The sequence below is a fragment of the Hyla sarda genome, chromosome 4, assembly GCF_029499605.1.
Source record: "Hyla sarda isolate aHylSar1 chromosome 4, aHylSar1.hap1, whole genome shotgun sequence".
Lineage (NCBI taxonomy): Eukaryota > Metazoa > Chordata > Amphibia > Anura > Hylidae > Hyla > Hyla sarda.
In genome coordinates, this window is record NC_079192.1 from 419,097,692 (window position 1) to 419,241,870 (window position 144,179).

The 144,179-nt window shown below is 45.5% G+C and overlaps 3 protein-coding genes across 8 annotated transcripts in view; all 3 read right to left on the minus strand.

The window, feature by feature from the left end:
- Positions 1-3,122: 3,122 nt before the first annotated feature.
- On the minus strand, positions 3,123-40,453 carry ETV6 (ETS variant transcription factor 6). 5 transcript variants are annotated; one of them, XM_056517960.1, is made up of 8 exons: positions 40,093-40,453; positions 24,283-24,418; positions 12,635-12,799; positions 12,304-12,438; positions 10,363-10,911; positions 7,051-7,193; positions 6,855-6,955; positions 3,123-3,819 (listed from the first exon to the last, which is right to left on the minus strand). In XM_056517960.1, the coding sequence occupies exons 1-8, from the start codon at positions 40,117-40,119 to the stop codon at positions 3,711-3,713; spliced, it is 1,365 nt and encodes a 454-aa protein (XP_056373935.1). In that variant the 5' UTR covers positions 40,120-40,453; the 3' UTR covers positions 3,123-3,710. The 5 variants fall into 5 exon arrangements, with proteins under 5 accessions (XP_056373935.1, XP_056373934.1, XP_056373933.1 ...); XM_056517959.1 differs by lacking the exon at positions 40,093-40,453 and adding an exon at positions 27,738-27,887; XM_056517958.1 differs by lacking the exon at positions 40,093-40,453 and adding an exon at positions 26,917-26,935.
- A 12,202-nt stretch (positions 40,454-52,655) lies between these two features.
- LOC130267769 (zinc finger CCCH-type antiviral protein 1-like) lies at positions 52,656-67,121 on the minus strand. The gene is made up of 14 exons (XM_056517946.1): positions 66,812-67,121; positions 63,505-63,640; positions 62,885-63,263; positions 62,517-62,783; positions 61,797-62,423; positions 61,473-61,535; positions 61,264-61,387; positions 60,995-61,157; positions 60,679-60,799; positions 60,320-60,416; positions 59,295-59,376; positions 59,082-59,212; positions 58,386-58,537; positions 52,656-54,915 (listed from the first exon to the last, which is right to left on the minus strand). Exons 1-14 carry the CDS (start codon positions 67,087-67,089, stop codon positions 54,629-54,631), a joined length of 2,907 nt encoding a protein of 968 aa, XP_056373921.1. The 5' UTR covers positions 67,090-67,121; the 3' UTR covers positions 52,656-54,628.
- An 18,283-nt stretch (positions 67,122-85,404) lies between these two features.
- The window catches only part of ZC3HAV1L (zinc finger CCCH-type containing, antiviral 1 like), a 61,528-nt gene continuing 2,753 nt past the window's right edge, over positions 85,405-144,179 (minus strand). Inside the window, exons 1-5 of one of the 2 annotated variants that reach the window (XM_056517964.1) lie at positions 108,878-108,976; positions 108,651-108,766; positions 108,105-108,561; positions 86,033-86,215; positions 85,405-85,925 (exon numbers count right to left, since the gene is read on the minus strand). In XM_056517964.1, the coding sequence (XP_056373939.1) occupies positions 85,603-85,925; positions 86,033-86,215; positions 108,105-108,561; positions 108,651-108,766; positions 108,878-108,902 (1,104 nt within the window). In that variant the 5' untranslated portion in view covers positions 108,903-108,976 and the 3' untranslated portion in view covers positions 85,405-85,602. Of the gene's footprint in view, positions 85,926-86,032; positions 86,216-108,104; positions 108,562-108,650; positions 108,767-108,877; positions 108,977-113,570; positions 113,707-144,179 lie in introns of those variants that run through there. The other variant, XM_056517963.1, reaches the window with a different exon arrangement.

Below are 144,179 nucleotides of genomic sequence, written 5' to 3' on the forward strand. Positions count from 1 at the left end.
GTGATGGATAGAATGTATTCTCAGTGATGTCACCGCTGATCTCTAGTGATATATAGGCTGTATTCTCAGTGATGTCACCGCTGATCTCTAGTGATGGATAGGCTGTATTCTCAGTGATGTCACCGCTGATCTCTAGTGATGGATAGACTGTATTCTCAGTGATGTCACCGCTGATCTCTAGTGATGGATAGACTGTATTCTCAGTGATGTCACCGCTGATCTCTAGTGATGGATAGGTTGTATTCTCAGTGATGTCACCGCTGATCTCTAGTGATGGATAGGCTGTATTATCAGTGATGTCACCGCTGATCTCTAGTGATGGATAGGCTGTATTCTCAGTGATGTCACCGCTGATCTCTAGTGATGGATAGGCTGTATTCTCAGTGATGTCACCGCTGATCTCTAGTGATGGATAGGCTGTATTCTCAGTGATGTCACCGCTGATCTCTAGTGATGGATAGGCTGTATTCTCAGTGATGTCACCGCTGATCTCTAGTGAATGGATAGGCTGTATTCTCAGTGATGTCACCGCTGATCTCTAGTGATGGATAGGCTGTATTCTCAGTGATGTCACCGCTGATCTCTAGTATTGGATAGGCTGTATTCTCAGTGGTGTCACCGCTGATCTCTAGTGATATATAGGCTGTATTCTCAGTGATGTCACTGCTGATCTCTAGTGATGGATAGGCTGTATTATCAGTGATGTCACCGCCGATCTCTAGTGATGGATAGGCTGTATTCTCAGTGATGTCACTGCTGATCTCTAGTGATGGATAGACTGTATTATCAGTGATGTCACCGCTGATCTCTAGTGAATGGATAGGCTGTATTCTCAGTGATGTCACCGCTGATCTCTAGTGATGGATAGACTGTATTCTCAGTGATGTCACCGCTGATCTCTAGTGATGGATAGGCTGTATTCTCAGTGATGTCACCGCTGATCTCTAGTGAATGGATAGGCTGTATTCTCAGTGATGTCACCGCTGATCTCTAGTGATGGATAGGCTGTATTCTCAGTGATGTCACCGCTGATCTCTAGTGATGGATAGGCTGTATTCTCAGTGATGTCACCGCTGATCTCTAGTGATGGATAGGCTGTATTCTCAGTGATGTCACTGCTGATCTCTAGTGATGGATAGACTGTATTATCAGTGATGTCACCGCTGATCTCTAGTGAATGGATAGGCTGTATTCTCAGTGATGTCACCGCTGATCTCTAGTGATGGATAGACTGTATTCTCAGTGATGTCACCGCTGATCTCTAGTGATGGATAGGCTGTATTCTCAGTGATGTCACCGCTGATCTCTAGTGAATGGATAGGCTGTATTCTCAGTGATGTCACCGCTGATCTCTAGTGATGGATAGGCTGTATTCTCAGTGATGTCACCGCTGATCTCTAGTGATGGATAGGCTGTATTCTCAGTGATGTCACCGCTGATCTCTAGTGATGGATAGGCTGTATTCTCAGTGATGTCACCGCTGATCTCTAGTGATGGATAGGCTGTATTCTCAGTGATGTCACCGCTGATCTCTAGTGATGGATAGACTGTATTCTCAGTGATGTCACCGCTGATCTCTAGTGATGGATAGGCTGTATTATCAGTGATGTCACCGCTGATCTCTAGTGATGGATAGGCTGTATTCTCAGTGATGTCACCGCTGATCTCTAGTGATGGATAGGCTGTATTCTCAGTGATGTCACCGCTGATCTCTAGTGATGGATAGGCTGTATTCTCAGTGATGTCACCGCTGATCTCTAGTGATGGATAGGCTGTATTCTCAGTGATGTCACCGCTGATCTCTAGTGATGGATAGACTGTATTCTCAGTGATGTCACCGCTGATCTCTAGTGATGGATAGACTGTATTCTCAGTGATGTCACCGCTGATCTCTAGTGATGGATAGGCTGTATTCTCAGTGATGTCACCGCTGATCTCTAGTGATGGATAGGCTGTATTATCAGTGATGTCACTGCTGATCTCTAGTGATGGATAGGCTGTATTCTCAGTGATGTCACCGCTGATCTCTAGTGATGGATAGACTGTATTCTCAGTGATGTCACCGCTGATCTCTAGTGATGGATAGGCTGTATTCTCAGTGATGTCACCGCTGATCTCTAGTCATGGATAGGTTGTATTCTCAGTGATGTCACCGCTGATCTCTAGTGAATGGATAGGCTGTATTCTCAGTGATGTCACCGCTGATCTCTAGTGATGGATAGGCTGTATTCTCAGTGATGTCACCGCTGATCTCTAGTGATGGATAGGCTGTATTCTCAGTGATGTCACCGCTGATCTCTAGTGAATGGATAGGCTGTATTCTCAGTGATGTCACCGCTGATCTCCAGTGATGGATAGGCTGTATTCTCAGTGATGTCACCGCTGATCTCTAGTGATGGATAGAATGTATTCTCAGTGATGTCACCGCTGATCTCTAGTGATGGATAGGCTGTATTCTCAGTGATGTCACTGCTGATCTCTAGTGATGGATAGGCTGTATTATCAGTGATGTCACCGCTGATCTCTAGTGATGGATAGGCTGTATTCTCAGTGATGTCACCGCTGATCTCTAGTGATGGGTAGGCTGTATTATCAGTGATGTCACCGCTGATCTCTAGTGATGGATAGGCTGTATTCTCAGTGATGTCACCGCTGATCTCTAGTGATGGATAGGCTGTATTCTCAGTGATGTCACCGCTGATCTCTAGTGATGGATAGGCTGTATTCTCAGTGATGTCACCGCTGATCTCTAGTGATGGATAGGCTGTATTCTTAGTGATGTCACCGCTGATCTCTAGTCATGGATAGGTTGTATATATTAACACACTCGCACAAGGAAACAATTCACACTGGATTTGGTGGCACCAAGAATCATGATTTTTTTTTTTTTTTTTTTTAAACCACAAATCAGCTGTTAAAAAAAACAAAAAATAATTAAAGAAAACAAAAAAAAAAAACAATGAGATCGTTTCACCTCATTCATCTGATGCTTTAGGGCAGGAATTTTCAAACCTGCGCACCTCCAGATGTTGCAGAACTACAACTCCCAGCATGCCCAGACAGCCGTTGGCTGTCTGGGCATGCTGGGAATTGTAGTTTTGCAACATCTGGAGGTCCGCAGGTTGAAGACCACTACTTTAGGTTTTTTTTTTTTTTACATACAAAAAAATAATAAACAGGCGCGATGATGGAGACAGGAAGTTGCAGAGTGTAAACAGGAAGTGATGCTGCACGTGCAGACGAGAGGCGGTGATGTCACCAGAGTGGTGCTGATGACATCATCCATGATGCTGAACGTGACATCACCTGTAGAGGGCGCAGTGTAGACCCGAGCGCAGTTAAAATGACACTAGTGCAATTTACAAATTTTACAGAAAAGATTGAAGAAAGTTCAGTCCGGCGATGGCGATGGCGGTCACAGTGCGTCGTCCGCGGAATCTTTCTCCAGTGCAAATACAAAAATCTCAGTCCTACCGCAATAAAACAAAACCTATTTACGCGTCTTGGCGTAGAGGGCGCCGTCACCGTACCAGTATGCGGACACTTACGCCAATTCTCTCCCATTGTTAGCTGATAAAAATCCATTCCGGGTGGGGGCGGGGCCCCGTATTATACCGGCGCGGCGGGAAGACAATACAACCAGTCCATGTCCTGCCTGCACCAGCGCCAAAAATGTCACACACTCAACCCGAAGGAGACAAGATGGCGGATCAGCAATCGTCCTCCTGATACATCTGCTCGTCCAGCAACTCCTGAGATTCCAAGTGTTCTAACCGATCCGTCCGCCCGCTCATAATCTCATCCGGAGTCTTCATAAACCTGAGAGACAGGGGGCGGTATTATAGTAGTTATATTCTTGTATATAGGAGCAGTATTATAGTAGTTATATTCTTGTATATAGGCGCAGTATTATAGTAGTTATATTCTTGTATATAGGAGCTGTATTATAGTAGTTATATTCTTGTATATAGGAGCAGTATTATAGTGGTTATATTCTTGTATATAGGAGCAGTATTATAGTAGTTATATTCTTGTATATAGGAGCAGTATTATAGTAGATATATTCTTGTATATAGGGGCAGTATTATAGTAGTTATATTCTTGTATATAGGGGCAGTATTATAGTAGTTATATTCTTGTATATAGGAGCAGTATTATAGTAGTTATATTCTTGTATATAGGAGCAGTATTATAGTAGTTATATTCTTGTATATAGGAGCAGTATTATAGTAGTTATATTCTTGTATATAGGAGCAGTATTATAGTAGTTATATTCTTGTATATAGGAGCAGTATTATAGTAGTTATATTCTTGTATATAGGAGCAGTATTATAGTAGATATATTCTTGTATATAGGAGCAGTATTATAGTAGTTATATTCTTGTATATAGGAGCAGTATTATAGTAGTTATATTCTTGTATATAGGGGGCGGTATTATAGTAGTTATATTCTTGTATATAGGGGCAGTATTATAGTAGATATATTCTTGTATATAGGAGCAGTATTATAGTAGTTATATTCTTGTATATAGGAGGCAGTATTATAGTAGTTATATTCTTGTATATAGGGGGCAGTATTATAGTAGTTATATTCTTGTATATAGGAGGCAGTATTATAGTAGTTATATTCTTGTATACAAGAGACAGTATTATAGTAGTTATATTCTTGTATATAGGAGGCAGTATTATAGTAGTTATATTCTTGTATATAGGAGCAGTATTATAGTAGTTATATTCTTGTATATAGGAGCAGTATTATAGTAGTTATATTCTTGTATATAGGAGCAGTATTATAGTAGATATATTCTTGTATATAGGAGCAGTATTATAGTAGTTATATTCTTGTATATAGGAGGCAGTATTATAGTAGATATATTCTTGTATATAGGAGCAGTATTATAGTAGTTATATTCTTGTATATAGGGGACAGTATTATAGTAGTTATATTCTTGTATATAGGAGCAGTATTATAGTAGTTATATTCTTGTATATAGGAGGCAGTATTATAGTAGATATATTCTTGTATATAGGAGCAGTATTATAGTAGTTATATTCTTGTATATAGGGGACAGTATTATAGTAGTTATATTCTTGTATATAGGAGCAGTATTATAGGAGTTATATTCTTGTATATAGGGGCAGTATTATAGTAGTTATATTCTTATATATAGGAGCAGTATTATAGTAGTTATATTCTTGTATATAGGAGCAGTATTATAGTAGTTATATTCTTGTATATAGGAGCAGTATTATAGTAGTTATATTCTTGTATATAGGAGGCAGTATTATAGTAGTTATATTCTTGTATATAGGAGGCAGTATTATAGTAGTTATATTCTTGTATATAGGAGCAGTATTATAGTAGTTATATTCTTGTATATAGGAGCAGTATTATAGTAGATATATTCTTGTATATAGGAGCAGTATTATAGTAGTTATATTCTTGTATATAGGAGCAGTATTATAGTAGATATATTCTTGTATATAGGAGCAGTATTATAGTAGTTATATTCTTGTATATAGGGGACAGTATTATAGTAGTTATATTCTTGTATATAGGAGCAGTATTATAGGAGTTATATTCTTGTATATAGGAGCAGTATTATAGGAGTTATATTCTTGTATATAGGAGGCAGTATTATAGTAGTTATATTCTTATATATAGGAGCAGTATTATAGTAGTTATATTCTTGTATATAGGAGCAGTATTATAGTAGTTATATTCTTGTATATAGGAGCAGTATTATAGTAGTTATATTCTTGTATATAGGAGCAGTATTATAGTAGATATATTCTTGTATATAGAAGCAGTATTATAGTAGATATATTCTTGTATATAGGAGCAGTATTATAGTAGTTATATTCTTGTATATAGGGGCAGTATTATAGTAGTTATATTCTTGTATATAGGGGCAGTATTATAGTAGTTATATTCTTGTATATAGGAGCAGTATTATAGTAGATATATTCTTGTATATAGGAGCAGTATTATAGTAGTTATATTCTTGTATATAGGAGCAGTATTATAGTAGTTATATTCTTATATATAGGGGGCAGTATTATAGTAGTTATATTCTTGTATATAGGAGCAGTATTATAGTAGTTATATTCTTGTATATAGGAGAAGTATTATAGTAGTTATATTCTTGTATATAGGAGAAGTATTATAGTAGATATATTCTTGTATATAGGAGCAGTATTATAGTAGTTATATTCTTGTATATAGGAGAAGTATTATAGTAGATATATTCTTGTATATAGGAGCAGTATTATAGTAGTTATATTCTTGTATATAGGAGCAGTATTATAGTAGTTATATTCTTGTATATAGGAGCAGTATTATAGTAGTTATATTCTTGTATATAGGAGCAGTATTATAGTAGTTATATTCTTGTATATAGGAGCAGTATTATAGTAGATATATTCTTGTATATAGAAGCAGTATTATAGTAGTTATATTCTTGTATATAGGAGCAGTATTATAGTAGTTATATTCTTGTATATAGGAGCAGTATTATAGTAGATATATTCTTGTATATAGGAGCAGTATTATAGTAGTTATATTCTTGTATATAGGGGCAGTATTATAGTAGTTATATTCTTGTATATAGGGGCAGTATTATAGCAGGAGACGACATTGAGCTTGTGACACTTTTTTTAGGATAAAGAGAATATAAAATCTGTGCTTGTTTCTGATTCATGATGGGAGAGACATTTCAGTAGAATATAAAAGGATTTAGTGGGTGGTTATAGAACTACAATATAGTGACTCAGGGGTGATTCCTGGTCATATGACGTGGCAGCCATATTTACTGCTCCCACCTTCACCTCTCTGCAGCGCCCACTATTATTACCTGAAGAGTAGTCTCTGTCCGGGCTCCTTGCGGATGATGTTCAGCTTGTAGTAATGGCGCAGCGCCCGCGACATCTTTTCGTAGGTCATGTTTGTTCTGTTCTGTTTGTTGAGGTGAGAGAGGAAATGGTGAGGGGACCGGTCATAAAACACAGACGTGACCTGGGGGAGGGACGGGAGGGCATTACGGGAATCACCTTGTGGTTGCCCCAGAGTCGCGCCAAACCATTGGGGTCCATGATACGGAAAACCATCGACTCCTTATCTTCCCAGCGGATGAAGTTCTCGTATCGCGTGTCAGACAGGAGCTGGTACACGTAATCCCAGAGCAGGCGGCAATCTGCGGGCGATACAAGATCAGGACCAGTGATCAGACGGGTCACCCCACTGTCCTACACCCCTTATAGACGGCGCTGCACCCCCCATTATCCCATCACTTTATAGACAGCGCTGCATCCATATTATCCCATCACCTTATAGACAGCGCTGCACCCATATTATCCCATCACCTTAGACAGCACTGCACCCATATAACCTTATAGACAGCGCTGCACCCACATTATCCCATCACCTTATAGACAGCGCTGCATCCACATTATCCCATCACCTTATAGACAGCACTGCACCCATATTACCTTATAGACAGCACTGCACCCATATTATCTTATAGACAGCGCTGCACCCACATTATCCCATCACCTTATAGACAGCGCTGCACCCACATTATCCTATCACCTTATAGACAGCGCTGCACCCACATTATCCCATCACCTTATAGACAGCGCTGCACCCCCCATTACCCCATCACCATATAAACAGCGCTGCACCCACATTATCCCATCACCTTATAGACAGCGCTGCACCCCACATTACCCCATCACCTTATACACAGCGCTGCACCCCACATTATCCCATCACCTTATAGACCACACTGCACCCCACATTATCCCATCACCCTACACTCTGCGCTGCACCCACATTACCCCATCACCATATAGACAGCGATGCACCCCCCATTATCCCATCACCTTATAGACAGCGCTGCACCCACATTACCCCATCACCTTATAGACAGCGCTGCACCCACATTATCCCATCACCTTATCGACAGCGCTGCACCCACATTATCCCATCACATTATAGACAGCGCTGCACCCCACATTATCCCATCACCTTATAGACAGCGCTGCACCCATCATTATCCCACCACCTTATAGACAGCACTGCACCCACATTATCCCATCACCTTATAGACAGTGCTGCACCCCACATTATCCCATCACCCAACACTCTGCGCTGCACCCCACATTATCCCATCACCTTAGACAGCACTGCACCCCACATTATTCCATCACCTTATCGACAGCGCTGCACCCACATTACGCCATCACCTTATAGACAGCGCTGCACCCCACATTATTCCATCACCCTACACTCTGCGCTGCACCCACATTATCCCATCACCTTATCGACAGCACTGCACCCACATTATCCCATCACCTTATAGACAGCGCTGCACCGACATTATCCCATCACCCTATAGATAGCGCTGCACCCCCATTATCCCATCACTTTATAGACAGCGCTGCACCCACATTATCCCATCACATTAGAGACAGCGCTGCACCCACATTATATCATCACCTTATAGATGGCGCTGCACCCCCCATTATCCCATCACTTTATAGACAGCGCTGCACCCACATTATCCCATCACCTTATAGATGGCGCTGCACCCCCCATTATCCCATCACTTTATAGACAGCGCTGCACCCACATTATCCCATCACCTTATAGATGGCGCTGCACCCCCCATTATCCCATCACTTTATAGACAGCGCTGCACCCACATTATCCCATCACATTAGAGACAGCGCTGCACCCACATTATATCATCACCTTATAGACAGCGCTGCACCCACATTATCCCATCACCTATAGACAGCGCTGCACCCACATTATATCATCACCTTATAGACAGCGCTGCACCCACATTATATCATCACCATATAAACAGAGCTGCACCCACATTATCCCATCACCTATAGACAGCGCTGCACCCACATTATCCCATCACCCTATAGACAGCGCTGCACCCACATTATCCCATCACCTATAGACAGCGCTGCACCTACATTATCCCATCACCTTATAGACAGCGCTGCACCCCAATTACCCCATCACCTTATAGACGGCGCTGCACCCCCCATTATCCCATCACCTTATAGACAGCGTTGCACACCCATTACCCCATCACCTTATAGACAGCGCTGCACCCCACATTATCCCATCACCTTATAGACAGCGCTGCACCCCCCATTATCCCATCACCTTATAGACGGCGCTGCACCTATATTATCCCATCACCCTACACTCTGCGCTGCACCTACATTACCCCATCACCTTATAGATGGCGCTGCACCCACATTACCCCATCACCTTATCGACGGCGCTGCACCTACATTATCCCATCACATTATAGACAGCGCTGCACCCCACATTATCCCATCACATTATAGACAGCGCTGCACCCACATTATCCCATCACATTATAGACAGCGCTGCACCTACATTATCCCATCACATTATAGACAGCGCTGCACCCCACATTATCCCATCACCTTATAGACAGCGCTGCACCCACATTATCCCATCACATTATAGACAGCGCTGCACCCCACATTATCCCATCACCTTATAGACAGCGCTGCACCTACATTATCCCATCACCTTATAGACAGCGCTGCACCTACATTATCCCATCACCTTATAGACAGCGCTGCACCTACATTATCCCATCACCTTATAGACAGCGCTGCACCCACATTATCCCATCACCTTATAGACAGCGCTGCACCCCCATTACCCCATCACCTTATAGACAGCGCTGCACCCACATTACCCCATCACCTTATAGACAGCGCTGCACCCACATTATCCCATCACCTTATAGACAGCGCTGCACCCACATTATCCCATCACCTTATAGACAGCGCTGCACCTACATTATCCCATCACCTTATAGACAGCGCTGCACCCACATTATCCCATCACCTTATAGACAGCGCTGCACCCCACATTATTCAATTACCCTACACTCTGCGCTGCACCCCACAATATCCCATCACCTTATAGACAGCGCTGCACCCCACATTATCCCATCACCTTATAGACAGCGCTGCACCCCACATTATCCCATCACCTTATAGACAACGCTGCACCCCACATTATTCCATTACCCTACACTCTGCGCTGCACCCCACATTATCCCATCACCTTAGACAGCGCTGCACCCACATTATTCCATTACCCTACACTCTGCGCTGCACCCCACATTATCCCATCACCTTATAGACAGCGCTGCACCCACATTACCCCATCACCTTATAGACAGCGCTGCACCCACATTACGCCATCACCCTACATTTTGCGCTGCACCCACATTCCCTCATTACACTTTAGGGACCATTGGTCACAGGCCATTATAATGAATCGTGCCGCCATCATACCTGCTATCCTCCCCATGGGGATGTTCTGCTCTTCGGGCGGAGAGATGGACACCATGACGTGGTTCATGTACGCCATCTCCTCTCGGTGAGATAAGTTCATGGGTTTGGTGTCGCGCTGCTGCCCCCCATCGTCCGTTCCCATCCTCGGCGTCTTGAACTCCACAGGGTGCCGGGGGTTGAGGAGCAGCGGGTGCATGATGGGGCTGGGCATGAGCTGGATGACGCGGGGGTTCTCCTGCCGGGGGCTGCCGGGTTTGGGGAGGGCGTCACCGGGACAGTGGTTGGCTTCAGCGGGGGACACAGAGAGGGGGTAGGCGTCCTGAGCGTGGTGGTTACTTTCACTCTGCAGTCGGTGGAGGCGGTCAGCGGGGGACGGGCGGCGGAGGGCGCTGTCCAGGGGGGAGCGCAGGGGGCGGGGTTCAGGATCCGGAGACGGGTGATGGTTGGAGGAGGAGATGGGCGAGTGGGAGCGATGGCGCAGCTCTATGGTGGGAGTATTCTGCGGATGAATGTCTGACGGCGTCCTGGGCGGTCTGTGGTGGATGTGATCTGGAGGAAGGAAAAAATAAAAAATAAATCAACCACTAGGTGGCGCTAAAGGAACAGTGATATAAACCAATAAAAATATCTGGTGTCACTAGAGGGCGCAAAAAAATATTACTGCCAAATAGTTTCAGCCCAAGATATTATTTTCATTATGTGACCACTAGATGGCGCTAAAGAGACATCACTACCAAACACACATTGTTTTTCCAACCAGGGTGCCTCCAGCTGTTTCAAAACTACAACTCCCAGCATGCCCTGGCATGCTGGGAGTTGTAGTTTTGCAACAGCTGGAGGTTGGAAAATACTGTAATAACATGACCACTAGATGGCGATAAAGTGACAGTACTATCAAATGCTTCCAGCTCAAGATCTCCTGGATTTCATTCGTAGTCACTTGACCACTAGATGGCAACCAAGAGACATTACTACCGAAAACTAAACTTATAACCCAAAATCTTATTGGAATTTTTTCTTTTTTTTGTGAAATAAACTTCTAGATGGCGCTAAAGAGACAGTAACTAATATCCTCCAGCTCAACATCTTGTTGGTAACATTTTGCAGTCACATGACAACTAAATAAAAGGCTAAAAAAAAAAAAAAAATTACTATTCATTATTTTGAGCCCAAATTCTAATTGGTCTATTTCATAATCACATGACCACTAGATGGCCCCAATGAGACATTACTGCCAAATCCTTCCAGCCATGAGATCTCATTGGTTTATTATAATCACATGATCACTAGATGTCCCTAATAACACATTACTACCAAGTGCTTCAGCCATTGGGTCTAATTGGATTATTATAGTCACGTGACCACTCGATGGCCCTGATTAGATAATGTTGCCAAATCATTTCAGTCGTAAGATCTCGTTGGATTATTTCATAGTCGCATGACCACTAGATGGTGCTAAAGAGACATTACTGCTAAATACATCCTGCCCTATGATCTTATTGGTTTATTTTATAGTCACATGATCACTAGATGTCCCTAATTACTGCCAAATTCCTTTAACCCTAAGAACTAATTGGTTTATTCCATAACCACATGACCACTAGATGGCCCCAGTAAGACATTACTGCCAAATACACCCCGCCCTACGAGCTCATTATTATTATTATTTTTTTATAGTCACATGACCACTAGATGGCACTAATGAGACATTACTGCCAAACCCTTCCAGCACTAAGAACTAGTTTGTTTATTTCATAATCGCCCGACCACTAGATGGCGCTAAAGAGACATTACTGCTAAATACTTTGGTCCCTAAGATTTTATTGGTTTATTTCATAATCACATGACCACTAGATGGCGCCAAAGAGACATTATAGGTCTAACACAACATGTCAGCGATTCATCCTGAGCCTCCTGGTTCATGAATAAAATGATCAGTACCGTCTTGGTGGTTGTGGGGGAGGATGATGTCGGGGTGACTGTGGATGGAGTTTCCAGTGTGGTACGCAGACGGGGGCAGCGGTCGGGGTTTCCTCTGTCGCAGGATGTGCTGCAGAACCTCGTACAGGACGTCACCTGTGCCACAAAAAAAGAGACAGAACACTTACACCCCCACATACAACCTCTAGGGGGCATTATTGTGTAACGGCCATTGCAGCTCCCAGGCTCCTCTACTGCAGCATAACTACACAGATGCCATTCAGGAGTCTGGGAAAGCTGAGTAACCATCCCTTTATGTGGGTAATTCCTCTACATTATAATGGACACTCACCTGAGTGCGGGCAGCGGTATCGGAAGTCCTCCTTGGTGAGGAGCAGCAGCGCCTTCCCGTTCATCTCGAATGAATTATTCTCTATAGGACGCAGTGAGAATTCGTTCTCTGCCCAGCGCAGCCACTGAGACACGTCCTCCCGCGACCAATGAGAGGGAGGGAGACCTGGAGAAGAGAGTGACATCATCAATTCATAGTCACGTGGCCACTAGATGGCGACATAGTCATCACTACTAATTACTTCTAGCCAGACATTTTATTGGTTCATTTCAGTCACATGACCACTAGATGGCGACAAAGACATTACTACTACTAACTTCTAACCCAGTGTTTCCCAACCAGGGTGCCTCCAGCTGTTGCAAAACTACAACTCCCAGCATGCCCGGAGAGCCAACGGCTGTCCGGGCATGCTGGGAGTTGTAGTTTTGCAACAGCTGGAGGCACCCTGGTTGGGAAACAATGTTCTAACCTGACCTCCTAATTGGTTAATTTCACAGTCACATGACCAGTAGAGGGCGACAAAGAGTCATCACTACTAATTACTTTTAGCTAGACATCTTATTGGTTCATTTCAAAGTCATGTGCCCACTAGATGGCGACAAAGACACCACAACTAATTACTTCTAACCTGACCTCTTATTGGTTCATTTCAGTCACATGACCACTAGATGGCGACAAAGAGACACTACAACTAATTACTTCTAACCTGACCTCTTATTGGTTTATTTCAGTCACATGGCCACTAGATGGCGACAAAGAGTCATCACTACTAATTACTTTTAACCTGACCTCTCATTGGTTCATTTCAGTCACATGACCACTAGATGGCGACAAAGACATTACTACTACTAACTTCTAACCCAGTGTTTCCCAACCAGGGTGCCTCCAGCTGTTGCCATTGGCTGTCCAGGCATACTGGGAGTTGTAGTTTTGCAACAGCTAGAGGCACCCTTGTTGGGAAACAGTGTTCTAACCAGACCTCTTATTGGTTTATTTCATAGTCACATGACCACTAGAGGGCAACAGAGTCACTACTAATTACTTTTAACTAGACATCTTATTGGTTAATTTCATAGTCACATGACCACTAGATGGTGACAAAGAGACATCACTTCTAACCAGACATCTAATTGGTTCATTTCAGTCACATGACCACTAGATGGTGCTAAAGAGACGCTACAGCAAAATGTTGTCAGTCCAAGAATTTATTTTTTTTGTTTTTTAAATACATAACCACAAGATGGTGCTAAAGAGACATCCACACTAATTAATTCTAACCCAAAATCTCATTGGCTCATGTTAGTCACATGACCACCATATGGCACTAAAGAGACGCTACAGCGAAAAGTTTAGTCCAAGAATAATTTTTTTTTTTTTTATTACGTGGCCACTAGATGGCAGTAAAGTGACATCACTACCAATTACATTAAACTCGACATCTTATTGGTTCCTTTCATAGTCACATGGCCAATTGATTGAGCTAAACCAATGGTAGTATTTGGCAGTAAAGTATTTCATAGTCACATGACCACTAAAAGGGACATTACTAACAAATCCTTCCAGCTTGAGAGCTCATTGGTTTATTTCATAGTCACATGACCACTAGATGGCACTAAAAAGAGACAATAGTCCAAGAATTTACTCTGTTTTTTAAATAGATGACCTCTAGATGGTGCTAAAGAGACATAACTACCAATCAGTTTCATACTAAGATCTCATTGGTAGATTTCACACTAACATGACCAGTAGATGGCGATAAAGAGACAATATGACCAAATATTTCTAATTGGTCCATACAACAATCACATGACCACTGGGTGGCACTAAAGTGTCCGTATTACCAATTACTTCCAGCTCAATGATTTATTTCATAGTCACGTGGCCACTAAGTGGCGCTAAAGACACTACAGAAAAATATTTTTAACCCAAGAATTGTGTTTTGTGTTTTTTTTTATATGACCACTAGATGGCGATAAAGAGACATCACAACCAAATCCTTCCAGCTCAAGATCTTATTGGTTTATTTCATAATAACATGACCACAAGATGGCGCTAAAGACACTACAGAAAACATTTTGTAACCCAAGATTTGTGTTTTTTTTTTTTTGTTTTGTTTGTTTTTTTAAATAACATGACCACTAGATGGCAATAAAGAGACATCACAACCAAATCCTTCCACCTCCAGATCTCATTGGTTCATTTCCCAGGTCACATGACCGCTAGATAACGGCTAAAAGAGACAGTGACATATTTTGAGCACAAAATCTCATCAGTTTATTTCATAATCACATGACCACTAGATGGCCCTAGAGAGACAATACCGCTAAATACTTCCATCCCTAAGATTTCATTGTTTAATTTATTGTCACATGACCACTAGATGGCCCTAGAGAGACAATACCACTAAATACTTCCATCCCTAAGATTTCTTTGTTTAATTTATTGTCACATGACCACTAGATGGCAGCATTACTAATAGAAAGTAAACAAGAAAAATAAGAAAAATTATTTACATTAAAAAAAAAATAATAAATGTTGGTGGGGGAAGAGGGTTTCGGATAATTTTTTAAATTTTTTTTTTTATAAAAATGTTGCAATCCATTAAGGAGTTAACCCCGTGTTCGCCCTCACATCTCTCCAGGAAGTTTTTCGCGAAGGAAATTTCCTGCGGTCAAACAGACGCGTCCAAGAAACGTTATCAGGCGCAACGCAGCCCCCGGGTCTCCATGGAAACCACAACAAACTCCGAACTGCTGTGGACAAGTGGTCCCGAATAAAAGGGACAATTACTATGCAAGACAGTGTTTTCCCAACCAGGGTGCCTCCAGCTGTTGAAAAACTACAACTCCCAGCATGCCCGGACAGCCTTCGGCTGTCCGGGCATGCTGGGAGTTGTAGTTTTGCAACAGCTGGAGGCACCCTGTTTGGGAAAACACTGACATAGGAAGAGTCCCACAATTTTTTGTCTTCAGAAGAAACCCTCCTATAGGTGGCACCAGATGGACGGGTTTTCTAACCTGCAGACGAGATAATTTGCATAAATAATTTCCCATGGAGCATTGCATGTAAGACTGGATCTCCTTAAAGGGGTACTCCGCTGGAAAACTTTTTTTTTATTTTTTTAAATCAACTGGTGCCAGAAAGTTAAACAGATTTGTAAATGACTTCTATTTAAAAAAAAAAATCTGAATCCTTCCAGTACTTATCAGCTGCTGTTATGATCCACAGGAAGTTCTTTTATTTTTGAATTTTATTTTTGAGTGCTCTCTGCTGACACCTCTGTCCATGTCAGGAACTGTCCAGAGTAGGAGAAAATCATCCCCATAGAAAACCTCTCCTGCTCTGGACAGTTCCTAAAACGAACAGAGGTGTCAGCAGAGAGCACTGTGGTCAGACAGAAAGGAAATTCAATAAGAAAAGAACTTCCTGTGGAGCATATAGCAGCTGATAAGTACTGGAAGGATTGACATTTTTTTTTTATAGAAGTCATTTACAAATCTGTTTAACCAGTTGATAAAAAAAAAATAATAATAATAATTTAAAAAAAGTTTTCCAGTGGAGTACCCCTTTAATGAGAAGATGAGTCATGTGATGGCGGGCAAGGGGGGGGGGGGCACTAATGCACGTGCGTTTAACCCCTGAATGACCATTCATACGTGTTTTCACGGCGATCACAGCAGAGAAACCTCCACTCCTGGCAGTTTAACCCCTTACATACCAGGGTCCAACCATGACCACAGCAGGTAAAAGTATAAAAAAAAAAAATTGGGGGGAAAGGGATATAAAAAAAAAAAAAATTGGTCCCTCAAAAAATATGGTAACGTTAACGAAAAAGAAAAAAAAAAATCTGTTTGGATATTAAGGGGTTAAGTTTCCCGACAGATACATCCTATTGGCTGGGCTGGGTGTCATGTGACCCACGCACTATCGGGATTGGCCAGTTTTATGCAAATAAATGTTAATAATAAATAATGGAAAAGTCTGGAAGTTTCCGCCGGTGGAGAAGATATTGCGCAGCTCGTAGAGGATTGTAAGGACTGGATACACTGTAACAAACCCTCAGCTGGGGGGGGGGGAGTTTTATACTGGGACTGAAGGGGTTAAGCGGCAGAGTTCATGGAGGGTCCCTGGAGGTGAAGTTCATTCGTCATCCCCATTAGGAAACCCGGGGCCCATCCAAGAGGTCGGAGGCCGGAAACCTCATCAGCCCCCGCAACGAATTCCTTCCACCTCACCGAAACGGAGAGGAAACTTCCCTCCTGGAGGAAGGAGGAGGAGGAAGAGCGGAGGAGGAGCGGGGTTAACTCTTCATTATCTGAGGAGGAGGAGGAAGAGCGGAGGAGGAGCGGGGTTAACTCTTCATTATCTGAGGAGGAGGAGGAAGAGCGGAGGAGGAGCGGGGTTAACTCTTCATTATCTGAGGAGGAGCGGGGTTAACTCTTCATTATCTGAGGAGGCGGAGGAGGAGCGGGGTTAACTCTTCATTATCTGAGGAGGAGGAGGAAGAGCGGAGGAGGAGCGGGGTTAACTCTTCATTATCTGAGTAGGAGGAGCGGGGTTAACTCTTCATTATCTGAGGAGGAGGAAGAGCGGAGGAGGAGCGGGGTTAACTCTTAATTATCTGAGGAGGAGGAGGAAGAGCGGAGGAGGAGCGGGGTTAACTCTTCATTATCTGAGGAGGAGGAGCGGGGTTAACTCTTCATTATCTGAGGAGGAGGAGGAAGAGCGGAGGAGGAGCGGGGTTAACTCTTCATTATCTGAGGAGGAGGAGCGGGGTTAACTCTTCATTATCTGAGGAGGAGGAGGAAGAGCGGAGGAGGAGCGGGGTTAACTCTTCATTATCTGAGGAGGAGGAGCGGGGTTAACTCTTCATTATCAGAGGAGGAGGAGCGGGGTTAACTCTTCATTATCTGAGGAGGAGGAAGAGCGGAGGAGGAGCGGGGTTAACTCTTCATTATCAGAGGAGGAGCAGGGTTAACTCTTCATTATCTGAGGAGGAGGAGGAGGAGCGGGGTTAACTCTTCATTATCTGAGGAGGAGGAGGAAGAGCGGGGTTAACTCTTCATTATCTGAGGAGGCGGAGGAGGAGCGGGGTTAACTCTTCATTATCTGAGGAGGAGCGGGGTTAACTCTTCATTATCTGAGGAGGAGCGGGGTTAACTCTTCATTATCTGAGGAGGCGGAGGAAGAGGAGCGGAGGAGGAGCAGGGTTAACTCTTCATTATCTGAGGAGGAAGAGCGGAGGAGGAGCAGGGTTAAATCTTCATTATCTGAGGAGGAGCGGGATTAACTCTTCATTATCTGAGGAGGAGGAGCGGGATTAACTCTTCATTATCTGAGGAGGAGCGGGGTTAACTTCATTATCTGAGGAGGAGCGGGGTTAACTCTTCATTATCTGAGGAGGAGCGAGATTAACTCTTCATTATCAGAGGAGGAGGAGCGGGATTAACTCTTCATTATCTGAGGAGGAGCGGAGGAGGAGCGGGGTTAACTTCATTATCTGAGGAAGAGGAGTGGGATTAACTCTTCATTATCTGAGGAGGAGGGGGAAGAGCGGAGGAGGAGCGGGGTTAACTTCATTATCAGAGGAAGAGGAGCGGAGGAGGAGCGGGGTTAACTCTTCATTATCAGAGGAGGAGGAGGAGCGGGATTAACTCTTCATTATCTGAGGAGGAGCGGGGTTAACTCTTAATTATCTGAGGAGGAGCGGAGGAGGAAGAGCAGGGTTAACTCTTCATTATCTGAGGAGGAGCGGAGGAGGAAGAGCAGGGTTAACTCTTCATTATCTGAGGAGGAGCGAGATTAACTCTTCATTATCAGAGGAGGAGCGTGATTAACTCTTCATTATCTGAGGAGGAGCGGGGTTAACTCTTCATTATCAGAGGAGGAGGATCGGGGTTAAATCTTCATTATCTGAGGAGGAGCGGGGTTAACTCTTCATTATCTGAGGAGGAGCGGGGTTAACTCTTCATTATCTGAGGAGGAGCGGGGTTAACTCTTCATTATAGGGGGAGGAGGAGCGGGATTAACTCTTCATTATCTGAGGAGGAGGAGCGGGGTTAACTCTTCATCTGAGGAGGAGGAGCGTGATTAACTCTTTCATTATCGGAGGAGGAGCGGAGGAGGAGCGGGGTTAACTCTTTCATTATCGGAGGAGGAGCGGGATTAAATCTTGATTATCGGAGGAGGAGCGGGACTAATTTATCTCGGGAGGAGCGGGAATAACTCTTCATTATCTAAGGAGGAGCGGGATTTACTTCATTATCGGAGGAGGAGGAGCGAGATTAACTCTACTATCTGAGGAGGAGGGGATAGTTAACCCTTTATTATCCGAGGAGAGGAAAAAGGGGAAGATTAATTCTTTAATATTCGAGTGGAGGTGGGGAGTATTAACCATTTTTAATCCAAGGAAAGCAGCGGAGGAGGGGAGGTTTAATCACTTATTCTCCGATGAGAGGACAAGAGCAGGGGGATGGGTGGTGGATTTGGGAGTAGGATTAACCATTTATCCTCCTGCAATGGTAATATGACGACATGTCATCACAGCCCGCCCCCTGTATGACATCACTGATATAATATAATAGTAATATAATGACATTTGATCACAGCCCCGCCCCATGGTATGACATCACTGATATAATATAATAGTAATATAATGACATGTGATCACAGCCCCGCCCCCTGTATGACATCACTGATATAATAGTAATATGATGACATGTGATCACAGCCCCGCCCCCTGTATGACATCACTGATATAATATAATAGTAATATAATGACATGTGATCACAGCCCCGCCCCCTGTATGACATCACTGATATAATGGTAATATAATGACATGTGATCACAGCCCCGCCCCGTATGACATCACTGATATAATGGTAATATAATGACATGTAATCACAGCCCCGCCCCTTGTATGACATCACTTATATAATATAATAGTGATATAATGACGTGATCACAGCCCCGCCCCCTGTATGACATCATTGATATAATATAATAGTAATATAATGACATGTGATCACAGCCCCGCCCCCTGTATGACATCACTGATATAATATAATAGTAATATAATGACATGTGATCAGCCCCGCCCCCTGTATGACATCACTGATATAATATAATAGTAATATAATGACATGTGATCACAGCCCCGCCCCCTGTATGACATCACTGATATAATATAATAGTAATATAATGACATGTGATCACAGCCCCGCCCCCTGTATGACATCACTGATATAATATAATAGTAATATAATGACATGTGATCACAGCCCCGCCCCCTGTATGACATCACTGATATAATATAATAGTAATATAATGACATGTGATCACAACCCCGCCCCCTGTATGACATCACTGATATAATATAATAGTCATATAATGACATGTGATCACAGCCCCGCCCCCTGTATGACATCACTGATATAATATAATAGTAATATAATGACATGTGATCACAGCCCCCCTGTGTGACATCACTGATATAATATAATGACATGTGATCACAGCCCCGCCCCCTGTATGATATCACTGATATAATAGTAATATAATGACATGTGATCACAGCCCCGCCCCCTGTATGACATCACTGATATAATAGTAATATAATGACATGTGATCACAGCCCCGCCCCCTGTATGACATCACTGATATATAATAGTAATATAATGACATGTGATCACAGCCCCGCCCCCTGTGTGACATCACTGATATAATATAATAGTAATATAATGACATGTGATCACAGCCCCGCCCCCTGTATGACATCACTGATATAATATAATAGTAATATAATGACGTGATCACAGCCCCGCCCCCTGTATGACATCACTGATATAATATAATAGTAATATAATGACATGTGATCACAGCCCCGCCCCCTGTATGACATATAATATGACATGTGATTACAGCCCCGCCCCCTGTATGACATCACTGATATATAATAGTAATATAATGACATGTGATTACAGCCCCGCCCCCTGTATGACATCACTGATATATAATAGTAATATAATGACATGTGATTACAGCCCCGCCCCCTGTATGACATCACTGATATATAATAGTAATATAATGACATGTGATCACAGCCCCGCCCCCTGTATGACATCACTGATATATAATAGTAATATAATGACATGTGATCTATGCACCTTATACTCTAGGATCATCTATTCCTCTATTACTGCGGCCTTTATATTGTGTAATATATATATATATATATATATATATATATATATATATATATAATGTTATATTCAGCAATTCTCAGCTGCACCATAAAGGGTTAAATAACATCAGGTCTTTTGTAGTAAAAATATTTCCCATGAAATTGTGCAATTCCTCTTACTGGAGAATTCCCCCGTATACTGCTCAGCTGTGAGACGTCCGGATACAACCGCTAGATATTTTCTGCATGACTGTACAGAGGGGGGGGGGGGGGGGGGGGAGACAAGGTCATGTCCAGACCTGAACCAACAGTGCCCGCTGCCAGCCACCCCCTGATAACAGGAGATGATGTAGGTGGGATATATAGGAGCAGTGTTATAGGAGTAATATTCTTGTATATAGGAGCAGTATTATAGCAGTTATATTCTTGTATATAGGAGGCAGTATTATAGTAGTTATATTCTTGTATATAGGAGCAGTATTATAGTAGTTATATTCTTGTATATAGGAGCAGTATTATAGTAGTTATATTCTTGTATATAGGAGGCAGTATTATATAGTAGTTATATTCCTGTATATAGGAGCAGTATTATAGTAGTTATATTCTTGTATATAGGAGCAGTATTATAGTAGTTATATTATTGTATATAGGGGCAGTATTATAGTAGATATATTCTTGTATATAGGAGGCAGTATTATAGGAGTTATATTCTTGTATATAGGAGCAGTATTATAGGAGTTATATTCTTGTATATAGGAGCAGTATTATAGCAGTTATATTCTTGTATATAGGAGCAGTATTATAGTAGTTATATTCTTGTATATAGGAGGCAGTATTATAGTAGTTATATTCTTGTATATAGGAGGCAGTATTATAGTAGTTATATTCTTGTATATAGGAGACAGTATTATAGTAGTTATATTCTTGTATATAGGAGCAGTATTATAGTAGTTATATTCATGTATATAGGAGCAGTATTATAGTAGTTATATTCTAGTATATAGGAGCAGTATTATAGTAGTTATATTCTTGTATATAGGAGCAGTATTATAGTAGTTATATTCTTGTATATAGGAGCAGTATTATAGCAGTTATATTCTTGTATATAGGAGCAGTATTATAGTAGTTATATTCTTGTATATAGGAGCAGTATTATAGTAGTTATATTCTTGTATATAGGAGCAGTATTATAGTAGTTATATTCTTGTATATAGGAGCAGTATTATAGTAGTTATATTCTAGTATATAGGAGCAGTATTATAGTAGTTATATTCTTGTATATAGGAGCAGTATTATAGTAGTTATATTCTTGTATATAGGAGCAGTATTATAGTAGTTATATTCTTGTATATAGGAGCAGTATTATAGCAGTTATATTCTTGTATATAGGAGCAGTATTATAGTAGTTATATTCTTGTATATAGGAGGCAGTATTATAGTAGTTATATTCTTGTATATAGGAGGCAGTATTATAGTAGTTATATTCTTGTATATAGGAGCAGTATTATAGTAGTTATATTCTTGTATATAGGAGCAGTATTATAGTAGTTATATTCTTGTATATAGGAGCAGTATTATAGTAGTTATATTCTTGTATATAGGAGCAGTATTATAGTAGTTATATTCTAGTATATAGGAGCAGTATTATAGTAGTTATATTCTTGTATATAGGAGCAGTATTATAGTAGTTATATTCTTGTATATAGGAGCAGTATTATAGTAGTTATATTCATGTATATAGGAGCAGTGTTATAGGAGTTATATTCTTGTATATAGGAGCAGTATTATAGTAGATATATTCTTGTATATAGGGGCAGTATTATAGTAGTTATATTCATGTATATAGGAGCAGTATTATAGTAGTTATATTCTAGTATATAGGAGCAGTATTATAGTAGTTATATTCTTGTATATAGGAGCAGTATTATAGTAGTTATATTCTTGTATATAGGAGCAGTATTATAGTAGTTATATTCTTGTATATAGGGGTAGTATTATAGTAGATATATTCTTGTATATAGGAGCAGTATTATAGTAGATATATTCTTGTATATAGGAGCAGTATTATAGTAGTTATATTCTTGTATATAGGAGCAGTATTATAGTAGTTATATTCTTGTATATAGGAGACAGTATTATAGTAGTTATATTCTTGTATATAGGGGCAGTATTATAGTAGTTATATTCTTGTATATAGGAGCAGTATTATAGTAGTTATATTCTTGTATATAGGAGCAGTATTATAGTAGTTATATTCTTGTATATAGGAGCGGTATTATAGTAGATATATTCTTGTATATAGGAGGCAGTATTATAGTAGTTATATTCTTGTATATAGGAGCAGTATTATAGTAGTTATATTCTTGTATATAGGAGCAGTATTATAGTAGTTATATTCTTGTATATAGGAGCGGTATTATAGTAGATATATTCTTGTATATAGGAGGCAGTATTATAGTAGATATATTCTTGTATATAGGAGCAGTATTATAGTAGTTATATTCTTGTATATAGGAGCAGTATTATAGTAGTTATATACTTGTATATAGGAGCAGTATTATAGTAGTTATATTCTTGTATATAGGAGCAGTATTATAGTAGATATATTCTTGTATATAGGAGCAGTATTATAGTAGTTATATTCTTGTATATAGGAGCAGTATTATAGTAGTTATATTCTTGTATATAGGGGCAGTATTATAGTAGTTATATTCTTGTATATAGGAGCAGTATTATAGTAGTTATATTCTTGTATATAGGAGCAGTATTATAGTAGTTATATTCTTGTATATAGGAGCAGTATTATAGTAGTCATATTCTTGTATATAGGGACAGTATTATAGTAGTTATATTCTTGTATATAGGAGTAGTATTATAGTAGTTATATTCTTATATATAGGGGGCAGTATTATAGTAGTTATATTATTGTATATAGGAGCAGTATTATAGTAGTTATATTCTTGTATATAGGAGCAGTATTATAGTAGATATATTCTTGTATATAGGAGCAGTATTATAGTAGTTATATTCTTGTATATAGGAGCAGTATTATAGTAGTTATATTATTGTATATAGGAGCAGTATTATAGTAGTTATATTCTTGTATATAGGGAGCAGTATTATAGTAGTTATATTCTTGTATATAGGAGCAGTATTATAGTAGTTATATTCTTGTATATAGGGGCAGTATTATAGTAGTTATATTCTTGTATATAGGAGCAGTATTATAGTAGATATATTCTTGTATATAGGAGCAGTATTATAGTAGATATATTCTTGTATATAGGAGGCAGTATTCAGTTTCAGAAGTGATCACTACTTGGATAAGTTGTCACAACCCTGGGTATCTCATACATGGTGCACCCCTCAGTAGGGGGCAGTACTGAGCAGTGGGTGAAGCAGCAGTGACGTATATATATATATATATATATATATATATATATATATATCGGTGTAGACACTTACGTAGGTGCCCTGGCAGCCTGACGGAATCCTCTTCCATCCTGTAGGTGCGCGGCCCGGAGACATGGAGAGAGGAGGGGGATGGGGTGGCGGAGTTTTGCCCGGGACTTTCGGGAGGAGAGTACGAGATCTGTTCTTGCTGTTGAAGAAAAGAGGAGACATGGACGTTAGGTGCAGTCTGGGGGGGTGAGGGGAGATGTAGGACGCCCCCTATATATGAGAAAACATTGGTGCAATCTACATTGAAATAATCAAGTGTTGTCCATAGCAACCAATCAGCTACCAGATTGTAAGTGAAAACAGAAAGTTAAAAGCTGCAATCTGATTGGCCCTCAATAGAGATAGGAGCCGACTACAACAACCAATCAGATGACATTATAAAAACTGAAGTGAAATAAAAGCCGCAATCTGATTGGCCCTCAATAGAGATAGGAGCAGCAACCAATCAGATGACAGATTATATAAACTGAAGTGAAATGAAAGCTGCAATCTGATTGGTTGCTATGGAGCCATGGCAACGAATCAGGTCATTGCTTACTTCTGGTCTCCTACACTGGAAAAATGAAAGCTCGATCCCGATTGGTGGCTGCGAATCCTCGAGTCAGACCGGTTGCTATGGGCAACGCCTCCATTTTCCCCCTGATCTTCAGTATTTATTGTCAGATACAGACCCCTCCCCCTCTTATCTCACACAGGAGGACATGTAAATCGGAAGGAAAAGCCGCCATCGCGAGGACGACGCTTTGAATATCATGGTGGCGACAAATCAGTATTCAAATCCTGGAACCCCGACATCAATCACTAGTGCAGTGTTTCCCAACCAGGGTGACTCCAGCTGTTGCAAAACTACAACTCCCAGCATGCCCGGACAGCCATTGGCTGTCCGGGCATGCTGGGAATTGTAGTTTTGCAACAGCTGGAGGAACCCTGGTTGGGAAACGCTGCACTACTGCCTATGAAGTGTGTATCCAATCCTATTCTGTATGATACCGTCTGCTAAGCTGTGTATCTAAGCCTATCCTGTGTGATACTGTCTGCTGAACTGTGTATCCAGTCCTATCAGGAATAATGTCCTGTAAGCCATGTATCTAAGCCTATCCTGTGTGATACTGTCTGCTGAACTGTGTATCCAGTCCTATCAGGGATACTGTCCTGTGAGCATGTATCTAAGCCTATCCTGTGTGATACTGTCTGCTGGTCCTCTGTATCCAAGGCTATCACATTTGATAGTGTCTGCTGAGCCATGTATCTAATCCTATCATGTGTGATACTATCTGCTAAACTGTTGCATCCACGTCTACCCTGTGTGATACTGTCTGCTGTATCCAAGTCTCTTTTCCCATTGTGCGTGATGCTGTATCTAATCCTATCATTTGGGATATTAATCTTCTGAGCCGTGTATCTAAGCCTACCCTGTGTGACACCACGGTATCCCTTCCTATTGTCTGTGATCCTGTTTGTTGTGCGGACGTACCGTATCTAATCCTATGATGTGTGATACAATTAGCTGAGCTGGTATACCTGATCTTATGTGTGATCCTGACTGCCGAGCTGCTGTATCTAATCCTGTCCTGTGTGATACTGTCTGCGGAGCTGAATCTAAACCCATCACGTGCGATACAGTATGTTCAGCCATGTATCTAATTCTGTGCTGTGTGATACAGTCTGCTAAGCCGCTGTATCTAATGCAATGGTATTTGATACTGTCTGACAAGCTGCTGTATCTAATCCTATTGCATATAAATACTGTCTGCTGAGCTTCTGTATCCAAACTCGTCCTGTATGATACGATCTGTTCAGCTGTTGTATCTAATCTTTACATATGTAAAACAGCAAGTCGGTGTGATCCTCTCTGCTGAGCAATGTATCTAATCCTATCCTGTGTGATACTCTCTGCTGAGCCTTATCTAAACCCACCCTATGTGATACTTTATGTTCAGCCATGTATCTAGTCAAATCATGTTAGATACAGTCTACTAAGCTGCTGTATCTCACCCTGTACAATACAACCTGCTGAGCAATGTATCTAATCCTATCCTGTGTGATACTCTGCTGAGCCTTATCTAAACCTATCACATGATTAGCTATGTATCTAGTCATATGATGTTAGATACAGTCTACTGTGATGCCTTGTCTCACTAAATTTTGTGCCCTACGGACTGCTGAGCAATGTATCTAATCCTATCCAGTGTGATACTCTCTGTTGAGCCTTATCTAAACCCACCCCATGTGATACTTTATGTTCAGCCATGTATCTAGTCATATCATGTTAGATACAGTCTACTAAGCTGCTGTATCTCACCCTGTGAAATGCAACCTGCTGAGCAATGTATCTAATCCTATCCTGTGTGATACTGTCTGCTGAGCCTTATCTAAACCTATTGTTAAGCCATGTATCTAGTCATATCATGTTAGATACAGTCTACTAGGCTGCCTTGTCTCACTAAATTCTGTGCCGTACTGTTTGCTGAGCAATGTATCTAATCCTAAGAACTGTGATACCGTCTACTGAGCCGGGTATCTAAGTACACAGACTTCAGATGGATGAGATTAGATACACATATCCACTCTGTCGTCTTGTTTATTAGGGAATGAACCGAATAAAACTTTAAAAAAAAAATAGGAAAAAACATAAACCCTCGGTGTGCGGCAGCAGTCGGGCACCACGCCCTGGCACCGGCGGCACCTGCTCTCACCCGTTCCGGTCCGTGCCGCCCCCCAGTGTTCTCTACCAGCTGGATATATCATAGAGCAACGGCTGTCCGGGCAGGCTTGGAGTTGTAGTTTTGCAACAGCTGGAGGCACCCTGGTTGGGAAACATTGTCATAGAGATTCTTTACATTCCAATAACCACGTTCCCCCGTTTCGCCCACTCCGTGCCCAGCCCGCCCGCTTGCTCCGTGCCCTGCCCGCCCGCTCCGTGCCCAGCTCGCCCGCTCCGTGCCCTGCTCGCCCGCTCCGTGCCCTGCTCGCCCGCTCCGTGCCCTGCCCGCCCGCTCCGTGTCCAGCTCGCCCGCTCAGTGCCCTGCTCGCCCGCCCCGTGCCCAGCTCGCCCGCTCCGTGCCCAGCTCGCCCGCTCAGTGCCCAGCTCGCCCGCTCCGTGCCCAGCTCGCCCGCTCCGTGCCCAGCTCGCCCGCTCAGTGCCCAGCTCGCCCGCTCAGTGCCCAGCTCGCCCGCTCCGTGCCCAGCTCGCCCGCTCAGTGCCCAGCTCGCCCGCTCCGTGCCCGTATTCTCCACCATCTCTGACACTTTTTGGGCAGATTCCTCCGATCCGCAACAATTTCTCGTACGTCCCCGATTCCGCTTCTTTCTATAGCCCGGGGTCCCCCCCCCCCCCCCTCCCTCCGTTCTCTTCCAAGTTTAACCCTTTCACAGTGGAAGTTGTACTGTGCTTTCGCTCACACTGATCTCCCTCAGAGTTAACCCCTCAGTCCCCGGCTGGAGTTACCTGTTCTTACCCATTTTCTGCACTCTCCTCGGAGTCTCCTCATGTCCCTTATTCTTTTTTCCTCCTGTGGTTCTTCCTGTCACCCGTCGCCTCTCTCCTCCTAGTGACCCTCCCACCTCGGTGTCACCCCGCCGCTCAGCTCGCCCCTGGACAGTTTCCCCTTCCTAGTTTCCCTTTCTGTCCTCTTCTTCCTCATGGCTCCGTCTTCCCCCCCCCCCCAGAGCTGCGCTCATTCTCCGCTTCCCTCTCTGCGCCGTGATTCGACCTCCGATGGTTTCAGCGCGGCTCCTCGTAAAGCGCGCGGGACGGTCTGTGAACATCTCCTGGCAGAGGAGGGGTTAATAGCTTTCCATACATTTGGGAGAGTCTGTGAATCTCTCCTTCAGCTTTTGGATCGAGGCCCAAAAGGAGAACGGAAGTCGACAAACCGACCGAACCGGTCCGACCATGAATCAACGAGGAAGAGAAGAGTAAGCGAGCGGGCGAACTCCTCCGTGCACACTCACCGCCGCGCACGCTCACCTGTCACTGAGGGTAAAGGAGGAAAACAACAACAATGGAGCCGGTCTGAACTGTGACCACTATATACAGAACCAGAACCACACCGGGCCTTAAAGGGACAGCAGGAAAAGCTTCCCAAGAACCAAGCGATATAGAGCTTTACTGACAAGGGGTCAAACATTTCCAGGCAGCACAGAGTGGGGGCATATATAGTAGTTATACACCTCCCCTCCAGCTCTATCTGTATACTGCTGCTATCTCTATGGGATCAGGATATATAGTAGTTATACACCTCCCCTCCAGCTCTATCTGTATACTGCTGCTATCTCTATGGGATCAGGATATATAGTAGTTATACACCTCCCCTCCAGCTCTATCTGTATACTGCTGCTATCTCTATGGGATCAGGATATATAGTAGTTATACACCTCCCCTCCAGCTCTATCTGTATACTGCTGCTATCTCTATGGGATCAGGATATATAGTAGTTATACACCTCCCCTCCAGCTCTCTCTGTATACTGCTGCTATCTCTATGGGATCAGTATATATAGTAGTTATACACCTCCCCTCCAGCTCTCTCTGTATACTGCTGCTATCTCTATGGGATCAGTATATATAGTAGTTATACACCTCCCCTCCAGCTCTCTCTGTATACTGCTGCTATCTCTATGGGATCAGGATATATAGTAGTTATACACCTCCCCTCCAGCTCTCTCTGTATACTGCTGCTATCTCTATGGGATCAGTATATATAGTAGTTCTACACCTCCCCTCCAGCTCTATCTGTATACTGCTGCTGCTATCTCTATGGGATCAGTATATATAGTAGTTCTACACCTCCCCTCCAGCTCTATCTGTATACTGCTGCTATCTCTATGGGATCAGTATATATTCTGAGGCCGTGTTCACTCATCGGGTTTCATGCTGCGTTTTTTTCTGTTTTTTTGCAGAGATTTTTCCAAGATTGCAAACAAGTTCTATTTTACTGCAAGTTTGGAAAATCACAGCAGGAACAGCCGAAACGCAGTAAAAATACTAAATGCCAAGACGACCTAAAGACTCCAAATCTTCACAAAACACCTCAGAGATTATTTTAGGCCAAATCACTTTCTCTTGGAAATATTTTTCTCAAAACTGCACAGTGTGACCTGACCCCAAACAACTCACGAGTCCAATCGGTTCAATTACTTGACCTCCAGCACCAGCAGCCTAACAAGATAACCAGGTGCAGTGATCAGAATCCACATCCTCTCTCTGCAAAACCAGAGGATTCATGGGAAGTGTAGGAAGAATTAGGAAATCATTTCAGTGATGGAATTGCAATCAGTATGGCTGAAAAGCCCCATGCCTGCCACATAAGCTAAAACAGGTAAGCACAAGAACCTTTACATTATTATGTTATGTAAGAACGTCAGCCATGACACCAACCTGGAATCCAGAGCGGGAGCCGCCGCAAGTTTTTTTTGCATCAAATAAATAATCATCAATAATAAAAATCATTACAAACGATCGATCCTGAAGAGAAATGTATTGACAGACCAGATCTGCAGAGCATCCCACCAACCTGTAGGTCACCTGACACAACGATCGCCCCTCCCACCAAACCGCGGCAACGTTGTTACCCTCCGCCTGACGTCACTTCACAAGAAGACATTTCTGGCACCAAACAGGTAAATCTGCTCAGGGCAATACTGGGAAATTCCCCAACAAAACAGGATTTTTTATTTTTTTTTTTAAATAGACCAATGGATACGACACCGGAGGATCCTCCCACGGAAAAAACACAAGGTTAACGAGGTTAAGAAAATCCCCAAAAACAAAACAGTAAAGAAATTGTATTAAGAGCGGTAAAAAAATTGAATATGGCTAATATATATGCCTTCTATATACACACACGAATATAACTCCTATAATACTGCTCATATATACAAGAATATAACTACTATAATACTGCCCCTATATACAAGAATATAACTACTATAATACTGCTTCAATATACAAGAATATAACTCCTATAATACTGCTCATATATACAAGAATATAACTACTATAATACTGCCCCTATATACAAGAATATATCTACTATAATACTGCTCCTATATACAAGAACAAAACTACTATAATACTGCTCCTATATACAAGAACAAAACTACTATAATACTGCCTCCTATATACAAGAATATAACTACTATAATACTGCTCATATATACAAGAATATAACTACTATAATACTGCCTTCTATATACACACGAATATAACTCCTATAATACTGCCTCCTATATACAAGAATATAATTACTATAATACTGCCTCCTATATACAAGAATATAACTCCTATAATACTGCTCCTGTATACAAGAATATAACTACTATAATACTGCTCCTATATACAAGAATATAACTACTATAATACTGCTCCTATATACAAGAATATAACTACTATAATACTGCTCCTATATACAAGAATATAATTACTTTAATACTGCCTCCTATATACAAGAATATAACTCCTATAATACTGCTCCCTATATACAAGAATATAACTACTATAATACTGCCTCCTATATACAAGAATATAGCTACTATAATACTGCCTCCTATATACAAGAATATAACTACTATAATACTGCTCCTATATACAAGAATATAACTACTATAATACTGCCTCCTATATACAAGAATATAACTACTATAATACTGCCCCTATATACAAGAATATAACTACTATAATACTGCTCCTATATACAAGAATATAACTACTATAATACTGCCCCTATATACAAGAATATAACTACTATAATACTGCTCCTATAAACAAGAATATAACTATAATACTGCCCCCTATATACAAGAATATAACTACTATAATACTGCTCCTATATACAAGAATATAATTACTATAATACTGCCCCCTATATACAAGAATATAACTACTATAATACTGCCCCCTATATATAAGAATATATCTACTATAATACTGCTCCTATATACAAGAATATAACTACTATAATACTACCTCCAATATACAAGAATATAACTACTATAATACTGCTCCTATATACAAGAATATAACTACTAGAATACTGCCCCTATATACAAGAATATAACTACTATAATACTGCTCCTATATACTAGAATAAAACTACTATAATACTGTCCCCTTTATACAAGAATATAACTACTATAATACTCCCTCCTATATACAAGAATATAACTACTATAATACTGCTCCTATATACAAGAATATAACTACTATAATACTGCTCCTATATATATATAAGAATATAACTGCTATAATACTGCTCCTATATACAAGAATATAACTACTATAATACTGCTCCTATATACAAGAATATACCTACTATAATACTGCCCCTATATACAAGAATATAACTACTATAATACTGCCTCCTACATACAAGAATATAACTCCTATAATACTGCCCCCTATATACAAGAATATAACTACTATAATACTGCTCCTATATACAAGAATATAACTACTATAATACTGCTCCTATATACAAGAATATAACTACTATAATACTGCTCCTATATACAAGAATATAACTACTATAATACTGCTCCTACATACAAGAATATAACTACTATAATACTGCTCCTATATACAAGAATATAACTACTATAATACTGCCCCTATATACAAGAATATAACTACCTATAATACTGCCCCCTATATACAAGAATATAACTACTATAATACTGCTCCTATATACAAGAATATATCTACTATAATACTGCCTCCTATATACAAGAATATAACTACTATAATACTGCTCCTATATACAAGAATATAACTACTATAATACTGCCTCCTATATACAAGAACATAACTACTATAATACTGCTCCTATATACAAGAATATAACTCCTATAATACTGCCCCCTATATACAAGAATATAACTACTATAATACTGCTCCTATATACAAGAATATAACTACTATAATACTGCTCCTATATACAAGAATATAACTACTATAATACTGCCCCCTATATACAAGAATATAACTACTATAATACTGCTCCTATATACAAGAATATATCTACTATAATACTGCCTCCTATATACAAGAATATAACTACTATAATACTGCTCCTATATACAAGAATATAACTACTATAATACTGCCTCCTATATACAAGAATATAACTACTATAATACTGCTCCTATATACAAGAATATAACTCCTATAATACTGCCCCCTATATACAAGAATATAACTACTATAATACTGCTCCTATATACAAGAATATAACTACTATAATACTGCTCCTATATACAAGAATATAACTACTATAATACTGCTCCTATATACAAGAATATAACTACTATAATACTGCTCCTATATATATAAGAATATAACTGCAATAATACTGCTCCTATATACAAGAATATAACTACTATAATACTGCTCCTATATACAAGAATATACCTACTATAATACTGCCCCCTATATACAAGAATATAACTCCTATAATACTGCCCCCTATATACAAGAATATAACTACTATAATACTGCTCCTACATACAAGAATATAACTACTATAATACTGCTCCTATATACAAGAATATAACTACTATAATACTGCCCCTATATACAAGAATATAACTACTATAATACTGCCCCCTATATACAAGAATATAACTACTATAATACTGCTCCTATATACAAGAATATAACTACTATAATACTGCTCCTATATACAAGAATATAACTACTATAATACTGCCTCCTATATACAAGAATATATCTACTATAATACTGCTCCTATATACAAGAATATATCTACTATAATACTGCTCCTATATACAAGAATATAACTACTATAATACTGCCTCCTATATACAAGAATATATCTACTATAATACTGCTCCTATATACAAGAATATATCTACTATAATACTGCTCCTATATACAAGAATATAACTACTATAATACTGCCTCCTATATACAAGAATATAACTACTATAATACTGCTCCTATATACAAGAATATAACTACTATAATACTGCCTCCTATATACAGTCATTGATGTAAATGTTGGCCAAAAAAGGAGGGAAAAAAGCTAATTTGACCTAATGTCACCAAACTCGAAAAATGGGCTGGACAAAATTATTGGCCCCGTAACTTAATATTTGGTTGCACACCCTTTGGAAAAAAATAAGTAAAATCAGTGTCTTCCTATAACCATCAATAAGCTTCTTACACCTCTCAGCCGGAATGTTGGATCACTCTTCCTATAACCATCAATAAGCTTCTTACACCTTTCAGCCGGAATGTTGGATCACTCTTCCTATAACCATCAATAAGCTTCTTACACCTCTCAGCCGGAATGTTGGATCACTCTTCCTATAACCATCAATAAGCTTCTTACACCTCTCAGCCGGAATGTTGGATCACTCTTCCTATAACCATCAATAAGCTTCTTACACCTCTCAGCCGGAATGTTGGATCACTCTTCCTATAACCATCAATAAGCTTCTTACACCTCTCAGCCAGAATGTTGGGCCACTCTTCCTATAAGCATCAATAAGCTTCTTACACCTCTCAGTCGGAATGTTGGACCACTCTTCCTTTACAAACTGCTCCCGGTCTCTTATTGGACGGCGCCTTTTCCCAACAGTAATTATAAGATCTCTCCACAGGTGATCAATGGGATTTAGATCTGGACTCATTGCTGACACTTCAGAACTCTCCAGCGCTTTGTTGTCATCCATTTCTGGGGTCTTTTTGACGTATGTTTGGGGTCATTGTCCTGCTGGAAGACCCAAGATCTCGGACACAAACCCAGCTTTCTGACACTGGGCTGTACAGTGCGACCCAAAATCCATTGGTAATCCTCAGATTTCATGATGTCTTGTACACATTCAAGACCCCCAGTGCCAGAGGCAGCAAAACAACCCAAAACATCACTGACCTCCCCCATATGTCACTGTAGGTTCTGTGCTCTTTTCTTTGTAGGCCTCATTACGTTTTCGGTAAACAGTAGAATGATTTGCTTTACCAAAAAGATCCATCTTGGTCTCATCTGTCCACAAGACGTTTTCCCAGAAGGATTTTGGTTACTCAAGTTGATTTTGGTAAAATGTAGTCTCTTTATTATGTCTGTCAGCAGTGGGGTCCTCCTGGGTCTCCTCCACAGTGGGGTCCTCCTGGGTCTCCTCCATAGTGGGGTCCTCCTGGGTCTCCTCCATAGTGGGGTCCTCCTGGGTCTCCTCCCATAGTGGGGTCCTCCTGGGTCTCCCTCCATAGTGGGGTCCCTCCTGGGTCTCCTCCATAGTGGGGTCCTCCTGGGTCTCCTCCATAGTGGGGTCCTCCTGGGTCTCCTCCATAGTGGGGTCCTCCTGGGTCTCCCTCCATAGTGGGGTCCCTCCTGGGTCTCCTCCATAGTGGGGTCCTCCTGGGTCTCCTCCATAGCGGGGTCCTCCTGGGTCTCCTCCATAGTGGCGTCCTCCTGGGTCTCCTCCATAGTGGGGTCCTCCTGGGTTACCTCCATAGTGGGGTCCTCCTGGGTCTCCTCCATAGCGTTTCATTTCATGTAAATGTGGACGAATAGTTTGCGCTGACACTGATGCTCCCCGAGCCTGCAGGACAGCTTGAATATCTTTGGAATTTGTTTGGGGCTGCTTATCCCCCATCCGGACTATCCTGCGTTGACACATGGCCCGGGGAGATTAGCTACAGTGCCATGGGTTGTAAACTTCTTGATAATATTACTACTATAATACTGCTCCTACATACAAAAATATCACTACTATAATACTGCTCCTATATACAAGAATATAACTACTATAATACTGCTCTTATATACAAGAATATAACTACTATAATACTGCTCCTATATACAAGAATATATCTACTATAATACTGCTCCTATATACAAGAATATAACTACTATAATACTGCCTCCTATATACAAGAATATAACTACTATAATACTGCCTCCTATATACAAGAATATAACTACTATAATACTGCCTCCTATATACAAGAATATAACTACTATAATACTGCCTCCTATATACAAGAATATAACTACTCTAATACTGCTCCTATATACAAGAATATAACTACTATAATACTGCTCCTATATACAAGAATATAACTACTATAATACTGCCCCCTATATACAAGAATATAACTACTCTAATACTGCTCCCTATATACAAGAATATAACTACTCTAATACTGCCTTCTATATACAAGAATATAACTACTCTAATACTGCCTCCTATATACAAGAATATAACTACTATAATACTGCTCCTATATACAAGAATATAACTACTATAATACTGCTCCTATATACAAGAATATAACTACTATAATACTGCTCCTATATACAAGAATATAACTACTATAATACTGCTCCTATATACAAGAATATAACTACTATAATACTGCTCCTATATACAAGAATATAACTACTATAATACTGCTCCTATATACAAGAATATAACTACTATAATACTGCCTCCTATATACAAGAATATAACTACTATAATACTGCTCTTATATACAAGAATATAACTACTATAATACTGCTCCTAAATACAAGAATATAACTACTATAATACTGCTCCTATATACAAGAATATATCTACTATAATACTGCTCCTATATACAAGAATATAACTACTATAATACTGCCTCCTATATACAAGAATATAACTACTATAATACTGCTCCTATATACAAGAATATATCTACTATAATACTGCTCCTATATACAAGAATATAACTACTATAATACTGCCCCTATATACAAGAATATAACTACTATAATACTGCCCCCTATGTACAAGAATATAACTACTATAATACTGCTCCTATATACAAGAATATAACTACTATAATACTGCCTCCTATATACAAGAATATAACTACTATAATACTGCCTCCTATATACAAGAATATAACTACTATAATACTGCTCCTATATACAAGAATATAACTACTATAATACTGCTCCTATATACACAAGAATATAACTACTATAATACTGCTCCTATATACAAGAATATAACTACTATAATACTGCCCCCTATATACAAGAATATAACTACTATAATACTGCTCCTATATACAAGAATATAACTACTATAATACTGCTCCTATATACAAGAATATAACTACTATAATACTGCTCCTATATACAAGAATATAACTACTATAATACTGCTCATATATACAAGAATATAACTACTATAATACAGCTCCTATATACAAGAATATAACTACTATAATACTGCCTCCTATATACAAGAATATAACTACTATAATACTGCTCCTATATACAAGAATATAACTACTATAATACTGCTCCTATATACAAGAATATAACTACTATAATACTGCTCATATATACAAGAATATAACTACTATAATACTCCTCCTATATACAAGAATATATCTACTATAATACTGCCCCTATATACAAGAATATAACTACTATAATACTGCTCCTATATACAAGAATATAACTACTATAATACTGCTCCCATATACAAGAATATAACTACTATAATACTGCCCCCTATGTACAAGAATATAACTACTATAATACTGCTCCTATATACAAGAATATAACTACTATAATACTGCTCCCATATACAAGAATATAACTACTATAATACTGTTCCTATATACAAGAATATAACTACTATAATACTGCCCCTATATACAAGAATATAACTACTATAATACTGCTCCTATATACAAGAATATAACTACTATAATACTGCCCCCTATATACAAGAATATAACTACTATAATACTGCTCCTATATACAAGAATATAACTACTATAATACTGCTCCTATATACAAGAATATAACTACTATTATACTGCCCCTATATACAAGAATATAACTACTATAATACTGCTCCTATATACAAGAATATAACTACTATAATACTGCCCCCTATATACAATAATATAACTACTATAATACTGTCCCCTATATACAAGAATATAACTACTATAATACTGCTCCTATATACAAGAATATAACTACTATAATACTGCCCCCTATATACAAGAATATAACTGCTATAATACAGGGTGACCTCTCTCTCAGGGGTAAAGGTCGGTATCTCAGTCAGTGACGTCATCCCATGCTGCTTTATGACACGTCCTGTGTAACTATTAACACGGTTGTGTCACGCAGGGGGGGGGGGGGGGGGGTTGTACTTAATCTGATCTACACATAGTCTGACCCCCTGTACGATGATCAGAGCCCGTAGGGTTGACGGAATAATGTACTATGGATGTGTGGCAAAACTACAACTCCCATCATGCCCTGGACCAATGACCTGAAGGACTAGGCCAATGTTCCGCAACCTGTCGCTTTATGGCTGTTGCAAAGCTACAACTCCCATCATGCCCTGATAGATGCAGACTAATGGTCTAGGCCAGTGTTTCCTAACCTGGGCGCCTCCAGCTGTTGCAAAACTACAACGTCCCAGTATGCCTGGACAACAATTACAAAGTTTCAACGCATTTCTCCCCCTACAATAGGGTTCATCAGGGGACACCGCACAGGATTAGAAAAAAAGATAAAGATAATCCCTCCAAAAAGATACAATAGTTCATTGATTTCAAACAGTGTGTCTCCAGCTGTTGCAAAACTACAACTCCCAGCATGCCCGGACAGCCTTTGGCTGTCCGGGCATGCTGGGAGTGGTAGTTTTGCAACAGCTGGAGACACACTGTTTGCAAAACACTGGACTTGTCCTTCAGCTCATTGGTCTCCAAATGGTGGCCCTCCAGATGTTGCAAAACTACAAGCTCCCAGCATGCTTGGGCAGTCTGAGCATACTGGGAGTTGTAGTTTTGCAACATCTGGAGGGCCACCATATAGAGACCACTGGTCTAGGCCAATGTATCCCAACCCGCGGCTTACTGTACTATAGTATAACCTGTCTGCTCCTCATGTGACTGGCGGCGCCGTTGCTCAATAATTGATTAAATAAATAAAAAAACAAGTAAACTCTAAATAAACAAAAAGTGAATAAATAAAACTTAAAAACAATTAAAAACCTCAAAATGCCATCAGTTCTTGAAAAAAAAAGTTATAACATAATAAATAATGATAAAATACATAAACAAATATAAGTATATATAAAAAAAAGGTTAAACCCCAACAATAATTAATAGAAAATAAAAAACATACGTTTATAAAAAGATTAACCCTAACAATGCCAACAGTTATTGAAAACAATAAAACAATATTAATAATGATAAAATTCATAACAAACAAATATTAGTATAAAAAAAAAAAGGTTAAACCCCAACAATAAATAATAATAGAAAATAAAAAAACATACATTTATAAAAAGATTAACCCTAACAATGCCAACAGTTATTGGAAACAATAAAACATAATAATAATAACAATAATAATGATAATAAAAATAATAAAATACATTAAAAAAACAAATATTAGTATATAAAAGAAAAGGTTAAACCCCAACAATAAATAATGATAGAAAAAAAAAAACATAAAACATACGTTTATAAAAAGATTAACCTTAACAATGCCAACAGTTATTGAAAAAAAATAAAACAATATTAATAATAATAAAATACATAAAAAACAAATATTAGTATATAAAAAAAAATGTTAAACCCCAACAATAAATAATGATAGAAAAAAAACCATAAACATACATTTATAAAAAGATTAACCCTAACAATGCCAACAGGTGTTCAAAAAAAAAAAAAAAAAAAAGTGATACAGTAAAAACAAACAAAACATAACCCTAACAATTCTTAACAAGTAAAATACAAAAATAAAAAACTAAATATACATGAAATATATATATATATATATATATATATATATATATAAAAGTTTAACCCCAAACAATGGCAACTGTTCATAAAAAAATAAAACAAACCATAAAGTATATAAGAAAGATTAACCCTAACAATGCCAACAGTTCTTAATAATAATTATAAAATACAAAAATGAAAGAAAAATTATATATATATATATATATATATATATATATATATATATATATATATATATATATATGGGGTTTTATTTTTATTTATTTATTTAAAGTAGAAAAAAAAACAAGTACATAAAAAGCATTAACCCTAACAATGCCAACAGTTTTTTTTAAATACTAAAGTAAAATAAAAATAAAATATATATATATATATAAAAATGTATATATGTGTAAAAGCTTATTCACTACAAAAAAACATAAAAATAAAATGATCAATGAAAATAAAAAAAAATCTATACATACTAAAAATAAATAATAATAATAATAACAAATCCCCCAACGTCGCCCACATTTACACCCTTCTTGTGCACCTGACCCCTCACATCAAATTGGCGCAAACCATTCGTCATAAACGTCCCCAATCTGTAACTGATTTAAATATATATATTTATTTATTTATTTTAAAAAACAATTTGCAACATTGTATATAAAACCGATACAATTATAACTGTAATTCTCCTTCTTTCCCCTTCTAACTAAACACTTTCTACCGCGCAATTTCTGATATCGGATTTATGGCTCCAGTTTTGCGTCACGGTGCAGACAGACCTGGTCCTTTTATTTATTTATTTTTTAACGTAGCGTAAACTTTTTTTTTTTTTCCCCCACTGACTAATTTGGCGCTCCCGGATATATCACCCTGGTAGAATTCTACTATTTATTTTCTTCCGGGTTTGTTGTTTTCGCAGAAGTTTCAGGCTGGAACGTCACGGGCGAGACGACGGTAATAATAGGGATCACCCCCCCCCCCCAGACCATGTGCTGCTATACAAGACCCCCCCCCCCAAAACCACCTGACCCTGGAGGAAGAGTCACTCACCTTAATACAGAACTGTGCAGAAGACATGGCCAGGAAGAAGCAAAGCGCCCAATGCCACGATCAGGGGGGGCACATCCCGGGTGCCATCGCCCCCCTGTGACTCCCACAAGTTAGCACATAGTGTCCCCCCCTTCTGACCCCAGGAGTTGGGGGGGGTACAGAATCCGGCTTGGGGGGGGTTCTTCTTCTGGTCTTTCGGATTTCGAGGGTCTCGTCTTCTGAGGGGGTTTTCTTTTCGGTTTTTCCTTCCTGGAAGAGAGAAGTGAAGGCAGAAGTGATGCCCCCTCCTTCCTCCCTCATTGATCTCAGAGTGCAAGTCCTGAAACTGACGTGTATTCCCAGCAAAAGGGCTCAGCCTCTTAAAGGGCCAGCGCCACCAGGAAACACAAGACAGGGAAGTGCCGGAGCCGGGAGGAGGAGTGATGGGGGGGGAGGGGGAAAACACAGAGGAAGTGGGAGAAAGAGGGCTTACCAACCAGGGCGCCTCCAGCTGTTGCAAAAACTACAACTCCCAGCATGCCCGGACAGCCTTCGGCTGTCCGGGCATGCTGGGAGTTGTAGTTTTGCAATCATTACAGCAGTGGTTTCCAAATTACAAACCTCCAGCCGTTACAAAACTACAACTCCCAGCATGCCTGGACAGTGGATTGAAAACAGTGAACCTCCAGCTGTTGCAAACAAAAACTCCCAGCATGCCTGGACAGTGGTTCCAAAACTGAGAACCTCCAGCTGTTGCAAAACTACAACTCCCAGCATGCCTGGACAGTGGATTCAAAACTGAGAACCTCCAGCTGTTGCAAAACTACAACTCCCAGCATGCCTGAGCAGTGGTTCCAAAACTGAGAACCTCCAGCTGTTGCAAAACTACAACTCCCAGCATGCCTGGACAGTGGATTCAAAACTGAGAACCTCCAGCTGTTGCAAAACTACAACTCCCAGCATGCCTGAGCAGTGGTTCCAAAACTGAGAACCTCCAGCTGTTGCAAAACTACAACTCCCAGCATGCCTGAGCAGTGGATCCAAAACTGAGAACCTCCAGCTGTTGCAAAACTACAACTCCCAGCATGCCTGAGCAGTGGATCCAAAACTGAGAACCTCCAGCTGTTGCACAACTACAACTCCCAGCATGCCTGGGCAGTGGATTCAAAACTGTGAACCTCCAGCTGTTGCAAAACCAAAACTCGCAGCATGGCTGGACAGTGGATTGAGAACTGTGCACCTCCAGCTGTTGCAAAACTACAACTCCCAGCATGCCCGGCCAGTTTTGCAACCATTACAACAGTATGAACCTGCATCCTGGGAGTTGTAGTTCTACAACAGCTGGAAGCCCCCTGGTTGGGGCCCACTGTTACAATGGATGGGGGAGGGGGCCATAGAGTGTAATAGGATATAATGTGTCACTCACGGGGGGGGGGGGAGGGGGGCGCCGCTTGTTACACAACGTCCTAAAGGAGGAAGACGATTAACCCCTCAGCTGCCGGGGGGATTCAGGGTCTCGCAGGAGGAATAATACACAGGGACAGGTGAAGGGTTAAATAGAGGCTGCACAGGAGGGGCCACCGCTGCCAGACACAAACAAGAGGGCGCGGCCCCTTTAAGAAGATCTACCCGGAAATGTCAGCGGAGGAGAGATATGGGAAATGGGGGAGGGGAGGGGAGTATGTAAATAACCATCACTGTGAGGGGGGGGGGACTTCCGGGAGGAAAGGAAGAGGGGGAGGGGAAGAGGATATAGGAGAATAGGAAGGAGACATCCTGGGGGGGATGGGAAGAGGATATAGGAGAATAGGAAGGAGACATCCTGGGGGGATGGGAAGAGGATATAGGACAATAGGAAGGAGACATCCTGGGGGGATGGGAAGAGGATATAGGAGAATAGGAAGGAGACATCCTGGGGGGATGGGAAGAGGATATAGGAGAATAGGAAGGAGACATCCTGGGGGGATGGGAAGAGGATATAGGACAATAGGAAGGAGACATCCTTCGGGGCGGGAGGGGAAGAGGATATAGGAGAATAGGAAGGAGACATCCTGGGGGGGATGGGAAGAGGATATAGGAGAATAGGAAGGAGACATCCTGGGGGGATGGGAAGAGGATATAGGACAATAGGAAGGAGACATCCTGGGGGGATGGGAAGAGGATATAGGAGAATAGGAAGGAGACATCCTGGGGGGATGGGAAGAGGATATAGGACAATAGGAAGGAGACATCCTGGGGGGGATGGGAAGAGGATATAGGAGAATAGGAAGGAGACATCCTGGGGGGATGGGAAGAGGATATAGGAGAATAGGAAGGAGACATCCTGGGGGGAGGGGAAGAGGATATAGGAGAATAGGAAGGAGACATCCTGGGGGAGGGGGGGAAGAGGATATAGGAGAATAGGAAGGAGACATCCTGGGGGGAGGGGAAGAGGATATAGGACAATAGGAAGGAGACATCCTGGGGGGATGGGAAGAGGATATAGGAGAATAGGAAGGAGACATCCTGGGGGGATGGGAAGAGGATATAGGAGAATAGGAAGGAGACATCCTGGGGGGATGGGAAGAGGATACAGGAGAATAGGAAGGAGACATCCTGGGGGGAGGGGAAGAGGATATAGGAGAATAGGAAGGAGACATCCTGGGGGGATGGGAAGAGGATATAGGAGAATAGGAAGGAGACATCCTGGGGGGATGGGAAGAGGATATAGGAGAATAGGAAGGAGACATCCTGGGGGGATGGGAAGAGGATATAGGAGAATAGGAAGGAGACATCCTGGGGGGATGGGAAGAGGATATAGGAGAATAGGAAGGAGACATCCTGGGGGGATGGGAAGAGGATATAGGAGAATAGGAAGGAGACATCCTGGGGGGATGGGAGAGGATATAGGAGAATAGGAAGGAGACATCCTGGGGGGATGGGAGAGGATATAGGAGAATAGGAAGGAGACATCCTGGGGGGATGGGAGAGGATATAGGAGAATAGGAAGGAGACATCCTGGGGGAGGGGAAGAGGATATAGGAGAATAGGAAGGAGACATCCTGGGGGGATGGGAAGAGGATATAGGACAATAGGAAGGAGACATCCTGGGGGGATGGGAAGAGGATATAGGAGAATAGGAAGGAGACATCCTGGGGGGATGGGAAGAGGATATAGGACAATAGGAAGGAGACATCCTGGGGGGATGGGAAGAGGATATAGGAGAATAGGAAGGAGACATCCTGGGGGGATGGGAAGAGGATATAGGACAATAGGAAGGAGACATCCTGGGGGAGGGGAAGAGGATATAGGACAATAGGAAGGAGACATCCTGGGGGGATGGGAAGAGGATATAGGAGAATAGGAAGGAGACATCCTGGGGGGATGGGAAGAGGATATAGGACAATAGGAAGGAGACATCCTGGGGGAGGGGAAGAGGATATAGGACAATAGGAAGGAGACATCCTGGGGGATGGGAAGAGGATATAGGAGAATAGGAAGGAGACATCCTGGGGGGATGGGAAGAGGATATAGGAGAATAGGAAGGAGACATCCTGGGGGGGATGGGAAGAGGATATAGGACAATAGGAAGGAGACATCCTGGGGGGATGGGAAGAGGATATAGGAGAATAGGAAGGAGACATCCTGGGGGATGGGAAGAGGATATAGGAGAATAGGAAGGAGACATCCTGGGGGATGGGAAGAGGATATAGGACAATAGGAAGGAGACATCCTGGGGGGAGGGGAAGAGGATATAGGACAATAGGAAGGAGACATCCTGGGGGGATGGGAAGAGGATATAGGAGAATAGGAAGGAGACATCCTGGGGGGATGGGAGAGGATATAGGAGAATAGGAAGGAGACATCCTGGGGGGATGGGAAGAGGATATAGGACAATAGGAAGGAGACATCCTGGGGGGGGGGAGGGGAAGAGGATATAGGAGAATAGGAAGGAGACATCCTGGGGGGGATGGGAAGAGGATATAGGAGAATAGGAAGGAGACATCCTGGGGGGATGGGAAGAGGATATAGGAGAATAGGAAGGAGACATCCTGGGGGGGATGGGAAGAGGATATAGGAGAATAGGAAGGAGACATCCTGGGGGGGATGGGAAGAGGATATAGGACAATAGGAAGGAGACATCCTGGGGGGATGGGAAGAGGATATAGGAGAATAGGAAGGAGACATCCTGGGGGAGGGGAAGAGGATATAGGAGAATAGGAAGGAGACATCCTGGGGGGATGGGAAGAGGATACAGGAGAATAGGAAGGAGACATCCTGGGGGGATGGGAGAGGATATAGGAGAATAGGAAGGAGACATCCTGGGGGGAGGGGAAGAGGATATAGGAGAATAGGAAGGAGACATCCTGGGGGGATGGGAGAGGATATAGGAGAATAGGAAGGAGACATCCTGGGGGGATGGGAAGAGGATATAGGAGAATAGGAAGGAGACATCCTGGGGGGATGGGAAGAGGATATAGGAGAATAGGAAGGAGACATCCTGGGGGAGGGGGGGAAGAGGATATAGGAGAATAGGAAGGAGACATCCTGGGGGGAGGGGAAGAGGATATAGGAGAATAGGAAGGAGACATCCTGGGGGGATGGGAAGAGGATATAGGAGAATAGGAAGGAGACATCCTGGGGGGATGGGAAGAGGATATAGGAGAATAGGAAGGAGACATCCTGGGGGGAGGGGAAGAGGATATAGGACAATAGGAAGGAGACATCCTGGGGGGGATGGGAAGAGGATATAGGAGAATAGGAAGGAGACATCCTGGGGGGGATGGGAAGAGGATATAGGAGAATAGGAAGGAGACATCCTGGGGGGGATGGGAAGAGGATATAGGACAATAGGAAGGAGACATCCTGGGGGGATGGGAAGAGGATATAGGAGAATAGGAAGGAGACATCCTGGGGGGGATGGGAAGAGGATATAGGAGAATAGGAAGGAGACATCCTGGGGGGAGGGGAAGAGGATATAGGACAATAGGAAGGAGACATCCTGGGGGGATGGGAGAGGATATAGGAGAATAGGAAGGAGACATCCTGGGGGGATGGGAAGAGGATATAGGAGAATAGGAAGGAGACATCCTGGGGGGGATGGGAAGAGGATATAGGACAATAGGAAGGAGACATCCTGGGGGGAGGGGAAGAGGATATAGGACAATAGGAAGGAGACATCCTGGGGGGATGGGAAGAGGATATAGGAGAATAGGAAGGAGACATCCTGGGGGGATGGGAAGAGGATATAGGAGAATAGGAAGGAGACATCCTGGGGGAGGGGAAGAGGATATAGGACAATAGGAAGGAGACATCCTGGGGGGAGGGGAAGAGGATATAGGAGAATAGGAAGGAGACATCCTGGGGGATGGGAGAGGATATAGGAGAATAGGAAGGAGACATCCTGGGGGGATGGGAAGAGGATATAGGAGAATAGGAAGGAGACATCCTGGGGGGAGGGGAAGAGGATATAGGACAATAGGAAGGAGACATCCTGGGGGGAGGGGAAGAGGATATAGGAGAATAGGAAGGAGACATCCTGGGGGATGGGAGAGGATATAGGAGAATAGGAAGGAGACATCCTGGGGGGATGGGAAGAGGATATAGGAGAATAGGAAGGAGACATCCTGGGGGGATGGGAAGAGGATATAGGAGAATAGGAAGGAGACATCCTGGGGGGATGGGAAGAGGATATAGGAGAATAGGAAGGAGACATCCTGGGGGGGGGATGGGAAGAGGATATAGGAGAATAGGAAGGAGACATCCTGGGGGGATGGGAAGAGGATATAGGAGAATAGGAAGGAGACATCCTGGGGGGATGGGGAAGAGGATATAGGAGAATAGGAAGGAGACATCCTGGGGGGATGGGAAGAGGATATAGGAGAATAGGAAGGAGACATCCTGGGGGGATGGGAGAGGATATAGGAGAATAGGAAGGAGACATCCTGGGGGGAGGGGAAGAGGATATAGGAGAATAGGAAGGAGACATCCTGGGGGGATGGGAAGAGGATATAGGAGAATAGGAAGGAGACATCCTGGGGGGATGGGAAGAGGATATAGGAGAATAGGAAGGAGACATCCTGGGGGGAGGGGAAGAGGATATAGGAGAATAGGAAGGAGACATCCTGGGGGGATGGGAAGAGGATATAGGAGAATAGGAAGGAGACATCCTGGGGGGATGGGAAGAGGATATAGGAGAATAGGAAGGAGACATCCTGGGGGGAGGGGAAGAGGATATAGGAGAATAGGAAGGAGACATCCTGGGGGGATGGGAAGAGGATATAGGAGAATAGGAAGGAGACATCCTGGGGGGAGGGGAAGAGGATATAGGAGAATAGGAAGGAGACATCCTGGGGGAGGGGAAGAGGATACAGGAGAATAGGAAGGAGACATCCTGGGGGGAGGGGAAGAGGATATAGGACAATAGGAAGGAGACATCCTGGGGGGGATGGGAAGAGGATATAGGAGAATAGGAAGGAGACATCCTGGGGGGGATGGGAAGAGGATACAGGAGAATAGGAAGGAGACATCCTGGGGGATGGGAAGAGGATACAGGAGAATAGGAAGGAGACATCCTGGGGGGATGGGAAGAGGATATAGGAGAATAGGAAGGAGACATCCTGGGGGGGATGGGAAGAGGATATAGGACAATAGGAAGGAGACATCCTGGGGGGATGGGAAGAGGATATAGGAGAATAGGAAGGAGACATCCTGGGGGGATGGGAAGAGGATATAGGAGAATAGGAAGGAGACATCCTGGGGGGATGGGAAGAGGATATAGGAGAATAGGAAGGAGACATCCTGGGGGGATGGGAAGAGGATATAGGACAATAGGAAGGAGACATCCTGGGGGGATGGGAAGAGGATATAGGAGAATAGGAAGGAGACATCCTGGGGGGATGGGAAGAGGATATAGGACAATAGGAAGGAGACATCCTGGGGGGATGGGAAGAGGATATAGGAGAATAGGAAGGAGACATCCTGGGGGGGATGGGAAGAGGATATAGGACAATAGGAAGGAGACATCCTGGGGGGATGGGAAGAGGATACAGGAGAATAGGAAGGAGACATCCTGGGGGGAGGGGAAGAGGATATAGGACAATAGGAAGGAGACATCCTGGGGGGGATGGGAAGAGGATATAGGAGAATAGGAAGGAGACATCCTGGGGGGATGGGAAGAGGATATAGGACAATAGGAAGGAGACATCCTGGGGGATGGGAAGAGGATATAGGACAATAGGAAGGAGACATCCTGGGGGATGGGAAGAGGATATCGGAGAATAGGAAGGAGACATCCTGGGGGGATGGGAAGAGGATATAGGACAATAGGAAGGAGACATCCTGGGGGGGATGGGAAGAGGATATAGGAGAATAGGAAGGAGACATCCTGGGGGGATGGGAAGAGGATATAGGAGAATAGGAAGGAGACATCCTGGGGGGGATGGGAAGAGGATATAGGAGAATAGGAAGGAGACATCCTGGGGGGATGGGAAGAGGATATAGGAGAATAGGAAGGAGACATCCTGGGGGGATGGGAAGAGGATATAGGAGAATAGGAAGGAGACATCCTGGGGGGAGGGGAAGAGGATATAGGAGAATAGGAAGGAGACATCCTGGGGGGATGGGAAGAGGATATAGGAGAATAGGAAGGAGACATCCTGGGGGGAGGGGAAGAGGATATAGGAGAATAGGAAGGAGACATCCTGGGGGGATGGGAAGAGGATATAGGAGAATAGGAAGGAGACATCCTGGGGGGGGGATGGGAAGAGGATATAGGAGAATAGGAAGGAGACATCCTGGGGGGATGGGAAGAGGATATAGGAGAATAGGAAGGAGACATCCTGGGGGGATGGGAAGAGGATATAGGAGAATAGGAAGGAGACATCCTGGGGGGATGGGAAGAGGATATAGGAGAATAGGAAGGAGACATCCTGGGGGGATGGGAAGAGGATATAGGAGAATAGGAAGGAGACATCCTGGGGGGAGGGGAAGAGGATATAGGAGAATAGGAAGGAGACATCCTGGGGGGATGGGAAGAGGATATAGGACAATAGGAAGGAGACATCCTGGGGGGATGGGAAGAGGATATAGGAGAATAGGAAGGAGACATCCTGGGGGGAGGGGAAGAGGATATAGGAGAATAGGAAGGAGACATCCTGGGGGAGGGGGGGAAGAGGATATAGGAGAATAGGAAGGAGACATCCTGGGGGGATGGGAAGAGGATATAGGACAATAGGAAGGAGACATCCTGGGGGGATGGGAAGAGGATATAGGAGAATAGGAAGGAGACATCCTGGGGGGAGGGGAAGAGGATATAGGAGAATAGGAAGGAGACATCCTGGGGGAGGGGGGGAAGAGGATATAGGAGAATAGGAAGGAGACATCCTGGGGGGAGGGGAAGAGGATATAGGACAATAGGAAGGAGACATCCTGGGGGGATGGGAAGAGGATATAGGAGAATAGGAAGGAGACATCCTGGGGGGATGGGAAGAGGATATAGGAGAATAGGAAGGAGACATCCTGGGGGATGGGAAGAGGATATAGGAGAATAGGAAGGAGACATCCTGGGGGGATGGGAAGAGGATATAGGAGAATAGGAAGGAGACATCCTGGGGGGAGGGGAAGAGGATATAGGAGAATAGGAAGGAGACATCCTGGGGGATGGGAAGAGGATATAGGAGAATAGGAAGGAGACATCCTGGGGGATGGGAAGAGGATATAGGAGAATAGGAAGGAGACATCCTGGGGGGAGGGGAAGAGGATATAGGAGAATAGGAAGGAGACATCCTGGGGGATGGGAAGAGGATATAGGAGAATAGGAAGGAGACATCCTGGGGGATGGGAAGAGGATATAGGAGAATAGGAAGGAGACATCCTTGGAGATTAGATGTTGAGGTTGGTTTGGGGGATGGAGATTCCTGGGAGAGATAGAATGTGATGGTGACAGGAAGGTGGGGGTGGGGATAAGAGGAAAGGAAGGAGACATCCTGCAGCCGTGATGGTAACTGAACCTGGGAGAAAAGGAAAGGGTTATCCTTTGGGGGGGGGGGAAGACACATGGGAGGGGGGGTGGCATTGGGTGTCCGGGGGTGTAACTCTATAATGTCATTATATTACTATTATATTATATCAGTGATGTCATACAGGGGGCGGGGCTGTGATCACATGTCATTATATTACTATTATATTATATCAGTGATGTCTTACAGGGGGTGGGGCTGTGATCACATGTCATTATATTACTATTATATTATATCAGTGATGTCATACAGGGGTGGGGCTGTGATCACATGTCATTATATTACTATTATATCAGTGATGTCATACAGGGGGCGGGGCTGTGATCACACGTCATTATATTACTATTATATTATATCAGTGATGTCATACAGGAGGTGGGGCTGTGATCACATATTATATTACTATTATATTATATCAGTGATGTCATACAGGAGGCGGGGCTGTGATCACATGTTATTATATTACTATTATATTATATCAGTGATGTCATACAGGGGGCGGGGCTGTGATCACATGTCATTATATTACTATTATATCAGTGATGTCATAGAGGGGGCGGGGCTGTGATCACAAGTCATTATATTACTATTATATCAGTGATGTCATAGAGGGGGCGGGGCTGTGATCACAAGTCATTATATTACTATTATATTATATCAGTGATGTCATACAGGGGGCGGGGCTGTGATCACAGGTATCATATTGTATCACTGATGTCATACAAGGGGCGGGGCTGTGATCACATGTCATTATATTACTAGTATATTATATCAGTGATGTCATACAGGGGGCGGGGCTGTGATCACATGTCATTATATTACTATTATATCAGTGATGTCATAGAGGGGGCGGGGCTGTGATCACAAGTCATTATATTACTATTATATCAGTGATGTCATAGAGGGGGCCGGGCTGTGATCACATGTATATTACTATTATATCAGTGATGTCATACCGGGGGCGGGGCTGTGACTTCCTCTATACATGATATACAGGCTGATTATGAGCAGTCATTGATGGTCCTGTAGTATAATGTGTATAATACAGATAACACAAGAATCACCAGTGATAGAGAGAAATTATTTATTCGGTTCCTCTTGACATTCATTAATAGTAAGAGAAGACATTCTCCAGGGGTCACCTCCGGTATCAGCAGAGGTCGTATCCAGGGGTGACCCCTGGGGGGGGGTCGGTATAAAGCAGCATTTACTGACAATTCTTTAACCTTTGCAGAAGTTACTGATTGAGGTTAAATTTTCAATTAATTCACAAAAAGAGAAACCTCAGATTCTTCATCACGTTGATTTTTTCGCCCTCCTGTCCTGTTCCCTGTCCGGGGATCAGGGGACGATAATCACACAAGACGGACCGGAGTCCAGAAAACCTTCCATCCAGCGGAAGTGCTAGAGCTGTGTAGTGTAACCAGGGGCTCCCAGTACCTACGGCCGTGACGGTAAAGGGGCCCACAGATCATGTCTACCACCCCATGTAGATGAAGGGACCCACAGACCATGTTTATCACCCCATATAGATGGAGGGGCCCACAGACCATGTCTACCACCCCATATAGATGAAGGGACCCACAGACCATGTCTACCACCCCATGTAGATGAAGGGGCCCACAGACCATGTCTACCACCCATGTAGATGAAGGGGCCCACAGACAATGTCTACCACCCCATGTAGATGAAGGGGCCTACAGATCATGTCTATCACCCCATGTAGATGAAGGGGCCCACAGACCATGTCTACCACCCCATATAGATGAAGGGGCCTACAGACCATGTCTACCACCCCATGTAGATGGAGGGGCCCACAGACCATGTCTACCACCCCATGTAGATGAAGGGGCCCACAGACCATGTCTACCACCCCATGTAGATGAAGGGGCCCACAGACAATGTCTACCACCCCATGTAGATGAAGGGGCCTACAGATCATGTCTATCACCCCATGTAGATGAAGGGACCCACAGACCATGTCTACCACCCCATATAGATGGAGGGGCTCACAGACCATGTCTACCACCCCATATAGATGGAGGGGCCCACAGACCATGTCTACCACCCCATATAGATGAAGGGACCCACAGATCATGTCTACCACCCCATATAGATGAAGGGACCCACAGACCATGTCTACCACCCCATGTAGATGAAGGGGCCCACAGACCATGTCTACCACCCCATGTAGATGAAGGGGCCCACAGACCATGTCTACCACCCCATGTAGATGAAGGGGCCCACAGACCATGTCTACCACCCCATGTAGATGAAGGGACCCACAGACAATGTCTACCACCCCATGTAGATGAAGGGGCCTACAGATCATGTCTATCACCCCATGTAGATGAAGGGGCCCACAGACCATGTCTACCACCCCATATAGATGAAGGGGCCTACAGACCATGTCTACCACCCCATGTAGATGGAGGGGCCCACAGACCATGTCTACCACCCCATGTAGATGAAGGGGCCCACAGTATCATGTCTATCACCCCATGTAGATGAAGGGGCCCACAGATCATGTCTACCACCCCATGTAGCTGAAGGGGCCCACAGATCATGTCTATCACCCCATGTAGATGAAGGGGCCCACAGATCATGTCTACCACCCCATGTAGATGGAGGGGCCCACAGACCATGTCTACCACCTCATGTAGATGAAGGGGCCTACAGATCATGTCTATCACCCCATGTAGATGAAGGGGCCCACAGACCATGTCTACCACGCCATGTAGATGAAGGGGCCGACAGACCATGTCTACCACCCCATGTAGATGAAGGGGCCCACAGATCATGTCTATCACCCCATGTAGATGAAGGTGCCCACAGACCATGTCTACTGCCCCATGTAGATGAAGGGGCCTACAGATCATGTCTACCACCCCATGTAGATGAAGGGGCCCGCAGGCCCTGTCTACCAACCCATTTAGATGAAGGGGCCCACAGACCATGTCTACCACCCCATGTAGATGAAGGGGCCAAAGACCATGTCTACCACCCCATATAAATGAAGGTGTCCACAGACCATGTCTACCAACCCATTTAAATGAAGGGGCCCACAGACCATGTCGGCCACCCCATGTAGATGAAGGGGCCCACACACCATTTCTACTGCCCCATGTAGATGAAGGGGCCCACAGACCCTGTCGACCACCCCATGAAGATGAAGGGGCCCACAGACCATGTCTACTACCCCATATAGATGAAAGGGCCTACAGATCATGTCTATCACCCCATGTAGATGAAGGGGCCCACAGATCATGTCCACCACCCCATGTAGATAATGGGCCCACAGGCCATGTCTATCACCCCATGTAGATGAAGGGACCCACAGACCATGTCTACCACCCCATGTAGATGAAGGGGCCTACAGACCATGTCTACCAACCCATTTAGATGAAGGGGCCCACAGACCATGTCCACCACCCCATGTAGATAATGGGCCCACAGGCCATGTCTATCACCCCATGTAGATGAAGGGACCCACAGACCATGTCTACCACCCCATGTAGATGAAGGGGCCCACAGACCATGTCTACCACCCCATGTAGATGAAGGGGCCCACAGACCATGTCTACCACCCCATATAAATGAAGGTGCCCACAGACCATGTCTACCAACCCATTTAGATGAAGGGGCCCACAGACCATGTCCACCACCCCATGTAGATAATGGGCCCACAGACCATGTCTACCACCCCATGTAGATGAAGGGGCCCACAGACCATGTCTACCACCCCATGTAGAAGAAGGGTCCCACAGACCATGTCAATCACCCCATGTAGATGAAGGGGCCCACAGGCCATGTCTACCACCACATGTAGATGAAGGGGCCCACAGACCATGTCTACTGCCCCATGTAGATGAAGGGGCCCACAGACCATGTCTACCACCCCATGTTGATAATGGGCCCACAGACCATGTCTATCACTCCATGTAGAGGTAGATGAAGGGGCCCACAGGCCATTTCTACTGCCCCATGTAGATGAAGGGGCCCACAGACCATGTCTACCACCCCATGTAGATAATGGGCCCACAGACCATGTCTATCACTCGATTTAGATGAAGGGGCCCACAGACCATGTCTACCACCCCATATAAATGAAGGTGCCCACAGACCATGTCTACCAACCCATTTAGATGAAGGGGCCCACAGACCATGTCCACCAACCCATGTATATAATGGGCCCACAGGCCATGTCTATCACCCCATGTAGATGAAGGGACCCACAGACCATGTCTACCACCCCATGTAGATGAAGGGGCCCACAGACTATGTCTATCACCCCATGTAGATGAAGGGTCCCACAGACCATGTCAATCACCCCATGTAGATGAAGGGGCCCACAGACCATGTCTACCAACCCATGTAGATAATGGGCCCACAGACCATGTCTATCACTCCATTTAGATGAAGGGGCCCACAGGCCATGTCTACCACCACATGTAGATGAAGGGGCCCACAGACCATGTCTACCACCCCATGTAGATTAAGGGGCCCACAGGCCATGTCTACTGCCCCATGTAGATGAAGGGGCCCACAGACCATGTCTACCACCCCATGTAGATAATGGGCTCACAGACCATGTCTATCACTCGATTTAGATGAAGGGTCCCACAGACCATGTTTACCACCCCATATAAATGAAGGTGCCCACAGACCATGTCTACCAACCCATGTAGATAATGGGCCCACAGGCCATGTCTATCACCCCATGTAGATGAAGGGACCCACAGACCATGTCTACCACCCCATGTAGATGAAGGGGCCCACAGACCATGTCTATCACCCCATGTAGATGAAGGGTCCCACAGACCATGTCTATCACCCCATGTAGATGAAGGGGCCCACAGACCATGTCTACTGCCCCATGTAGATAATGGGCCCACAGACCATGTCTATCACTCCATGTAGATGAAGGGGCCCACAAGCCATGTCTACCACCCCATGTAGATGAAGGGGCCCACAGGCCATGTCTACCACCCCATGTAGATGAAGGGGCCCACAGGCCATGTCTACCACCCCATGTAGATGAAGGGGCCCACAGGCCATGTCTACCACCCCATGTAGATGAAGGGGCCCACAGGCCATGTCTACCACCCCATGTAGATGAAGGGGCCCACAAATCATGTCTACCACCCCATGTAGATGAAGGGGCCCACAGACCATGTCTACTGCCCCATGTAGATGAAGGGGCCCACAGGCCATGTCTACCACCCCATGTAGATGAAGGGGCCCACAGACCATGTCTACTGCCCCATGTAGATGAAGGGGCCCACAGGCCATGTCTACCACCCCATGTAGATGAAGGGGCCCACAGACCATGTCTACTGCCCCATGTAGATGAAGGGGCCCAATATCATATCTCAAATAAATATCACCATATATGTCACCACGCCTGCAGGATGACGTCACCTAGGGGGTTCAGGGGCCCATCTGACTGAATGGTCAATGTATCACGGGTTCTTGATTATTTGAAGTGTGAAAATGAATGAATTTTTCAAATTTTTGTTACAGTTTTAGAAGTTTTTTAGGAGACATTTTGGGTTTGTTCAGTAGATATCCCAGGATCTGTATCGTTCTTCGTATTCCAGAAGATACTCGGGGTAGATCTGATGCCTCTCAAACACCACAAAGATGGAGGGATCGGTGACGTTGTTCACGCAGGAGTCATAATACCGCGTGTTAATGCCGGGTCTCTGCGGTGGGCGCTTCATTTTGGAGTTTCCCTCCACATAGTCTCCCACCAGCACACGAGCCACGAACATCGACCGCGTCCCGTCAGGAGCCTCAGCGGAGTAGGTGTGAGAGTACGAGGCGTCTCGGGCAAAGTAACTTCCTATGGAGAGAATGTGGACAGGTTATAGAAGTCACCGGGAAAATACCAAACATTACACACCTCTGTCTCTTCATTACACCCCTCTGTCTCTTCATTACACCCTTCTGTCTCTTCATTACACCCCCTCTGTCTCTTCATTACACCCCTCTGTCTCTTCATTACACCCATCTGTCTCTTCATTACACCCCTCTGTCTCTTCATTACACCCTTCTGTCTCTTCATTACACCCCCTCTGTCTCTTCATTACACCCCTCTGTCTCTTCATTACACCCCTCTGTTTCTTCATTACACCCCCTCTGTCTCTTCATTACACCCCTCTGTCTCTTCATTACATCCCTCTGTCTCTTCATTACACCCCTCTGTCTCTTCATTACACCCCTCTGTCTCTTCATTACATCCCTCTCTCTTCATTACACCCCTCTGTCTCTTCATTACACCCCTCTGTCTCTTCATTACACCCCTCTGTCTCTTCATTACATCCCTCTGTCTCTTCATTACACCCCTCTGTCTCTTCATTACACCCCTCTGTCTCTTCATTACATCCCTCTCTCTTCATTACACCCCTCTGTCTCTTCATTACACCCCTCTGTCTCTTCATTACACCCCTCTGTCTCTTCATTACACCCCTCTGTCTCTTCATTATACTCTTATGTCTGTTCACTACACCCCCCCGTCTCTTCATTATACTCTTATGTCTCTTCATTACACCCCCTCTGTCTCTTCATTACACCCCCTCTGTCTCTTCATTACACCCCTCTGTCTCTTCATTATACTCTTATGTCTCTTCATTGTACTCTTACGTCTCTTCAGTACACCCCTCTGTCTCTTCATTATACACCCCTATTTCTTCATTACACCCCCATTTCTTAATTACACCCGTCTCTTCATTATACTCTTGTTTCTTCATTACACCCCCTGTTTCTACATTACACTCTCCTCTCTACTTTACACCCCCATTTCTTCATTACACCTATATCGCTTCATTAAACCCCACTGACTCTTCATTATACACCGCTGTCTATTTATTAAACACCTATTTATTACAACCCGTCTCTTCATTACACCCCCTCATTTCACACCCTGTCTCTTAATTACACCCCCTATCTCTTTATTACACACCCCTGTCTCTTCATTACACACTCGTCTCTTCATTACACACCCCGTCTCTTCATTACACACTCCGTCTCTTCAATACACACCCCTGTCTCTTCATTACACACCCTGTCTCTTAATTACACCCCCTATCTCTTTATTACACACCCCTGTCTCTTCATTACACACTCGTCTCTTCATTACACACTCCGTCTCTTCATTACACACCCCGTCTCTTCATTACACACTCCGTCTCTTCAATACACACCCCTGTCTCTTCATTACACACTCGTCTCTTCATTACACACTCCTGTCTCTTAATTACACCCCCTATCTCTTTATTACGCACCCCTGTCTCTTCATTACACACTCGTCTCTTCATTACACACTCCGTCTCTTCATTACACACCCCGTCTCTTCATTACACACTCCGTCTCTTCAATACACACCCCTGTCTCTTCATTACACACCCCGTCTCTTCATTACACACTCCGTCTCTTCAATACACACTCCTGTCTCTTCATTACACACCCTGTCTTTTCAATACACACTCCTGTCTCTTCATTACACACTCCTGTCTCTTCAATGCACACCCCTGTCTCTTTATTACACACCCAACACACCCGTCTCTTCATTACACACCCGTCTCTTCAATACACACCCCGTCTCTTCATTACACACTCCGTCTCTTCAATACACACCCCTGTCTCTTCATTACACACCCCGTCTCTTCATTACACACTCCGTCTCTTCAATACACACTCCTGTCTCTTCATTACACACCCTGTCTTTTCAATACACACTCCTGTCTCTTCATTACACACTCCTGTCTCTTCAATGCACACCCCTGTCTCTTTATTACACACCCAACACACCTGTCTCTTCATTACACCCCCCTATCTCTTTATTACACACTCCTGGCCCTTCATTACACCTTCAGTCTTTTCATTACACTCCCGTCTCTTCATTACACACCCCTGTCTCTTCATTACACGCCCATCTCTTCAATGCACACCCCTGTCTCTTTATTACACATCCCGTCTCTTCATTACACCCCCTGTCTCTTCATTACACACTCCTGTCTCTTCATTACACCCCCTGTCTCTTCAATACACACTCCTGTCTCTTCATTACACACTCCTGTCTCTTCATTACACACTCCTGTCTCTTCAATACACACTCCTGCCTCTTCATTACACACTCCTGTCTCTTCATTACACACCCCGTCTCTTCATTACACACTCCGTCTCTTCATTACACACTCCTGTCTCTTCATTACACACCCTGTCTTTTCAATACACACTCCTGTCTCTTCATTACACACTCCTGTCTCTTCAATGCACACCCCTGTCTCTTTATTACACACCCAACACACCCGTCTCTTCATTACACACCCGTCTCTTTAATACACACCGTCTCTTCATTACACACTCCTGTCTCTTCATTACACCCCCCTATCTCTTTATTACACACTCCTGGCCCTTCATTACACCTTCAGTCTTTTCATTACACTCCCGTCTCTTCATTACACACCCCTGTCTCTTCATTACACGCCCATCTCTTCAATGCACACCCCTGTCTCTTTATTACACACCCCGTCTCTTCATTACACCCCCTGTCTCTTCATTACACACTCCTGTCTCTTCATTACACCCCCTGTCTCTTCAATACACACTCCTGTCTCTTCATTACACACTCCTGTCTCTTCATTACACACTCCTGTCTCTTCAATACACACTCCTGCCTCTTCATTACACACTCCTGTCTCTTCATTACACCCCCTGTCTCTTCAATACACACTCCTGTCTCTTCAATACACACTCCTGTCTCTTCATTACACACTCCTGTCTCTTCATTACACACTCCTGTCTCTTCATTACACACTCCTGTCTCTTCATTACACCCCCTGTCTCTTCAATACACACTCCTGTCTCTTCAATACACACTCCTGTCTCTTCATTACACACTCCTGTCTCTTCAATACACACTCCTGCCTCTTCATTACACACTCCTGTCTCTTCATTACACACCCCTTTTCTCTTCCTTACGCCCTCTCCTCTTGACCATCTCCAGGAACTTAACATAAATAAATTAGGTGTCACGGCCCCCATATTATCTCCTGCCATTGACCGCAGTCGCTGTCCTCTTCCTGTCAGAAATGATTGCTACACACTGAACCGTATAATCTGATGAATCTAGGCTTCGCTTGGAATCTGACAACGTTCAGGAGTATGGAGGCCTTGTGGTGGATCCTGTGCTGTGGAGTGACTGCCCCCTGCTGGTGTGATGATCTGGACCTTTTAGACGGTCTTGATTCCCATGTGGGGAATAAAGACCATCCCCCCAATCAGATCCTCCCTATACACGTTGCGTCCTACCTTGTCCATACACAACGCCATTGGTGCCGCAGATCCACCAGTCAAAGTTGTGACTGCAGATGGCGTCCACGTGTGCTGCGTTTGTGCCGTGAAACAGTCGCATTTCCTTCACGTCTTGTCCCCTATTTTTTTTTTCCATCTGTTCTTTTTGCCTAAAATGCAATATTACCAAACGTTACATAACAAACCTACATAAACATAACCCAAAACCGGCGATAGTACAAAATACCACAAATGATTACAGATAACATAATTTATTCATTTAAATACAACACAACCACATAAAAGCCAGAAAAACCCACAAGTGAAGGGAGGAGGCAGATCGTGAATGATAATGGATAAAGTGCTAAGAGCATGTAATACAGAAACAATAAAAAAATATATATATATATATAATATATATAATGTTCATGATATATATATATATATATATATACACACATACATGTACACATACACCCCACACAGAGGTCCCAGCTGGAAAGGCCTCCATCGCAGACTCCCAACATGCTTCACTCTTTGAGCTTCAGTATTCCCTGAGGAAGCTAGAGATGCGAAACACGTTGAAAGCCATTGGGGTCACCTTTATCTGCTCTCTTTAGAGTGCTGCCATCCACTGAGAGAGGACAATATGAGCTGGGACATCACATTTTGGAACTTCTTCTGACCCCTCATGTGAGGTGAGATCTGACCTACCACTGGAACAGCTGCCACAGTGATGGGTTCTGGAGACGCCACAAATTCTTCACCATGTGCCCGCTGACCGTCTTGGTGAAGCTGCTGATAATTTCTGAGAACTCGCTGGATGTGTCAGAGACGGGAACTTTCTTTAGGAGAGAAGAAGAGAAGTTATCACCTTCGGTCAGATGTCGTCCACTCTGGTGACCGGTCATAGGGACTCTGTATTACCTTACAGCCTATCGCCGGCAGGGCCGACGTGTCCCATGTCCTCGGGTAGATCATCGGGAACTTAGTTGCTGATGATTTTGTACTAAAAGAATAGAACAGTCTGATGATGAAACGGTAACATGGCGCCACCTGGCAGCCGACCCAAGAACAGCAAGTGAACTATTAGAGATTTTTCATCAAATTTATTATATCTCTTTTTTATCATTCTATTATATTATCTATTGGACCCACTTTGCTTTGGATTTGGACCATTCCTAAATGGCTTTTCTTGGGTCCCTTGGCTTTTAAACCTTTAACCCCTTTACAGGAATCTGGTCTTCCCTGCCACCACTCGGAGTAGTCCTGGTGATGGAAGCCATAGGATACCAGTACAGACACCAAGGGGTCTAGTAAGAGAGGAGTCCTGGGGGGAGATACAGAATCTCCCCACAAAAAGTAGGCACATGGTATTAGGTCTGGTGGTTCTTGAGGCCCGCGCAACATTGGAGCATCCTTTTTCTGGTTTGGCAGATCCAACGTTCCAGTAGAGTATTAGTCAGATATTGAAGAACATCCAAGTGGAATGTGGAGGAGACCATCCTGCTGAGCCAGGTGTCCAGTTAGAGGGGATCCATTGACCCCATTGACCTTACACCGACGGCTATTAAAGTGCAGAGCAAGACAGAAATGGAGGCCTAAGTGGAGGTCTAGACCACTTGGGCAATGCCATGAAGAGGCCTTCCTGAGGGAAAGCCACACAGGACCTACTCCAGGACTATGGTGTCAGGTGACATAATGTAAAGTAGGCGGACCCCTCTAGTCTTCATTTAAGGTACAATTACAGCTTTTAACGTACAATTTGACATTGCGGATGCACTAAAGACAGTCACAGAGGGACTGCAGAGCGAGCTCCCGGCCGTGGCCGGGAGCTCGCTCTGAAGTCCCTCTGGGGCTGCAGTTGGCACATCCACAGCGTCAAATACACTGCGCATGTGCCAAGTGTGATCCTGCCCTAACTCTCTATCTCTTTATCTTGATAATTTTACCTTCCACCCAGTAATTTCACATCTTCAAAGCTTAGATATTTCGGTCTCCTGCGCACGTCTTTCTCCGTCTTGTACTGGACGTTCCTCTGCTTCATTTCTTAAAACCAAGACAGATGTTAAAAGGGGAACCCAACATCTTAAAGGGATATTCCACAATAACTCTGCCCTCTTCACGTAATACTAAAAGAGTACTAGATGCTTGGACTAAGCTTCCATGATAAAATGGAAATGAAGTCGCATACCGGATGGACCATGCAGTCTTTTTCTACCGACATTAGAGGTCCAAGATATTTGGGCCATTGACGAAGCCCAGGAACCCTCATAGCCCCAACATCGGCGACAATAATCCACTCACGTACCTGGGAAGTTGATCTCATAGCGCTGGCTGCCAGCAGTGAAAGGTATGACGGCAGTGGGATCGGAAAGGTAGACGGTCTCCAGGTCTGAAGACAATATGGTGGAGCTCACTTGTTTCACGTTCTAAAAAGGAGAAAAAGTGGGAAAAATATTTCACTCACTGGGCAGAGCCCCCCAAATGCATAATCACAATCAGGTCCCTCCCCACCTATAGGTGTTATTTGTACCATTGCTTTGCTTATTCTGGGCCACAACCTCTGCACCCCATAGCTATACCCATGGAGATTGCCCATGATTGGGTGCCCCCCGCCAACGTACAGAATGGCCGTATTGTGTCCAGGTGCCATATTCATCCTTCCAGTACCACAGCCACTCGGTGGTCAGGACATATTCAGGCGGCTTCATGACCGAAGAGACGGTGGAGAGACGACGAACGCGGTGCTCGCCGGACTTCATAGTCATAAAGTCAACTGAACGAACCCTGGGAATGACAAGTGGGAGGAGTTACATAGTAAAGCTCCACCCCCGAAATGATGGACAGAAACTCTACACAGGGCCCCATAATTGGGCACCATGTCTGACCCTACCTGTCAGCGGATGGGTCGCAGTAACATTTTTCAATCTCCTCCATATTGGGGATTTCTTCCCAGTCGGTTCCTTTGTAAATCTGCCAGCGGTACGGCAGGTAGTAATGCATGTCCGGGCAACGCTCTTTGAGTAAAGGAGAACCCAGCATTACCCACCACGAGAGAACATGATCTGCATCCTAGTAACCCCTCCCCCGAGGAGAACTCACCTCCTAACTTGCAGTATTTCCAAATATTAGAAAGACAGATCTCCGGGACCTTGTCGGGTTCCACTAAAAAATGTAATAAATTAACAAATCACATTATCCAATCACATCCTGGAAATAGAAACCCAGACATCTCCCACAATGACTTCTCCCACAATGCAATGCACCAGATAGGTAGAATCTGTCAGTAAATTCTGCTACCACCTGATGATAGATGTGAAGCATACAAAGATAGAACCGGCTGGGGGCAGGGAAGAAATTCAGCAAAATTACAAAAAAACAGTCAGATAACTCCACCGCCGGACCCTGGTGAGTCCATGGACTTACATTTATTTGGTGGTAGGTAGGTAGCTCCATTCACGGATGTTCTTGCCGCCTGATGACCTGTATCTGATGGGTTAATAGTCGCCAAGCCTTCCAAATTCTTTAAAAACAATGTTGTGTATATGTCCTCCAGCTCTGTCTGTGATATTGGTTTCACACTGGTTTGGGCAAAAGAAGCAGCTGGAGGTTGGACTGGTTTTACCCTTTGAACAGAAGGACCTTCTGTAGGAGAATCTACCAGTCTGGGACAAGATGTTGTTGTAGTACTGGAAGGACCTGCTGCGGTGGTCGTGAGGTTGACAACTGGTTGAGTTTTGTTTGGGCTCGCAATGGTGGTGGTCTCCGGTTTCCCCTGAGGAACAGATGGACCTTTCGTAGGAGAATTCACCATCTTGCTTGGTCTTGGAGGAGGCATTGGAGAAGTGGATGGGTTCACCACTGTGGAGGGTGCCGGCCTAACAGAACCGGCACTTGATTGATCTTTCATAGGAAGATGGACGGGTTTGCTTTGTCCAGCAGCAGATACTGTTAGAGGATTAACAGGATGTATAGACGTCACTTGCCCAAATGTCCATTTTGGCAGAGGGGCAGATGGGGTAGAAGATGATGACGAATGTCCAGTTGGGATTCCTGTGGGTGACATTATGGATTTATTATGGGTAACAAAAATATTTCACAGCAGTAGATATGGGAAGGATTGACGCACAATACAAGGAGTTGTACCTGTCTGAGGAGACACTTTAGGTGGAGCCGATGGTGATGCGGACTCGACATCAGCCTTGGAATGGCCCGTGTAGGACATGTATACAGTGGGTGTTGGGGGGTGGGTGTCCAATGACATCAAGGGCTGGAGAGAGGGAGGACTTGCTGCCATTTTCGTATTATTCTGAGTTATCTGAGAGTTGTTAACATCTTCACTTCCAGGCATACAATGACTGTCCCCACTCTCCGACACTGGATGGCTGCCTGATCTCCCCCGGGAATGGACCCCTAAAACCAATGTCATCATATTAAAAAAAATGAAATGGTGTCGGCCATTATATTTGGCACTGAATTAGGAGCCCCAGTAAAGAAAGGTATTACCCCCACACCTGCTCTTCCTTGTCGTTGTCCTCGACTCTTGCTTCGCGCCCCATCCTGAGGTTCTCTCTTCTTTCTGTTCCGGGGTCTTCCTCCTCCTCTTCCTCTCTGAGCTCCAGGCTGCCCCTTCTCCTGGTCCTTCTTGCCCTCCTCCCTCACTGTCTGGAGACGTTCATTGTATTTCACCGTACAAATCATCTGAAAGTTCTGAATAGTCTCCTCAGACATACGATAGCGAGTGAGTAAGAGATCAGAACCGAACTCCAGGAGGTGGTGAGAACGTTTACAGGGGTGATGGGTACATTCTCCTCGTGTGAAGAAACCGCAGATATGCAGCCACGAACAATCCTTCCCGAGATTACATTGGTCATGTAGATACTTCACACAAACCTGCAAGAAAGCCAAAAGTTACAGTGCTGCTTGAAAGTTTGTGAACCCTTCAGAATTTTCTATATTTCAGAATAACTTTGAACTTTGAAGAAAAAGAACGTTGCTGCCCATCTGCAGTTTGCTAAATATCACCTGGACTATGGAAAAAATGTTTTGCGGTTGGACAAGACCAAAATAGATATTTTTGTGTGTAAATGAGTAGAATGTATGTGTTATAGTCATGCCATTGTGTTGTTCTTACCCTCGGCAGCAGCTGGTTGTCGTTCTGGAGGAGGAGAACCTTTATCTCATCCTCATTCAGTCCACTGATCTCATTGGCCTTCATGACCATGCGGTTATGATTTGAGAAAATATCATGGGAGAACGGGCACCGGGGCCTGAAATAGAAGAAACGTGTGATACAGTCTGCTGAGCCCTAGTATCTAATACTACCATGTGTCCTGCTGTTTGCTGAACCAATGAGCCTGTTATGTGTGACACTATGTGCTCAGCACTCTTTGGGAGGACTTTACTGACCTTCACCAGATATACCAAGTGTTGTGGGAAATTAAAGGTACCTATTGACAATTACGTGTTCTGGTTGGAAAAAGGAGGGGTAAGCTGCTGCCAAACTCCTCTGGTGAGTCATCTTTTCAAGAACAATTGGGTTCGAGCAGTTGAAATGTGTATATGAGAGATAGACACAGGGAGGCGCACACACTCCAAGATAAATCTGGACAATTGTAAAACATACCTTGGGGCTCGAATGTACATTACTCCCCAGTCACCTCCTCCTGTACATTACTCCCCAGTCACCTCCTCCTGTACATTACTCCCCAGTCACCTCCTCCTGTACATTCCTCCCCGGTCACCTCCTCCTGTACATTACTCCCCAGTCACCTCCTCCTGTACATTACTCCCCGGTCACCTCCTCCTGTACATTACTCCCCGGTCACCTCCTCCTCCTCCTCCTGTACATTACTCCCCGGTCACCTCCTCCTCCTCCTGTACATTACTCCCCGGTCACCTCCTCCTCCTCCTGTACATTACTCCCCGGTCACCTCCTCCTCCTGTACATTACTCCCCGGTCACCTCCTCCTGTACATTACTCCCCGGTCACCTCCTCCTGTACATTACTCCCCGGTCACCTCCTCCTCCTCCTCCTGTACATTACTCCCCAGTCACCTCCTCCTGTACATTACTCCCCAGTCACCTCCTCCTGTACATTACTCCCCGGTCACCTCCTCCTCATGTACATTACTCCCCGGTCACCTCCTCCTCCTCCTGTACATTACTCCCCGGTCACCTCCTCCTCCTCCTGTACATTACTCCCCGGTCACCTCCTCCTCATGTACATTACTCCCCGGTCACCTCCTCCTCCTGTACATTACTCCCCGGTCACCTCCTCCTCATGTACATTACTCCCCGGTCACCTCCTCCTCATGTACATTACTCCCCGGTCACCTCCTCCTCCTGTACATTACTCCCCAGTCACCTCCTCCTCCTGTACATTCCTCCCCGGTCACTACCTCCTCCTGTACATTACTCCCCGGTCACCTCCTCCTCCTCCTGTACATTACTCCCCAGTCACCTCCTCCTGTACATTACTCCCCGGTCACCTCCTCCTCCTGTACATTACTCCCCGGTCACCTCCTCCTCCTCCTGTACATTACTCCCCGGTCACCTCCTCCTCCTCCTGTACATTACTCCCCGGTCACCTCCTCCTCCTCCTGTACATTACTCCCTGGTCACCTCCTCCTCCTGTACATTACTCCCTGGTCACCTCCTCCTCCTGTACATTACTTCCTGGTCACCTCCTCCTCCTCCTGTACATTACTCCCCGGTCACCTCCTCCTCCTCCTGTACATTACTCCCTGGTCACCTCCTCCTCCTCCTGTACATTACTCCCCGGTCACCTCCTCCTCCTCCTGTACATTACTCCCCGGTCACCTCCTCCTCCTCCTGTACATTACTCCCCGGTCACCTCCTCCTCCTCCTGTACATTACTCCCTGGTCACCTCCTCCTCCTCCTGTACATTACTCCCAGGTCACCTCCTCCTCCTCCTGTACATTACTCCCCGGTCACCTCCTCCTCCTCCTGTACATTACTCCCCGGTCACCTCCTCCTCCTCCTGTACATTACTCCCCGGTCACCTCCTCCTCCTCCTGTACATTACTCCCCGGTCACCTCCTCCTCCTCCTGTACATTACTCCCCGGTCACCTCCTCCTCCTCCTGTACATTACTCCCCGGTCACCTCCTCCTCCTCCTGTACATTACTCCCCGGTCACCTCCTCCTCCTCCTGTACATTACTCCCCGGTCACCTCCTCCTCCTCCTGTACATTACTCCCCGGTCACCTCCTCCTGTACATTACTCCCTGGTCACCTCCTCCTCCTCCTGTACATTACTACCCGGTCACCTCCTCCTCCTGTACATTACTCCCCGGTCACCTCCTCCTCCTCCTGTACATTACTCCCTGGTCACCTCCTCCTCCTCCTGTACATTACTCCCCGGTCACCTCCTCCTCCTCCTGTACATTACTCCCCGGTCACCTCCTCCTCCTCCTGTACATTACTCCCTGGTCACCTCCTCCTCCTGTACATTACTCCCTGGTCACCTCCTCCTCCTCCTGTACATTACTCCCTGGTCACCTCCTCCTCCTCCTGTACATTACTCCCTGGTCACCTCCTCCTCCTGTACATTACTCCCTGGTCACCTCCTCCTCCTCCTGTACATTACTCCCCGGTCACCTCCTCCTCCTCCTGTACATTACTCCCCGGTCACCTCCTCCTCCTCCTGTACATTACTCCCCGGTCACCTCCTCCTCCTCCTATACATTACTCCCCGGTCACCTCCTCCTCCTCCTGTACATTACTCCCTGGTCACCTCCTCCTCCTGTACATTACTCCCCGGTCACCTCCTCCTCCTGTACATTACTCCCTGGTCACCTCCTCCTCCTGTACATTACTCCCTGGTCACCTCCTCCTCCTGTACATTACTCCCTGGTCACCTCCTCCTCCTCCTGTACATTACTCCCCGGTCACCTCCTCCTCCTCCTGTACATTACTCCCCGGTCACCTCCTCCTCCTCCTGTACATTACTCCCTGGTCACCTCCTCCTCCTGTACATTACTCCCTGGTCACCTCCTCCTCCTCCTGTACATTACTCCCTGGTCACCTCCTCCTCCTCCTGTACATTACTCCCTGGTCACCTCCTCCTCCTGTACATTACTCCCTGGTCACCTCCTCCTCCTCCTGTACATTACTCCCCGGTCACCTCCTCCTCCTCCTGTACATTACTCCCCGGTCACCTCCTCCTCCTCCTGTACATTACTCCCCGGTCACCTCCTCCTCCTCCTATACATTACTCCCCGGTCACCTCCTCCTCCTCCTGTACATTACTCCCTGGTCACCTCCTCCTCCTGTACATTACTCCCCGGTCACCTCCTCCTCCTGTACATTACTCCCTGGTCACCTCCTCCTCCTGTACATTACTCCCCGGTCACCTCCTCCTGTACATTACTCCCTGGTCACCTCCTCCTCCTGTACATTACTCCCTGGTCACCCACCTTTTGCAGTTACTCCGCAGGTAGTTTTGGCACAGGTGCAGTTTCTCGCACTGCTCTTCTTCTTCTTCATTCTTTAGATATTTGGTGCAGGTCCTCACGGGGCTCCCAGCCAGGACCAGGTCCCCAACCTGAGGGAACTTTTGGGGTTCTTCCTTCAGGATTTGCTCCATCTGCTCTGTAGGAAGCTCCAATAACCCAGACAGATCCTTCTTGGGCAGTCGCCCGCCATGTTTGCACAGAACCTTGGTCAGGAAGGCGGTGACTGTGGGGTCCGACATGATCCTGGGGCCCCTGGACTTCTGTGTGTAGCTCTGGGCCTGGAGAGACTTCTCTTTCTTGTAGCTGAGAGGAACATTACTCCTCCTGTTCTGGGAGGATCCTTCACCAGAGAGACGAGAAACGAAACTGAGACACCAGGAGAACATGGAACCTTGTACATTCTATGGGTTCAATACTGAGATAGATAAGACAGGAGACGCCGTTCTGTGCAGTGTCCATATATATCTCTCCAGATAGAGGATAACTTTACCAGACAGCACAATCCCTTTAAGGGTTAACTCCCCGCAGGCTTCTAAGGCTTCTTCTCCTGAATCTGTATCTGATATGGGACGGATAGTAGTGTTGGGCGCGAATGTTCGCATTTCAAATTTTTATCGCGAATATCACAAATTTGCGAATTCGAAAATGGCCAATGCCCCTCATCACTAACGGATAGGAGGGGGAGGGGATCTGGTATCGTGACACTGATGTGTGGTATGCACTGGGGATATGATGAGGGTAGTAGTCCTTGTAGTTAAAATATCCCCTGCGTTGCAAGGGTAGAGGAGGACCTACACAGGCTGCATGTAAGGATCCCCCAACAGCTCCAGCGCCCCCTCCTGGCAGGTGGGATTCTCATCTTTACTTGTCCTTTCTGCTTTATTTCCGTTTTTCTGCTCAGAACAGTGGAACTGAACTGATCCCAATAATTTCGATGGGTCCTTTTTATCGTCAGTTCATCTCAAACAAAACGGGGAACGTCCCAACTGTCCGGGGAACTGGGGAGAGTGTCCCGCTTCAGTCCTCCGTCCGTTTTCGTTCATTTGTCAAACTGAGTGTGATCAGAAGGTGAAGGAGATCTGGGAAGTGACGCCAGATCACGTGACTTGCATACGGCAGAAAGAAGTGTGCGAGAGGTGTGTGGCGTCTGTGGCTGCAGCAGAAACCCATTATTGGACCCAAAATCTGGTTAAAAAAAAACATACAAAAAAGGAAATGTGTTAAAGGGGTATTCCGTGCAAATTTTTTTTAGCCCCTATCCAAAGGATAGGGGATAAGATGTCTGATGACGGGGCCCGCTTCTGGGATCCCCCGCAATCTCCCTGCAGCTCCCGCATTCTATGCGAGGATTGCGTCTCTAGTTTCGGAAACCTCCAGGTTTTTCGGGACTGGGGACGTGACGTCACGCCCTCTCCATTCATGTCTTTGAATCTCCCGCCACTTCGGAGCTCCAGCTGCTGCTCATTCCATGAAGTGTCGCGGGTTCGGTATCTTGGGTAATCCCACCGGCTGCTTCACGGACACTTTTCCCCTCCTAACGGTCCCAGGTCGCCGCTGTCTGGGTGCAGTTCCTTTCACCCCGAGGCTTCAACCATCAGCTTGTGGGCTGGTGAGGGTGCGTTGCCTGCATCCCGCTGGGGGAGATGCGCTCTAGGGGGCCGGATCGGTGGTTCAGCAGCTGCATTGGGGGTCACGGGCAGAGCGCCGGTCCTGACCCTGTCCTTGGCTCTTGCAGAGTGTTAGGGCAGTTGTTGTATATAATCTTCCCTATATGCTTCTTTATGTAATGTTGGCAGAATACTCACACACGCTATGGCTATCCTCAACACCCTGTTTCATAATAAAGTACGTTTGCTTTAACATATCTTACATACATTAAATATACCTGGATATGTTTAACTTAACACTTATACCATTCTAACACTATCTTACCATACATACAGTCACATGACAAATATATCATTCATACACTGATATACCATACATACAGTCACATGACAAATATATCATTCATACACTGATATACCATACATACAGTCACATGACAAATATACAATTCATACACTGATATATCATACATACAGTCACATGACAAATATACAATTCATACACTGATATATCATACATACAGTCACATGACAAATATATCATTCATACACTGATATACCATACATACAGTCACATGACAAATATACAATTCATACACTGATATATCATACATACAGTCACATGACAAATATACAATTCATACACTGATATATCATACATACAGTCACATGACAAATATACAATTCATACACTGATATATCATACATACAGTCACATGACAAATATACAATTCATACACTGATATATCATACATACAGTCACATGACAAATATACAATTCATACACTGATATACCAGGTATACAGTCACTAATACACATACATGCATACGTTACTACACCACAACACATATATATCATGTATACCGTCACATAACAAATATACCATGCATACGTTATTATATATTATTACTTATACCATACATACAGTCACATGACAAATATACAATTCATATGCTGCTATACCAAGTATACAGTCACTAATACACATACATGCATACGTTACTACACCACAACACATATATATCATGTATACCGTCACATAACAAATATACCATGCATACGTTACTATATACTATTACTTATACCATACATACAGTCACATGACAAATATATCATTCATACGCTGATATACCAGGTATACAGTCCCTAATACACATACATGCATACGTTACTACACCACAACACATATATATCATGTATACCGTCACATAACAAATATATCATACATACACTGATATACCAGGTATACAGTCCCTAATACACATACATGCATACGTTACTACACCAGAACACATATATCATGTATACCGTCACATAGCAAATATACCATGCATACGTTATTATATATTATTACTTATACCATACATACAGTCACATAACAAATATACAATTCATATGCTGCTATACCAAGTATACAGTCCCTAATACACATACATGCATACGTTACTACACCACAACACATATATATCATGTATACCGTCACATAAATATATAATTCATACACTGGTATACCAGGTATACAGTCACTAATACACATACATCCATACGTTACTACACCACAACACATATATATCATGTATACTGTCACATAACAAATATATAATTCATACACTTTTATACCAGGTATACAGTCACTAATACACATACATGCATACGTTACTACACCAGAACACATATATATCATGTATACCGTCACATAACAAATATATAATTCATACACTGATATACCAGGTATACAGTCACTAATACACATACATGCATACGTTACTACACCACAACACATATATATCATGTATACCGTCACATAACAAATATACCATGCATACGTTATTATATATTATTACTTATACCATACATACAGTCACATGACAAATATATCATTCATACACTGATATACCAGGTATACAGTCACATGACAAATATATCATTCATACACTGATATACCAGGTATACAGTCACTAATACACATACATGCATACGTTACTACACCACAACACATATATATCATGTATACCGTCACATAACAAATATACCATGCATACGTTATTATATACTATTACTTATACCATACATACAGTCACATGACAAATATACAATTCATACACTGCTATACCAGGTATACAGTCACATGACAAATATATCATTCATACACTGATATACCAGGTATACAGTCACTAATACACATACATGCATACGTTACTACACCACAACACATATATATCATGTATACCGTCACATAACAAATATACCATACATACGTTATTATATACTATTACTTATACCATACATACAGTCACATGACAAATATATCATTCATATGCTGCTATACCAAGTATACAGTCCCTAATACACATACATACATACGCTCACTAAAATACACATCATACATATGTTACTAGGCCACGGAATCGCTCATTATGATGCACTATAACACATATACCATGCATACGTTACTTTGCACTATAACACTCACTAACGCTGACTGTAAAACACATATCATGTATATATTACAATACCATGCACACGTCACTACATTCCATGCATGGGTACTGCAGCATCTGTGTCATGGATGCTGTGCATACGGGTACAGGTACTCTGCAACGTCTGGCACTCGGAGTCTCACGTTGTCTCGCTGTGTCTTGTTAGAGGCATTCTGCCCACATGATGGTTACGCTAAGACCTGTCACCCATTCAGGAACAGACCTGTCACCCGTACACGCAAGATGGTTACGCAAAGACCTGTCATGTCACTGGCATGGTGGTTGGGCAAAGACCTGTCACCCGTAAAGACACGATGGTTATGCAAAGACCTGTCACATCTACAAGCACGGGGGTTAGGCAGAGACCTGTCACCCGTACTAGATCAGACCTGTCACCCGTAAAGACACGATGGTTATGCAAAGACCTGTCACATCTACAGGCATGGTGGTTAGGCAAAGACCTGTCACCCATACAGACACGTTGGTTATGCAAAGACCTGTCACCCATACAGACACGATGGTTATGCAAAGACCTGTCACATCTAGAAGCACGGTGGTTAGGCAAAGACCTGTCATATCACTGGTGCGGGGGTTGGGCAAAGACCTGTCACTCGTACAGGCACGATGGTTACACTAAGACCTGTCACCCATACAGACACGATGGTTATGCAAAGACCTGTCACCCATACAGACACGATGGTTATGCAAAGACCTGTCACCCATACAGACATGATGGTTATGCAAAGACCTGTCACATCTAGAAGCACGGTGGTTAGGCAAAGACCTGTCATGTCACTGGCACAGGGGTTGGGCAGAGACCTGTCACTCGTACAGGCACGATGGTTACACTAAGACCTGTCACCCATACAGACACGATGGTTAGGCAAAGACCTGTCACCCATACAGACACGATGGTTAGGCAAAGACCTGTCACATCTACAGGCAAGATGGATAAGCAAAGATGTTTCCTCTACAGGCTTGATAGTCACGTGAAGACCTGTGATGTTTACGGCTACGATGGGCACACAAACTTGTCAGCGGTCACATCTACAGGCAAACTATCCGCGCTAAGATCAGTCTTGGGCACAAGAAGGGCGTTCTTCCACCGAGCTCAGTTCACAGAGCATCCATCCCGTAGCATGATTATCGCATTCTTCTGAAGAACACCAGGAGGCGACTATACCATGTTAACGTTCACGTTTTTGGGGGTTTGCTCTTTTGCATTCTACCTCAGGTACGTCGCCAGATCAGCAATGATTTCCACGCATAGAGGTTATTGATTCATGTGCATGCTGCTTGTTTGGTTGCTATATAAGACCTGTCACGTCTACAGTTTAAATCACATTCACGCTGGTCACGCCTTCAGGCTGAGGTTGTACTAGTAATACGTACTTGGGGCTCAGATGACATGTACGTGGGCTTGTTAGTTGTCAGGTACCATTACATGTACACCTGTAGGTCCGGCGTTATCTGGAATGGTCACGGACAAAGCTGTCTGTCACGTCTATCCATTAGTTAGGAGGTCATATATTCCGGGGTGTGGTGCCACAATCACGTCTTTACAGCTCCAGGTGCCGGCTCACATAGTCAGAGTTTAGGCGGATGGTACTCCTGCCGTCACGTAAGTTATATTACAGTCTACGGTAAGTGTTTGGTATAACATTAGGTTATAACTTTGTTTCTGTCCTATTTGGTTGCCATTTTGCCCTCGAACGCGGTTTATGGCACATCTCAACCGCTATGGTAGGGTCAACGTGAACCGTATAGGTACTTATGCAGGACGTCCAACGGCCTGAAGAGGGTGCTCACTGCAGCGCAAGATTTTTTTATTTTTTCCTCTCGCCCTCACACATTGTCCCGGCCTTGACGTAAAGAATGGATAATACCAACCTGGATGGAGGAGCGCTGAAGTATAGTGCTGGAGAAGTGTGTTCTGGTGACTCAATGGCTAGGACCATCTGTGGATGAAGACTGCTAGACACCACCTCGGCCAAGGGCAGAGTCGTTAGAGCAGTGCTTCCCAACCAGCGTGCCTCCAGCAGTTGCGAAACTACAACTCCCAGCATGCCCGGACAGCCAACGGCTGTCCGGGCATGCTGGGAGTTGTAGTTTTGCAACAGCTGGAGGCACGCTGGTTGGGAAACACTGCTCTAAGCCAGAGAGAAGGTCAATCCTCCAACCATGGTTTCCATGGAGGTTTCCTCCGCTGGGGTTATTTTCCTCTCCTATGAACTGGAGGCTGTCCAGGCATGCTGGAAGTTGTAGTTTTGCAACAGCTGGAGGCACTCTGTTGGGAAACACAGTTCTAAGCCGAAGGAAAGGACAATCCTCCAGCTATGGTTTCCCAAGAGCTTTCCTCCACTGGGGTTATTTTCCTCTATAATGGCTGCACCTTACGTCATGCGTCCTCCCCGCCATTGGCTCCTCCCATCATGCAATGTCAGGTGTTTGTCAGATATTCCAATAAAGTCCATTTTATTGCCTTCCTGAAAGTCCAAAGGTTCCTATATAAGAGTGAAAGGATGAGGAGGGGGAGGGGCAAAAAAAAAAAAAAAAAGAATCCTAGGTAAAACTTTAGCCTGATGTCACAGCACAGAGCACGTAGCTGCAGCGCCATCTTAGAACAGGGCAAAGCCAGTAACCCCAGAGAGGACACAGAGCAATGGAGCCGACCAAGGGAAAAAGGAACGAGCTGTGGAAGAGAGCATAGAGCTGAAAGATCAGAGTATACTACTACATGCACTAACATATACACACACATATATATATATATATATATATATATAAATATATATATATATACAGTCATGTGTCATGTCACTACGCGATTTTTCGTGCGACATTTTGACTGGAAAGCGAGAAAAGCAAGTTTTCCAAAAATTAACTATGTAGTAATAATTTTAAAATGGACTACGGGTAGTCAGGTATTTATTAACTGCGACAGTCGCAACTGCGCAAAAAAAAAAAAAAAAGTCGCAACAGGGTTAAAAATTGACTAAATTTACTCCAGCTCAAACCTGGAGCAGAAAAAGCTACAACCAAAGTAAAAAAGGAAAAAAATGCTTACGTGAAAGAAAATTATCGACAGGATGAAACCGGTTGATAAATAAGTCACAGATAAGCAAAAAAAAAGTAAGGAAAAAATTACTAAAAAAAAAGAAAACATAAGCAAATAATGATAAATGCCCCTCTATGTCACCAAACTCCAGAAATGGGCTGGACAAAATTATTGGAAAAATTGTGGATAAATAAGATTATTTCCAGCATGTGATGTTCCTTTATACTCACCTGGGGCAAGTAACAGGTGGGGGCAATATAACAATCACACCTGAAAGCAGATAAAAAGGAGAGAAGTTCACTTAGTCTTTGCATTGTGTGTCTGTGTGTGTCACACTAAGCATGGACAACAGAAAGAGGAGAAGAGAACAAACAGAAAGAGGAGAAGAGAACAGAAAGAGGAGGAGAGAACAGAAAGAGGAGGAGAAGAGAGAACAGAAAGAGGAGAAGAGAGAACAGAAAGAGGAGAAGAGAGAACAGAAAGAGGAGAAGAGAGAACAGAAAGAGGAGAAGAGAGAACAGAAAGAGGAGAAGAGAGAACAGAAAGAGGAGAAGAGAGAACAGAAAGAGGAGAAGAGAGAACAGAAAGAGGAGAAGAGAGAACAGAAAGAGGAGAAGAGAGAACAGAAAGAGGAGAAGAGAGAACAGAAAGAGGAGAAGAGAGAACAGAAAGAGGAGAAGAGAGAACAGAAAGAGGAGAAGAGAGAACAGAAAGAGGAGAAGAGAGAACAGAAAGAGGAGGAGAAGAGAACAGAAAGAGGAGAAGAGAGAACAGAAAGAGGAGAAGAGAACAGAAAGAGGAGAAGAGAGAACAGAAAGAGGAGAAGAGAGAACAGAAAGAGGAGAAGAGAGAACAGAAAGAGGAGAAGAGAGAACAGAAAGAGGAGAAGAGAGAACAGAAAGAGGAGAAGAGAGAACAGAAAGAGGAGAAGAGAGAACAGAAAGAGGAGAAGAGAGAACAGAAAGAGGAGGAGAGAGAACAGAAAGAGGAGGAGAGAGAACAGAAAGAGGAGAAGAGAACAGAAAGAGGAGAAGAGAGAACAGAAAGAGGAGAAGAGAACAGAAAGAGGAGAGGAGAGAACAGAAAGAGGAGGAGAGAGAACAGAAAGAGGAGGAGAGAGAACAGAAAGAGGAGAAGAGAGAACAGAAAGAGGAGGAGAAGAGAGAACAGAAAGAGGAGAAGAGAGAACAGAAAGAGGAGAAGAGAACAGAAAGAGGAGAGGAGAGAACAGAAAGAGGAGGAGAGAGAACAGAAAGAGGAGAAGAGAGAACAGAAAGAGGAGGAGAAGAGAGAACAGAAAGAGGAGAAGAGAGAACAGAAAGAGGAGAAGAGAACAGAAAGAGGAGAGGAGAGAACAGAAAGAGGAGGAGAGAGAACAGAAAGAGGAGAAGAGAGAACAGAAAGAGGAGGAGAAGAGAGAACAGAAAGAGGAGAAGAGAGAACAGAAAGAGGAGAAGAGAGAACAGAAAGAGGAGAAGAGAGAACAGAAAGAGGAGAAGAGAGAACAGAAAGAGGAGAAGAGAGAACAGAAAGAGGAGAAGAGAGAACAGAAAGAGGAGAAGAGAGAACAGAAAGAGGAGAAGAGAACAGAAAGAGGAGAAGAGAACAGAAAGAGGAGGAGAGAGAACAGAAAGAGGAGAAGAGAGAACAGAAAGAGGAGAAGAAGAGAGAACAGAAAGAGGAGAAGAGAACAGAAAGAGGAGAAGAGAGAACAGAAAGAGGAGAAGAGAAAACAGAAAGAGGAGGAGAGAGAACAGAAAGAGGAGAAGAGAACAGAAAGAGGAGAAGAGAGAACAGAAAGATGAGGAGAAGAGAACAGAAAGAGGAGAAGAGAACAGAAAGAGGAGGAGAAGAGAACAGAAAGAGGAGAGAGAACAGAAAGAGGAGGAGAAGAAAACAGAAAGAGGAGAAGAGAACAGAAAGAGGAGAAGAGAGAACAGAAAGAGGAGAAGAGAGAACAGAAAGAGGAGAAGAGAACAGAAAGAGGAGGAGAAGAGAACAGAAAGAGGAGAAGAGAGAACAGAAAGAGGAGAAGAGAGAACAGAAAGAGGAGAAGAGAGAACAGAAAGAGGAGAAGAGAGAACAGAAAGAGGAGAAGAGAACAGAAAGAGGAGAAGAGAGAACAGAAAGAGGAGAAGAGAACAGAAAGAGGAGAAGAGAGAACAGAAAGAGGAGAAGAGAGAACAGAAAGAGGAGAAGAGAGAACAGAAAGAGGAGAAGAGAACAGAAAGAGGAGGAGAGAGAACAGAAAGAGGAGAAGAGAGAACAGAAAGAGGAGAAGAGAGAACAGAAAGAGGAGAAGAGAACAGAAAGAGGAGAAGAGAGAACAGAAAGAGGAGAAGAGAACAGAAAGAGGAGAAGAGAACAGAAAGAGGAGAAGAGAACAGAAAGAGGAGAAGAGAGAACAGAAAGAGGAGAAGAGAACAGAAAGAGGAGAAGAGAACAGAAAGAGGAGAAGAGAGAACAGAAAGAGGAGAAGAGAACAGAAAGAGGAGAAGAGAGAACAGAAAGAGGAGAAGAGAACAGAAAGAGGAGAAGAGAACAGAAAGAGGAGAAGAGAGAACAGAAAGAGGAGAAGAGAGAACAGAAAGAGGAGAAGAGAACAGAAAGAGGAGGAGAAGAGAACAGAAAGAGGAGAAGAGAGAACAGAAAGAGGAGGAGAAGAGAGAACAGAAAGAGGAGGAGAGAACAGAAAGAGGAGAAGAGAGAACAGAAAGAGGAGAAGAGAGAACAGAAAGAGGAGAAGAGAGAACAGAAAGAGGAGAAGAGAGAACAGAAAGAGGAGGAGAGAGAACAGAAAGAGGAGAAGAGAGAACAGAAAGAGGAGAAGAGAACAGAAAGAGGAGAAGAGAGAACAGAAAGAGGAGAAGAGAGAACAGAAAGAGGAGAAGAGAGAACAGAAAGAGGAGAAGAGAGAACAGAAAGAGGAGAAGAGAGAACAGAAAGAGGAGGAGAGAGAACAGAAAGAGGAGAAGAGAGAACAGAAAGAGGAGAAGAGAACAGAAAGAGGAGAAGAGAGAACAGAAAGAGGAGGAGAGAACAGAAAGAGGAGAAGAGAGAACAGAAAGAGGAGAAGAGAACTGTCTGAGGACTTGGGAACCAAAATTGTGGAAAAATATCAACAATCTCCAGGTTACACGTCCATCTCCAGAGATCTAGATTTGTCTTTGTCCACAGTGCGCAACATTATCAAGAAGTTTACACCCCATGGACCTGTAGATAATCTCCCTGGGGGTGGACGGAAGAGAAAAACTGATGAAAGGTGTCACTGCAGGATAGTCCGGATGGTGGATAAGCAGCCCCAAACAAGTTCCAAAGATATTCAAGCTGTGCTGCAGGCTCAGGGAGCATCAGTATCAGCGCGAACTATCCGTCCACATATAAATGAAATGAAACGCTATGGAGGAGACCCAGGAGGACCCCACTATGGAGGAGACCCAGGAGGACCCCACTGTGGAGGAGACCCAGGAGGACCCCACTATGGAGGAGACCCAGGAGGACCCCACTGTGGAGGAGACCCAGGAGGACCCCACTATGGAGGAGACCCAGGAGGACCCCACTGTGGAGGAGACCCAGGTGGACCCCACTATGGAGGAGACCCAGGAGGACCCCACTATGGAGGAGACCCAGGAGGACCCCACTATGGAGGAGACCCAGGTGGACCCCACTATGGAGGAGACCCAGGAGGACCCCACTATGGGGGAGACCCAGGAGGATCCCACTATGGAGGAAACCCAGGAGGACCCCACTATGGAGGAGACCCAGGAGGACCCCACTATGGAGGAGACCCAGGAGGACCCCACTATGGAGGAGACCCAGGAGGACCCCACTATGTAGGAGACCCAGGAGGACCCCCCTGCTGACACAGAGACATAAAAAAACAAGACTACATTTTGCCAAAATGAACTTGTGTAACCAAAATCCTTCTGGGAAAACGTCTTGTGGACAGATGAGACAAGATAGATCTTTTTGGTAAAGCAAATCATTCTACTGTTTACCGAAAACGGAATGAGGCCTACAAAGAAAAGAGCACAGAACCTACAGTGACATATGGGGGAGGTCAGTGATGTTTTCGGTTGTTTTGCTGCCTCTGGCACTGGGGGCCTTGAATGTGTACAAGACATCATGAAATCTGAGGATTACCAATGGATTTTGGGTCGCACTGTACAGCCCAGTGTCAGAAAGCTGGGTTTGTGTCCGAGATCTTGGGTCTTCCAGCAGGACAATGACCCCAAACATACGTCAAAAAGCCCCAGAAATGGATGACAACAAAGCGCTGGAGAGTTCTGAAGTGTCAGCAATGAGTCCAGATCTAAATCCCATTGATCACCTGTGGAGAGATCTTATAATTACTGTTGGGAAAAGGCGCCGTCCAATAAGAGACCGGGAGCAGTTTGTAAAGGAAGAGTGGTCCAACATTCCAGCTGAGAGGTGTAAGAAGCTTATTGATGGTTATAGGAAGAGTGGTCCAACATTCCGGCTGAGAGGTGTAAGAAGCTTATTGATGGTTATAGGAAGAGTGGTCCAACATTCCGACTGAGAGGTGTAAGAAGCTTATTGATGCTTATAGGAAGAGTGGTCCAACATTCCGGCCGAGAGGTGTAAGAAGCTTATTGATGGTTATAGGAAGAGTGGTCCAACATTCCGACTGAGAGGAGTAAGAAGCTTATTGATGCTTATAGGAAGAGTGGTCCAACATTCCGGCTGAGAGGTGTAAGAAGCTTATTGATGGTTATAGGAAGAGTGATCCAACATTACGGCTGAGAGGTGTAAGAAGCTTATTGATGGTTATAGGAAGAGTGGTCCAACATTCCGGCTGAGAGGTGTAAGAAGCTTATTGATGCTTATAGGAAGACACTGATTTCACTTATTTTTTCCAAAGGGTGCAACCAAATATTAAGTTAAGGGGCCAATAATTGTGTCCGGACCATTTTTGGAGTTTGGTGACATTATGTCCAATTTGCTTTTTTCCTCCTTTTTTGGTTTAGTTTCAATACACACAAAGGGAATAAACATGTGTATAGCAAAACCTGTGTTACTGCAATATATATATATACAGAGGAGAGGAGATCTATATATATATATATATATATATATATATACACACAGAGGAGAGGAGATCTATATATATATATATATATATATATATATATATATATATATACACAAAGGGAATAAACATGTGTATAGCAAAACCTGTGTTACTGCAATATATATATATATACAGAGGAGAGGAGATATATATATATATATATATACAGAGGAGAGGAGATCTATATATATATATATACAGAGGAGAGGAGATCTATATATATACACAGAGGAGAGGAGATCTATATATATATATATACACAAAGGGAATAAACATGTGTATAGCAAAACCTGTGTTACTGCAATATATATATATATATATATACAGAGGAGAGGAGATCTATATATATATATACAGAGGAGAGGAGATCTATATATATATATATACACAGAGGAGAGGAGATCTATATATATATATACACACAGAGGAGAGGAGATCTATATATATATATATATATATATACAGAGGAGAGGAGATCTATATATATATATATATATATATATATATACAGAGGAGAGGAGATCTATATATATATATATATATATATACAGAGGAGAGGAGATCTATATATATATATATATATATATACACAGAGGAGAGGAGATGTATATATATATATATATATATACAGAGGAGAGGAGATCTATATATATATATATATATACAGAGGAGAGGAGATATATATATATATATATATATATATATATACAGAGGAGAGGATATATATATATATATACATATATATATATATACACACAGAGGAGAGGAGATACATATATATATATATATATATAGAGAGAGAGAGAGAGAGAGAGAGAGAGAGAGAGAGAGAGATATATAGAGAGAGATATATAGAGAGATATATAGAGAGAGAGATATATAGAGAGAGATATATAGAGAGAGATATATATATATATAGAGAGAGAGAGAGATCTATATATATATATATATATACAGAGGAGAGGAGATCTATATATATATATATACAGAGGAGAGGAGATCTATATATATATATATATATACAGAGGAGAGGAGATCTATATATATATACACAGAGGAGAGGAGATCTATATATATATATATATATATATATATATATATATATATACAGAGGAGAGGAGATCTATATATATATACACAGAGGAGAGGAGATCTATATATATATATATATATATATATATATATATATATATATATACAGAGGAGAGGAGATCTATATATATATACACAGAGGAGAGGAGATCTATATATATATATATATATATATATACAGAGGAGAGGAGATCTATATATATATACACAGAGGAGAGGAGATCTATATATATATACACAGAGGAGAGGAGATCTATATATATATATATATATACAGAGGAGAGGAGATCTATATATATATACAGAGGAGAGGAGATCTCTATATATATATATATATATATATATACAGAGGAGAGGAGATCTATATATATATATATATACAGAGGAGAGGAGATCTATATATATATATATATATATATATATATACACAGAGGAGAGGAGATCTATATATATATATACAGAGGAGAGGAGATCTATATATATATATACAGAGGAGAGGAGATCTATATATATATATATATATATATATATACAGAGGAGAGGAGATATATATATATATATATACAGAGGAGAGGAGATCTATATATATATATATATATATATACACAAAGGGAATAAACATGTGTATAGCAAAACCTGTGTTACTGCAATATATATATACAGAGGAGAGGAGATCTATATATATATATATATACAGAGGAGAGGAGATATATATATATATATATATATATATACAGAGGAGAGGAGATCTATATATATATATATATACATACAGAGGAGAGGAGATCTATATATATATACACAGAGGAGAGGAGATCTATATATATATATATATATATATATATATATATACAGAGGAGAGGAGATCTATATATATATACACAGAGGAGAGGAGATCTATATATATATATATATATATATATATACAGAGGAGAGGAGATCTATATATATATACACAGAGGAGAGGAGATCTATATATATATATATATATATATATATATATATATACAGAGGAGAGGAGATCTATATATATATACACAGAGGAGAGGCGATCTATATATATATACACAGAGGAGAGGAGATCTATATATATATATATATATATACAGAGGAGAGGAGATCTATATATATATACAGAGGAGAGGAGATCTATATATATATATATATATATATATATATACATACAGAGGAGAGGAGATCTATATATATATATATATACAGAGGAGAGGAGATCTATATATATATATATATATATATATATATATACACAGAGGAGAGGAGATCTATATATATATATACAGAGGAGAGGAGATCTATATATATATATACAGAGGAGAGGAGATCTATATATATATATATATATATATATATATATATATATACAGAGGAGAGGAGATATATATATATATATATATACAGAGGAGAGGAGATCTATATATATATACACAGAGGAGAGGAGATCTATATATATATATATATATATATACAGAGGAGAGGAGATCTATATATATATACACAGAGGAGAGGAGATCTATATATATATATACACAGAGGAGAGGAGATCTATATATATATATATATATACAGAGGAGAGGAGATCTATATATATATACACAGAGGAGAGGAGATCTATATATATATATATATATATATATATATATACACAGAGGAGAGGAGATCTATATATATATATATATATACAGAGGAGAGGAGATCTATATATATATACAGAGGAGAGGAGATCTATATATATATATATATATATATATATACATACAGAGGAGAGGAGATCTATATATATATATATATACAGAGGAGAGGAGATCTATATATATATATATATATATATATATACACAGAGGAGAGGAGATCTATATATATATATACAGAGGAGAGGAGATCTATATATATATATACAGAGGAGAGGAGATCTATATATATATATATATATATATATATATATATATACAGAGGAGAGGAGATATATATATATATATATACAGAGGAGAGGAGATCTATATATATATATATACACAAAGGGAATAAACATGTGTATAGCAAAACCTGTGTTACTGCAATATATAAATACAGAGGAGAGGAGATCTATATATATATATATATATATATATATATACAGAGGAGAGGAGATCTATATATATATATATATATATATATATATATACAGAGGAGAGGAGATCTATATATATATATATATATATATATATACACACAGAGGAGAGGAGATCTATATATATATACACACAGAGGAGAGGAGATCTATATATATATACACACAGAGGAGAGGAGATCTATATATATATATATATATATATATATATATACAGAGGAGAGGAGATCTATATATATATATATATATATATATATACAGAGGAGAGGAGATCTATATATATATATATACAGAGGAGAGGAGATCTATATATATATATATATACAGAGGAGAGGAGATCTATATATATATATATACAGAGGAGAGGAGATCTATATATATATATATATATACACAGAGGAGAGGAGATCTATATATATATATATATATATACACAAAGGGAATAAACCTGTGTTACTGCAATCCTTTCCTGTGAGAAATACTTCATTATATAGAAACATTTCAGGGGGGACAACATTTACCACCATGACTGTGTACATATACATACACATCTACATAAATACATATACACACATACAGAAATTCAGAAGGGATACAGCACCAAATAGCTGAGGACTCAGGCTGGTAGATGGAGCAAGATTTTATTTGCCATCCATGTGCAACGTTTCGGCAATAAACTGCCTTTTTCATGCTTGAAAAAGGCAGTTTATTGCCGAAACGTTGCACATGGATGGCAAATAAAATCTTGCTCCATCTACCAGCCTGAGTCCTCAGCTATTTGGTGCTGTATCCCTTCTGAATTTCTGTATGCCTTTCCGGGTTGGCATTCCCGGATGATCACCTGCACATGCTGATTTGATCGGTGCTGTCTCCCCCATCATCCATTATACACACATATATATACACACATACATACACATCTACATAAATACATATACACACATATACACACATATATACACACATCTACATAAATACATATACACACATATACACACATATATACACACATCTACATAAATACATATACACACATATATATACACACATACATACACATCTACATAAATACATATACACACATACATACACATTTACATAAATACATATACACACATATATATACACATCTACATAAATACATATACACACATATATATACACATCTACATAAATACATATACACACATACATACACATCTACATAAATACATATACACACATATATATACACATCTACATAAATACATATACACACATATACATACACATCTACATAAATACATATACACACATATATATACACATCTACATAAACACACATATATATACACATCTACATAAATACATATACACACATATATATACACATCTACATAAATACATATACACACATATATATACACATCTACATAAACACACATATATATACATACATATATATACACATCTACATAAATACATATACACACATATATATACACATCTACATAAATACATATACACACATATATACACACATCTACATAAATACATATACACACATATATATACACATCTACATAAATACATATACACACATATATATACACATCTACATAAACACACATATATATACACATCTACATAAATACATATACACACATATATATACACATCTACATAAACACACATATATATACATACATATATATACACATCTACATAAATACATATACACACATATATATACACATCTACATAAATACATATACACACATATATATACACATCTACATAAATACATATACACACATATATACACACATCTACATAAATACATATACACACATATATATACACATCTACATAAATACATATACACACACATATATACACACATCTACATAAATACATATACACACACATATATACACACATCTACATAAATACATATACACACATATATATACACATCTACATAAATACATATACACACACATATATACACACATCTACATAAATACATATACACACACATATATACACACATCTACATAAATACATATACACACATATATATACACATCTACATAAATACATATACACACATATATATACACATCTACATAAATACATATACACACACATATATACACACATCTACATAAATACATATACACACACATATATACACACATCTACATAAATACATATACACACATATATATACACATCTACATAAATACATATACACACACATATATACACACATCTACATAAATACATATACACACACATATATACACACATCTACATAAATACATATACACACATATATATACACATCTACATAAATACATATACACACACATATATACACACATCTACATAAATACATATACACACACATATATACACACATCTACATAAATACATATACACACATATATATACACATCTACATAAATACATATACACACACATATATACACACATCTACATAAATACATATACACACACATATATACACACATCTACATAAATACATATACACACACATATATACACACATCTACATAAATACATATACACACATACCGTACATATATGCAAAACAAATTTTTCTAATAAAGGGGTCACACATTAAAGGACAAGAATCATGAAGAAAAAAGAAAACGTATCCCCTTCCAAAGGATAGGAGATAAGTTTAAGATTGTGGGGGATCTAAGCACTGGGGTCTTCACCCAAAGCGGGGGCTGCCACGCTCCCTCCATATAGCTCTATGGGAGAGTTGTTCTTTGGCTCTCCCATAGAGCTATATAGAGGGGGGTGGTAGCCCCCTGCTTCAGGTGGGGGTCATGACGCTTTGCTGTGAAGGAGAGTCGGGGCTATAAACAAGAGATTGTGGGGGCCCCAGCACTCGGACCCCCCGTGATCTAAAACTTATCCCTTATACTTTGAATAGGGGATACGTTTTTTTTCATGATACTTCTCCTTTAATCCCATAGAAACCATTTTAGTTTATATTTGTGTGTAGAATAAAAGGCAGGAGCGGTGACGTCCCGGTTGTTGATTGGTTGTTGCAGGTTTGTCTTACAATAAACAATGTATTATGACTTTTATTATCCATCCATCTTTATTATGACTTTTATTATCCATGTATCTTTATTATAACTATTATATCTCTTATAACTCTGAGTGTCCGTGAGGGTCTCGCGTACGAGTCTCCGCTAAGTCTACAGCGGCCTGTGCAGGAGGACCCTCTGTAGGAGAATGTGACGGAGCACTAAAAGGACTCACTGCAAGGAAGGATCAATAAAGTCTGGGGTCCATCAGGTTCACCCTATAAAACCGACCCTGTTTGATGGCGGGGGCCACTGGAGTATCAGATGGACTTGTCTCAGGACAATCTACCAATGTGCTTGGTCTTGGTTGGTGGACTGGGGCAGTGGATGGGATCACCTCTGTGGGGGAGACCGGTGTAACAGAATCGGCAAGGGATGGACCTTCCATAGGGGGAGGGACCGGTTGGATTTCCCCAGATGTCGGTGGAGGGCTGACTGCTCTTACAGAGGTGGGTTTTGGTTGAAGGTCACATGGGGTAGAAGATGAAGATGACTGCCCGGCTCGGAGTCCTGTGGGTGACAGTATAGATTACTATATATAGGTCATGAACATATTTCACATCTGTAGATACTTGGGGGGGGGGGGGGGGGGGGGCACTCACTACAGGGAACCGTACCTGCGGTTGGTGTTGGTTGTGGCGTTGGTGATGACACATGGCCTGGCGATGTTTTAGCCTTTTTCAACAATAAATCCAGTTGGTCTTTAGACTTGTCTGGTGGACAAATTAACCAATTTTTAGTCATCTCATACAGATCTTCATGGCTATCGTCTTCTTCGTCATCTTCATCGTCGTGGCAACCTAAAATAAATGGCAACCTATCAACTACATGAAATGGAGTCATTATACTACGGCCCCCAATAAAGTCTGATTGTATTATTATATCAGTGATGTCACACAGGGGGCGGGGCTGTGATCACATGTCATTATATTACTATTATATTATATCAGTGATGTCATACAGGGGGCGGGGTTGTGATCACATGTCATTATATTACTATTATATCAGTGATGTCATACAGGGGGCGGGGCTGTGATCACATGTCATTATATTACTATTATATTATATCAGTGATGTCATACAGGGGGCGGGGCTGTGATCACATGTCATTATATTATTATTATATTATATCAGTGATGTCACACAGGGGGCGGGGCTGTGATCACATGTCATTAGAGTAGAGGCGGCCAACAGGGTCCTAGAGCCTTGATGTATCCCAACCGTATCTCATCTTGTAGGCTAGAAATACTTACCAAGGTCTTAGAGCCTCCTTTCTATTATACAGTTTTCCCCAATAATCTCATTTTGCTATAAGGGCAGGGTCATATGGAGCACATCCGCAGAGTATCTCACACACCCCATGTGACCCTGCCCTTACAGCGCCGACAGCAGTAAGAGATGGACTGCAGAGCGGCTGCACCGGGTATCTCTGTGTGTACACTCGCGGATGTGCCCCATGTGACCCTGCCCGTATACTGTCATCACTTATATCATCATTACATCACACATAGCAACGATTCATTCATTACAACAACTTCTTCTTGGGACGTTAATTTTTGTTAATTAGTGCACATGTAATACCACTATATACATTGTTTCCTCAGTATATACAGTATATACATGTAATACCACTATATACATTGTTTCCTCAGTATATACATGTAATACCACTATATACATTGTTTCCTCAGTATATACAGTATATACATGTAATACCACTATATACATTGTTTCCTCAGTATATACTGTATATACATGTAATACCACTATATACATTGTTTCCTCAGTATATACTGTATATACATGTAATACCACTATATACATTGTTTCCTCAGTATATACATGTAATACCACTATATACATTGTTTCCTCAGTATATACTGTATATACATGTAATACCACTATATACATTGTTTCCTCATTATATACATGTAATACCACTATATACATTGTTTCCTCAGTATATACTGTATATACATGTAATACCACTATATACATTGTTTCCTCAGTATATACATGTAATACCACTATATACATTGTTTCCTCAGTATATACATGTAATACCACTATATACATTGTTTCCTCAGTATATACATGTAATACCACTATATACATTGTTTCCTCAGTATATACTGTATATACATGTAATACCACTATATACATTGTTTCCTCATTATATACATGTAATACCACTATATACATTGTTTCCTCAGTATATACTGTATATACATGTAATACCACTATATACATTGTTTCCTCAGTATATACATGTAATACCACTATATACATTGTTTCCTCAGTATATACATGTAATACCACTATATACATTGTTTCCTCAGTATATACATGTAATACCACTATATACATTGTTTCCTCAGTATATACATGTAATACCACTATATACATTGTTTCCTCAGTATATACATGTAATACCACTATATACATTGTTTCCTCAGTATATACATGTTGTTACGCCGAGCGCTCCGGGTCCCCGCTCCTCCCCGGAGCGCTCGCTTCACTCTCCCCGCGGCAGCGCTCCGGTCACGTCCTCTGACCCGGGGCGCTGCGATTCCGCTGCCAGCCGGGATGCGATTCGCGATGCGGGTAGCGCCCGCTCGCGATGCGCACCCCGGCTCCCCTACCTGACTCGCTCTCCGTCTGTTCTGTCCCGGCGCGCGCGGCCCCGCTCCCTAGGGCGCGCGCGCGCCGGGTCTCTGCGATTTAAAGGGCCACTGCGCCGCTGATTGGCGCAGTGGTTCCAATTAGTGTGTTCACCTGTGCACTTCCCTATATCACCTCACTTCCCCTGCACTCCCTTGCCGGATCTTGTTGCCTTAGTGCCAGTGAAAGCGTTCCTTGTGTGTTCCTTGCCTGTGTTTCCAGACCTTCTGCCGTTGCCCCTGACTACGATCCTTGCTGCCTGCCCCGACCTTCTGCTACGTCCGACCTTGCTTTTGCCTACTCCCTTGTACCGCGCCTATCTTCAGCAGCCAGAGAGGTGAGCCGTTGCTAGTGGATACGACCTGGTCACTACCGCCGCAGCAAGACCATCCCGCTTTGCGGCGGGCTCTGGTGAAAACCAGTAGTGGCTTAGAACCGGTCCACTAGCACGGTCCACGCCAATCCCTCTCTGGCACAGAGGATCCACTACCTGCCAGCCGGCATCGTGACAGTAGATCCGGCCATGGATCCCGCTGAAGTTCCTCTGCCAGTTGTCGCTGACCTCACCACGGTGGTCGCCCAGCAGTCACAACAGATAGCGCAACAAGGCCAACAGCTGTCTCAACTGACCGTTATGCTACAACAGTTACTACCACAGCTTCAGCAGTCATCTCCTCCGCCAGCTCCTGCACCTCCTCCGCAGCGAGTGGCCGCTCCTGGGATACGCTTATCCTTGCCGGATAAATTTGATGGGGACTCTAAGTTTTGCCGTGGCTTTCTTTCCCAATGTTCCCTGCATCTGGAGATGATGTCGGACCTGTTTCCCACTGAAAGGTCTAAGGTGGCTTTCGTAGTCAGCCTTCTGTCCGGAAAAGCTCTGTCATGGGCCACACCGCTCTGGGACCGCAATGACCCCGTCACTGCCTCTGTACACTCCTTCTTCTCGGAAATCCGAAGTGTCTTTGAGGAACCTGCCCGAGCCTCTTCTGCTGAGACTGCCCTGTTGAACCTGGTCCAGGGTAATTCTTCCGTTGGCGAGTATGCCGTACAATTCCGTACTCTTGCTTCAGAATTATCCTGGAATAATGAGGCCCTCTGCGCGACCTTCAAAAAAGGCCTATCCAGCAACATTAAAGATGTTCTGGCCGCACGAGAAATTCCTGCTAATCTACATGAACTTATTCACCTAGCCACTCGCATTGACATGCGTTTTTCCGAAAGGCGTCAGGAACTCCGCCAAGATATGGACTCTGTTCGCACGAGGCGTTTCTTCTCCTCGGCTCCTCTCTCCTCTGGTCCCCTGCAATCTGTTCCTGTGCCTCCCGCCGTGGAGGCTATGCAGGTCGACCGGTCTCGCCTGACACCTCAAGAGAGGACACGACGCCGTATGGAGAACCTCTGCCTGTACTGTGCTAGTACCGAACACTTCCTGAGAGATTGTCCTATCCGTCCTCCCCGCCTGGAAAGACGTACGCTGACTCCGCACAAAGGTGAGACAGTCCTTGATGTCTACTCTGCTTCTCCACGTCTTACTGTGCCTGTGCGGATGTCTGCTGTTACGCCGAGCGCTCCGGGTCCCCGTTCCTCCCCGGAGCGCTCGCCTCATCCTCGTTGCTGCAGCGCCCCGGTCAGATCCACTGACCGGGTGCGCTGCGGTCCCGCCTCCAGCCGGGATGCGATTCGCGATGCGGGTGGCGCCCGCTCGCGATGCGCACCCCGGTCCCCGTACCTGACTCGCTCTCCGTCGGTCCTGTCCCGGCGCGCGCGGCCCCGCTCCCTAGGGCGCGCGCGCGCCGGGTCTCTGCAATTTAAAGGGCCAGTGCACCAATGTTGGTGCCTGGCCCAATCTTCCCAATTACCTATTAGTGTGATCACCTGTGCACTTCCCTATATTACCTCACTTCCCCTGCACTCCCTTGCCGGATCTTGTTGCCTTAGTGCCTAGTGAAAGCGTTCCCTTGTCTGTTCCTAGCCCGTGTTCCTGACCTCCTGCCGTTGCCCCTGACTACGATCCTTGCTGCCTGCCTCGACCTTCTGCTACGTCCGACCTTGCTTCTGCCTACTCCCTTGTACCTCGCCTATCTTCAGCATCTTCAGCAGTCAGAGAGGTGAGCCGTTGCTAGTGGATACGACCTGGTCACTACCGCAGCAGCAAGACCATCCCGCTTTGCGGCGGGCTCTGGTGAAAACCTGTAGTGGCTTAGAACCGGTCCACTAGCGCGGCCCTCGCCATCCCTCTCTGGCACAGAGGATCCACTACCTGCCAGCCGGCATCGTGACAGTAGATCCGGCCATGGATCCCGCTGAAGTTCCTCTGCCAGTTGTCGCTGACCTCCCTACGCTGGTCGCCCAGCAAGCTCGTCAGATCGCCCAGCAGTCGCAACAGATAGCGCAACGAGATCAACAGCTGGCATACTTGACCTCCGAGGCACTGCGTATTCAGTCACAGATACAGCAGCTGCAACCTCAGATACAGCAACAGCTACAGCTGCAACTACCATCTCCTCCGCCGGCTCCTGCAACTCCTCCGCAGCAACCGGCCGTTCCTAACCCCTGCTTGTCCCTGCCGGACAAATTTGGCGTAAAGATCGCCCAATGAGATCAACAGCTGGCATACTTGATCTCCGAGACACAGCGTCTTCAGTCACAGTTACAGCAGCTGCTGCCGCAGATACAGCAACTTCAGTCACAGCAGCTGCTGCCGCAGATACAGCAACTTCAGTCACAGCTACAGCTGCAACAACCATCTCCTCCGCCGGCTCCTGCAACTCCTCCGCAGCAACCGGCCGTTCTTAACCCCTGCTTGTCCCTGCCGGACAAGTTTGATGGGGACCGCAATGATTCTGCCACAGCCACAGTCCAGTCCTTCTTCGCTGAGGTCCGTGGTGTCTTCGAGGAGCCTGCCCGAGCTTCTTCTGCCGAGATTGCCCTGCTGAACCTGGAACAGGGTGTTTCTTCCGTTGGCGAGTACGCCATTCAGTTCCGTGCTCTTGCTTACGAGTTGTCCTGGAATAGTGAGGTTCTCTGCGCGACCTTTAAAAAAGGCCTATCCAGCAACATTAAAGATGTTCTGGCCGCACGAGAGACTCCTGCTGACCTACATGAACTCATTCATCTTGCCACTCGCATTGACATGCGTTCTTCCGGATGGCGTCTGGAGCTCCGCCTGGATATGGACTTTGTTCGCACGAAGCGTTTTTTCTCCCCGGCTCCTCTCTCCTCTGGTCCTCTGCAATCCGTTCCTGTGCTTCCCGCCACGGAGGCTATGCAAGTTGACCGGTCTCGCTTGACACCTCAAGAGAGGACACGACGCCGCATGGAGAATCTTTGCCTGTACTATGCCGGTACCGAACACTTCCTGAAGGATTGTCCTATCCGTCCTCCCCGCCTGGAAAGACGTACGCTGACTCCGCACAAAGGTGACACAGTTCTTGATGTCAACTCTGCTTCTCCACGCCTTACTGTGCCTGTGCGGATATCTGCCTCTACCTTCTCCTTCTCTACTATGGTCTTCTTGGATTCCGGATCTGCAGGAAAAATTTTTTTGGCCTCTCTCATCAACAGGTTCTACGTCCCCGTGACCAGTCTCGCCAGACCCCTCTACATCTATTGTATTAACAATGAAAGATTGGACTGTCTCATGCGTTTCCGCACAGAACCCCTCCTAATGTGCATCGGACCTCATCACGGAAAAATTGACTTTTTTTTCCTCAGGTTCTTTGGCCCCAAGAAGAGGGGGAGACCCAAGGGGGGGGGTACTGTTACGCCGAGCGCTCCGGGTCCCCGTTCCTCCCCGGAGCGCTCGCCTCATCCTCGTTGCTGCAGCGCCCCGGTCAGATCCACTGACCGGGTGCGCTGCGGTCCCGCCTCCAGCCGGGATGCGATTCGCGATGCGGGTGGCGCCCGCTCGCGATGCGCACCCCGGTCCCCGTACCTGACTCGCTCTCCGTCGGTCCTGTCCCGGCGCGCGCGGCCCCGCTCCCTAGGGCGCGCGCGCGCCGGGTCTCTGCAATTTAAAGGGCCAGTGCACCAATGTTGGTGCCTGGCCCAATCTTCCCAATTACCTATTAGTGTGATCACCTGTGCACTTCCCTATATTACCTCACTTCCCCTGCACTCCCTTGCCGGATCTTGTTGCCTTAGTGCCTAGTGAAAGCGTTCCCTTGTCTGTTCCTAGCCCGTGTTCCTGACCTCCTGCCGTTGCCCCTGACTACGATCCTTGCTGCCTGCCTCGACCTTCTGCTACGTCCGACCTTGCTTCTGCCTACTCCCTTGTACCTCGCCTATCTTCAGCATCTTCAGCAGTCAGAGAGGTGAGCCGTTGCTAGTGGATACGACCTGGTCACTACCGCCGCAGCAAGACCATCCCGCTTTGCGGCGGGCTCTGGTGAAAACCTGTAGTGGCTTAGAACCGGTCCACTAGCGCGGCCCTCGCCATCCCTCTCTGGCACAGAGGATCCACTACCTGCCAGCCGGCATCGTGACATCTGCCTCTGCCTTCTCCTTCTCTACAGTGGCCTTCTTGGACTCTGGATCTGCAGGAAATTTTATTTTGGCCTCTCTCGTCAACAGGTTCAACATCCCGGTGACCAGTCTCGCCAGACCCCTCTACATCAATTGTGTAAATAATGAAAGATTGGACTGTACCATACGTTTCCGCACGGAGCCCCTTCTTATGAGCATCGGATCTCATCATGAGAGGATTGAACTTTTGGTCCTCCCCAATTGCACCTCGGAAATTCTCCTTGGACTTCCCTGGCTTCAACTTCATTCCCCTACCCTGGATTGGTCCACTGGGGAGATCAAGAGTTGGGGGTCCTCTTGTTCCAAGAACTGTCTAAAACCGGTTCCCAGTAACCCTTGCCGTAACTCTGTGGTTCCTCCAGTAACCGGTCTCCCTAAGGCCTATATGGACTTCGCGGATGTTTTCTGCAAAAAACAAGCTGAGACTCTACCTCCTCACAGGCCTTATGATTGCCCTATCGACCTCCTCCCGGGCACTACTCCACCCCGGGGCAGAATTTATCCTCTCTCTGCCCCAGAGACTCTTGCCATGTCCGAATACGTCCAGGAGAATCTAAAAAAGGGCTTTATCCGTAAATCCTCCTCTCCTGCCGGAGCCGGATTTTTCTTTGTGTCCAAAAAAGATGGCTCCCTACGTCCTTGCATTGACTACCGCGGTCTTAATAAAATCACGGTTAAGAACCGCTACCCCTTACCCCTCATCTCTGAACTCTTTGATCGCCTCCAAGGTGCCCACATCTTCACTAAATTGGACTTAAGAGGCGCCTATAACCTCATCCGCATCAGAGAGGGGGACGAGTGGAAAACGGCATTTAACACCAGAGATGGACACTTTGAGTATCTGGTCATGCCCTTTGGACTGTGCAACGCCCCTGCCGTCTTCCAAGACTTTGTCAATGAAATTTTTCGTGATCTGTTATACTCCTGTGTTGTTGTATATCTGGACGATATCCTAATTTTTTCTGCCAATCTAGAAGAACACCGCCAGCATGTCCGTATGGTTCTTCAGAGACTTCGTGACAACCAACTCTATGCCAAAATTGAGAAATGTCTGTTTGAATGCCAATCTCTTCCTTTTCTAGGATATTTGGTCTCTGGCCAGGGACTACAGATGGATCCAGACAAACTCTCTGCCGTCTTAGATTGGCCACGCCCCTCCGGACTCCGTGCTATCCAACGCTTTTTGGGGTTCGCCAATTATTACAGGCAATTTATTCCACATTTTTCTACCATTGTGGCTCCTATCGTGGCTTTAACCAAAAAAAATGCTGATCCCAAGTCCTGGCCTCCTCAAGCAGAAGACGCCTTTAAACGACTCAAGTCTGCCTTTTCTTCGGCTCCCGTCCTCTCCAGACCTGACCCTTCCAAACCCTTCCTATTGGAGGTTGATGCCTCCTCAGTGGGAGCTGGAGCTGTTCTTCTACAAAAAAATTCTTCCGGGCATGCTGTCACTTGTGGTTTTTTCTCTAGGACCTTCTCTCCAGCGGAGAGGAACTACTCCATCGGGGATCGAGAGCTTCTAGCCATTAAATTAGCACTTGAGGAATGGAGGCATCTGCTGGAGGGATCAAGTTCTCCTGTTATTATCTACACCGACCACAAGAACCTCTCCTACCTCCAGTCTGCCCAACGGCTGAATCCTCGCCAGGCCCGGTGGTCTCTGTTCTTTGCCCGATTTAATTTTGAGATTCACTTTCGTCCTGCCGATAAGAACATTAGGGCCGATGCTCTCTCTCGTTCCTCGGATGCCTCAGAAGTTGAACTCTCTCCGCAACACATCATTCCTCCTGACTGCCTGATTTCCACTTCTCCAGCCTCCATCAGGCAGACTCCTCCAGGAAAGACCTTTGTTTCTCCTCGCCAACGCCTCGGAATCCTCAAATGGGGTCACTCCTCCCATCTCGCAGGTCATGCGGGTATCAAGAAATCTGTGCAACTCATCTCCCGCTTCTATTGGTGGCCGACTCTGGAGACGGATGTTGTGGACTTTGTGCGAGCCTGCACTATCTGTGCCCGGGATAAGACTCCTCGCCAGAAGCCCGCTGGTTTTCTTCATCCTCTGCCTGTCCCCGAACAGCCTTGGTCTCTGATTGGTATGGATTTTATTACTGATTTACCCCCTTCCCGTGGCAACACTGTTATTTGGGTGGTCGTTGATCGATTCTCCAAAATGGCACATTTCATCCCTCTTCCTGGTCTTCCTTCTGCGCCTCAGTTGGCTAAACAATTTTTTGTACACATTTTTCGTCTTCACGGGTTGCCTACGCAGATTGTCTCGGATAGAGGCGTCCAATTCGTGTCTAAATTCTGGAGGGCTCTCTGTAAACAACTCAAGATTAAATTAAATTTTTCTTCTGCATATCATCCCCAGTCCAATGGACAAGTAGAAAGGATTAACCAGATCTTGGGTGATTATTTGCGACATTTTGTTTCCTCCCGCCAGGATGACTGGGCAGATCTCCTCCCATGGGCCGAATTCTCGTATAACTTCAGGGTCTCTGAGTCTTCCTCCAAATCCCCATTTTTCGTGGTGTACGGCCGTCACCCTCTTCCCCCCCTCCCTACTCCCTTGCCCTCTGGTCTGCCCGCTGTGGATGAAATTTCTCGTGACCTTTCCATCATATGGAGAGAGACCCAAAATTCTCTCTTACAGGCTTCATCACGCATGAAGAAGTTCGCGGATAAGAAAAGAAGAGCTCCCCCCGTTTTTTCCCCTGGAGACAAGGTATGGCTCTCCGCTAAATATGTCCGCTTCCGTGTCCCTAGCTACAAGTTGGGACCACGCTATCTTGGTCCTTTCAAAATTTTGTGTCAAATTAATCCTGTCTCTTATAAACTTCTTCTTCCTCCCTCTCTTCGTATCCCTAATGCCTTTCACGTCTCTCTTCTCAAACCACTCATCCTCAACCGTTTTTCTCCCAAATCTGTTCCTCCCACTCCTGTTTCCGGCTCCTCGGACATCTTCTCGGTCAAAGAAATTTTAGCTGCCAAAAAGGTCAGAGGGAAAAATTTTTTTTTAGTGGACTGGGAGGGTTGTGGTCCTGAAGAGAGATCCTGGGAACCTGAGGACAACATCCTAGACAAAAGTCTGCTCCTCAGGTTCTCAGGCTCTAAGAAGAGGGGGAGACCCAAGGGGGGGGGTACTGTTACGCCGAGCGCTCCGGGTCCCCGCTCCTCCCCGGAGCGCTCGCTTCACTCTCCCCGCGGCAGCGCTCCGGTCACGTCCTCTGACCCGGGGCGCTGCGATTCCGCTGCCAGCCGGGATGCGATTCGCGATGCGGGTAGCGCCCGCTCGCGATGCGCACCCCGGCTCCCCTACCTGACTCGCTCTCCGTCTGTTCTGTCCCGGCGCGCGCGGCCCCGCTCCCTAGGGCGCGCGCGCGCCGGGTCTCTGCGATTTAAAGGGCCACTGCGCCGCTGATTGGCGCAGTGGTTCCAATTAGTGTGTTCACCTGTGCACTTCCCTATATCACCTCACTTCCCCTGCACTCCCTTGCCGGATCTTGTTGCCTTAGTGCCAGTGAAAGCGTTCCTTGTGTGTTCCTTGCCTGTGTTTCCAGACCTTCTGCCGTTGCCCCTGACTACGATCCTTGCTGCCTGCCCCGACCTTCTGCTACGTCCGACCTTGCTTTTGCCTACTCCCTTGTACCGCGCCTATCTTCAGCAGCCAGAGAGGTGAGCCGTTGCTAGTGGATACGACCTGGTCACTACCGCCGCAGCAAGACCATCCCGCTTTGCGGCGGGCTCTGGTGAAAACCAGTAGTGGCTTAGAACCGGTCCACTAGCACGGTCCACGCCAATCCCTCTCTGGCACAGAGGATCCACTACCTGCCAGCCGGCATCGTGACACATGTAATACCACTATATACATTGTTTCCTAAGTATATACTGTATATACATGTAATACCACTATATACATTGTTTCCTCATTATATACATGTAATACCACTATATACATTGTTTCCTCAGTATATACAGTATATACATGTAATACCACTATATACATTGTTTCCTCAGTATATACATGTAATACCACTATATACATTGTTTCCTCATTATATACATGTAATACCACTATATACATTGTTTCCTCAGTATATACAGTATATACATGTAATACCACTATATACATTGTTTCCTCAGTATATACATGTAATACCACTATATACATTGTTTCCTCAGTATATACATTGTTTCCTCAGTATATACATGTAATACCACTATATACATTGTTTCCTCAGTATATACAGTATATACATGTAATACCACTATATACATTGTTTCCTCAGTATATACATGTAATACCACTATATACATTGTTTCCTCAGTATATACATGTAATACCACTATATACATTGTTTCCTCAGTATATACAGTATATACATGTAATACCACTATATACATTGTTTCCTCAGTATATACAGTATATACATGTAATACCACTATATACATTGTTTCCTCAGTATATACAGTATATACATGTAATACCACTATATATATACAGAAGGGATATACTAGTTCGCCATCCCAAATCAGGACCATCCCCTAGAAAAAACTAATAATTAATTAACATAATTGCTGGGTTGGGCCAGAGGCTCCATATCGGTACCCAGCACCCCATGCTCATTGTAGTTTTCTAGTCCTCACCAGATGTGGATCATTCCACTTTTTAGGGATTCTTTGGCCTTGCGGGGACTTGGCTACAACATTTGGCCAGTGCGGGGTCTCGGGCCTTGGAAAATTCTACCCGTGCGGGGTCCTGGTAAGAATTAAAGGTAGCAGGTATGTTCTGGAGTGGGGTCCCGGAGTTACTACAGTGGTCCCTCAACATACGATGGTAATCCATTCCAAATGAACCATCGTTTGTTGAAACCATCGTATGTTGAGGGAACCGTGCAATGTAAAGTATAGGACAGTGGTCTACAACCTGCTGTCCAGGCATGCTGGGAGTTGTAGTTTTGCAACATCTGGAGGTCCGTAGGTTGAAGACCACTGGTAATGGAGGTTATAATCACGTGTCCCCGCCCTTCGGACCGTCACCGCTCATCACCGCTGCCCTGGATGTCGCCTTCCATCGCTGTTGCCGCGTCCCCAGGGTGTTGCCGCGTCTTCAGGGTGCCGGCAAGGCTTCTGCTTCCCCGGCATCCTCACTCTCACATCACCGCCATCACGTCGCTACGCACGCCGCTCCTATTGGATGACGGGACGGCGTGCGCGTGATGACGGCGATTGAGAGCATCGACGATGCAGGGGATCCCGAAGAGGACGTGCCGGAGCCCCGAGGACAGGTAAGTGATCTTCAGCGGACCACACAGGGCACCGTAAACGGCTATCCGGTGGCAGCTGAAGCAGGCCATCGTATGTTGAAATGATCGTATGTCGAGGCCATCGTAGGTCGGGGGGTCACTGTACTTTAAAATAACCAGTGCGGGTTCCTGGTTATCTGAGTGGTAAAGATGCTCGTTCCTTATATTACCAGTGCGGGGTCCTAGTTATCAAATGATTTAATATTCTAGTCTTTATTTTCCCAGTGCGGGGTCCTGGTGTCAAAGGCTAGCTTATGTTGCCAGTGCGGGGTCCTGGTTTCAAAGGCTAGCTTATGTTGCCAGTGCGGGGTCCTGGTGTCAAAAGCTAGCTTATGTTGCCAGTGCGGGGTCCTGGTGTCAAAGGCTAGCTTATGTTGCCAGTGCGGGGTCCTGGTGTCAAAGGCTAGCTTATGTTGCCAGTGCGGGGTCCTGGTTTTCTCAGCCGCCTCTTTTTATAATGTGCCGGTGCGGAGATGTAATACTTATGTGTGTACTTTCTCTTTGCAGAGTATTATCTCCGGTGCTGCGTTCCGGATCTGATTGGTGCACGGCGCCTGTCACTTTCCTTGCAGTACATTCTTCTAATAAAAAGTATTCTGGCCTAGGGTTCTTACTCTTAACTTGCTCCTCCGCCGGCATCTTCTCTGGGCTCCCTGGTACATCATCTCCTGCAGTGCTGGTGTGCGCGCGGCCCCCAGCTGTTGCCGTCTTGTCGGCTGGCTGGGCGCACGCATGTGACGTCACTTAGTGATCCAGCGCTGCGGGGAGGCGGCGGGAGGAAGCCTTATCGGGTCAGATCCTGAGCTGCTCCGGTCTCTCTGAACTGGGCAGGCGGGTTCTAGGTCTGGGTCAGGAATAAGGAGGTCCAAGACAAAAGCACGGATGCTGTATATCTTGTGAACAACCCTTACCGGACGACTGCCCTTATGACGACTGCGATAATTACCAAGATAAAAATAAAACAACTGATAGAAAGGATAAAAGAAGCATCAGTCGTCTGCAGAAGCTTCAGGAAGGTCGGCCATCTGACTTATGTGACATCTGCTCACCATCGGAGAGACCTCCTACTTTTGCGTCAGAGGCTAAATCCTTTTTTCGTCGGTTCCGTGAACATTTTTCAGACAATAAATCTTTGACCAAAAGGAAGAAACGGGTTCGGAAAGGAAGCTTCCTCCTCGGACTCTTCTTCTAACTCAGCAAAAACAAAGCGCTCTGCGCAAAAAGGTAAGAGCAGGAAGAAGTATGCTAGAAAATTAATCACACAAAAGGAATAAAGAAGAAAATGCGGAGCAGCTCACCAAGTCCAAAGTAGGTAGTTGAAGATGTCACATCGCGGTCAGGCGGTAGGAGAGCAGGGAGGCCGTGATGGTACGGGGGGAATCAGGCGTCGGGCCACAGCCGTAAGTCACACTTTTGTGCCCTTCCTTTTGAACCAGACAAGCTAATCGGTAAACGGTTAGACAAGGTGCTGAGACAAAACAAAAAGTACAAGCAACTGGCCCTGCCTCAGTTCTTTCGTAAACCATTTAGGAAATTTCAGGGACAAGGTGCCAGATCTGGATTTCGTAAAAGACAATTCCAGAACAGAGGCAAGAAGTTTGAGCCCAGATATCAAGACAAAAATAAGAAGAGACAGTCTGGTTGTTACAGTTGCGCTCCGGCCGGACTGGCCAGCCGTGAGCGCTTTCTGTTGCCGGCGGGGCTGTGATTCACATCGCGGGACGCGCCCGCATGTGAATCTCAGTCCGCTATTATTTACGGTCCTGTGTCTAGTTGTGGACCTACAACAGATGAAAATCTTCACGCCAGAAGACAAGATTGCGCACATAAGATCCGAGGTCCGGAAGTTGTGTCGCACTCCAAAGGTGTCCATCAGAAGAGCAATGAGTATTCTAGGAATCCTGACTGCTTCCATAGAGGCTGTACCGTGGGCCAAAGCTCATTTCAGAGGATTCCAACTCGAGATCCTAAAACTAGGGTACAAGGAATGGACTTCACTAGCATCTTTCATCAAAATATCTTCCAGAGTCCGCCGGGAACTTCTATGGTGGACGATCCGTTCCAACTTGAACCAAGGGAAAAAGTTTCTCAGCGATCAGCAGGTTACCATTACTACAGATGCCTCTGCCACTGGATGGGGTGCCCATTTAGAGGACAAGTGGATCCAAGATTCTTGGTCAGCAGTTATTGTTACGCCGAGCGCTCCGGGTCCCCGCTCCTCCCCGGAGCGCTCGCTACACTCTCGTTACTGCAGCGCCCTGGTCGGATCCACTGACCGGGTGCGCTGCGATACTGCCTCCAGCCGGGATGCGATTCGCGATGCGGGTGGCGCCCGCTCGCGATGCGCACCCCGGCTCCCGTACCTGACTCGCTCTCCGTCGGTCCTGTCCCGGCGCGCGCGGCCCCGCTCCCTAGGGCGCGCGTGCGCCGGGTCTCTGCGATTTAAAGGGCCACTGCGCCGCTGATTGGCGCAGTGGTTCTAATTAGTGTGTTCACCTGTGCACTCCATATATATACCTCACTTTCCCTGCACTCCCTCGCCGGATCTTGTTGCCCTTGTGCCTAGTGAAAGCGTTCCCTTGTGTGTTCCTAGCCTGTGTTCCAGACCTCCTGCCGTTGCCCCTGACTACGATCCTTGCTGCCTGCCCCGACCTTCTGCTACGTCCGACCTTGCTTCTGTCTACTCCCTTGTACCGCGCCTATCTTCAGCAGTCAGAGAGGTTGAGCCGTTGCTAGTGGATACGACCTGGTCACTACCGCCGCAGCAAGACCATCCCGCTTTGCGGCGGGCTCTGGTGAATACCAGTAGTGACTTAGAACCGATCCACTAGCACGGTCCACGCCAATCCCTCTCTGGCACAGAGGATCCACCTCCTGCCAGCCGGCATCGTGACAGTAGATCCGGCCATGGATCCCGCTGAAGTACCTCTGCCAGATGTCGCTGACCTCACCACGGTGGTCACCCAGCAGTCACAACAGATAGCGCAACAAGGCCACCAGCTGTCTCAACTGACCGTGATGCTACAGCAGCTACTACCACAGCTTCAGCAATCATCTCCTCCGCCAGCTCCTGCACCTCCTCCGCAGCGAGTGGCCGCTTCAGGCCTACGACTATCCTTGCCGGATAAATTTGATGGGGACTCTAAGTTTTGCCGTGGCTTTCTTTCACAATGTTCCCTGCACTTGGAGATGATGTCGGACCAGTTTCCTACTGAAAGGTCTAAGGTGGCTTTCGTAGTCAGCCTTCTGTCTGGAAAAGCTCTGTCATGGGCCACACCGCTCTGGGACCGCAATGACCCCGTCACTGCCTCTGTACACTCCTTCTTCTCTGAAATTCGTAGTGTCTTTGAGGAACCTGCCCGAGCCTCCTCTGCTGAGACTGCCCTGCTGAACCTGGTCCAGGGTAATTCTTCCGTTGGCGAGTACGCCATACAATTCCGTACTCTTGCTTCTGAACTATCCTGGAATAATGAGGCCCTCTGCGCGACCTTTAAAAAAGGCCTATCCAGCAACATTAAAGATGTTCTGGCCGCACGAGAAATTCCTGCTAATCTACATGAACTCATTCATCTTGCCACTCGCATTGACATGCGTTTTTCCGAAAGGCGTCAGGAGCTCCGCCAGGATATGGACTTTGTTCGCACGAGGCATTTTTTCTCCCCGGCTCCTCTCTCCTCTGGTCCTCTGCAATCCTTTCCTGTGCCTCCCGCCGTGGAGGCTATGCAAGTTGACCGGTCTCGCCTGACACCTCAAGAGAGGACACGACACCGCATGGAGAATCTCTGCCTGTACTGTGCCGGTACCAAACACTTCCTGAAGGATTGTCCTATCCGTCCTCCCCGCCTGGAAAGACGCACGCAGACTCCGCACAAAAGTGAGACAGTCCTTGATGTCAACTCTGCTTCTCCACGTCTTACTGTGCCTGTGCGGATATCTGCATCTACCTTCTCCTTCTCTACTATGGCCTTCTTGGATTCCGGATCTGCAGGAAACTTTATTTTGGCCTCTCTCATCAACAGGTTCAACATCCCGGTAACCAGTCTCGCCAGGCCCCTCTACATCAATTGTGTTAACTATGAAAGATTGGACTGTACCATACGTTACCGCACGGAGCCCCTTCTAATGTGCATCGGACCTCATCAAGAAAAAATTGAGTTCTTGGTCCTCCCCAATTGCACTTCCGTAATTCTCCTTGGACTACCGTGGCTCCAACGCCATTCCCCAACCCTGGATTGGTCCACGGGGGAGATCAAGAGCTGGGGTATCTCTTGTTTCAAGGACTGCCTTAAACCGGTTCCCAGTACTCCCTGCCGTGACCCTGTGGTTCCCCCTGTAACCGGTCTCCCTAAGGCCTATATGGACTTTGCTGATGTGTTTTGCAAAAAACAAGCTGAGACTCTACCTCCTCACAGGCCTTATGACTGTCCTATTGACCTCCTCCCGGGCACTACTCCACCCCGGGGCAGAATTTATCCTCTGTCCGCCCCAGAGACTCTTGCTATGTCTGAGTACATCCAGGAAAATTTAAAAAAGGGGTTTATCCGCAAATCCTCCTCTCCTGCCGGAGCTGGATTTTTCTTTGTGTCCAAAAAAGATGGCTCCCTACGTCCTTGCATTGACTACCGCGGTCTTAATAAAATCACGGTAAAGAACCGCTACCCTCTACCTCTTATCTCTGAACTCTTTGATCGCCTCCAAGGTGCCCACATCTTTACCAAACTGGACTTAAGAGGTGCTTATAATCTCATCCGCATCAGGGAGGGGGATGAATGGAAAACGGCATTTAACACTAGAGATGGACACTTTGAGTATCTGGTCATGCCCTTTGGCCTGTGCAACGCCCCTGCCGTCTTCCAAGACTTTGTTAATGAAATTTTTCGTGATCTCTTATATTCCTGTGTTGTTGTGTATCTGGACGATATTCTGATTTTTTCTGCCAACCTAGAAGAACACCGCCAGCATGTCCGCATGGTTCTTCAGAGACTTCGTGACAATCAACTTTATGCCAAAATGGAGAAATGTCTGTTTGAATGTCAATCTCTTCCTTTCCTAGGATACTTGGTCTCTGGCCAGGGACTACAAATGGATCCAGACAAACTCTCTGCCGTCTTAGATTGGCCACGCCCCTCCGGACTCCGTGCTATCTAACGTTTTTTGGGGTTCGCCAATTATTACAGACAATTTATTCCACATTTTTCCACCATTGTGGCTCCTATCGTGGCTTTAACCAAGAAGAATGCCAATCCTAAGTCCTGGCCTCCTCAAGCGGAAGACGCCTTTAAACGGCTCAAGTCGGCCTTTTCTTCTGCTCCCGTGCTCTCCAGACCGGACCCATCTAAACCCTTCCTATTGGAGGTTGATGCCTCCTCAGTAGGAGCTGGAGCGGTTCTTCTACAAAAAAATTCTTCCGGGCATGCTGTTACCTGTGGTTTTTTTTCTAGGACCTTCTCTCCGGCGGAGAGGAACTACTCCATCGGGGATCGAGAGCTACTGGCCATTAAATTAGCACTTGAGGAATGGAGGCATCTGCTGGAGGGATCTAAATTTCCAGTTATTATTTACACCGATCACAAGAATCTCTCCTATCTCCAGTCTGCCCAACGGCTGAATCCTCGCCATGCCAGGTGGTCTCTGTTCTTTGCCCGGTTTAATTTTGAAATTCACTTTCGCCCTGCCGATAAGAACATCAGGGCCGATGCTCTCTCTCGTTCCTCGGATGCCTCAGAAGTAGAGCTCTCTCCGCAACACATCATTCCTCCTGACTGCCTGATCTCCACTTCTCCAGCCTCCATCAGGCAAACTCCTCCAGGGAAGACCTTCGTCTCTCCACGCCAACGCCTCGGAATCCTCAAATGGGGTCACTCCTCCCATCTCGCAGGCCATGCGGGCATCAAGAAATCCGTGCAACTCATCTCTCGTTTCTATTGGTGGCCGACTCTGGAGACGGATGTTGTTGATTTTGTGCGGGCCTGCACTGTCTGTGCCCGGGACAAGACTCCTCGCCAGAAGCCTGCTGGTCTCCTTCACCCTCTGCCTGTCCCCGAACAGCCTTGGTCTCTGATTGGTATGGACTTTATTACTGACTTACCCCCATCCCGTGGCAACACTGTTGTTTGGGTGGTCGTTGATCGATTTTCCAAGATGGCACATTTTATTCCTCTTCCTGGTCTTCCTTCAGGGCCTCAGTTGGCAAAACAATTTTTTGTACACATTTTTCGTCTTCACGGGTTGCCCACGCAGATCGTCTCGGATAGAGGCGTCCAATTCGTGTCAAAATTCTGGAGGGCTCTCTGTAAACAACTCAAGATTAAATTAAACTTTTCTTCTGCTTATCATCCTCAATCCAATGGGCAAGTAGAAAGAATTAACCAGGTCCTGGGTGATTATTTACGGCATTTTGTTTCCTCCCGCCAGGATGACTGGGCAGATCTTCTACCATGGGCCGAATTCTCGTATAACTTCAGAGTCTCTGAATCTTCTTCCAAATCCCCATTTTTCGTGGTGTACGGCCGTCACCCTCTTCCCCCCCTCCCTACTCCCTTGCCCTCTGGCTTGCCCGCTGTGGATGAAATAACTCGTGATCTTTCCACCATATGGAAAGAGACCCAAAATTCTCTCTTACAGGCTTCATCACGCATGAAGAAGTTTGCTGATAAGAAAAGAAGAGCTCCCCCCATTTTTTCTCCCGGAGACAAGGTATGGCTCTCCGCTAAATATGTCCGCTTCCGTGTTCCCAGCTACAAATTGGGACCACGCTATCTTGGTCCTTTCAAAGTTTTGTGCCAGATTAATCCTGTCTCTTACAAACTTCTTCTTCCTCCCTCTCTTCGTATTCCTAATGCCTTTCATGTCTCTCTTCTTAAACCACTCATCCTCAACCGTTTCTCTGCTAAACTTATTTCTCCCACTCCTGTCTCCGGTTCTTCGGACGTCTTTCCTGTAAAGGAGATACTGGCCTCCAAAAAGGTCAGAGGGAAAACCTTTTTTCTGGTCGACTGGGAGGGCTGTGGTCCTGAAGAGAGATCCTGGGAACCTGAGGACAATATCCTAGATAAAAGTCTGGTCCTCAGGTTCTCAGGCTCAAAGAAGAGGGGGAGACCCAAGGGGGGGGTTCTGTTACGCCGAGCGCTCCGGGTCCCCGTTCCTCCCCGGAGCGCTCGCTACACTCTCGTTACTGCAGCGCCCCGGTCGGATCCACTGACCGGGTGCGCTGCGATACTGCCTCCAGCCGGGATGCGATTCGCGATGCGGGTGGCGCCCGCTCGCGATGCGCACCCCGGCTCCCGTACCTGACTCGCTCTCCGTCGGTCCTGTCCCGGCGCGCGCGGCCCCGCTCCCTAGGGCGCGCGCGCGCCGGGTCTCTGCGATTTAAAGGGCCACTGCGCCGCTGATTGGCGCAGTGGTTCTAATTAGTGTGTTCACCTGTGCACTCCATATATATACCTCACTTCCCCTGCACTCCCTCGCCGGATCTTGTTGCCCTTGTGCCTAGTGAAAGCGTTCCCTTGTGTGTTCCTAGCCTGTGTTCCAGACCTCCTGCCGTTGCCCCTGACTACGATCCTTGCTGCCTGCCCCGACCTTCTGCTACGTCCGACCTTGCTTCTGTCTACTCCCTTGTACCGCGCCTATCTTCAGCAGTCAGAGAGGTTGAGCCGTTGCTAGTGGATACGACCTGGTCACTACCGCCGCAGCAAGACCATCCCGCTTTGCGGCGGGCTCTGGTGAATACCAGTAGTGACTTAGAACCGATCCACTAGCACGGTCCACGCCAATCCCTCTCTGGCACAGAGGATCCACCTCCTGCCAGCCGGCATCGTGACAGTTATGAAGATTAAATCATCAAATTTCCGGGAATTGAATGCCATTTATCTAGCCCTCTGTTGCTTAGAGCCTTATGTCTCAGAAATCCGTATTGGTACGGACTGACAACGCCACAGCGGCATTTTACCTGACCAAACAGGGAGGTACCCGATGTCTAGCATTGCAAAACCTGTTTACAAGAATTATGGCTTGGGCAGAACCAATGGTGGTGGATCTAAAAGCAACTCATATCAAGGGGACACTGAATCACCAGGCAGATCTGCTGAGCCGGGAGACACTTCTCCCAACCGAATGATCTCTGAATCCGACCTACTTCAAGATGCTGGTAGACAAGTGGGGGTATCCAGACCTCGACATAATGGCCACTCTGGAGAACCGGAAATTGAAGAAATTGGTATCCCTGAGACCTTGGGATTATCCAGACATCCTGGATGCATTTTCAACTCCATGGAGCTAGAGGTTTGTTTACATCTTTTCTCCGGTGTTACCCAGGGTCCTCAGCAAAATCTAGAGGGAACAACCAAAGGTGATCTTGGTAACACCGTTCTGGCCACGCAAAGCCTGGTGTCCTGTGGTCCTGCAGCTCGCAGAGGGGAATTACTTCAGGTTTCCAGTAGTGCCAGATTTAACAGAAAGGATTCCTCCATCCTCATCCGGAGAGATTACATCTATCAGCTTGGTTCCTGAGAGGGAAAGATTGATCCAACAAGGTTTCTCTGCAGAGGTTGCAGAAACTCTTATGTCATCTAGAAGGTCATCCATAAATTTTGTTAATTCAAGATTATGAAGAAAGTTTCAGAGTTGGTTATCTCTGTCTAACTCTCAGGTTTCTGTTTCATTCATACTTCAAGAGGGTTATGAGAAAGGATTGAAGCCAAACACACTAAAGGTTCACATGACAGCTATTAATGCCATGACGGACGGAAAATTTACAAAATGAACCACTGATTACAAGATTTTTCAAAGCCCTGAAGAAATTAAGGCCTACCGTCTGTCCCCTGTGGCTTCCTGTGACCTGGGTCTGGTCCTAAATGCCTTAACTAGGGCTCCCTTTGAACCCATTGGAGAGATTGAGCTAAAATGGTTGTCTATGAAGTTGGTGTTCCTGATTGCTGTGACCTCAGCTAAAAGAGTCGGGGAGCTCCAGGCTCTATCTTCCAGGGAACCTTATCTAAAAATCCTGCCTGAAGGAGTGAAACTTAGGACTATGCCAGCATTTCGTCCTAAAGTATCTTCGGCTACAAAAATTAATAAGGAAACATGTCTGCCAGTATTCTTTCCAGATCCCAAGACTGAAGAAGAACAGAGATTGCATCTGCTGGATGTCAAACGCACATTGACGTGTTATCTTGGTCGAGTACAGGAGTTTCAGAAGGAAGAAAACCTCTTTGTTGTGTCTGCTGGTGTCAACAAAGGTAGTAAAGCTTCAAAGGACACTCTTGTAAGGTGGATCGGCACCGCAATTGTAGAGGCTTATTCAAGAGAAGGAAGAGAACCTCTTAAACCCTTGAAATCTCACTCGACTCGAGCTACTACGGCCTAGTGGGCAGAAAGGGAACAAGTTTCATTAATGGAAATTTATAAAGCAGCCTCCTGGTCATCATCTTCCACCTTCGCTAGGCACTACAGGCTGGATTTCCGGACCTCAAACCCAACCTTCAGCACCGGAGTGTTGTCTGCAGCTTGTAAAGATTAATCCCCCCCTTTTGGTTCTATGTTAGATCCTTTCTGTGCTGCCAGAGGGACGATGAGGAAAGTGGGTATTTTACTTACCGTAATCCTACTTTCCTCGAGTCCTGAAGGCAGCACAATACCCACCCAATAAAGATTATTTTGCATTCTATCGGTCAATTTTATTACACAATGAGCATGGGGTGCTGGGTACCTATATGGAGCGTCTGGCCCAACCCAGCAATTATGTTAATTAACTATTAGTTTTTTCTAGGGGATGGTCCTGATTTGGAATGGCGAACTAGTATATCCCTTCTGTGCTGCCTTTGAGACTCGAGGAAAGTAGAATTACGGTAAGCAAAATACCCACTATATACATTGTTTCCTCAGTATATACAGTATATAGATGTAATACCACTATATACATTGTTTCCTCAGTATATACATGTAATACCACTATATACATTGTTTCCTCAGTATATACAGTATATACATGTAATACCACTATATACATTGTTTCCTCAGTATATACATGTAATACCACTATATACATTGTTTCCTCAGTATATACAGTATATACATGTAATACCACTATATACATTGTTTCCTCAGTATATACATGTAATACCACTATATACATTTTCCTCAGTATATACATGTAATACCACTTTATACATTGTTTCCTAAGTATCTACTTATCCCATACCTTCTCTTTCTTGTTGGTACCCCTTCTTTCTGTTTCGGGATTTTCCTTTTCCTCCTTTTTTTCCTCCTTCTTCTCTTTCTCCTCCTCTTTCTCCTTCTCTTTCTCCTCCTCTTTCTCCTTCTCTTCCTCCTCCTCCTCCTCCTCCTTTTCCTCCTCTTTTCCCTCCTTTTCTTCCTCTCTGGGCTCCAGGCTGCCACTTCTGGTCCTTCTTATTCTCTGCCCATACCGCCTGGACACATTCATGGTATTTCACCGTATAGATCATCTCAAAGTTCTTAATAGTCTCCTCAGGTATACCCCAGCGAGTGAGTAAGAGATCAGAACTGAACTCCAGGAGGCGGTGAGAACGTTTACAGTTACGAAAACGACATTCTCCTCGTGTAAAGAAACCGCAAACATGAAGCCACGAACAATCCTCCCCGAGATCACATGAGTCCTGTAGATACTTCACACAAACCTGTACAACACAACAAAAAGGTGTAAAAAGATAAATAGTCCCAGCTGTCGGCACTATAACCCCAAAGCATGAAGTCCAAGTGCTTTTACCACCAGCAGGTCAGTTTGACATAAACCACGTGTGTCGGTCCTCTGCGCATAAACCAGGGCGCCCCAATACCCAAGTGTCCATCCAATAACTTGTAAAGAAGAATGGGGGACGATACCTAAAGAAATATCCTTGTCTGAGATCGGTGCTGCCCTTCATTCTTCTTTACAAGTTACTACAAAAAGGTATATTTACATATACAGACAGTATTAAAGTAGTTTTATGTTACATGTCATGAGGATAGCATGTGCCATGGTTGTGTGTCATGAACTCTGCGAACTCCCATCATCTCTTCCTCTAGACTGAGGGACAAAACTGTGTGTCTCCCGCCATCCCCTGAGGAGATTCTGCCCGGCAACAACAGCTGCACTGGAGGTTGTTTACCTATGAAGCCTTATAAGGGCAATGGAATGTGGACCATGTGATAATGTCATGTGACCTGCCTCAGGGGGAGGAAATAAGTAACTGTTGGTTCTGGTGTCTTCTCTAAGGGGACATAAGGATCACATGGTTCTGGTGTCTTCTCTGAGGGGACATAAGGATCACATGGTTCTGGTGTCTTCTCTGAGGGGACATAAGGATCACATGGTTCTGGTGTCTTCTCTGAGGGGACATAATGATCACATGGTTCTGGTGTCTTCTCTGAGGGGACATAAGGATCACATGGTTCTGGTGTCTTCTCTGAGAGGACATAAGGATCACATGGTTCTGGTGTCTTCTCTGAGGGGACATAAGGATCACATGGTTCTGGTGTCTTCTCTGAGGGGACATAGTGATCACATGGTTCTGGTGTCTTCTCTGAGAGGACATAATGATCACATGGTTCTGGGGTCTTCTCTGAGGGGACATAATGATCACATAGTTCTGGTGTCTTCTCTGAGAGGACATAAGGATCACATGGTTCTGGGGTCTTCTCTGAGGGGACATAATGATCACATGGTTCTGGGGTCTTCTCTGAGGGGACAAAAGGATCACATGGTTCTGGTGTCTTCTCTGAGGGGACATAAGGATCACATGGTTCTGGTGTCTTCTCTGAGAGGACATAATGATCACATGGTTCTGGTGTCTTCTCTGAGGGGACATAAGGATCACATGGTTCTGGGGTCTTCTCTGAGGGGACAAAAGGATCACATGGTTCTGGTGTCTTATCTGAGGGGACATAAGGATCACATGATTCTGGTGTCTTCTCTGAGAGGACATAATGATCACATGGTTCTGGTGTCTTCTCTGAGAGGACATAATGATCACATGGTTCTGGTGTCTTCTCTGAGGAGACATAAGGATCACATGGTTCTGGTATCTTCTCTGAGAGGACATACTGATCACATGGTTCTGGGGTCTTCTCTGAGGGGACATAATGATCACATGGTTCTGGTGTCTTCTCTGAGAGGACATAATGATCACATGGTTCTGGTGTCTTCTCTGAGAGGAAACAAGGATCACATGGTTCTGGTGTCTTCTCTAAGGGGACATAATGATCACATGGTTCTGGTGTCTGAGGGGACATAATGATCACATGGTTCTGGTGTCTGAGGGGACATAATGATCACATGGTTCTGGTGTCTGAGGGGACATAATGATCACATGGTTCTGGTGTCTTCTCTGAGGGTACATAAGGATCACATGGTTCTGGTGTCTTCTCTGAGAGGACATAATGATCACATGGTTCTGGTGTCTTCTCTGAGAGGAAACAAGGATCACATGGTTCTGGTGTCTTCTCTAAGGGGACATAAGGATCACATGGTTCTGGTGTCTTCTCTGAGGGGACATAATGATCACATGGTTCTGGGGTCTTCTCTGAGGGGACATAATGATCACATGGTTCTGGTGTCCTTTCTGAGAGGACATAAGGATCACATGGTTCTGGGGTCTTCTCTGAGGGGACAAAAGGATCACATGGTTCTGGTGTCTTCTCTGAGGGGACATAAGGATCACATGGTTCTGGTGTCTTCTCTGAGAGGACATAATGATCACATGGTTCTGGTGTCTTCTCTGAGGGGACATGAGGATCACATGGTTCTGGTGTCTTCTCTGAGGGGACATAAGGATCACATGGTTCTGGTGTCTTCTCTGAGGGGACATAATGATCACATGGTTCTGGTGTCTTCTCTGAGGGGACATAAGGATCACATGGTTCTGGTGTCTTCTCTGAGGGGACATAATGATCACATGGTTCTGGTGTCTTCTCTGAGGGGACATAAGGATCACATGGTCCTGGTGTCTTCTCTGAGGGGACATAATGATCACATGGTTCTGGTGTCCTTTCTGAGAGGACATAAGGATCACATGGTTCTGGTGTCTTCTCTGAGGGGACATAAGGATCACATGGTTCTGGTGTCTTCTCTGAGAGGACATAATGATCACATGGTTCTGGTGTCTTCTCTGAGGGGACATAATGATCACATGGTTCTGGTGTCTTCTCTGAGAGGACATAAGGATCACATGGTTCTGGTATCTTCTCTGAGAGGACATAATGATCACATGGTTCTGGTATCTTCTCTGAGAGGACATAATGATCACATGATCTCAGGACAACATGGAGCTACTCAATCTGGGGATAAGGGCCACTTTACATTGCATTCTTGTAAATAGTAGGCAGTATTATAGTAGTTATATTCTTGTATATAGGAGGCAGTATTATAGTAGTTATATTCTTATATATAGGAGCAGTATTATAGTAGTTATATTCTTATATATAGGAGCAGTATTATAGTAGTTATATTCTTATATATAGGAGCAGTATTATAGTAGTTATATTCTTATATACAAGAGCAGTATTATAGTAGTTATATTCTTGTATATAGGAGCAGTATTATAGTAGTTATATTCTTGTATATAGGAGCAGTATTATAGTAGTTATATTCTTGTATATAGGAGCAGTATTATAGTAGTTATATTCTTATATATAGGAGCAGTATTATAGTAGTTATATTCTTATATATAGGAGCAGTATTATAGTAGTTATATTCTTGTATATAGGAGCAGTATTATAGTAGTTATATTCTTGTATATAGGAGCAATATTATAGTAGTTATATTCTTGTAAATAGTAGGCAGTATTATAGTAGTTATATTCTTGTATATAGGAGGCAGTATTATAGTAGTTATATTCTTGTATATAGGAGCAGTATTATAGTAGTTATATTCTTGTATATAGGAGCAGAATTATAGTAGTTATATTCTTGTATATAGGAGGCAGTATTATAGTAGTTATATTCTTGTATATAGGGGGCAGTATTATAGTAGTTATATTCTTGTATATAGGAGCAGTATTATAGTAGTTATATTCTTGTATATAGGGGCAGTATTATAGTAGTTATATTCTTGTATATAGGGGCAGTATTAGAGTAGTTATATTCTTGTATATAGGGGGCAGTATTATAGTAGATATATTCTTGTATATAGGAGCAGTATTATAGTAGTTATATTCTTGTATATAGGAGGCAGTATTATAGTAGTTATATTCATGTATATAGGAGCAGTATTATAGTAGTTATATTTCTGTATAAAGGAGCAGTATTATAGTAGTTATATTCTTGTATATAGGAGCAGTATTATAGTAGTTATATTCTTCTATATAGGAGGCAGTATTATAGTAGTTATATTCTTGTATATAGGGGGCAGTATTATAGTAGTTATATTCTTGTATATAGGAGCAGTATTATAGTAGTTATATTCTTGTATATAGGGGCAGTATTATAGTAGTTATATTCTTGTATATAGGGGCAGTATTAGAGTAGTTATATTCTTGTATATAGGGGGCAGTATTATAGTAGATATATTCTTGTATATAGGAGCAGTATTATAGTAGTTATATTCTTGTATATAGGAGGCAGTATTATAGTAGTTATATTCATGTATATAGAAGGAGTATTATAGGAGTTATATTCTTGTATATAAGAGCAGTATTATAGTAGTTATATTCTTGTATATAGGAGCAGTATTATAGTAGTTATATTCTTGTATATAGGAGCAGTATTATAGTAGTTATATTCTTGTATATAGGAGGCAGTATTATAGTAGTTATATTCATGTATATAGGAGGCAGTATTATAGTAGTTATATTCTTGTATATAGGAGCAGTATTATAGTAGTTATATTCTTGTATATAGGAGGCAGTATTATAGTAGTTATATTCATGTATATAGGAGGAGTATTATAGGAGTTATATTCTTGTATATAAGAGCAGTATTATAGTAGTTATATTCTTGTATATAGGAGCAGTATTATAGTAGTTATATTCTTGTATATAGGAGCAGTATTATAGTAGTTATATTCTTGTATATAGGAGGCAGTATTATAGTAGTTATATTCATGTATATAGGAGGCAGTATTATAGTAGTTATATTCTTGTATATAGGAGCAGTATTATAGTAGTTATATTCTTGTATATAGGAGCAGTATTATAGTAGGTATATTCTTGTATATAGGAGCAGTATTATAGTAGTTATATTCTTGTATATAGGAGGCAGTATTATAGTAGTTATATTCATGTATATAGGAGGCAGTATTATAGTAGTTATATTCTTGTATATAGGAGCAGTATTATAGTAGTTATATTCTTGTATATAGGAGCAGTATTATAGTAGTTATATTCATGTATATAGGAGGCAGTATTATAGTAGTTATATTCTTGTATATAGGAGCAGTATTATAGTAGTTATATTCTTGTATATAGGAGGCAGTATTATAGTAGTTATATTCATGTATATAGGAGGCAGTATTATAGTAGTTATATTCTTGTATATAGGAGCAGTATTATAGTAGTTATATTCTTGTATATAGGAGCAGTATTATAGTAGATATATTCTTGTATATAGGAGCAGTATTATAGTAGTTATATTCTTGTATATAGGGGGCAGTATTATAGTAGTTTTCTTCCTATACATCTGTACATTATTTGCCCCGTTGTCCTGTTCTTACCCCCGGCAGCAGTTGGTTGTCGTTCTGGAGCAGGAGAATCTTTATCTCATCCTCATTCAGTCCACTGATCTCATTGGCCTTCAAGACCTTCTGGTTCTGATCTGATAAAATATCATGGGAGAACGGGCACCGGGGCCTGAAAAAGAAGAAATACACGATAATGTCTGCTTAGCCACTGTATCTAAGCTCATGTGTGATACAGTCTGCTGAGTCGCTGTATCTAAGCTAATGTGTGATACATTCGGCTGAGTCGCTGTATCTAAGCTTACGTGTGATACGGTCTGCTGAGTCGCTGTATCTAAGCTCATGTGTGATACAGTCTGCTGAGTCACTGTATCTAAGCTGATGTGTGATACAGTCTGCTGAGTCGCTGTATCTAAGCTCATGTGTGATACAGTCTGCTGAGTCGCTGTATCTAAGCTCATGTGTGATACATAGAAAAAGGATGTATAACAACAAGTGTATACAAGAACCAGTCCTCTAGAGCCAATAGAGATAAGAAATGAGAAAATAGGAAAGAAAAATAGAAAAGAGATGAAAATGGATGAAATTAAAAATTAAAAAATTCTAAAAATGATAAAAATAATACTGTAGTGAATTAAAAGATGGAAATTAGATATATATTCCTTAATAGTCCCGAATCAAAGTTGGAAACATAAAAAAGATATAACACATTTATTCATAATGTAATATACATCGGTGCACGGCCCTTACACCAGATGTATTACAAAAACATTAATAAAAAATATACAAAATGATGATATCAAAATTCTATATCACAATCAGCCACCTTTAAATCATTGTCAATTTGCTAAAGAAATGGTCTCTGATAAAGTGATGTCCGTGCAGCAGGTAATGGTATATAGAGGCCCAGACTTGTTCACAATGTTATAAAGGAGTTTCCGTAAACGCTGCACATACAGTATGGTACCTGTAGTCCGCAACGGGATGTAGTTCACGCTGTCCTGCGGTAATGATGGCGCTCGGAGCTGGCACAGAGCTGCCTCTGGCCCAGAGGTGGTTGCTCCAGCGGTCCCGGCGGGTACAGGGGGGCACGGATCTGCGTCCGGCCGTAGCGTTTGCTGGATGGTATAAACAGGTAAGTGAGCTGCGTCCTCGTGCTGGATCGGGCGCGCGATCCCAATAGTAGTCCAAGAGGAGGGTACTGCAGCGCTGCAGAGGGCTGTATCGTGGGTATCCGATAATCATAAAGGTGCTGATAGAAGTAGATAAAGATGGCGAACAGGGCTATACGCGTTTCAAGACAAAGGTCTCATTCTTCAGTAGCCAGAATTGCATAATGGTAAAGCCAACACAAGATTCGGGTTTAAATAGTGCAAGGATTGTGATGTCACAGATCTAGGAGAGACAAAAAACCTGCAAAACTGATCCATAGATACATAAATAGAAAATAGGGGAAAAGAGACAGAAAAAGAGATAGACGAAAGCTACATGGAAAGAGAGACAGAGTATACATTACTAGATAGGAGAATATATCACAGAATATATATATATATATAAAAGGAAAATGATACAAATATGCGTATATAAAGAATATATCCAAAAATAGTAGTAAGAGATAACGATGTGTAATAGTGTGATATACATCGCAATAAAATGATATATATATATTGCAAATTTGTTGTGCGAAATATAGTTAAAAAAAAAATAATAATAATAAAAAAATATAAAATAAAAAAATATATAAAAAAAAAAAAAATTTGTAGTGGGAATTATAAAAAATATTTAGATAGCAATAAAGTGTATGAGAATATAAAAAATGAATGTGGGTTGTATATGAATATGGTGGTCAAGATGGTAATGGACAATAGATAAAAAATAATAATAAAAAATGAATAATAGAAAATGACAAAAAATGACAAAAAATGAAGATGATAAAAATAATAAAAATAGAAATAAAATTAAAAATATGAGTATAAAAATAGGATTGGAAAATGGGAATACTTGTGAGACGAAATGATAAATAAATAAATAAATAATTAACGGAAATAAAAATAGAATGAAATTCAATGTGAAAATAAACATGGTAGTAATAAAATAATAATAATCATAAAAAATAAACAACAACAATTATATTTCCATTATATGTATTCTTTTTTACATTTATTTTCATCCACATTTATTTTTAGTTATATCTCCATTATTAATTTTATTTTCACATGTTTTCAATTCTCATCATTATTTTCATCTTTTTGTTTATTTTCATTTTATTTCAATCATTTTTTATTTCATTTTTTATCTTTTATTATTTATTTTTTATTTTTTATGATTATTATCATTTTATTACTACCATGTTTATTTTCACATTGAATTTCATTCTATTTTATTTCCGTTAATTATTTATTTATCATTTCGTCTCACAAGTATTCCCATTTTCCAATCCTATTTTTATACTCATATTTTTAATTTTATTTCTATTTTTATTATTTTTATCATCTTCATTTTTTGTCATTTTTTGTCATTTTCTATTATTCATTTTTTATTATTATTTTTTTATCTATTGTCCATTACCATCTTGACCACCATATTCATATACAACCCACATTCATTTTTTATATTCTCATACACTTTATTGCTATCTAAATATTTTTTATAATTCCCACTACAAATTTTTAATTTTTTTTATATTTTTTTATTTTATATTTTTTTATTATTATTATTTTTTTTTAACTATATTTCGCACAACAAATTTGCAATATATATATATCATTTTATTGCGATGTATATCACACTATTACACATCGTTATCTCTTACTACTATTTTTGGATATATTCTTTATATACGCATATTTGTATCATTTTCCTTTTATATATATATATATTCTGTGATATATTCTCCTATCTAGTAATGTATACTCTGTCTCTCTTTCCATGTAGCTTTCGTCAATCTCTTTCTCTGTCTCTTTTCCCCTATTTTCTATTTATGTATCTATGGATCAGTTTTGCAGGTTTTTTGTCTCTCCTAGATCTGTGACATCACAATCCTTGCACTATTTAAACCCGAATCTTGTGTTGGCTTTACCATTATGCAATTCTGGCTACTGAAGAATGAGACCTTTGTCTTGAAACGCGTATAGCCCTGTTCGCCATCTTTATCTACTTCTATCAGCACCTTTATCATTATCGGATACCCACGATACAGCCCTCTGCAGCGCTGCAGTACCCTCCTCTTGGACTACTATTGGGATCGCGCGCCCGATCCAGCACGAGGACGCAGCTCACTTACCTGTTTATACCATCCAGCAAACGCTACGGCCGGACGCAGATCCGTGCCCCCCTGTACCCCGCCGGGACCGCTGGAGCAACCACCTCTGGGCCGGAGGCAGCTCTGTGCCAGCTCCGAGCGCCATCATTACCGCAGGACAGCGTGAACTACATCCCGTTGCGGACTACAGGTACCATACTGTATGTGCAGCGTTTACGGAAACTCCTTTATAACATTGTGAACAAGTCTGGGCCTCTATATACCATTACCTGCTGCACGGACATCACTTTATCAGAGACCATTTCTTTAGCAAATTGACAATGATTTAAAGGTGGCTGATTGTGATATAGAATTTTGATATCATCATTTTGTATATTTTTTATTAATGTTTTTGTAATACATCTGGTGTAAGGGCCGTGCACCGATGTATATTACATTATGAATAAATGTGTTATATCTTTTTTATGTTTCCAACTTTGATTCGGGACTATTAAGGAATATATATCTAATTTCCATCTTTTAATTCACTACAGTATTATTTTTATCATTTTTAGAATTTTTTAATTTTTCTTTTCATCCATTTTCATCTCTTTTCTATTTTTCTTTCCTATTTTCTCATTTCTTATCTCTATTGGCTCTAGAGGACTGGTTCTTGTATACACTTGTTGTTATACATCCTTTTTCTATATATACCTTTAGGTCTGTGGGGTAGAGACCTACCCGGTTAACCTCGAGTCAGCACCGGCAGAGTGAGCTACACAATTCTTGTTGTATTTTCATGTGCGATACAGTTTGCTGAGTCGCTGTATCTAAGCTCATATGTGATACAGTCTGCTGAGTCGCTGTATCTAAGCTCATGTGTCATACAGTCTGCTGAGTCACTGTATCTAAGCTCATGTGTGATATAGTCTGCTGAGTCGCTGTATCTAAGCTCATGTGTGATATAGTCTGCTGAGTCGCTGTATCTAAGCTCATGTGTGATATAGTCTGTTGAGTCGCTGTATCTAAGCTCATGTGTGATATAGTCTGCTGAGTCGCTGTATCTAAGCTCATGTGTCATACAGTCTGCTGAGTCGCTGTATCTAAGCTCGTGTGTCATACAGTCTGCTGAGTCGCTGTATCTAAGCTCGTGTGTGATATAGTCTGCTGGGTCGCTGTACCTAAGCTCATGTGTGATACAGTTTGCTGAGTCGCTGTATCTAAGCTCATATGTGATACAGTCTGCTGAGTCGCTGTATCTAAGCTCATGTGTGATACAGTCTGCTGAGTCACTGTATCTAAGCTCATATGTGATACAGTCTTCTGAGTCGCTGTATCTAAGCTCATGTGTGATACAGTCTGCTGAGTCGCTGTATCTAAACTCATGTGTGATATAGTCTGCTGAGTCGCTGTATCTAAGCTCATGTGTGATACAGTCTGCTGAGTCACTGTATCTAAGCTCATGTGTCATACAGTCTGCTGAGTCGCTGTACCTAAGCTCATGTGTGATACAGTCTGCTGAGTCACTGTATTTAAGCTCATGTGTGATACAGTCTGCTGAGTCGCTGTATCTAAGCTCATGTGTGATATAGTCTGCTGAGTCGCTGTATCTAAGCTCATGTGTGATACAGTCTGCTGAGTCACTGTATCTAAGCTCATGTGTCATACAGTCTGCTGAGTTGCTGCACCTAAGCTCATGTGTGATACAGTCTGCTGAGTCGCTGTATCTAAGCTCATGTGTGATACAGTCTGCTGAGTCGCTGTACCTAAGCTCATGTGTGATACAGTCTGCTGAGTCGCTGTACCTAAGCTCATGTGTGATACAGTCTGCTGAGTAGCTGTATCTAAGCTCATGTGTGATAGTCTGCTGAGTCGCTGTATCTAAGCTCATGTGTGATACAGTCTGCTGAGTCACTGTATCTAAGCTCATGTGTGATACAGTCTTCTGAGTCGCTGTATCTAAGCTCATGTGTGATATAGTCTGCTGAGTCGCTGTATCTAAGCTCATGTGTGATATAGTCTGCTGAGTCGCTGTATCTAAGCTCATATGTGATATAGTCTGCTGAGTCGCTGTATCTAAGCTCATGTGTGATACAGTCTGCTGAGTCGCTGTATCTAAGCTCATATGTGATATAGTCTGCTGAGTCGCTGTATCTAAGCTCATGTGTGATACAGTCTGCTGAGTCGCTGTATCTAAGCTCATGTGTGATATAGTCTGCTGAGTCGCTGTATCTAAGCTCATGTGTGATATAGTCTGCTGAGTCGCTGTATCTAAGCTCATGTGTGATACAGTCTGCTGAGTCGCTGTATCTAAGCTCATATGTGATATAGTCTGCTGAGTCGCTGTATCTAAGCTCATGTGTGATACAGTCTGCTGAGTCGCTGTATCTAAGCTCATGTGTGATATAGTCTGCTGAGTCGCTGTATCTAAGCTCATGTGTGATACAGTCTGCTGAGTCGCTGTATCTAAGCTCATGTGTGATACAGTCTGTTGAGTCGCTGTATCAAAGCTCATGTGTGATACTGCTAAGGCCACTTTCACATTGCCGTAGTGTGACAGACGTCAGGGGAGTCAGGGAGAATAGCGGGGAAAAAATTCAGCAAGAGCCCCTGCTATTCCCGTAAAAACAAAGAAAACAGATCCCGGTGGCCCGTCTATTAGGAAATGGACCCGTTATTGCCCGTCTATTAGGAAATGGACCCGTTGTTCCCCGTCTATTAGGAAATGGACCCGTTGTTCCCCGTCTATTAGGAAATGGACCCGTTGTTGCCCGTCTATTAGGAAATGGACCCGTTGTTCCCCGTCTATTAGGAATGGACCCGTTGTTCCCCGTCTATAAGGAAATGGACCCGTTATTGCCCGTCTATTAGGAAATGGACCCGTTGTTCCCCGTCTATAAGGAAATGGACCCGTTGTTCCCCGTCTATAAGGAAATGGACCCGTTGTTGCCCGTCTATTAGGAAATGGACCCGTTGTTGCCCGTCTATTAGGAAATGGACCCGTTGTTCCCCGTCTATAAGGAAATGGACCCGTTGTTGCCCGTCTATTAGGAAATGGACACGTTGTTGCCCGTCTATAAGGAAATGGACCCGTTGTTCCCCGTCTATTAGGAAATGGACCCGTTGTTCCCCGTCTATTAGGAAATGGACCCGTTGTTCCCCGTCTATTAGGAAATGGACCCGTTGTTGCCCGTCTATTAGGAAATGGATCCTTTGTTCCCCGTCTATTAGGAAATGGACCCGTTGTTGCCCGTCTATTAGGAAATGGACCCGTTGTTCCTCGTCTATTAGGAAATGGACCCGTTGTTCCCCGTCTATTAGGAAATGGACCCGTTGTTCCTCGTCTATTAGGAAATGGACCCGTTGTTGCCCCTCTATTAGGAAATGGACCCGTTGTTGCCCCTCTATTAGGAAATGGACCCGTTGTTGCCCGTCTATTAGGAAATGGACCCGTTGTTCCCCGTCTATTAGGAATGGACCCGTTGTTCCCCGTCTATAAGGAAATGGACCCGTTATTGCCCGTCTATTAGGAAATGGACCCGTTGTTCCCCGTCTATAAGGAAATGGACCCGTTGTTCCCCGTCTATAAGGAAATGGACCCGTTGTTGCCCGTCTATTAGGAAATGGACCCGTTGTTGCCCATCTATTAGGAAATGGACCCGTTGTTCCCCGTCTATAAGGAAATGGACCCGTTATTGCCCGTCTATTAGGAAATGGACACGTTGTTGCCCGTCTATAAGGAAATGGACCCGTTGTTCCCCGTCTATTAGGAAATGGACCCGTTGTTCCCCGTCTATTAGGAAATGGACCCGTTGTTCCCCGTCTATTAGGAAATGGACCCGTTGTTGCCCGTCTATTAGGAAATGGATCCTTTGTTCCCCGTCTATTAGGAAATGGACCCGTTGTTGCCCGTCTATTAGGAAATGGACCCGTTGTTCCTCGTCTATAAGGAAATGGACCCGTTGTTCCCCGTCTATTAGGAAATGGACCCGTTGTTCCTCGTCTATTAGGAAATGGACCCGTTGTTGCCCCTCTATTAGGAAATGGACCCGTTGTTGCCCCTCTATTAGGAAATGGACCCGTTGTTGCCCGTCTATTAGGAAATGGACCCGTTGTTCCCCGTCTATTAGGAAATGGACCCGTTGTTGCCCGTCTATTAGGAAATGGACCCGTTGTTGCCCGTCTATTAGGAAATGGACCCGTTCTTGCCCGTCTATTAGGAAATGGACCCGTTGTTACCCGTCTATTAGGAAATGGACCCGTTGTTGCCCGTCTATTAGGAAATGGACCCGTTGTTCCCCGTCTATTAGGAAATGGACCCGTTGTTCCCCGTCTATTAGAAAAATGGACCCGTTATTGCCCGTCTATTAGGAAATGGACCCGTTGTTGCCCGTCTATTAGGAAATGGACCCGTTGTTCCCCGTCTATTAGGAAATGGACCCGTTGTTGCCCGTCTATTAGGAAATGGACCCGTTGTTACCCATCTATTAGGAAATGGACCCGTTGTTGCCCGTCTATTAGGAAATGGACCCGTTGTTACCCGTCTATTAGGAAATGGACCCGTTGTTGCCCGTGTATTAGGAAATGGACCCGTTGTTCCCCGTCTATTAGGAAATGGACCCGTTGTTGCCCGTCTATTAGGAAATGGACCCGTTCTTGCCCGTCTATTAGGAAATGGACCCGTTGTTACCCGTCTATTAGGAAATGGACCCATTGTTGCCCGTCTATTAGGAAATGGACCCGTTGTTCCCCGTCTATTAGGAAATGGACCCGTTGTTCCCCGTCTATTAGAAAAATGGACCCGTTATTGCCCGTCTATTGGGAAATGGACCCGTTGTTGCCCGTCTATTAGGAAATGGACCCGTTCTTGCCCGTCTATTAGGAAATGGACCCGTTGTTACCCGTCTATTAGGAAATGGACCCGTTGTTGCCCGTCTATTAGGAAATGGACCCGTTGTTCCCCGTCTATTAGGAAATGGACCCGTTGTTCCCCGTCTATTAGAAAAATGGACCCGTTATTGCCCGTCTATTAGGAAATGGACCCGTTGTTGCCCGTCTATTAGGAAATGGACCCGTTCTTGCCCGTCTATTAGGAAATGGACCCGTTGTTACCCGTCTATTAGGAAATGGACCCGTTGTTGCCCGTCTATTAGGAAATGGACCCGTTGTTCCCCGTCTATTAGGAAATGGACCCGTTGTTCCCCGTCTATTAGAAAAATGGACCCGTTGTTGCCCGTCTATTAGGAAATGGACCCGTTGTTGCCCGTCTATTAGGAAATGGACCCGTTGTTCCCCGTCTATTAGGAAATGGACCCGTTGTTGCCCGTCTATTAGGAAATGGACCCGTTGTTGCCCGTCTATTAGGAAATGGACCCGTTGTTCCCCGTCTATTAGGAAATGGACCTGTTGTTCCCCGTCTATTAGGAAATGGACCCGTTGTTCCTCGTCTATTAGGAAATGGACCCGTTGTTCCCCCGTCTATTAGGAAATGGACCCGTTGTTGCCCGTCTATTAGGAAATGGACCCGTTGTTGCCCGTCTATTAGGAAATGGACCCGTTGTTGCCCGTCTATTAGGAAATGGACCCGTTGTTGCCCGTCTATTAGGAAATGGACCCGTTGTTGCCCGTCTATTAGGAAATGGACCCGTTGTTGCCCGTCTATTAGGAAATGGACCCGTTGTTGCCCGTCTATTAGGAAAAGGACCCGTTGTTGCCCGTCTATTAGGAAATGGACCCGTTGTTCCCCGTCTATTAGGAAATGGACCCGTTGTTCCCCGTCTATTAGGAAATGGACCCGTTGTTGCCCGTCTATTAGGAAATGGACCCGTTGTTGCCCGTCTATTAGGAAATGGACCCGTTGTTGCCCGTCTATTAGGAAATGGACCCGTTGTTGCCCGTCTATTAGGAAATTGACCCGTTGTTGCCCGTCTATTAGGAAATGGACCCGTTGTTGCCCGTCTATTAGGAAATGGACCCGTTGTTGCCCGTCTATTAGGAAATGGACCCGTTGTTCCCCGTCTATTAGGAAATGGACCCGTTGTTTCCCGTCTATTAGGAAATGGACCCGTTGTTCCCCGTCTATTAGGAAATGGACCCGTTGTTGCCCGTCTATTAGGAAATGAACCCGTTGTTGCCCGTCTATTAGGAAATGGACCCGTTGTTCCCCGTCTATTAGGAAATGGACCCGTTGTTCCCCGTCTATTAGGAAATGGACCCGTTGTTCCCCGTCTATTAGGAAATGGACCCGTTGTTGCCCGTCTATTAGGAAATGGACCCGTTGTTGCCCGTCTATTAGGAAATGGACCCGTTGTTCCCCGTCTATTAGGAAATGGACCCGTTGTTCCCCGTCTATTAGGAAATGGACCCGTTGTTGCCCGTCTATTAGGAAATGGACCCGTTGTTGCCCTTCTATTAGGAAATGGACCCGTTGTTGCCCGTCTATTAGGAAATGGACCCGTTGTTGCCCGTCTATTAGGAAATGGACCCGTTGTTCCCCGTCTATTAGGAAATGGACCCGTTGTTTCCCGTCTATTAGGAAATGGACCCGTTGTTCCCCGTCTATTAGGAAATGGACCCGTTGTTGCCCGTCTATTAGGAAATGGACCCGTTGTTGCCCGTCTATTAGGAAATGGACCCGTTGTTCCCCGTCTATTAGGAAATGGACCCGTTGTTCCCCGTCTATTAGGAAATGGACCCGTTGTTCCCCGTCTATTAGGAAATGGACCCGTTGTTGCCCGTCTATTAGGAAATGGACCCGTTGTTGCCCGTCTATTAGGAAATGGACACGTTGTTGCCCGTCTATTAGGAAATGGACACGTTGTTGCCCGTCTATTAGGAAATGGACACGTTGTTGCCCGTCTATTAGGAAATGGACACGTTGTTGCCCGTCTATTAGGAAATGGACACGTTGTTGCCCGTCTATTAGGAAATGGACTCGTTGTTCCCCGTCTATTAGGAAATGGACCCGTTGTTCCCCGTCTATTAGGAAATGGACCCGTTGTTGCCCGTCTATTAGGAAATGGACCCGTTGTTGCCCGTCTATTAGGAAATGGACCCGTTGTTCCCCGTCTATTAGGAAATGGACCCGATGTTCCCCGTCTATTAGGAAATGGACCCGATGTTCCCCGTCTATTAGGAAATGGACCCGTTGTTCCCCGTCTATTAGGAAATGGACCCGTTGTTGCCCGTCTATTAGGAAATGGACCCGTTGTTGCCCGTCTATTAGGAAATGGACCCGTTGTTCCCCGTCTATTAGGAAATGGACCCGTTGTTGCCCGTCTATTAGGAAATGGACACGTTGTTGCCCGTCTATTAGGAAATGGACACGTTGTTGCCCGTCTATTAGGAAATGGACATGTTGTTGCCCGTCTATTAGGAAATGGACCCGTTGTTCCCCGTCTATTAGGAAATGGACCCGTTGTTCCCCGTCTATTAGGAAAAGGACCCGTTGTTGCCCGTCTATTAGGAAATGGACACGTTGTTGCCCGTCTATTAGGAAATGGACACGTTGTTGCCCGTCTATTAGGAAATGGACACGTTGTTGCCCATCTATTAGGAAATGGACCCGTTGTTGCCCGTCTATTAGGAAATGGACCCGTTGTTGCCCGTCTATTAGGAAATGGACCCGTTGTTGCCCGTCTATTAGGAAATGGACCCGTTGTTGCCCGTCTATTAGGAAATGGACCCGTTGTTGCCCGTCTATTAGGAAATGGACCCGTTGTTGCCCGTCTATTAGGAAATGGACCCGTTGTTGCCCGTCTATTAGGAAAAGGACCCGTTGTTGCCCGTCTATTAGGAAATGGACCCGTTGTTGCCCGTCTATTAGGAAATGGACCCGTTGTTCCCCGTCTATTAGGAAAAGGACCCGTTGTTGCCCGTCTATTAGGAAATGGACCCGTTGTTGCCCGTCTATTAGGAAATGGACCCGTTGTTGCCCGTCTATTAGGAAATGGACCCGTTGTTCCCCGTCTATTAGGAAAAGGACCCGTTGTTCCCCGTCTATTAGGAAATGGACCCGTTGTTGCCCGTCTATTAGGAAATGGATCCGTTGTTGCCCGTCTATTAGGAAATGGACCCGTTGTTGCCCGTCTATTAGGAAATGGACCCGTTGTTGCCCGTCTATTAGGAAATGGACCCGTTGTTGCCCGTCTATTAGGAAATGGACCCGTTGTTGCCCGTCTATTAGGAAATGGACCCGTTGTTGCCCGTCTATTAGGAAATGGACCCGTTGTTGCCCGTCTATTAGGAAATGGACCCGTTGTTCCCCGTCTATTAGGAAATGGACCCGTTGTTTCCCGTCTATTAGGAAATGGACCCGTTGTTCCCCGTCTATTAGGAAATGGACCCGTTGTTGCCCGTCTATTAGGAAATGGACCCGTTGTTGCCCGTCTATTAGGAAATGGACCCGTTGTTCCCCGTCTATTAGGAAATGGACCCGTTGTTCCCCGTCTATTAGGAAATGGACCCGTTGTTCCCCGTCTATTAGGAAATGGACCCGTTGTTGCCCGTCTATTAGGAAATGGACCCGTTGTTGCCCGTCTATTAGGAAATGGACCCGTTGTTCCCCGTCTATTAGGAAATGGACCCGTTGTTCCCCGTCTATTTGGAAATGGACCCGTTGTTGCCCGTCTATTAGGAAATGGACCCGTTGTTGCCCGTCTATTAGGAAATGGACCCGTTGTTGCCCGTCTATTAGGAAATGGACCCGTTGTTCCCCGTCTATTAGGAAATGGACCCGTTGTTTCCCGTCTATTAGGAAATGGACCCGTTGTTCCCCGTCTATTAGGAAATGGACCCGTTGTTGCCCGTCTATTAGGAAATGGACCCGTTGTTGCCCGTCTATTAGGAAATGGACCCGTTGTTCCCCGTCTATTAGGAAATGGACCCGTTGTTCCCCGTCTATTAGGAAATGGACCCGTTGTTCCCCGTCTATTAGGAAATGGACCCGTTGTTGCCCGTCTATTAGGAAATGGACCCGTTGTTGCCCGTCTATTAGGAAATGGACCCGTTGTTGCCCGTCTATTAGGAAATGGACACGTTGTTGCCCGTCTATTAGGAAATGGACACGTTGTTGCCCGTCTATTAGGAAATGGACACGTTGTTGCCCGTCTATTAGGAAATGGACACGTTGTTGCCCGTCTATTAGGAAATGGACCCGTTGTTCCCCGTCTATTAGGAAATGGACCCGTTGTTCCCCGTCTATTAGGAAATGGACCCGTTGTTGCCCGTCTATTAGGAAATGGACCCGTTGTTGCCCGTCTATTAGGAAATGGACCCGTTGTTCCCCGTCTATTAGGAAATGGACCCGATGTTCCCCGTCTATTAGGAAATGGACCCGATGTTCCCCGTCTATTAGGAAATGGACCCGTTGTTCCCCGTCTATTAGGAAATGGACCCGTTGTTGCCCGTCTATTAGGAAATGGACCCGTTGTTCCCCGTCTATTAGGAAATGGACCCGTTGTTGCCCGTCTATTAGGAAATGGACACGTTGTTGCCCGTCTATTAGGAAATGGACCCGTTGTTCCCCGTCTATTAGGAAATGGACACGTTGTTGCCCGTCTATTAGGAAATGGACACGTTGTTGCCCGTCTATTAGGAAATGGACACGTTGTTGCCCGTCTATTAGGAAATGGACCCGTTGTTCCCCGTCTATTAGGAAATGGACACGTTGTTGCCCGTCTATTAGGAAATGGACACGTTGTTGCCCGTCTATTAGGAAATGGACCTGTTGTTGCCCGTCTATTAGGAAATGGACCCGTTGTTGCCCGTCTATTAGGAAATGGACCCGTTGTTGCCCGTCTATTAGGAAATGGACCCGTTGTTGCCCGTCTATTAGGAAATGGACCCGTTGTTGCCCGTCTATTAGGAAATGGACCCGTTGTTCCCCGTCTATTAGGAAATGGACCCGTTGTTGCCCGTCTATTAGGAAATGGACCCGTTGTTGCCCGTCTATTAGGAAATGGACCCGTTGTTCCCCGTCTATTAGGAAATGGACCCTTTGTTGCCCGTCTATTAGGAAATGGACCCGTTGTTCCCCGTCTATTAGGAAAAGGACCCGTTGTTGCCCGTCTATTAGGAAATGGACCCGTTGTTGCCCGTCTATTAGGAAATGGACCCGTTGTTGCCCGTCTATTAGGAAATGGACCCGTTGTTCCCCGTCTATTAGGAAAAGGACCCGTTGTTCCCCGTCTATTAGGAAATGGACCCGTTGTTGCCCGTCTATTAGGAAATGGATCCGTTGTTGCCCCGTCTATTAGGAAATGGACCCGTTGTTGCCCGTCTATTAGGAAATGGACCCGTTGTTGCCCGTCTATTAGGAAATGGACCCGTTGTTGCCCGTCTATTAGGAAATGGACCCGTTGTTGCCCGTCTATTAGGAAATGGACCCGTTGTTGCCCGTCTATTAGGAAAAGGACCCGTTGTTGCCCGTCTATTAGGAAAAGGACCCGTTGTTGCCCGTCTATTAGGAAATGGACCCGTTGTTCCCCGTCTATTAGGAAATGGACCCGTTGTTGCCCGTCTATTAGGAAATGGACCCGTTCTTGCCCGTCTATTAGGAAATGGACCCGTTGTTCCCCGTCCAAGTCACACGAAAAAATAGACTTTAATGTCCGCTCTGGACTGGGAGCCGCGTATGGTGTGAACGGGGCCGAAGACGATTTATCTGATCCTACGATGTCTGACACAGTCCACCTGTCTGCTGTATCCAATCTTATCCACACAGGACACACGAGGACTGAGAGAGAAGGACACATGAGGACCGAGAGAGGAGGACACATGAGAACTGAGAGCGGAGGACACATGAGGACTGAGAGAGGAGGACACACGAGGACTGAGAGAGGAGGACACACGAGGACTGAGAGAGGAGGACACACGAGGACCGAGAGAGGAGGACACATGAGGACCGAGAGAGGAGGACACATGAGGACTGAGAGAGGAGGACACACGAGGACTGAGAGAGGAGGACACACGAGGACCGAGAGAGGAGGACACACGAGGACCGAGAGAGGAGGACACATGAGGACCGAGAGAGGAGGACACATGAGGACTTAGAGAGGAGGACACACGAGGACTGAGAGAGGAGGACACATGAGGACTGAGAGAGGAGGACACACGAGGACTGAGAGAGGAGGACACACGAGGACTGAGAGAGGAGGACACACGAGGACTGAGAGAGGAGGACACACGAGGACTGAGAGAGGAGGACACACGAGGACTGAGAGAGGAGGACACACGAGGACTGAGAGAGGAGAACACACGAGGACTGAGAGAGGAGAACACACGAGGACTGAGAGAGGAGGACACATGAGGACTGAGAGAGGAGGACACATGAGGACTGAGAGAGGAGGACACATGAGGACTGAGAGAGGAGGACACATGAGGACTGAGAGAGGAGGACACACGAGGACCGAGAGAGGAGGACACACGAGGACCGAGAGAGGAGGACACATGAGGACTGAGAGGAGGACACATGAGAACACCCAGAGCTCTGACTGATGTATCTCCAGAAACCAACACAAGACGCCAACAAATCTCCATCATGAATAATTCTCACAAATACTGCACCGGGGGTCACCTCCTCCTCCTCCTCCTCCTCCTCCTCCTGCACATTACTCCCTGGTCACCTCCTCCTCCTCCTCCTGCACATTACTCCCCGGTCACCTCCTCCTCCTCCTGTACATTACTCCCCGGTCACTTCCTCCTCCTCCTTCTCCTGCACATTACTCCCTGGTCACCTTCTCCTCCTCCTCCTCCTCCTCCTTCTCCTGCACATTACTCCCCGGTCACCTCCTCCTCCTCCTCCTGTACATTACTCCCTGGTCACCTCCTCCTCCTCCTCCTCCTCCTGCACATTACTCCCCGGTCACCTCCTCCTCCTCCTCCTCCTGCACATTACTCCCCGGTCACCTCCTCCTCCTCCTCCTCCTGTACATTACTCCCTGGTCACCTTCTCCTCCTCCTCCTCCTCCTCCTTCTCCTGTACATTACTCCCCGGTCACCTCCTCCTCCTCCTCCTGTACATTACTCCCCGGTCACCTCCTCCTCCTCCTGTACATTACTCCCCGGTCACCTCCTCCTCCTCCTGTACATTACTCCCCGGTCACCTCCTCCTCCTCCTGTACATTACTCCCCGGTCACCTCCTCCTCCTGTACATTACTCCCCGGTCACCTCCTCCTCCTCCAGTACATTACTCCCCAGTCACCTCCTCCTCCTCCTCCTGTACATTACTCCCTGGTCACCTCCTCCTCCTCCTGTACATTACTCCCTGGTCACCTCCTCCTGTACATTACTCCCTGGTCACCTCCTCCTCCTCCTGTACATTACTCCCCGGTCACCTCCTCCTCCTCCTGTACATTACTCCCCGGTCACCTCCTCCTCCTCCTCCTGTACATTACTCCCCGGTCACCTCCTCCTCCTCCTGTACATTACTCCCCGGTCACCTCCTCCTCCTCCTGTACATTACTCCCCGGTCACCTCCTCCTCCTCCTCCTCCTCCTGTACATTACTCCCCGGTCACCTCCTCCTCCTCCTGTACATTACTCCCCGGTCACCTCCTCCTCCTCCTGTACATTAATCCCCGGTCACCTCCTCCTCCTCCTGTACATTACTCCCCGGTCACCTCCTCCTCCTCCTGTACATTACTCCCCGGTCACCTCCTCCTCCTCCTCCTCCTCCTGTACATTACTCCCCGGTCACCTCCTCCTCCTCCTGTACATTACTCCCTGGTCACCTCCTTCTCCTCCTGTACATTACTCCCCGGTCACCTCCTCCTCCTGTACATTACTCCCCGGTCACCTCCTCCTCCTCCTCCTGTACATTACTCCCCGGTCACCTCCTCCTCCTCCTCCTGTACATTACTCCCCGGTCACCTCCCCCTCCTGTACATTACTCCCTTGTCACCTCCTCCTGTACATTACTCCCCGGTCACCTCCTCCTCCTCCTGTACATTACTCCACGGTCACCTCCTCCTCCTCCTCCTGTACATTACTCCCCGGTCACCTCCTCCTCCTCCTCCTGTACATTACTCCCCGGTCACCTCCCCCTCCTGTACATTACTCCCTGGTCACCTCCTCCTGTACATTACTCCCCGGTCACCTCCTCCTCCTCCTGTACATTACTCCCCGGTCACCTCCTCCTCCTGTACATTACTCCCCGGTCACCTCCTCCTCCTGTACATTACTCCCCGGTCACCTCCTCCTCCTGTACATTACTCCCCGGTCACCTCCTCCTCCTCCTGTACATTACTCCCCGGTCACCTCCTCCTCCTGTACATTACACCCCGGTCACCTCCCCCTCCTGTACATTACTCCCTGGTCACCTCCTCCTGTACATTACTCCCTGGTCACCTCCTCCTCCTCCTGTACATTACTCCCCGGTCACCTCCTCCTCCTCCTCCTGTACATTACTCCCCGGTCACCTCCTCCTCCTCCTGTACATTACTCCCCGGTCACCTCCTCCTCCTCCTGTACATTACTCCCCGGTCACCTCCTCCTCCTCCGGTACATTACTCCCCGGTCACCTCCTCCTCCTGTACATTACTCCCCGGTCACCTCCTCCTCCTCCTCCTGTACATTACTCCCCGGTCACCTCCTCCTCCTCTTCCTGTACATTACTCCCCGGTCACCTCCTCCTCCTCCTGTACATTACTCCCCGGTCACCTCCTCCTCTTCCTGTACATTACTCCCCGGTCACCTCCTCCTCTTCCTGTACATTACTCCCCGGTCACCTCCTCCTCCTGAACATTACTCCCCGGTCACCTCCTCCTCTTCCTGTACATTACTCCCCGGTCACCTCCTCCTCTTCCTGTACATTACTCCCCGGTCACCTCCTCCTCCTGTACATTACTCCCCGGTCACCTCCTCCTCTTGTACATTACTCCCCGGTCACCTCCTCCTCCTCCTGTACATTACTCCCCGGTCACCTCCTCCTCTTGTACATTACTCCTCGGTCACCTCCTCCTCCTCCTGTACATTACTCCCCGGTCACCTCCTACTCCTCCTGTACATTACTCCCCGGTCACCTCCTCCTCCTCCTGTACATTACTCCCCGGTCACCTCCTCCTCCTCCTGTACATTACTCCCCGGTCACCTCCTCCTCCTCCTGTACATTACTCCCTGGTCATCTCCTCCTGTACATTACTCCCCGGTCATCTCCTCCTGTACATTACTCCCCAGTCACCTCCTCCTGTACATTACTCCCCGGTCACCTCTCCCTCCTCCTGTACATTACTCCCCGGTCACCTCCTCCTCCTCCTGTACATTACTCCCCGGTCACCACCTCCTCCTCCTGTACATTACTCCCCGGTCACCTCCTCCTTCTCCTCCTGTACATTACTCCCTGGTCACCTCTTCCTCCTCCTGTACATTACTCCCTGGTCACCTCCTCCTGTACATTACTCCCTGGTCACCTCCTCCTCCTCCTGTACATTACTCCCCGGTCACCTCCTCCTCCTCCTGTACATTACTCCCCGGTCACCTCCTCCTCCTCCTCCTGTACATTACTCCCCGGTCACCTCCTCCTCCTCCTCCTCCTGTACATTACTCCCCGGTCACCTCCTCCTCCTCCTGTACATTACTCCCCGGTCACCTCCTCCTCCTGTACATTACTCCCCGGTCACCTCCTCCTCCTCCTCCTGTACATTACTCCCCGGTCACCTCCTCCTCCTCTTCCTGTACATTACTCCCCGGTCACCTCCTCCTCCTCCTGTACATTACTCCCCGGTCACCTCCTCCTCTTCCTGTACATTACTCCCCGGTCACCTCCTCCTCTTCCTGTACATTACTCCCCGGTCACCTCCTCCTCCTGAACATTACTCCCCGGTCACCTCCTCCTCTTCCTGTACATTACTCCCCGGTCACCTCCTCCTCTTCCTGTACATTACTCCCCGGTCACCTCCTCCTCCTGTACATTACTCCCCGGTCACCTCCTCCTCTTGTACATTACTCCCCGGTCACCTCCTCCTCCTCCTGTACATTACTCCCCGGTCACCTCCTCCTCTTGTACATTACTCCTCGGTCACCTCCTCCTCCTCCTGTACATTACTCCCCGGTCACCTCCTACTCCTCCTGTACATTACTCCCCGGTCACCTCCTCCTCCTCCTGTACATTACTCCCCGGTCACCTCCTCCTCCTCCTGTACATTACTCCCCGGTCACCTCCTCCTCCTCCTGTACATTACTCCCTGGTCATCTCCTCCTGTACATTACTCCCCGGTCATCTCCTCCTGTACATTACTCCCCAGTCACCTCCTCCTGTACATTACTCCCCGGTCACCTCCTCCTCCTCCTGTACATTACTCCCCGGTCACCTCTCCCTCCTCCTGTACATTACTCCCCGGTCACCTCCTCCTCCTCCTGTACATTACTCCCCGGTCACCACCTCCTCCTCCTGTACATTACTCCCCGGTCACCTCCTCCTTCTCCTCCTGTACATTACTCCCTGGTCACCTCTTCCTCCTCCTGTACATTACTCCCTGGTCACCTCCTCCTGTACATTACTCCCTGGTCACCTCCTCCTCCTCCTGTACATTACTCCCCGGTCACCTCCTCCTCCTCCTGTACATTACTCCCCGGTCACCTCCTCCTCCTCCTCCTGTACATTACTCCCCGGTCACCTCCTCCTCCTCCTCCTCCTGTACATTACTCCCCGGTCACCTCCTCCTCCTCCTGTACATTACTCCCCGGTCACCTCCTCCTCCTCCTCTTGTACATTACTCCCCGGTCACCTCCTCCTCCTCCTGTACATTACTCCCCGGTCACCTCCTCCTACTCCTGTACATTACTACCCGGTCACCTCCTCCTCCTCCTGTACATTACTCCCCGGTCACCTCCTCCTCCTCCTGTACATTACTCCCCGGTCACCTCCTCCTCCTCCTCCTCCTGTACATTACTCCCCGGTCACCTCCTCCTCCTCCTGTACATTACTCCCTGGTCACCTCCTCCTCCTCCTGTACATTACTCCCCGGTCACCTCCTCCTCCTGTAAATTACTCCCCGGTCACCTCCTCCTCCTCCTCCTGTACATTAATCCCCGGTCACCTCCTCCTCCTCCTCCTCCTGTACATTACTCCCTGGTCACCTCCTCCTGTACATTACTCCCCAGTCACCTCCTCCTGTACATTACTCCCCGGTCACCTCCTCCTCCTCCTCCTGTACATTACTCCCCGGTCACCTCCCCCTCCTGTACATTACTCCCTGGTCACCTCCTCCTGTACATTACTCCCCGGTCACCTCCTCCTCCTCCTGTACATTACTCCCCGGTCACCTCCTCCTCCTGTACATTACTCCCCGGTCACCTCCTCCTGTACATTACTCCCCGGTCACCTCCCCCTCCTGTACATTACTCCCTGGTCACCTCCTCCTGTACATTACTCCCCGGTCACCTCCTCCTCCTCCTGTACATTACTCCCCGGTCACCTCCTCCTCCTCCTCCTGTACATTACTCCCCGGTCACCTCCCCCTCCTGTACATTACTCCCCGGTCACCTCCTCCTCCTGTACATTACTCCCCGATCACCTCCTCCTCCTGTACATTACTCCCTGGTCACCTCCTCCTGTACATTACTCCCCGGTCACCTCCTCCTCCTCCTGTACATTACTCCCCAGTCACCTCCCCCTCCTGTACATTACTCCCCGGTCACCTCCTCCTGTACATTACTCCCCGGTCACCTCCCCCTCCTGTACATTACACCCCGGTCACCTCCTCCTGTACATTACTCCCCGGTCACCTCCTCCTCCTCCTGTACATTACTCCCCGGACACCTCCTCCTGTACATTACTCCCCGGTCACCTCCTCCTCCTGTACATTACTCCCCGGTCATCTCCTCCTGTACATTACTCCCCAGTCACCTCCTCCTGTACATTACTCCCCGGTCTCCTCCTCCTCCTCCTGTACATTACTCCCCGGTCACCTCCCCCTCCTGTACATTACTCCCTGGTCACCTCCTCCTGTACATTACTCCCCGGTCACCTCCTCCTCCTCCTGTACATTACTCCCCGGTCACCTCCTCCTCCTGTACATTACTCCCCGGTCATCTCCTCCTGTACATTACTCCCCAGTCACCTCCTCCTGTACATTACTCCCCGGTCACCTCCTCCTCCTCCTGTACATTACTCCCCAGTCACCTCCTCCTCCTCCTGTACATTACTCCCCGGTCACCTCCTCCTCCTCCTGTACATTACTCCCCGGTCACCTCCTCCTCCTCCTGTACATTACTCCCCGGTCACCTCCTCCTCCTCCTGTACATTACTCCCCGGTCACCTCCTCCTCCTCCTGTACATTACTCCCCGGTCACCTCCTCCTCCTCCTCCTCCTCCTGTACATTACTCCCCGGTCACCTCCTCCTCCTCCTGTACATTACTCCCTGGTCACCTCCTCCTCCTCCTGTACATTACTCCCCGGTCACCTCCTCCTCCTGTACATTACTCCCCGGTCACCTCCTCCTCCTCCTCCTGTACATTACTCCCCGGTCACCTCCTCCTCCTCCTCCTGTACATTACTCCCCGGTCACCTCCCCCTCCTGTACATTACTCCCTGGTCACCTCCTCCTGTACATTACTCCCCGGTCACCTCCTCCTCCTCCTGTACATTACTCCACGGTCACCTCCTCCTCCTCCTCCTGTACATTACTCCCCGGTCACCTCCTCCTCCTCCTGTACATTACTCCCCGGTCACCTCCCCCTCCTGTACATTACTCCCTGGTCACCTCCTCCTGTACATTACTCCCCGGTCACCTCCTCCTCCTCCTGTACATTACTCCCCGGTCACCTCCTCCTCCTGTACATTACTCCCCGGTCACCTCCTCCTGTACATTACTCCCCGGTCACCTCCTCCTCCTCCTCCTGTACATTACTCCCCGGTCACCTCCTCCTCCTCCTGTACATTACTCCCCGGTCACCTCCTCCTCCTCCTGTACATTACTCCCCGGTCACCTCCTCCTCCTCCGGTACATTACTCCCCGGTCACCTCCTCCTCCTCCTCCTGTACATTACTCCCCGGTCACCTCCTTCTCCTCCTCCTGTACATTACTCCCCGGTCACCTCCTCCTCCTCTTCCTGTACATTACTCCCCGGTCACCTCCTCCTCCTCCTGTACATTACTCCCCGGTCACCTCCTCCTCTTCCTGTACATTACTCCCCGGTCACCTCCTCCTCTTCCTGTACATTACTCCCCGGTCACCTCCTCCTCCTGAACATTACTCCCCGGTCACCTCCTCCTCTTCCTGTACATTACTCCCCGGTCACCTCCTCCTCTTCCTGTACATTACTCCCCGGTCACCTCCTCCTCCTCCTGTACATTACTCCCCGGTCACCTCCTCCTCCTGTACATTACTCCCCGGTCACCTCCTCCTCTTGTACATTACTCCCCGGTCACCTCCTCCTCCTCCTGTACATTACTCCCCGGTCACCTCCTCCTCTTGTACATTACTCCTCGGTCACCTCCTCCTCCTCCTGTACATTACTCCCCGGTCACCTCCTACTCCTCCTGTACATTACTCCCCGGTCACCTCCTCCTCCTCCTGTACATTACTCCCCGGTCACCTCCTCCTCCTCCTGTACATTACTCCCCGGTCACCTCCTCCTCCTCCTGTACATTACTCCCTGGTCATCTCCTCCTGTACATTACTCCCCGGTCATCTCCTCCTGTACATTACTCCCCAGTCACCTCCTCCTGTACATTACTCCCCGGTCACCTCCTCCTCCTCCTGTACATTACTCCCCGGTCACCTCCTCCTCCTCCTGTACATTACTCCCCGGTCACCACCTCCTCCTCCTGTACATTACTCCCCGGTCACCTCCTCCTCCTCCTCCTGTACATTACTTCCTGGTCACCTCCTCCTCCTCCTGTACATTACTCCCTGGTCACCTCCTCCTGTACATTACTCCTGGTCACCTCCTCCTCCTCCTGTACATTACTCCCCGGTCACCTCCTCCTCCTCCTGTACATTACTCCCCGGTCACCTCCTCCTCCTCCTGTACATTACTCCCCGGTCACCTCCTCCTCCTCCTCCTCCTCCTGTACATTACTCCCCGGTCACCTCCTCCTCCTCCTGTACATTACTCCCCGGTCACCTCCTCCTCCTCCTCTTGTACATTACTCCCCGGTCACCTCCTCCTCCTCCTGTACATTACTCCCCGGTCACCTCCTCCTACTCCTGTACATTACTCCCCGGTCACCTCCTCCTCCTCCTGTACATTACTCCCCGGTCACCTCCTTGTCCTCCTGTACATTACTCCCCGGTCACCTCCTCCTCCTCCTCCTCCTGTACATTACTCCCCGGTCACCTCCTCCTCCTCCTGTACATTACTCCCTGGTCACCTCCTCCTCCTCCTGTACATTACTCCCCGGTCACCTCCTCCTCCTGTAAATTACTCCCCGGTCACCTCCTCCTCCTCCTCCTATACATTACTCCCCGGTCACCTCCTCCTCCTCCTCCTGTACATTACTCCCCGGTCACCTCCCCCTCCTGTACATTACTAGCTGGTCACCTCCTCCTGTACATTACTCCCCGGTCACCTCCTCCTCCTCCTGTACATTACTCCCCGGTCACCTCCCCCTCCTGTACATTACTCCCTGGTCACCTCCTCCTGTACATTACTCCCCGGTCACCTCCTCCTCCTCCTGTACATTATTCCCCGGTCACCTCCTCCTCCTGTACATTACTCCCCGGTCACCTCCTCCTGTACATTACTCCCCGGTCACCTCCCCCTCCTGTACATTACTCCCTGGTCACCTCCTCCTGTACATTACTCCCCGGTCACCTCCTCTTCCTCCTGTACATTACTCCCCGGTCACCTCCTCCTCCTCCTCCTGTACATTACTCCCCGGTCACCTACCCCTCCTGTACATTACTCCCCGGTCACCTCCTCCTCCTGTACATTACTCCCCGATCACCTCCTCCTCCTGTACATTACTCCCCGGTCACCTCCTCCTCCTCCTGTACATTACTCCCCGGTCACCTCCTCCTACTCCTGTACATTACTCCCCGGTCACCTCCTCCTCCTCCTGTACATTACTCCCCGGTCACCTCCTCCTCCTCCTGTACATTACTCCCCGGTCACCTCCTCCTCCTCCTCCTCCTGTACATTACTCCCCGGTCACCTCCTCCTCCTCCTGTACATTACTCCCTGGTCACCTCCTCCTCCTCCTGTACATTACTCCCCGGTCACCTCCTCCTCCTGTAAATTACTCCCCGGTCACCTCCTCCTCCTCCTCCTGTACATTACTCCCCGGTCACCTCCTCCTCCTCCTCCTGTACATTACTCCCCGGTCACCTCCCCCTCCTGTACATTACTCCCTGGTCACCTCCTCCTGTACATTACTCCCCGGTCACCTCCTCCTCCTCCTGTACATTACTCCCCGGTCACCTCCCCCTCCTGTACATTACTCCCTGGTCACCTCCTCCTGTACATTACTCCCCGGTCACCTCCTCCTCCTCCTGTACATTACTCCCCGGTCACCTCCTCCTCCTGTACATTACTCCCCGGTCACCTCCTCCTGTACATTACTCCCCGGTCACCTCCCCCTCCTGTACATTACTCCCTGGTCACCTCCTCCTGTACATTACTCCCCGGTCACCTCCTCTTCCCCCTGTACATTACTCCCTGTTCACCTCCTCCTCCTCCTCCTGTACATTACTCCCCGGTCACCTCCCCCTCCTGTACATTACTCCCCGGTCACCTCCTCCTCCTGTACATTACTCCCCGATCACCTCCTCCTCCTGTACATTACTCCCTGGTCACCTCCTCCTGTACATTACTCCCCGGTCACCTCCTCCTCCTCCTGTACATTACTCCCCGGTCACCTCCTCCTCCTCCTGTACATTACTCCCCGGTCACCTCCCCCTCCTGTACATTACTCCCCGGTCACCTCCTCCTGTACATTACTCCCCGGTCACCTCCTCCTCCTCCTGTACATTACTCCCCGGTCACCTCCCCCTCCTGTACATTACTCCCTGGTCACCTCCTCCTCCTCCTGTACATTACTCCCCGGTCACCTCCTCCTCCTCCTGTACATTACTCCCCGGTCACCTCCTCCTCCTCCTGTACATTACTCCCCGGTCACCTCCTCCTGTACATTACTCCCCGGTCACCTCCTCCTGTACATTACTCCCCGGTCATCTCCTCCTGTACATTACTCCCCAGTCACCTCCTCCTGTACATTACTCCCCGGCCACCTCCTCCTCCTCCTGTACATTACTCCCCGGTCACCTCCTCCTCCTGTACATTACTCCCCGGTCATCTCCTCCTGTACATTACTCCCCAGTCACCTCCTCCTGTACATTACTCCCCGGTCACCTCCTCCTCCTCCTGTACATTACTCCCCGGTCACCTCCCCCTCCTGTACATTACTCCCTGGTCACCTCCTCCTGTACATTACTCCCCGGTCACCTCCTCCTCCTCCTGTACATTACTCCCCGGTCACCTCCTCCTCCTCCTGTACATTACTCCCCGGTCACCTCCTCCTCCTCCTGTACATTACTCCCCGGCCACCTCCTCCTCATCCTGTACATTACTCCCCGGTCACCTCCTCCTCCTGTACATTACTCCCCGGTCATCTCCTCCTGTACATTACTCCCCAGTCACCTCCTCCTGTACATTACTCCCCGGTCACCTCCTCCTCCTCCTGTACATTACTCCCCGGTCACCTCCTCCTCCTCCTGTACATTACTCCCCGGTCACCTCCTCCTCCTCCTGTACATTACTCCCTGGTCATCTCCTCCTGTACATTACTCCCCAGTCACCTCCTCCTGTACATTACTCCCCGGTCACCTTCTCCTCCTCCTGTACATTACTCCCCGGTCACCTCCTCCTCCTCCTGTACATTACTCCCCGGTCACCACCTCCTCCTCCTGTACATTACTCCCCGGTCACCTCCTCCTCCTCCTCCTGTACATTACTTCCTGGTCACCTCCTCCTCCTCCTGTACATTACTCCCTGGTCACCTCCTCCTGTACATTACTCCCTGGTCACCTCCTCCTCCTCCTGTACATTACTCCCCGGTCACCTCCTCCTCCTCCTGTACATTACTCCCCGGTCACCTCCTCCTCCTCCTCCTGTACATTACTCCCCGGTCACCTCCTTCTCCTCCTCCTCCTGTACATTACTCCCCGGTCACCTCCTCCTCCTCCTGTACATTACTCCCCGGTCACCACCTCCTCCTCCTGTACATTACTCCCCGGTCACCTCCTCCTCCTCTTTCTGTACATTACTCCCCGGTCACCTCCTCCTCCTCCTGTACATTACTCCCCGGTCACCTCCTCCTCTTCCTGTACATTACTCCCCGGTCACCTCCTCCTCCTGTACATTACTCCCCGGTCACCTCCTCCTCTTCCTGTACATTACTACCCGGTCACCACCTCCTCCTCCTGTACGTTACTCCCCGGTCACCTCCTCCTCCTCCTGTACATTACTCCCCGGTCACCTCCTCCTCCTCCTGTACATTACTCCCCGGTCACCTCCTTCTCCTCCTGTATATTACTCCCCGGTCACCTCCTCCTCCTGTACATTACTCCCCGGTCACCTCCTCCTCCTCCTGTACATTACTCCCCGGTCACCTCCTCCTCCTCCTCCTCCTGTACATTACTCCCCGGTCACCTCCCCCTCCTGTACATTACTCCCTGGTCACCTCCTCCTGTACATTACTCCCCGGTCACCTCCTCCTCCTCCTGTACATTACTCCCCGGTCACCTCCTCCTCCTCCTCCTGTACATTACTCCCCGGTCACCTCCCCCTCCTGTACATTACTCCCTGGTCACCTCCTCCTGTACATTACTCCCCGGTCACCTCCTCCTCCTCCTCCTGTACATTACTCCCCGGTCACCTCCTCCTCCTCCTCCTGTACATTACTCCCCGGTCACCTCCCCCTCCTGTACATTACTCCCTGGTCACCTCCTCCTGTACATTACTCCCCGGTCACCTCCTCCTCCTCCTGTACATTACTCCCCGGTCACCTCCTCCTCCTGTACATTACTCCCTGGTCACCTCCTCCTGTACATTACACCCCGGTCACCTCCCCCTCCTGTACATTACTCCCTGGTCACCTCCTCCTCCTGTACATTACTCCCCGGTCACCACCTCCTCCTCCTGTACATTACTCCCCGGTCACCTCCTCCTCCTCCTGTACATTACTCCCCGGTCACCTCCTCCTCCTGTACATTACTCCCCGGTCACCTCCTCCTGTACATTACACCCCGGTCACCTCCTCCTCCTGTACATTACTCCCTGGTCACCTCCTCCTCCTCCTGTACATTACTCCCCGGTCACCTCCTCCTCCTGTACATTACTCCCCGGTCACCTCCTCCTCCTCCTGTACATTACTCCTGGTCACCTCCTCCTCCTCCTGTACATTACTCCCCGGTCACCTCCTCCTCCTCCTGTACATTACTCCCTGGTCACCTCCTCCTCTTCCTGTACATTACTCCCCGGTCACCTCCTCCTCCTCCTCCTGTACATTACTCCCCGGTCACCTCCTCCTCCTCTTCCTGTACATTACTCCCCGGTCACCTCCTCCTCCTCCTGTACATTACTCCCCGGTCACCTCCTCCTCTTCCTGTACATTACTCCCCGGTCACCTCCTCCTCCTGTACATTACTCCCCGGTCACCTCCTCCTCTTTCTGTACATTACTACCCGGTCACCACCTCCTCCTCCTGTACGTTACTCCCCGGTCACCTCCTCCTCCTCCTGTACATTACTCCCCGGTCACCTTCTCCTCCTCCTGTACATTACTCCCCGGTCACCTCCTTCTCCTCCTGTATATTACTCCCCGGTCACCTCCTCCTCCTGTACATTACTCCCCGGTCACCTCCTCCTCCTCCTATACATTACTCCCCGGTCACCTCCTTCTCCTCCTGTATATTACTCCCCGGTCACCTCCTCCTCCTGTACATTACTCCCCGGTCACCTCCTCCTCTTGTACATTACTCCCCGGTCACCTCCTCCTCCTGTACATTACTCCCCGGTCACCTCCTCCTCCTCCTGTACATTACTCCCCGGTCACCTCCTACTCCTCCTGTACATTACTCCCCGGTCACCTCCTCCTCCTCCTGTACATTACTCCCCGGTCAACTCCTCCTCCTCCTGTACATTACTCCCCGGTCACCTCCTCCTCCTCCTGTACATTACTCCCCGGTCACCTCCTCCTGTACATTACTCCCCGGTCATCTCCTCCTGTACATTACTCCCCAGTCACCTCCTCCTGTACATTACTCCCCGGTCACCTCCTCCTCCTCCTCCTGTACATTACTCCCCGGTCACCTCCTCCTCCTCCTGTACATTACTCCCCGGTCACCTCCTCCTCCTCCTGTACATTACTCCCCGGTCACCTCCTCCTCCTCCTGTACATTACTCCCCGGTCACCTCCTCCTCCTCCTGTACATTACTCCCCGGTCACCTCCTCCTCCTCCTGTACATTACTCCCCGGTCACCTCCTCCTCCTGTACATTACTCCCCGGTCACCTCCTCCTCCTGTACATTACTCCCCGGTCACCTCCTCCTCCTGTACATTCCTCCCCGGTCACTACCTCCTCCTGTACATTACTCCCCGGTCACCCTCCTCCTCCTGTACATTACTCCCCGGTCACCTCCTCCTCCTCTTCCTGTACATTACTCCCCGGTCACCCACCTCCTCCTGTACATTACTCCCCGGTCACCTCCTCCTCCTGTACATTACTCCCCGGTCACCTCCTCCTCCTCCTGTACATTACTCCCCGGTCACCTCCTCCTCCTCCTGTACATTACTCCCCGGTCACCTCCTCCTCCTGTACATTACTCCCCGGTCACCTCCTCCTCCTCCTCCTCCTGTACATTACTCCCTGGTCACCTCCTCCTCCTCCTCCACCTGTACATTACTCCCTGGTCACCTCCTCCTCCTCCTGTACATTACTCCCCGGTCACCTCCTCCTCCTCCTGTACATTACTCCCCGGTCACCTCCTCCTCCTCCTGTACATTACTCCCCGGTCACCTCCTCCTCCTGTACATTACTCCCCGGTCACCTCCTCCTCCTGTACATTACTCCCCGGTCACCTCCTCCTCCTCCTCCTCCTGTACATTACTCCCTGGTCACCTCCTCCTCCTCCTCCTCCTCCACCTGTACATTACTCCCTGGTCACCTCCTCCTCCTCCTGTACATTACTCCCCGGTCACCTCCTCCTCCTCCTGTACATTACTCCCCGGTCACCTCCTCCTCCTGTACATTACTCCCCGGTCACCTCCTCCTCCTCCTGTACATTACTCCCTGGTCACCTCCTCCTCCTCCTCCTCCTCCACCTGTACATTACTCCCTGGTCACCTCCTCCTCCTCCTGTACATTACTCCCCGGTCACCTCCTCCTCCTCCTGTACATTACTCCCCGGTCACCTCCTCCTCCTCCTGTACATTACTCCCCGGTCACCTCCTCCTCCTGTACATTACTCTACGGTCACCTCCTCCTCCTGTACATTACTCCCCGGTCACCTCCTCCTCCTCCTCCTCCTGTACATTACTCCCTGGTCACCTCCTCCTCCTCCTCCACCTGTACATTACTCCCTGGTCACCTCCTCCTCCTCCTGTACATTACTCCCCGGTCACCTCCTCCTCCTCCTGTACATTACTCCCCGGTCACCTCCTCCTCCTCCTGTACATTACTCCCCGGTCACCTCCTCCTCCTGTACATTACTCCCCGGTCACCTCCTCCTCCTGTACATTACTCCCCGGTCACCTCCTCCTCCTCCTGTACATTACTCCCCGGTCACCTCCTCCTGTACATTACTCCCCGGTCACCTCCTCCTCCTCCTGTACATTACTCCCCGGTCACCTCCTCCTCCTCCTGTACATTACTCCCCGGTCACCTCCTCCTGTACATTACTCCCCGGTCACCTCCTCCTCCTGTACATTACTCCCCGGTCACCTCCTCCTCCTCCTGTACATTACTCCCCGGTCACCTCCTCCTGTACATTACTCCCCGGTCACCTCCTCCTCCTCCTGTACATTACTCCCCGGTCACCTCCTCCTCCTCCTCCTCCTGTACATTACTCCCCGGTCACCTCCCCCTCCTGTACATTACTCCCTGGTCACCTCCTCCTGTACATTACTCCCCGGTCACCTCCTCCTCCTCCTGTACATTACTCCCCGGTCACCTCCTCCTCCTCCTCCTGTACATTACTCCCCGGTCACCTCCCCCTCCTGTACATTACTCCCTGGTCACCTCCTCCTGTACATTACTCCCCGGTCACCTCCTCCTCCTCCTCCTGTACATTACTCCCCGGTCACCTCCTCCTCCTCCTCCTGTACATTACTCCCCGGTCACCTCCCCCTCCTGTACATTACTCCCTGGTCACCTCCTCCTGTACATTACTCCCCGGTCACCTCCTCCTCCTCCTGTACATTACTCCCCGGTCACCTCCTCCTCCTGTACATTACTCCCTGGTCACCTCCTCCTGTACATTACACCCCGGTCACCTCCCCCTCCTGTACATTACTCCCTGGTCACCTCCTCCTCCTGTACATTACTCCCCGGTCACCACCTCCTCCTCCTGTACATTACTCCCCGGTCACCTCCTCCTCCTCCTGTACATTACTCCCCGGTCACCTCCTCCTCCTGTACATTACTCCCCGGTCACCTCCTCCTGTACATTACACCCCGGTCACCTCCTCCTCCTGTACATTACTCCCTGGTCACCTCCTCCTCCTCCTGTACATTACTCCCCGGTCACCTCCTCCTCCTGTACATTACTCCCCGGTCACCTCCTCCTCCTCCTGTACATTACTCCTGGTCACCTCCTCCTCCTCCTGTACATTACTCCCCGGTCACCTCCTCCTCCTCCTGTACATTACTCCCTGGTCACCTCCTCCTCTTCCTGTACATTACTCCCCGGTCACCTCCTCCTCCTCCTCCTGTACATTACTCCCCGGTCACCTCCTCCTCCTCTTCCTGTACATTACTCCCCGGTCACCTCCTCCTCCTCCTGTACATTACTCCCCGGTCACCTCCTCCTCTTCCTGTACATTACTCCCCGGTCACCTCCTCCTCCTGTACATTACTCCCCGGTCACCTCCTCCTCTTTCTGTACATTACTACCCGGTCACCACCTCCTCCTCCTGTACGTTACTCCCCGGTCACCTCCTCCTCCTCCTGTACATTACTCCCCGGTCACCTTCTCCTCCTCCTGTACATTACTCCCCGGTCACCTCCTTCTCCTCCTGTATATTACTCCCCGGTCACCTCCTCCTCCTGTACATTACTCCCCGGTCACCTCCTCCTCCTCCTATACATTACTCCCCGGTCACCTCCTTCTCCTCCTGTATATTACTCCCCGGTCACCTCCTCCTCCTGTACATTACTCCCCGGTCACCTCCTCCTCTTGTACATTACTCCCCGGTCACCTCCTCCTCCTGTACATTACTCCCCGGTCACCTCCTCCTCCTC

Coding starts and splice junctions, on each gene's coding strand:
- ETV6 (XM_056517959.1), bottom strand. CDS start 27,770: ATGAGGAGACTCCGAGGAGAGTGCAGAAAATGG. Junction 12,800..24,282: donor CAGGCTGCCAGGGCACCTAC/GTAAGTGTCTAC, acceptor TCTCTTCTCCAG/GTCTCCCTCCCTCTCATTGG. Junction 6,956..7,050: donor GACTCTGGGGCAACCACAAG/GTGATTCCCGTA, acceptor CTCAACAAACAG/AACAGAACAAACATGACCTA.
- LOC130267769 (XM_056517946.1), bottom strand. CDS start 67,089: ATGTCGGACCCCACAGTCACCGCCTTCCTGACCAAGGTTCTGTGCAAA. Junction 62,424..62,516: donor TAAAGTGTCTCCTCAGACAG/GTACAACTCCTT, acceptor TGTCACCCACAG/GAATCCCAACTGGACATTCG. Junction 59,377..60,319: donor GTGAAATTACTGGGTGGAAG/GTAAAATTATCA, acceptor CTATTCTTTTAG/TACAAAATCATCAGCAACTA.